The sequence below is a fragment of the Meles meles genome, chromosome X (genome assembly GCF_922984935.1).
Source record: "Meles meles chromosome X, mMelMel3.1 paternal haplotype, whole genome shotgun sequence".
Lineage (NCBI taxonomy): Eukaryota > Metazoa > Chordata > Mammalia > Carnivora > Mustelidae > Meles > Meles meles.
The window spans coordinates 130,796,389-130,926,160 of NC_060087.1; the positions used below are offsets into that span (position 1 = coordinate 130,796,389).

The 129,772-nt window shown below is 53.2% G+C and overlaps 5 protein-coding genes across 8 annotated transcripts; 2 read left to right on the forward strand and 3 right to left on the reverse strand.

The window, feature by feature from the left end:
* Positions 1-3,715: 3,715 nt before the first annotated feature.
* ZNF275 (zinc finger protein 275) lies at positions 3,716-19,320 on the forward strand. Of its 3 annotated transcripts, XM_045995865.1 has the most exons (5): positions 3,716-3,845; positions 5,108-5,227; positions 13,352-13,434; positions 13,860-13,930; positions 14,228-19,320. In XM_045995865.1, exon 5 carries the CDS (start codon positions 14,257-14,259, stop codon positions 15,382-15,384), a length of 1,128 nt encoding a protein of 375 aa, XP_045851821.1. In that variant the 5' UTR covers positions 3,716-3,845; positions 5,108-5,227; positions 13,352-13,434; positions 13,860-13,930; positions 14,228-14,256; the 3' UTR covers positions 15,385-19,320. The 3 variants fall into 3 exon arrangements, with proteins under 3 accessions (XP_045851821.1, XP_045851823.1, XP_045851820.1); XM_045995867.1 differs by lacking the exon at positions 5,108-5,227 and having other exon boundaries at positions 13,313-13,434; XM_045995864.1 differs by lacking the exon at positions 5,108-5,227.
* Positions 19,321-55,347: 36,027 nt separating this feature from the next.
* On the reverse strand, positions 55,348-58,290 carry PNMA6E (PNMA family member 6E). The gene is made up of 2 exons (XM_045994845.1): positions 57,174-58,290; positions 55,348-57,137 (listed from the first exon to the last, which is right to left on the reverse strand). Exons 1-2 carry the CDS (start codon positions 58,288-58,290, stop codon positions 55,348-55,350), a joined length of 2,907 nt encoding a protein of 968 aa, XP_045850801.1.
* An 11,026-nt stretch (positions 58,291-69,316) lies between these two features.
* ZFP92 (ZFP92 zinc finger protein) lies at positions 69,317-79,970 on the forward strand. The gene is made up of 5 exons (XM_045994628.1): positions 69,317-69,400; positions 74,593-74,643; positions 74,805-74,931; positions 76,011-76,115; positions 76,431-79,970. Exons 2-5 carry the CDS (start codon positions 74,611-74,613, stop codon positions 77,651-77,653), a joined length of 1,488 nt encoding a protein of 495 aa, XP_045850584.1. The 5' UTR covers positions 69,317-69,400; positions 74,593-74,610; the 3' UTR covers positions 77,654-79,970.
* Positions 79,971-88,847: 8,877 nt separating this feature from the next.
* TREX2 (three prime repair exonuclease 2) lies at positions 88,848-90,485 on the reverse strand. The gene is made up of 2 exons (XM_045996007.1): positions 90,347-90,485; positions 88,848-89,849 (listed from the first exon to the last, which is right to left on the reverse strand). The coding sequence occupies exon 2, from the start codon at positions 89,813-89,815 to the stop codon at positions 89,105-89,107; it is 711 nt and encodes a 236-aa protein (XP_045851963.1). The 5' UTR covers positions 89,816-89,849; positions 90,347-90,485; the 3' UTR covers positions 88,848-89,104.
* A 1,720-nt stretch (positions 90,486-92,205) lies between these two features.
* On the reverse strand, positions 92,206-121,187 carry HAUS7 (HAUS augmin like complex subunit 7). 2 transcript variants are annotated; one of them, XM_045996005.1, is made up of 10 exons: positions 121,067-121,187; positions 120,066-120,181; positions 115,679-115,746; positions 112,782-112,843; positions 99,729-99,820; positions 99,174-99,332; positions 98,966-99,062; positions 98,209-98,433; positions 97,051-97,165; positions 92,206-92,342 (listed from the first exon to the last, which is right to left on the reverse strand). In XM_045996005.1, exons 1-10 carry the CDS (start codon positions 121,172-121,174, stop codon positions 92,272-92,274), a joined length of 1,113 nt encoding a protein of 370 aa, XP_045851961.1. In that variant the 5' UTR covers positions 121,175-121,187; the 3' UTR covers positions 92,206-92,271. The 2 variants fall into 2 exon arrangements, with proteins under 2 accessions (XP_045851961.1, XP_045851962.1); XM_045996006.1 differs by lacking the exon at positions 99,174-99,332.
* Positions 121,188-129,772: the final 8,585 nt, after the last annotated feature.

Below are 129,772 nucleotides of genomic sequence, written 5' to 3' on the forward strand. Positions count from 1 at the left end.
AAGAACTCCTGTAACTCAATAATAAGAAAAACAATCCAATAATAATAAAGTGGGCAAAAGGTTTAAGCAGACCTTTCACCAAAGAAAGGTATATGATGGCTAATGAGGACATAAAAATATGCCCATGAGTCAGGGAAATCTAGATTAAAACCAGAATGAGGGCACCTGGGTGGCTCAGTGGGTTAAGCCGCTGCCTTCGGCTCAGGTCATGATCTCGGGGTCCTGGGATCGAGTCCCACATCGGGCTCTCTGCTCACCAGGGAGTCTGCTTCCCTCTCTCTCTCTCTCTCTCTGCCTGCCTCTCTATCTACTTGTGATCTCTCTCTGTCAAATAAATAAATAAAATCTTTAAAAAAAATAAATAAAAAAAATAAAACCAGAATGAGATTACACTAGACATCTATTAGAATGGCTAAAATTAAAAAGACCGAGCATACCGAATACTGATAAGAATGTGGAACTGGAACTCTCCTACACTACTAGTGGGAATGTAAAATGATAACAACCACTTTGGAAAACAGTGTGGTAATTTTTTAAAAAGTTAAATGTTGGGGCGCCTGGGTGGCTCAGTGGATTAAGCCGCTGCCTTCGGCTCAGGTCATGATCTCAGGGTCCTGGGATCGAGCCCCGCATCGGGCTCTCTGCTCCGCAGGGAGCCTGTTTCCTCCTCTCTCTCTGCCTGCCTCTCTGCCTACTTGTGATCTCTGTCTGTCAAATAATTAAATAAAATCTTAAAAAAAAAAAAGTTAAATGTTCCTCTACTGTATCATAAAGTCATACCACTCTAGTATTTACCCAAGGAAATATATGTACATATAAATGATTATATACAAATGTTTATAGGAATTTTATTTGTAGTTGCCCTAAACTGGAAACAACCCAAATGTCCATCAACCAGTGAATGAGTAAACCATCGCAGTATACCCAAAAGAATACTGGTTTTACGATTCCATTTCTATAAAACTCTAGAAAATGCAAACTGCCCTGTAGTGACAGCGAGCAGATCACTGATTGCTTAAAGACAAGAGGAGCAAGGGAAGAAGAGACAAGAGAGAGGGACTGTAAGGGACACAAGGAAACTTTGAGAGTAATGGATATGGTTATTGCTTTGAATGTGGTGATGGCTTCATGGAGATAGATAGATATATATATATATATGTCAAACCTTATTGGATGGTACAGTTTAAACATATCCAGTTATCATATGTCAAATATACCTCAAAAGATCTGTTTTTAAAAAAATACACCTACAAATAAATAATGAAAAAGACAAACACCCCTATAAAAGTGGGCAATCTATTTGAACAGACACTTTACTAAAGGAAATACAGAAATGGCCAGTAAGCACATAAAAACATCATACTCAACATGATTAGTCATCAGGGAGATGATAATTAAAATCACAATGAGTTGCCACTTCACACCCACTTAAATAGCTAAAAATAAAGGCTGACAACCACAAACCTTGAGGAAGACTGGAAAGAAAAGGAACTTTCATACACTTCTGGTGGGAACATAAATTGTACAACCACTTTGCAGAATATTCTGGCAGTTTCTTATAAAACAACTACCCTATGACGTGGCAGTTCCCTTTCTAGGTATTTATCTGAGTAAAATGAAAGCATATGTCTACAAAAATTTGTACACAAATGTTCAGAGCAGCCTTATTTATAATAGTCCAAAACGGAAACCGCCCAGATCATCAGCTGGTGAATGAATACACCCACTCGAATATATCCAGACAACGGGAGACACTCAGTAATGAGAGGGAAGAAGCGATAACACACTCGACAGCACAGGAGAATCTCAACATCATACTGAGTGCAAGAAGCCAGACACGAAACAGGACATACTGTATGACGCCATTCACAGGAAGTTCTCAAATAGGGAAAAGGTATCTATGGGGAGAAAAGCTGGAACCATGGTTGCCTCTGTGCGGGGTTGTGGTGGCGACCGACTGGAAACGGACACAAGGGAAATTTTCTGGGGTCTCGAGTGTTCGTATCATGACAGGAGATCGGAGTATGCGCTTGTAAAAATGCACAACATGGGGCACCTGAGATTTGTGAGTTTCACTGCAGCAAATTTTACCTGCAAAGAAACAGTAAACAGGGGGATGTGTGGGTGACGCCGTCGGTGAAGCATCTCCCTTTGGCTCAGATCATGATCCCAGGGGTCTGGGGTGAAGACCTGCTTCCGGCTCCTTGCTCAGTGGAAAGCCTGCTTCTCCCTCTGCCTCCTGCTGTCTCGCTCGCTCTCTCTGGCAAATAAATAATATCTTTTAGAAAAGAAAAACAGTGAACAGGTATTCATCTCTAGCTAATGCTATGCATGTTGCAGTGTTTGGAGGTGAAGCCTACTGACGTCTGTCATTCAGTTTGAAATGAGTCAATAAAATAAGCGTGACCTTGTAATCAAGCAAGTATGGCATAATGTTAATTGTAGAGTAGTGTTTGGTACCTAGGTACAGATCTTTGAATTCATCTGTTTATTGCAAAGTTTTCATAATAAAATCTGAAGGAAAATAAGAAAAAAGTTGTTAATGTCTAATGGATAAAACTGTTACAAGAATATTTAAGAAGTTGGTTATCATTATCACCAATAAAGCATTAAATGCTTATTAATAAAGAATGAAAAAAAGTGTTAAGCCATGTGTCTCAGACTCAGTTTCAGTGCCCAGCTTCACCCCAGCAGTGTGGCTCTTCTTTCCCCTGGCTTACTACAGTCCAGCATTTTCCTTTTCCTCTTCGAATATACCCAGTTTATTCCTGGCAGAAGACGTTGCACTTGCTGTTCCTTTACTGATGCCCTTCCCGTCTTCAACGACATTCACATGGTTGAGTCCTCGTCATTCGATCATTCAAGTCTCACAGCGGTGGTAGCCTTACTGAACTCCCCCACTATCACTCCCGTGTGTATTACAGCCTTCCTTAGGAAACGGGAGTCTTCAAGAAAGCGTCAACGGGCTTATTAGCACACTACTGCGCAATGGCAGGTTCCTAGATTTCTAATGACTGCCACCAAATTCTTCTGGACCTGGCTGCAACGCACCCCGCTCCCCGAAGAATCCTGTTGGTTCTTCTTCATAGTCTGACCTATTTTGAAATTAACTCAAATACATTTCCCCTCTATCCCCATTCCCACACACGTGCGCGCATATGCACACATGCACACACACTCACACACACTCACAGGAGCTCTTGGACGCCAAATGCGCGCGCCCCATGAGCCCTGGTTTTGCTCATAGCTCTATCCTTACAGCAGGGACTCGTAATAGCATTGGTGACTCAGTGAGGCGCTCTGACCCCTCCCGTGAGAGCTGGCTTTGCTCTGCTTTGCTTTCTGTTCCCCTCCTCCACCCTCACCCCCGTCCAGAAGGCGCCCGAGGGGGCGCGGTTCTTCCCATTCCTTCATTCCTTCCTTCATGGGCTAGTTGGTTCATTCGCTCATTCATTCATTCGTTCGTTCGTTTGTTCATTCATTCATTCGTACGTTCATGCCAGTCCGCCCCCCTTCGCTGGGCATCTGGCCCGCAAGCGCAGATCCCCCGCTGTCGCGCCTGACCCTCCCCCCGGCCTCAGCCCCGCCCCCATCCCGCCCCGCCCCCTCTCCAGGCCAATGGGGGCTGGCTGGCCGGGCGGGGCCGGGGCCAGGGCGGGGCCTTGCTCCCCCACTACCCCCGGCGGCGCCCGCGGCTCCGGAAACGCGCCGCGGGGCTGCTGGGGCTCAGCCGGGCGCTGGCGGCTCCGTGGCGTTTCCTGCCACGCCGGGCCTGCCTGGGCCGCGCCAGCGCCGCTCCACCGCCGCTCCGCCGAGGGCAGCGCATCGGCCGCCGCGGGACCGGGGTGAGCATGAGGGCCACGGGAGGATGTGCCGAGGGCGCGGGAGGGTGTGCGGGCTTGGGCTGACCGTTTGGACCACGGAAGGATGCGCAGGGGGGTGGCCTGGGAGAGTGCGCGGGGCTAGGGTGAGTGTTCCGCAGAGTGTGCGGTGGGTGGAGGCCAGGCGTTCTCGGGGGGGGGGGGGGGCCGTCTCTGGGCTCGCAGGAAGCTGCTCAGCCCTGAGGCCATCCAAAGTGAAGGACGAGTCCCAGATGGCGGGTACGAGGAGGCCTGAAGGCCTTCTTGCGGCGGTCGGGGGGCGGCGGTCAGGGGCGGGAATCGCAGATGTGCCGAGGCCTACGCTGCCTTGGGGGAGACGCTGGGAACTGGTCATTATGGGAAGGAGAGGACCCTGGCCCCGAGAGCATCGGAGGCTGAGGGGGAGGGGGCGTTGGAAAGGTTAAAGGGCTTTTCCCCCAGTCTGGGGGAGGGGCCGAGCCGCAGTCAGGACGGCTGGGTGGATGAGCTGGGGACGGTTCCTGCTGATGGGGTCCCTCCTTTCCTTCTGGATAGAGGTTGAGCCTCAGGTTGGTGCGGAGGGAAGGAGGGATAGCCCAGAGCCCAAGAGCTGTGAGGGAGCGCCAGGGGGCAGCGTTTGCTGGGTGAAGATGAGCTCAAGGCTCTAGGTCTGAACAGGGCTTTTTCTGTCGCCCTTCTGGGGGCCACCATCTCCTGCTCCCGTGCCTCCCCCTTAAACTGCTTTGCTGCCTCTAGTCTATATTTGGGTGATTAATTACATGTCTTTTTCCATCCTACCCCCACAAACACACACTTGCCTGCCGCCCAAAGCCCATGGTCCCTTTCAAACAACCCCCCCCCCCAAATCCTGGCCCTCTTCCCAGAGGTCCCACCCTGTTCCAACTGACGCCCTCCAGCCAGCGTTGGCCTACCCTGGCGGCCAGCCCCCCCTAGTCTTCTTGGTCAGTGAAATATTTTCTCTTAAACCTCAGACCCGACATTTTTCCTTTACCAAAGGATTTCAGACGAGATTGCCAGAACAGCACCCCCTCTGGGTACTAATGCTGCCTCACCCCATTCCCCATCCTCCCTCCCCCATTGAGCCTTTAAGTAGAAGCAGTTTGCACAGTGCCTGGTACAGTCCAGTCCACTCCGCAAAAATGTCCCTGGATCTATGTTTAGAACCCTACTGAATGGTGATGTGCAGCCTTCTTTGGGTGAGGGACCCCTTGGAAAAAATCACTAGAAAGTGTGAATTCTCTTCCCAGAAGTCTGACGGCACACTGGGACCCCACACTGGAAGGCCGCAGGCCTGAATCCTGTCTGCCGAGGGCTGCGGGTGAGGAAGACTCCGTATTCTAGATGCGCCCAGGACCGGCAAGGCACAGGTGTGCGTTCCAGTCCTCAAAGTGCTGGTTGCAAATGCCGATTCCTTGGCCCCAGCCGCGCCTCCCACTCTGCCCCTTCAGTTCCTAGCAAACCCCAAGCCAGGATTGTAGCGCACTGATCCAGCCCTGGTCCTAACCTGCCCGGGCTCCCCAAATGAGCAGCCCCTCATATCTGTAGAGCCCGTCCCATATCCAGGGCAATGTAACCTAAATGAACCTATACTTATAATTTATGTTGGTTTTTAGTAAGATGCCACGCGCCTTCTTGGGAAAGGAGGAGCATAAACCTTTTCTCAGTTAAGTACAACAAACACTACAAAATCCCCTTCTGGTCTACCTTCTGGCTTTTTATAGAAGGGAAAGAAAACGGAAACCTAAACAGAGAGGGACAGGTGCCCAAGTGAAGAGAGAGAGGAGAGCTGGGGAAGATGGAGACAGATGCCTCCCACCCACGCACACGGAAGAAGACACACACAGACACAAACATCCCAAGAGAAACAGACTTTCCTGGTGAAACACCCTTCCTTGGCCCTTTAGGGTTCTGCCACTTCTGGCAGCAGCACATCTGCACAATACAGGGTCGGCCTCTCCCTTGAAGGCCTTGGTGGCCATGTCCTGGTGAGACACGCTGAGAGCACATGAAGGCCAACGTCAGCTCCAGCCCAGAGGCTTGGGTCAGCATCCTGGCCTTGCCTGGCTGGGCTGGATTGGGACTTTGGCAGTGTGTGTTGTCCACCCCCCGTCCTTCAGTCAGGCACGCATGACCCAAAGAGACATGTTCCTGGAAGGTGCCCCCAAGTCTGCTTCTGTCCCCCTGACTTATTTCAGGCCCAACAGGTGGGACCTTACCCGTCTGACTTTATAACTCAGAATCGGCCTGAGACACAATGAGCCATCCTTGCATGTCTCTTTTGGTAAGTCTGGGAGTTGACAGACCATGTCTGCTGGCCTTAAAGCTGGCCATGCTGTCAGAAGGCCCCACGGGTGAGGATGCAAGATGGTGGGAAATATCCTTGCCTTTCTGGAAGCGCTTGTGTTTTCATGTCTATCAGCGTCGCTGAACCGTCTTTGCCCAGAGACAGTTCTCAGTCTAGGCAGCAGGACTCAAAGGAGGACAGACACCCGGTGAGGAGAACTGGGAATCTAGGTGATCGTTTGCACGGGACAGAAAGCCGCAGGCACCCATCTGAATTAGATGCTGGAGAGTGAGGTCTCTTGTCTGGCCTATAAAGACACGCTCCAGGGCATTTTTGCTCTGGCCCAGAACTGAACTGAACACCACGAGCTACCTATTGTCTTCCAGGGCCTGAGGACATTCTGCTACAGGTCCTTATTTAGATGTTCCAGGGAGCCCAGGTATTTCTGGCATCCCTTAGAACTTTCTGGAAGCTGCTAGATAGATCTAGTTTGGGTGGTCTTGCTGCCTCTCCCCTGCCCCAGTGATGGGGCAGGGGGATCTGCCCACTCAGATGCAGACTTCACTAACACATTCTGAGGAGGGATTCTGAGCTCCAACGCAACCAAAAGACACTTAATTATTCACTACTTTTTTTGACATGGGTTGGTTTGTTTTGTTTTGTTTTTTTTTTTGTCTCCATTGAATTCAGCTCTTAATTTCTGTTCTTTCATATCAAAGTGGAATGGTTATTTCGATTCTCTTAATGTTTCTGATTCTATACAGAATGTTTGATTTAAGTAAGTAGATTAAAATTTACATTGCCATCTAAAGCACATGGGCAGGATTATTTCTGCACTCCCCTGAGCTCTCATGTTGTAGAATGCGTGATTTTTTTGGATTGTCAGGCACGGGGTTCACATCCAGAGGGTCTCCCTGTGTTCATCGAACAGCCATGGTGTCCGTGGCACTTCGCTCAGTCTGGGATGGGGTCTGTGGTCTACCGTTGGCAGGAGGCCTCGCTCTCCGGGAGCGGATAGGCCTTAGACTGCACTTCAGAGCCCATGGAAAGGAGGAGCCTAATGTCATTCTATTAAGAGGCAGAGGTTCATTTTCCCATACTCTTTCTCCCGACTGCCGTTTCCCAGGTGGGTGTAGGTGCGCACCTTATGAGATTCGGGTGAATGAAAGTGTCTTCCGGTCAAGGTCTGCAGCATCCTCTGTACCCATAAGGTGCGTTCCTGTAGTTTTCATATTTTTCCTGGAATTGCTTTGACCTTGGCGCTGCAGCTCCACTTTCGGAAGGCAGTGGACATCTGTACTTGTCATTTTTGTCACAGCATCCAGCATCTTTTCCAGGTTCATTCCACCATTTCAAAGTAGAGCAGCCATACAGCATGGCTTCTGAGCAATCACCTGATCTTTGGGATTGGTAATAATTTTACTTTTCACTGCCGTGGGGGTTACTGTGTATTTCATCATACAGAATTTAGCTACTTTTGTGAAAACGGGGCTCCCTTTTTCCCGTCTGTTTTTGTGAGCACTTTCTCGATGACCGCTGTACGTCCGTGCGCGCTGGGAGTGCATGTGCTCACCTGAAGTTCTTGTGGGTTACGTCTCCTGGGCAAGCCTGCTTCGGGAAGGGCCACTCCTGTTGCTACACGGGAAAGCATAATTAATAATTCACATGGGGGTTGTGGCTACAGGATTTCAACAGTTAATCATTCCAATTAAGTGAAAACACTTTGATAGGCTCTGCTCAATTAAATAGAACACTTGAGGAGCACGTGCTCAATTAAACATGGGTGGCTTGGAAGAACTTTGTGTGAGTAAGAGAGAGAGAGAGAATGATGTGTGTGACTATTGCCAAGCGAGGGCCTGTGACAGCATATCGATAGGATGATTTAAAGCCAGTCGCCTGAGTCCATATAAACCATCAGTCCATATAAACCATCTGAGGACATTCAGTAACAGCCTATTGCCTTTCTTTGGTGTGGCTCGAAAAGTCTTAAATCTTGGGAGCTGGACCTTAGGCGAGTTACTTAACCTCTTGAGTCCATGACTTACTTCTGTGTGCAATGGAGGCGGTGAGAATTATTAGTCTCGGTGATTAAACAGTTTATCCCATGTCCACTTGACACCAGGAGCTCCTGCAGATGCTGGGGATTCAGGGCCAGGAAAGAGAAGGTCTGTATCCTGTGGGAGGTGACATTTCTCCTGGGGAGTCAGGTAAAGACAAAGAATTTCACTTGAGGATGATTGTTAGGTAGTGAGAAGTGTTATGAGTAAACAGTGATTGGGCTCAAGAGTGCAGACACTTTGAGGAGATGACACATGATTGAGGTCTGAATTCTTAGACGGAACCACCTGTGGCACGTTCAGAGCCCTGAGGGGGCATCGCCTTGGCATAGTTGGGACAGAATGAATGCCAGGGTGTCTGGAAGGAATGACTGAGATGCGGGGTGCGGGATTTGGGCCAGGTGGGCCGGGCTGGGGTCTTCGTAAGGGGCTAAGGCCTCGGGTCTCTGGCTTGAGGACAGTGAGACAAGGTTGTAACGGGCCATGTTTTTCAGAAGGTAAGTGTGAGATGTTCTGCCCGTTCCACGTGGCAGCAAAACCTCCACATCAATGGAAATGAGTTTTTGTAATGAATTGTGTAAGGATTCTGTGACCGGTTTGTTTTGTATCGGAAGCCAAAGTCAAACCAGACCTCAGATGTACACCAGGAAGACTCCCAAGTGCTCAGAGGGGCCCTACCCAGCTGACAGTGGGCCACAGAGGGCATGGCTGCTGGGCACCTGGGGTGTCACTCACACACCAGGAAAGCCCCTGTGATGGGCAGTGGGCTAAAGACGGGGCTGGGGCTTCCCTGGATGTTGAGACTAAAGGAGGCCTTCTTCTCACACCCGTGATGGCACCGAGAGCCTGCGGAGAGGAGCCCGGGAAGTCCCAACCCCACGGTCCTTCCTATCTCTGAGCTTTCTGGGACTGCCCACACATTCCCATCAGCCTGTCTTATCTAAAGTCTACCCAAATCTTTTTAAATTGTTACTCTTTTCTTTAAAAAAAAAAAATTGTTACTCTCTTCTGATTACCAAAGAAATGCCGCTGGGTTACTAAAAATTCACATGGTACTGGCGCAGGAAGCAGAAGACCTTTCTAAATCCAGACTCTACCCCAGTGTGGCACACGTTACAGTAGAGGTGTGCTTAGTTCAGCAACAAGTCACTCCGTTTACTCCTTTTGTCCCCGGAAATGCAAATCTGTAGTTGACTGTTCTCTCCCTGTCCCTACTCTCTTTGGATATTTTAGTGAACAGTTACAGTCTGTCTCCATCTCCTTTAAAGGAGATGCATTTTTTGTAATCTGTGTGTCATCTATATTAGCCACCTGTTGATCTTTTTTTCATTTTTATTTCTTTTTCTTTTCTTTTTTTCTTGTTTTCTACCAGTTGTTGATTTTATGTTTAAGCTCTTCAGTTTTCTTCCTGCTCTGAGTCCTAGGACTCTTCCGTAAGGTCTCCAGCCCTCTGAGCCACATTCATCATTCACCCTCTCCTTCTCTTATTTTTGACAGTGGGATTGTTTCCTCCTATAGTATGTTGTTTTCCATGCTTTTACTTTTCACCTATCTATGTCTTTACATTCAAAGTTTTTATATTTAAAGCTTCTTATAGACGGCATAGAGTTGAGTATTGTTTTTTAATGTAGTCTAGTAATCCCTGCTTTTCAACTGCAGGATTTCTTTACTCCATTTACATTTAACTAAGTTATCCATGTAGTTGGACTTAAGTTCGCTGTCTTGCTATTTGTTTCTGTTTATCCTCTCTGTTCTTTTTCCTTTGTTGCTTTACTCTTTTGGATTATTTTTTAGAATTGTATTTTATCTCCACTCCTGGCTTATTAGCATGCATCAGAGTCTCGGAGGGTCTCCTAAAACACTAAATCATACGTTTTACTTATATGTATGGTATAAATCCCACAGTACCTTATTATTTTTGCTTTAAATGGTCAGTTATTTTTTAAAGATTTAAAAATAAAGGGGGTAAAAGTGTTTTTACATTTCTAATGTTCTTCATTCCTTTGTGTTGATCCAAGTTTCCATCTGGTATCATTTTCCTTCATCTGAAGAACTTTCTTTAATGTGTCTCATAGTACAGGTCTGCTGGTGACCAATTCTCTCAGCTTTTTGTCTGAAAAAGTTTTTATATTGCCTTCATTTTTGAAGGGTATTTCTCCTGAATATAGAATTGTAGGTTGACAGGGTTTTTTCCCTTAAGCACTATAAAAATGTCATTCTGTTGTTTGGGGCTTGCACATTTTCTGATAAGTTATCTTATCTTTGAGTTACTCTTATCTTTGAGCTTCTCTATAGAACATGACACCCCCCCCACTCCGCTGCTGTAACATTTTCTCTTTCTCACTAGTGTTCAGCGATTTTATTATGATGTGTTTTGGTGTGCACATATGTTTTTTTGGTTTTGTTGTTGGTTTGTTTAGTCTTGATAGGGGTTGGCTGGGCTTCTTGGAGCTAGTTTTCATCAAATTAGGGGGGCAATTTCAGCCATTATTTCTTCAACTACATTTTTATCCTCTCCCCCTTTTCCTCTTCTCTTCAGATTCCAGTTCCATGTGTGTTAGGTGATTTTCTGTGATATCCAGGTCACTGATGCTGTTTTTTAAATATCTTTTTTCTTTTCCTTTGGATCTTCATTTGGGATAGTTTCTGTTGCTATATCCTCGAGTTTTCTAATCTTTTTGTGGGGGACAGGGGTCAGTGTCTAATCTGCTGTTAATCACATCGAGTGAAATTTTCATTTTAACTGTTACAGTTTTCACCTCCAGAAGCCCCATTTGTATCTTGTTCATATCATTCATTTTTTCCATTGTTTCTCTTCTTCTCTCAGTCTTGTGCAGAGTTAAGCTAGCTGTGGTCCTTGTCTGTAAGCTCTGCCAGTCATCACTTTGGAGTTATGTCCATTGACCTGATTTTCCTGCTTCTTGGCGTTCCAGATGATAGTGCTGAGTGGCTAGAGTCTGTTACTTCACTTTGAAGAGGGTTGGACTTCCTTTGAGGGCGTAGTTATTTGTGGAATGGCTTCATCACATCGAGGCCTATTCTTAAGCTTTTCTAGAGCACGTTCAGGGTAGCTGTGGCTCCAGGAGATGGTCAGCGCTACTACTGAGGGACAGCCCCTCTGATGCTCTACCGAATGGTCCGGGCGTCACTGAGGACTCTACTCTTGTTGGTTGGGAATCGTTCAGCTGAAAGCCTCCAGGCCTTTCCTTTCCTAGTCTTTGGGAGTTTTATTGTGTACCATGGCTTGGGAGTCAGGAAAGGCCCAAGGGGAGCACTGTGCTGATTTGGGGGAGCTCCTTTTTTCTGCCTTGCTCCCTCCTTTCTGGCACTCTTCTCCGCAACTTCTCGCTGCATCAGCTGTCCTGAATGCTAGTCTGTGTCTTGACGAAGCCGCTAAGCTCGACTGGAGGCCCCCTTCCCTGCACGCTCAGTCTGGACGTGGCCTCCCGGCAGAGCCAGTGCAGTGATAAGGCTCATTACAGTTGTTTCTCTTCTCTCGGGATGATGATCCTGCACTTCCTGCTGCCCAGTATCTGAAAACTTGTTTCAAATCGCTTCTGTCCAGTTTGATACTTGTTACAGCAGGACATTGTTCTTTGTTCCAATATCCTGGCCAGAAGTAGAAGTGTCCGTCCATCCCTCTCCATATAATCCCTGATTTTATGTAAAAGTCTTTCGGGGATGTGTGGGTCTTCTACGGCTTGAGCTAGTGTAAAAAATGCCTCCTTTTCATTTACTTGTGAATCGAGTTGAATTGACCTGACATCAGAACAGAAACTGTGTTCCTGTTTCTTTGTATTGGCTGAAATGGGAGGCCTCTGATACACACACACATTTGCGGCAATATGATCGCAACAGTTCACATATTTTGCAATCTGGAAGAAAAAGGTAAATCTGAACATACACCGTTCAGATCTTTTATTTAGCAACATGGTGTCTGAAGATCTTTTCTTTGAGGCTTCTTTTTCTAGTTGTTTTGTTCCCCTTTTCATTTGGTCAGACATTTCACAGAAAGTTCTTGTCTGCATCTGCCTTACGGTCACCGACTTCATTGTTTGCGTTGGGTGGGGTAAGGCCTTTAAAAGGCCTCGCTTCTGGCCGGTGAGATCAGGATCCCGCTCTTTCGTTGCCTCTCTTTGCTCCAGTGGCCCAGTCTTTCTTGTTGCCTTTCCAAAGTGGGGAAGATCTCACCTGTCTTCTCGCTTAGGTCTTTCTTCTGATATTGTTTTGGGGACACTTCCTTCCTATGCAGTGTGAGCACTGACCTCTGTGAGGCTGGCTGCGAGGAGGCCTGCGGCCGGCCTGTCCCAGAGAGCCCGTCTCACTACTGTTGGCTCTCCATCTGTGTCTGTCTTCTCCGGGCTGTTCCTGGGCCAACATTCGTTTGTCTTGTTCGGGTTCCCTCTAGCCTGCCTGTATTAACCCTTTGCCATCTGTGTCCCCCAGTGTTCAGGGTTGTATGCTCTGGCTTGTCACTCAGCTCCTGTGCAAGAGAAAACTGAATGAGATATAAAACCAGGGGAAAGAAAATCACTAGTCTTGTCCTGGGGGAACCCAAAAGCAGGGCCGCTGTCACTTATGACTCTACTCACTTTCCTTAGCTTTGCCTGCCCCCTCCCCGAGCCTTGACCTCCCCCAGGATGGAGCCCAGGAAACCAGGCTCTGGCAGGCCCTCCTGAGACGCTTGAGGCCCAGGAGAGCTGTGCTTGCCTCTGCCTGGCTTAGGAATCTGTCACTGCTCCCTGGTTTTGGCTGTGGCCTCTCCCTCTTCTCCCAGCATGACACACTACAGGACCTGAACCCCAGCTTCTGCCTTCCCTCCCTTTGCTTTCTGCCTGAGTCTACCAAGAAACGGATGCCTGCTGGGGTTGTAATTCCCATTATTCTGGTGGGGGAGCTGCATTTCAGTCCAGGAAAGTGATTGAACCGAAGTCCCTTGGGAAGGCAGTGGGAGGCCCGGGCCATGGCCCAGGTTTCTGATGCTTGGTCAAATTCTCTTTCCAGGACTTCCTGAGGCTTGTGTTAGATCTCTGTGCCAGCGATGCACACCCACTCCAGACCCTCGCCTCGTATCCCTTGCCGTTACTAGCACTGCTCCCACCTCATTCTAGAATGGACAGAAGGACTACTTATCCCGGGAATTCTTTCAGGATCCAGTGACGTTTGACGACGTGGCCCAGACCGGACACTGAGCAGAGGACGCTGGCATATTAGAGGAGCGCGACCCCCAGGGGTAAGATGCCCCCGCCCTTGCACCAGCTTCCCCACAGCTGTGTGGGCCTCTGCTGTCTCAGCGGCTGCACATGTGAGGTGGGGAGGGCTGCTAAGACAGGAGCCCGCGGCGGGTCAGGCCTGGCAGTTGTAGCACAGGGCCGGTTCACACCGAGGAGTGTGAAGCGGCAGAAAGCGAGGATAGGCTCTTCTGGATGGCCATCTGGCGCTCCATCCGATGGGCCCGGGGTCTGCCTCCGCCTTGCCTGGAGGGAGCCAGCCCTCGGGGAAGGCATCGGGAATGGATGCGTGGCTTGCCGGAGGGCACAACCAGGCTCTACTTTGTGGCTTGAAAGGGTTTCATGTTTGATGGCCCTGCCGCACCGGGCTGTGTTCTGATGGCATCTCCGGCTGCCAGCCAAACCCTTTTTCCTTTTCCAGGCGCAGGAGTTCCTGTTCTGAATCCTACCTGGTACCGGCCCCACCCCTTAGTGCAGACTGAGCGAAGTAGTGTTCCGGTGAGTGAGAAAGAAACCTGAAAAGTAAAACATTTGGGGGGGGGGGGGTGGGCCCAGCTGAGCCTCTGGGGAGGGGGTGTGGCTGCTTCTCCCGCACGAAGGGGAGATGTCCTCGACCGCTTTGGTGGGGCGGGTGCGGCGGTGAGGCCTCGCTGCCCCTCTGGGCCGCAGTCCCGGCTTCTGGTTGGAGGCGCGCCGCCGTCGTGCCACAGCCGCCCCGGGCCCTGCGGTCAGCAGCCGCCTCAGCAGGAACGGGATGGCGGAGAAAGCAGAGTAACCTCGTCCTTCTCCTCTCAGGAGGCGTCAGGGCGCGCGAGCGGCGGGCGATGGGCGAAGAAGCGCAGCCACAGGAGATGGCGTCCAGCAGCTCCCCGGGGGCCGGCGAGCCCAGCGCCGAGGTCAAGCAGAACAGGGACGCTGGGGGCCCGGGGGGCAGCCCTCAGGACCTGCCTATAGAGCATCACTTCTCCTGTAAGGAGTGCGGGGACGCCTTTCGGCTCAAGGTCCTCCTGGTGCAGCACCAGAGGATTCACAGCGAGGAGAAGGGCTGGGAGTGCGGCGATTGCGGGAGGGTCTTCCGGGGGGTATCCGAGTTCAACGAGCACCGCAAGAGCCACGTGGCTGCCGAGCCGCAGCCGGGCCCCAGCCGCGCGCTGGAAGAGGCCGCGGAGCGAAGGAAGCCGGCGGAGAGGGAGGCGAAGCCCTTCAAGTGCGAGGAGTGTGGGAAGAGGTTCAAGAAGAACGCGGGCCTCAGCCAGCACCTGCGCGTGCACAGCCGGGAGAAGCCGTTCGACTGCGAGGAGTGCGGCCGCTCGTTCAAGGTGAGCACGCACCTGTTCCGCCACCAGAAGCTGCACACGGCCGAGAAGCCGTTCGCCTGCAAGGCATGCGGCCGCGACTTCTCGGATCGCCAGGAGCTGCTCAAGCACCAGCGCGCGCACACGGGCCACCTGCCCTTCGACTGCGACGACTGCGGCAAGTCGTTTCGCGGCGTCAACGGCCTGGCCGAGCACCAGCGCATCCACAGCGGCGCCAAGCCGTACGGCTGCCCGCACTGCGGCAAGCTCTTCCGGAGGAGCTCGGAGCTCACCAAGCACCGGCGCATCCACACGGGCGAGAAGCCATACGAGTGCGGCCAGTGCGGCAAGGCCTTCCGGCAGAGCTCCAGCCTGCTGGAGCACCAGCGCATCCACACGGGCGAGCGGCCGTACGGCTGCGGCGACTGTGGCAAGGCCTTCCGCGGGCCGTCCGACCTCATCAAGCACCGGCGCATCCACAGTGGACTCAAGCCGTACGAGTGCGACAAGTGCGGCAAGGCCTTCCGCCGGAGCTCGGGCCTGAGTCGCCACCGCAGGACCCACAGCGGAGCGCGGCGCTGCGAGTGCGGTGAGTGTGGCCGCGTGTTCAAGAGGCGGTCGGCGCTGCAGAAGCACCAGCCGAGCCACCGCGACTAGAGGAGCGCCCCCCCCCCCCCACAAGCCCCGAGCCCCTCAGCGGGCGGCGGCGGTGGCGGCCCCGCGGGGCCCAGTCCCCGAGAGGGGGAGGGCGGAGTCAAAGGAGATGAACACTTTTGTAGCGCTTATCTATTTTCTCGTCAGAAAGGTCGGATCCAATTTATACTGTCACCAGCAATTTCTAAGTGTACACGTTTCCCATCTTGCCTATCGAGAGTAGCTTCTAGGACATTCTAATTTATTTGGACTAGAGTGACTGGCATCAAGTACCTTCAAGGAATCCACGGGCCTCGGAACTGAGAAGGAGAGAAGAGCGACGTGCGGGTGTCCCCGGAGGGGGGCCTGTAGGTCCTCTTTGCCGGACTGCTCCCCCTCACCTCGGGAGCGAGGCACAGAGCTAATCCTCGATGGCCTCAACATAACGTGACCCCCGCTTTCGTGGAGACAAGACAGCGCCCCAGAGTTGTTTGGCCTACTTGAATTTATAAATTTTTAGGGATGTAGATAGAACACTCAGATGTCTTATAATATTTAATTTATTAATTCAGCTATACATACATAACTAAATCACATATTACATAGAATAATATATTAATTTAGAGAATACTCCTTTTTTTCCCTCACGCCGCTACGCAAGATCATTTTATTCTAAATCCTCATATGCATCTCTGACCTCACCATCTTCACCAACCTCGTCGCCCCTTTCAAGTCATCCGACAGTTCAGAAGAACCTCCGATGGCTTCCGTGCATCTAAGCTGTACGCTCTGCAGCACTGTGACAATCCCGGCACAAGGCTCTCAATAGAAACTGCCACCCAAGCCATAAATACATGTTCTCATTACATTAGGACATTGGTGGTTGTTTTGTTCTGCTTTTTTTTTCCTCGATTTGTCCTATAGCTCTACGGCATCACCACTTAACGGGTTCGGCTTTTTCAAATGACTTTTGAAAGACTTTTTGGAAGCATCTAGAACTTGTCGTTGCGAGGTCATTCTCCCAGGCACAAGTACTGAATGTGGGTCAAATTGCTTTTGCGTCCATTTTTCTTCAACCACTTCATTCTGGTGACTTCCCCCATGCATCCAAAACTAGCATCAGCTGGGGTCCGTTTCGGATTAATAAGTCTTGTCCTCCAGCAGCACTATTCTGTTCAAGCTCAAGTAGCTGAGAGAGCACGCCCATAACACGGATGTCTCAAGGACTCAAGTACAAGATGATGCCTCTTTTTCGAGAGTGATAGCCTCTCCCCCCACACAGCCAGCCCTCCGTTCTGGGCTCTGTAAAACAGGGGTGATTACAGGACTACCTCCTAAGGTTATCATGAGAACCGTGACACCACGCCTGGTCCGAAGGTGCACACTCCGTGAAGGTCATCTGCGGCATTCTGCGGCTCATTAGTACCGGAACTGGGGAAGAACCCAGGCCTCCTGACTCCTAGTCTCATCTTCTTTCTCTCGTGCAGTGACTTAAATCGTGTTCCTGTTTTCTTGCATGCAGATTATACGTTCATCTCCTTTGACCAGTTATCAAGTTACCTTTGGATATATTGACTTTATACAGCTGTTCGCTCTAGAGCGATTGTGATGATCTCTTTTCCGTTTTGATTGCTTTGCTCTTGGTAGCAGTTTTATTACGCTTTTGTCCTGCGAGTTTTAGGTTTTACGAACCCGAGCACTCACCGTCGTCCGTTAAGCCGTAACTTCCATTGCTTCAGTACTTCGATACGATGATGTTTTTTTTCTGGAATTCTGATTACAAATGAAAAGTTGAAAGCCCTGCCCCACCAGAAGGTGGATGCTCCAGGTGGGCAGGCTGGATGGGAAGGGGCCAGAGAACCAGGCTCTCTCCTCATCCAAGATGCAGACTCGATGCGTCTCTGTGGATGGGACTTGACTATCCAGCCTGGCCACACAGACACGCAAGAGAAACTTCCATCTCGGATTGGCCAGAACATTCTGACTGTTCCTCAGTATAGCCCGGCCTGTCAGCAGCAGGCCTGGGCCCCAACTAGATCAATGGGGTGGTCCAGATGTGGTCTTGGCTGCAGCTGGCTGTCCATCAAGCTCCTGGGAGCTTTGGCCATGCCCGGCATGGATTCAGTGCCTGAGCAGCAGAGCCACACAAGACACATCTCCGCGAACATGAGAAGACTCCCTTGACTGATGCTGTCACGTGGATTGCGTCCTCCTCCCAAGGAGTGACTCTGCAACTAGAAAGAGGTCGGTCTGGTGGCTTTTGCTTTGGGCAACTAGGGAGAAATTCACCCACGTGTTCTGATGTTAACCTCCTGCAGCTACAGCTAAGAGGAACTCAGAGCAGAGGCTCAGAGAAGAGCCGTGCCCCTCTGATGCCCTGTGCATCGTGGTGACAGAAGTTGGCGCCACGGGCCCGGGCTGTGACTCTCAGCCGCCTTGCCCAGGAGGGGCAATAAAACAAGGGTTCAGAGGGCGACGATGCCCTTCTGACGGCCCGTGTGGCATAGAAATGGAAGCTGGTCATCCTGGGGCTGGGCTGTTACTCGCAACAGCCTCCCCCAGGAGGAGCAGCAGCAAGGGCTGGCCAGAAACCTGGCCTCCAGTGACCTGCGGACCCCGCAGGTAGAAGCCAGCCACACCGGGGCTGTGGTGTGGCTTGCCGGCAGCTGTGCCCAGGCGGGGGCAGCCACTAGCGGGCCCAGAGAGGAGGTCTGCGCTTCCCGATGGGCCCTCCGAGACCAAGCTTCCCGGCAAGCACACCTAGAGGGGCTTCTCCAGCCCCCATCCCGGAAAGCGGGGTCCCCTGGTGACCCCTGGGACCTTAGCCAGAAGGTCATCTGGAACGGCCCCCAGGCCACAACAGTGGCTCTCTGTGACGTCTCCGTCCTGACCCCCAGGCACTTGTTACATAGCTGCGCCTCGCGCTCTGTGGCCTCAGTTCTCACAGTTGTGAAACTGTGTCTGAAATCACTGCTTCCTTCTGCATCCACTTGCTCTTTGCAAGCTGTCAGGACATGGTCGACACGACTGTCATCCGGTAAGGACCTCGACATTCACAGGGGGCAAGTCGGGCAACATCCGCTGGGAGTGCTCGGCCACCTCTTGCTCGTTCGCTAGCCATGCGTCAGCGTCTCTGAAGGATCCAGATACAGTGTTGGTAGCTCAGAGCCCCACGTTGTCGCCACTGCCCCCTGGCATCCCGTCACACCCTCCTGACTTCTTCCATTCTCAGTTCTCGCATTTTCTCTGAAACAGACCCTCTCCTAGAGTTAACACTAAAGACCGCATCTTTTCTGTCACTGTGTTTGCGGGTGACGTCCGTGCTGTCTCCAGCGCAAGCAGTCTGTGGCTTTAACGTGTGTCCTGTAGTGTCGCCCAGCTCCGGTTTTGCCTCGAATGACTCGGGGGTGGATTTCCTTGGATTCCGTAGGTGTGCTGCGCTGTCATATGCAAGATGTGGTCAAGCTTCCTATAGTGTGTGCTCGTCTATGCATTTGTGTATCTACCTCATTTCATTTTTTCTTTCTAATCACACACATCCCTTTTGCAAGGGAAATGAAGAGCAGTTGGGTTACACAGAACGCCGACTCTCATTGGAGATCTAACCTTTCCTTAGATTCTGAAGGAAACCTTCCATTGCTTTTATTAAAGTTTTGAATACTTGCTGAAATTTTTCAATGAAAGTTGTTTACCATTTTTGCTGCTTATTACGATGAACTGTGTTGATTGGTTGTGTCACACCCCCTTCTGCATTTCCAGAGCGAGCCCCACACAGTCGCAGTGCTGGCATTCCACGGGCCCGGGGCTGCAGCCTTGTCGCATGCCCTGGGACCCTCACCCCGCACCCCACGCCACATTCATTGAACCAGCACCAAACACGTGACTCGGGGCAGCAACCGGTCATCAGAGCTGTCTGGAGGCAACAGTCTGGGCCTTTCAGGTTCTCTGCCTGTGAAGTGCAAACAAGAGAAATGAGAGAGGAGTTTCTAGTTGGTGTTGGAAGAAAGTGGGAGCCACACGGTAGAGGAGCTGACCCCGTGGGTGGCATCAGCTTGGAGATCTGTGGGCTCCTGCCAAGCGCTCCAGAGCGGCCTCCACTCCAGCACCCCGCAGGAGTCTGGCCACGTGTCTGGGTTTCCGGCAGCTGCCCCCGTCAGTTCGTTCATGGCCCCACCCTAGGCTCCCTTGACCTGAGCCAGCTTGAGTGGGTCTCTGCTTTCTGTCATCCGTCAAGAGTCAGTTGCCTTTTGCCACTTGGCTGCTTCCTAAGAATCCCGTGGCTGGTTTTCCTCCTGTTCTACCGGCTCGAGTTCCTGGCCCACGTCCCACCTGACTGTCGTCAACACCTGTTTAAATGTGGCACCGACTTGTGTTCACTCAGGTGGATAAAAATCTATGCCTTTTGGGCTCAGTGAGTTTGACCAATGCCTTTCTGTCCAGGCATTGTTCCTGTACAGACCCCCTGTTTGTCCCATGAAATGAGTTTAAGTCAGCTTCCGGAGAACCTGTCAGATTGGGGATTCGAGAATTTCTCTATTACTAGTATACTTCCATTCGGTACTTCTCATTGTATCAGTTTAGGTGTTTACCTTCGAAACTAACAACGGTCTCTTTTAACTTGGCCTTCGATGTTCTTTGCGTATCTAAGAATGGTAGCCGCGGCTGCCCCAGTCCGCATTTCAGTTGTTCGCCCTCTTCTCTCACTCCTCCCTGATCTCCTTAACTTGTCTGTTTTATGGCACTTACAATAATCAGCCTTGCACTAGAGCTTCGCCCTCCCCACCTGCACCCCTGCCCGTTAGATTGTGAGCTCTTATAAGACAGGGGTGACCCTTCGTGTCTGATTCCCCTACCAGATCTAGCACAGTGCCTTGCATCGAGTAGATTTCAATAAATATATGTTAAATGGCATTGGTGTTCCTTGACTTATTTTGTCAAAGTTTGGGGTAACAGCTCTTCCCTTGCTCCTTTCTCCGGGCTCTGAAGTTCTTGCCCCCTCCTGGTGTTACCTTGTGCCCACCCCACCCCACCCCCCGCCCCCTTACCAGATGCCTGGAGGGGACAGGAGGTGCCCTGACGAGAGAGGGCTGGCTTCCCTGGAAATTTGAGCTGCCCCTTGGCAAAAGAGTCCTATCCTTCAGCCACCCTTCTCCCACCCTGGCTAGCCCCCCCCCACCCCAGTCTGAATTCCAGGTGGGAGCAGAACACCAGCCTGGATCTGAGCTCCTCCCCTAGGCACCAGGAAGAGAGTGACAGAAGTGGACCTTGACGATCAGCCAGCCTTCTGGGCTAGGTGAGGGTGGGAGCGGGGAGGTCAGTCCTCTTGGCCAGTGGCTGGCCCTCTTTCCAATGATTGTTTGCTCAAAACAGCAGGCAGAGAGGACAGGCCCCTGGCTTCCTGACCTCCCACATACAAACAAGGCTCAGCTGCTCATCCAGCTGCCCAGTCCCAGAAGGACAAGTCCAAAGGGGCCCCAGGCGTGTTGGGTTGGGACCCCACAGGCCATGATGTGCTACAACAGTGAGGAACAGGATTTTGGAAGGGCCTGTGTCGTCTTGGCTCCAGGGCCCCATCCTCATCAGTCTGCCCGTTATTTTGCAACCCCAGATGCGGCTTCTAAGCAGGCGGTGTGGGACCGCCCCACACCTCTGCCTGCCCGGCTGCCTGCTCGCAAGCCAGCTATGTGGAAATAACCATTCGTTGGCTTTGCTGGTTTCATGATGTACTTGTCACTGAGAACTCCGCACGTTTTTCCATAAAACACGTGCAAGCTCTATTCGGGCAAGATTCGGTTGTGCAAAGCCAAGGCCACAGGTCTGTTTGGACCTCCGGTACTGGGCCCAGAGGGGAGGGGACAGCTGAGGGCTTCTCTCTAGAGGCCCTGTGGGCTTCTAGTAGGGGTTTGAAAATGTTCCTTTCTGCCCCTCTCTTAGCGCCCCCCCCTTCTGGAGTCCTGTCGCTTTTCCCCCACCACCCTCCTCTGAGCGCCCCGAAGAAGTCTTTCGTGAACCCGGGAGTTGACAGTCTCCAGACCCCCACCTCCCGGGCCAGCGTCTGGGCCTCCCTCATTGCCCTAGCCCAGGCTCCCACTTCTCTCCAGCTCGTGTCCCACCTGGGTGGGGGGTGGCCACTGACATTGTCCTAGTCTTTTCAGGCTGCTGTGACAACAGACAATACCTCACAGTTCCAGAGGCTGGGAAGTCCAAGACGAGATGCGGACCAAGCCGGCGTCCCGTAAGGACACGCCTCTTGGTTCAGATGACAGCCAGGTTGCTGTGTCCTCACAGGACGGAAGACTGAGATGTCTGGGGCCTTTTTTTTTTAAAGATTTTATTTATTTATTTGACAGAGATCACAGGTAGGCAGAGAGGCAGGCAGAGAGAGAGGAAGGGAGGCAGGCTCCCTGCCGAGCAGAGAGCCCGATGTGGGGCTCGATCCCAGGACCTCGGGATCATGACCCGAGCCGAAAGCAGAGGCTCAACCCACTGAGCCACCCAGGCGCCCCTCTGGGGCCTCTTTTTGATAAGGTGCTAATCCCACCCCTGGGGGCTCTGCCCTCACGACCTAATACCTCCTAAAGGCCCCACATCTTGATGCCCTCATATTGGGCATTAGGATTTTAATGTATGAATTTGGGGAGACACAGAGGTGAGGATACCTGGACTTCTCGTGGATTTGTGCACTTACTAGTGGGACTGATAAACCAGTGAGCTCTTCGAATTTCTTTCCACAGAGCACAATCATTGCTTTGATTAAAAGATCTGTAAAACAGATAATAAAAAAACACAGTCCTCAGTTTTTCTTTTCAGGAAAGACAGATCAAAAAATCCTTGCACTGCCTCACCCCTTTTCTGACCTTCATTCAACAAGCATTTATTGACCACCTGCTGTGTACCAAGCTCCAAAGGCAACTGAAATGCCCCTCACCCTCAGGAACAGACATGTAGTCAGAATGTTACAAGTGGGACCTACACTCATCAAGCCGGGCTCCTAGGATCTGCATATTTTCGGGACACAGGTTACACTTCAGTTAGAAAAATGACAAAGCTAAACACACAAGCTCAATATCAGCAAATTAACCCCCTCCCCTGTCTGCAGGTCCTGTTGATTTCACACCTCAACCTCCACACCTGCCCCCGCCGAAAGGGAGCTCTCCCTCCTCCCTGGAGTCCCTTGGGCTCTCAGACCCGACCTCACTGCCCGGGAGCGGCCGCACCCACAAGCTGGGAGACACCCCGCCCCCGCCCCGAGGCAGGGTGGGGCAGATCTACACGGGCCCCCAGCCCCCAACCCAGGCCTGCGGCCCAGAGCAGGCCCTCGGTGAAGGGGTCCTAGGAGCGGGCGGGAGGACGAGGCTCTCCCACCCCCGGTCAGACCGCACGGGATGCCGCCTCGGCCCGGGCCTCCCCTCGCCTCCCTTCCTCCCCACCCAGAAGGAAGCGGCGGAGATGATGGAGCAGATCGCGTGCTGGGTGCGGGAGGACCCGTCGGGGCTGGGCCGTCCGCACCTCCCCCGGGCCCCGGCCTCCGAGTCCATGGCGGTGCCCATGATGCTGCTCAGCCTCGTGGACCAGCTCGGCGAGGCGGACGAGGAGCTGGCGGGCACCTACGCGGAGCTGGGGGACTGGTGTGTCCAGAGGATTCTGCGGCACGTCCAGGTGGGGGGGCCGGGGAGGAGGCCCAGGAGACAGGAGGCTGACCCTCACCTGCCGGATGGGCCCTGGGAGCCGGGGAGCAGGGTGACCCCCCACTCCCCAGGCCCTGGGGCACCTCCTTCGCCTACACAGGCACACCCCCGGCTGGGCCTTGGTGGCCCCCTGTATGGGTGGGGAGACCCGGTGGGGGTGGGGGCGGGGAGCTCGGCTGGGGCCCAGAAGCCCACACCCCTGGGAAAGGCGGAGGGCCGGGGGGAGCCCAGCGGGGCCAAGGGCAGGAGGGAAGGGGCCTGCGGCTCTGGCGTGTTCAAGAGCAGGAGACCCAGCCAGACCCAAGTTCTTCCGGGCCTCTGTGTGTTCCAGGACAGCCACTTGGGTGGTGGGGGGGGGGGGACTCCTGATTGGAGAGGGCAGGAGATGACAGGTGCCTAGAGGATGAACTTCAAGAAGTCCCACAGCACCAAGCTGGCTACGGAAAGGTGTGGAAGATGTATTTGTCCAATTCTCACTATCAGGGAATGAGCTTCTGAAGTGCAGTAAGAATTCTGGAGTCTCTCTCCCGATGCACCTGTTACTCTCACCCCCCAGTTTCCAGGGCGCACCCGCTCCTGCGGGTGCTGTGGTCTCCATTGCCGGCAGCTGGCTACTTGGGTTCCCACACTGTACCTAGGATTAACAGTTTGGTCAAATCTAAGCAAACAAACAGACAAACAAAGCTTTGCATTTAGTTGCTATAGCCGTCCTTGTGACAAAGATTTCTTTGAAAATTTTCAACAGTTCTTTCCCTAAAGCATTTTATAAAGTCGTGTTTGAAGTTTGGTTGGTTGAAATCGAATGTTTTAAGAACTTTGCTTTTCTCTAAAACTTGGTTCTTTCTTCACGTGTTTACATTTATAATTTCAAGATCAGAGACGACTGACCAAAGAAACGGTTGTAAACAGCTTGGGAGGTTATTCCCCATGGCGGTTCTGCTTTGTTTCATCCTGGCAAAATGAGATCCTCGCGGGCACTTCCTGCAAGTTTGGCTGCACACGGACTCACACACACTGGAGAGTTTCTCGGCTGCACACGGACTCACACACACTGGAGAGTTTCTCATACTCCATGTTTATTCTGCAACGGGCTCTCTTCACGTCGGTCAGCGCGCCTGGGGGAGAGGCCGTAATTACAGCTACATTTGCTCCCTGCTTCCCCTCCTTGGTGCACATCTAGGCATCCGGCAGGTTTCACTCGGGGAAACAGTGCTGCGTGGACACTCTTGCCCCATCACACAGCCACAGGCCCTGCTGTGGAATGACGCTGAGTCACGTAGGGCTAGTTGGCTTCGATCAAGGGACCAGCAATAGCGCAGCCGGTGACTGAGAGAAGACTGAAGGTCGCTCACGGAAGTCTGAGCCGAGCGTCAGGCGGGAGGGGCAGCTCCGGTCCACACTCACCCAGAGACAGCAGCTCCTCACACCTTGGCTCTCCTCTCTCCCCTAGTGCGGTGCCTCGCACACCATTTGTGTGAAAGACCAGTTTATATCCACCCCCCAATCCATCTCGGACTAAGGCTTTTGTGAAATGCAATAAAGAAATGAGTGGTGCCTGGGAGGCTCAGTCGGTTGAGCAACTGACTCCTGATTTCGGCTCAGGTCATGATCTCAGGGTCTTGAGATCAAGACCCCTGGCAGGCTGTGTGCTCGGTGCGGAGTTTGCTTCTCTCCCTCTCCCTCTGCCCCTCCCCCTGCTCATACATGCCTCCCCATGCGTGCCCTCTCTCTATATAAAGTGAATAAATAAATCTTTTTTTTAAAGGGATCGTGGTGATGTTGAATTGCTATACAAGCTTCACAGCTCTTCCTCTTGCTATCTGTGTTAGCCCCGTCATGGACCACTAAGGGCGGGGTGTGGCTGAGCGGTGGTCCAGGAACCATGCCCAGGAGCTCAGCTCGAGGGCGTTGCCTTGACGTCAGGGTAAGCTCCCACACAGGCATGTCTGTGCTCTGGGTCCTGCGGCATGCAGGGAGGAGAACGGTGCACGTCCGAGGTGAGCACTTGCGTTTTGAGCAGGTGAGGCAGAAGTTGGACCCATCACCACTCATGCATCCCATTGGTGAACTCTTACTCACATGACCACCACACCTACCTCCCAGGGGAGGCTCGGAAACAGTCTAGCCGAGCCCGCCAGCACCCAAAAGGAACAGCTCTGGATGGAGACAAAGAACGGTCTCCCCGACAGGTACCCAGGAGTGGGTTTGAAGAGTACAGGCATTAAAAAGAATACTGCCAAATTCACTCCAAGAGAGTCTGTACCAAGTAGGTACAAGAGTTCCCGTTGCCCCCCACCCTAGGCAAAACTGATGGGCAAAAATGGTATCTCCTTGTTATCACTAGTATTTTTCATGATTACTGGCGTAGTCAGGTTGAGTATCTTTTCAAATATATGTAGGTCATTCACATTGACACTTCTGCAAACTACTTGTTTTTATTCTTTGCCATTTTGCCTGTTGACTTGTAGGTTGTGTTATATGCTTGACATTAATCCTTCAGCTGAAATACGTGTCGTATATGCTTTCTTCCACTATTTTTAACTTAATTATGATGATGCAGAAGTCGTATCTTTCCTCTTTATGCTGTAAAATGTGTTGTGTTTTTCTTTTATGGTGTCTGCATTTTGTGCCTTGCTTAATGGTATCTTCTTTATCTAAAGAATAGAAAGATACACTTCTCTAGTTTCCTTTCTATAAATTAGTTTTTATCGTTTATTTTTCATAGCTTTTTTCACGTTTAGATTTTTCTAATCAGTTAAGATTCTCTTTTCATCTATGATATCTGTTTAAAATTTATTGTTCTGTTTTCCTTATGTGGATTGCCAGTTGTCCCAAGGCCATCCTTTCCCCTATTAACTGAAATGCTAAATTCATTATGTAGAATGTAAACTCCACATTTCCATGAGAACAGAGGCTTTTTTTTTTTTTAACTCACCCCTGAAACAGTATCTGATGCATCGTAGACAATCACTGTTTGTCAAATGAATGAAGGGGTGGATGGATGGATGGATGGATGGATGGTTACTAAATTGCCGAATTTTCTTCAGTGTGTTTCTAGAATTTCTGTTATTCCATCAATTGGTATGCTGATTCTGGCATCAGTACTGTTTCAATTACTATAACATTATAATATATTCTGATATCTAGTGGGTTCTGTCTTTTAACTTATTTGGTCTATCTTGTGCATTTCTCTTCAGAATGGATTTATAAACTCGCTTGTCAGTCTCCTTTAAAATCTTGGGATTTTTATTGGGATTGTATCAAAATTATAGATTAATTTCAGGGGAACTGACATCTCTCAAAGTTGAGTCTTTCTCTCCCAAGAAGATGATATATGTCATCTTTTATTCAGGCCTGCTTTTATGTCCTATAGTGAGTTCTGATATTGTTCTTCACATTAGTCTTACACATTTTAATAATTTTCTGTCCAAAGCATTCAATAGTGTTGCTCGTCAGATCAGGGATATTTTATATAGCATATTGTTCATTGTTAATTGCTGGGAAAGCAGAGATTGTGAAAAGCTCCCATATGAGCTCTAATGGTTTGTCAGGTCCTTCTTTTAGTTTCTCTAGACAAATGAGCATAACGTCTCTAAATAATTAGAGTTTTTTCCTCTTCCAATATATTATTCTTGTATTTCTCTCTTGTTTCACGTTGATCAGGATGACTCCTTTACAAAAGAGTGGCAAGGATAGCGTGAATTGGTGTTGGATTTCATCAAGTGCTGTTCCTGCATCAATTGAGACAATACATTCATGCTTCCTCTTTAACCAGTAATAAGGTGAATGACATTAATAACTGTCAACATTGGGGCACCTGGGGGGCTCAGTCATTAAGCGTCTGCCTTCAGCTCAGGTCATGATCCCAGGGTCCTGGGATCGAGCCCCACATCGGGCTCCCTACTCAGTGGGGAGCCTGCTTCTCCCTCTTCCACTCTCCCTGCTTGTGTTCCCTCTCTCACTGTGTCTTCACTCTATCAAATAAATTTTAAAAAATAACTATCAATATTAATTTATCATTGCATTCCAGGGAAAACCCTATTTCGGCATGATAAAGGATATGATTTAGTGTCTTTTTATAAGAAAGATTGGTCTACACAGGGCTTTTACTATGCTATCTTAGTCCAATTTGGTGATCAGGATTATAATAGCCTCAAAAATGTGTTTGGATGCTTTCCATATTTTCCAATGCAGAGAAGGGTTTGGACAGTATGATTACCTGTTTCTTTTTAGGTTTAGTAGAATTTATCCATAAGACCACGTGGGCCTGATGCAGTTTTGAAGGATAGATCTTTGACTATCTCTACATATCTTCTATGGACATTGGTTTTTATTGATCTTACACCTTTTGGCCAATTATTATGATTTATATTTTCCTAGAAAGTTACCCATTTTATCTCCATTTTCCAATGAATTCATGCAAAGCTGTATGTGTATTGTGTTCTCTTACAATTTTTAGAAACATTGTACCTACATCTGAAATGACAACCCACCTTGTTTCTTATGACCTTTTTTCATTTCTTCACGTTCTTTTCTCTTAACCAAAATTACTATGAGTTCTTGCAATTTTTTTGTCCTGGTTATTCAACTATTCTGGGCTTTTTGCTCTTTATTCATTTCATTAGTCATTATTTTCAGTGTCATGGGCTTTCTTTTGGTTAGTAACTTCTAATTTTAATGTTTCAGACTCAATGAATATGATTTCTGCTTTTGAACTTGTTGGGATTTTCTTTGTGACCAAATACATAATCACTTCTGGATAATGTTTCACACACATCTGAGAAGAAGTTGTATTTTCTGATTGTAAGGCACAGTTACGTGGAGCTCATGACTTGTGTTACTCAAATCCTCCATATTCTTACCTACATTTCTCTTTGGAAGCTTTTTGCTTTGGGTTCTATTTTACATGAGTGTAGTATTGCTCTACCTGCTTTTTTCTGTTAGTATTTTTCTAGCATTTTTCTTATCCATTTATTTTGACCCATCTCATGATTTCTCTTATATCAAGGCTCTGAGTTTGTTGGGGGTAGCAACGTGCCAGTTTCAAAACTACATTTCCCAGCCTCCCTTGCACATAGCAGTGGCCAATGAAATGAGAGTGGACGTCATTGGGTGAGGCTTCTGGAAAGTTCTTTACAGAGAGCTGAGTTAGTGGGAGCCTCCCCCTTTTGGTCCTCTTCTGCCCCTTTTTCTTTCTCCCAGCCTGTAACACATATTTGATGACTGGATCTTCAGCAATTATCTTAGTATAGTAAGGAAAATACCAAGAAAATCATAAAGACATTTCTTTTGACACCTTTCAGCAACTAACCAAAACCAGTCTACTTTCAAACATCTTTGTGTTTAAACAACCATCGTTGCATCTCTATTACTCCTTCAAACACTCTTCCTGTTTTAATGCCTTCAGAGGTAACCAGTGTTATCAGTTTCCTGTGTAGCCCCTCCAGAGATATTCTTTTTATTTTTGTTATTCTTAGTATATTTTTTACTTTCTATTATGGAAATTTTCAGACATACACAAAAACAGCAAATAGTTAACAGCAAATAAGAAATAAAGAGCAAATAAATAAATAGATAAATAAATAATAAATAGCAGATAAATAAATAAATAGCAAATAATTAACTTCTGTGTACCCATCACCCAACTTCAACAACTATCCATCAACATTCTGTGCATATACATATACACGCAACTGTGTGCACACATACACTCTCTCTTTCTCTCTCTCTCTCTCGTTTGACACAAATGCCAGCATACCATTCATTTTCTCCACTGCCTGCCTTTTGAAAATTACCAATGTATAGTGGAGATGGTTCCATATCAGCAGTTTCTTCATGTTCTTTAACGTCTATCAGTATTTCCTTATCATTTCACATGTGTACAACTGTAACTGTAGAATAAACTCCTAGATGTGGAGGAGCTGAGGCAAAAGGTGTACAGATTTGTAATTTTGATAGATGTCACCAAAGTAGCTGTGTGCAAGCTCCGACTCCAATCAGCAATGCAAATGAGTGTCTGTTTGCCCAACCTATGCCAATAATGTGTGCTGGCAAACTGTTCTACTTTTGCCAACCTGATAAATGAAAAAATTTAAAAAGGTAACTCATGATGTTTTAATTTTGATATCTCTTACTTAGAAATCATTTGTATTTCTTTCCATGAACTGTATTCATAGCTTTTGCCCATTTTCCTATTGCGTTGTTGGCATTTTCTTACTATTTTGTAGGAGCTATTTACATAATAGAAAAATGAGTTGATATGAGTTGCAAATAATTCTCCTGATTAATCATTTTCCTTGGACTTTGAAACAGTAATTTCTATATCAAAGAAGCTTTTTGTTTTTAGATATTGAATAAACTGAGCTTTGCTTTTTTGTCTTCTGAGGTCTAAATCATACTTTGAAAAGTCTTTCCTCCTCCAACATATTTTAAGTCAAACATGGTTTTTTTCTAGTATTTTTATAGTTTCATTTTTTTAAATCTTTAAGTCTGGTCCATCTGAAATCTCATGTGCTGTATACTGTGAATATGGATTCAGCTTTATACTTTTCCCAAGTGGCCACCTCTGTGTAGTAATGCCATTTAGTGAGAATCCATTTTTCCCCAGTGAATTTAAATAACATTTTTATCATATGCTAATTTCCTGTTCAGACTTAGCTGTATTTTAGAGTGTTCCATTATTCTTTTCATATACCAGTATCACAGTGCTTTTTAATTACTGTCTTTTTATTATGTTTTAATATCAGATAAGACTAATGCTTCTCTCATAGTCTTCCTTCAAGAATATCTCTGGCCATTTTCACTCTTTTAGTTTTCTATATTAATGTTACAATAATCTTGAAAAGTTCCAAAAAATTCTATTGTCATAAAGCATTTGATACCATATACCATACCATATATCAATTTATAGATTGATGTAGAGAGATTTTGCTCCTTTATGAAGTCACATTTTCCTGAGAACACAGTAGACCTTTGCATTCATTCAAGTTTTTTTTTGAAAGGTCATAAAACTGGTTTATTGTAAAAGCAATTCAAGAATACCCAGTTAGGGGCACCTGGGTGGCTCAGTGGATTAAGCCGCTGCCTTCGGCTCAGGTCATGATCTCAGGGTCCTGGGATCGAGCCCCGCATCGGGCTCTCTGCTCTGCAGGGAGCCTGCTTCCTCCTCTCTCTCTGCCTGCCTCTCTGCCTACTTGTAATCTCTCTCTCTGTCAAATAAATAAATAAAATCTTTAAAAAAAAAAAAAAAAGAATACCCAGTTAGTATTTACCCCAAAGATACAGATGGAGTGAAAAGAAGGGCCATCTGTATCCCAATGTTTATAGCAGCAATGGCCACAGTCGCCAAACTGTGGGAAGAACCAAGAGGCCCTTCAATAGACGAATGGATAAGGAAGATGTGGTCCATATACCTGATGGAGTATTATGCCTCCATCAGAAAGGATGAATACCCAACTTTTGTAGCAACATGAACAGGACTGGAAGAGATGATGCTGAGTGAAATAAGTCAAGCAGAGAGAGTCAAGTATCATATGATTTCACTTACTTGTGGAGCATAACAAAGAACATGGAGGCCATGGGGAGATGGAGAGGAGAAGGGAGTTGAGGGAAATTGGAAGGGGAGATGAACCATGAGAGACTATGGACTCTGAAAAAGAACCTGAGGGTTTTGAAGGGGCGGGGGGTGGGAGGTTGGGGAACCAGGTGGTGGGTAATAGGGAGGGCACATACTGCATGGAGCACTGGGTGTGGTGCAAAAACAATGAATACTGTTACGCTGAAAAGAAATTTAAAAAAAAAAGAATACCCAGTTAAAATCTTACCCCGATGCTACCCAGTACAACCAAGAAGCAGTTACACACGTTAACATTAGGAACAAGGACACAGAACAAGAGAGACCACATCCAGGCTGTGATTCAAATCAGAAAGAGGAAGGACTGCTATGTGTCCTTCAGGTGAGTGGAGGGTGCGGTCGGTGTCCCCAGCACCTCAAGGACACTGCGGGGTGACTGGGCAAGCCAGAGTCCGGGGGACAGGAAGAACCCTGGGTCCCCGCTCCGTGGGCACACTCAAGTGACTGAACTCGGAGGAACAACGGCCTTCAGTGACAGCGAGACGCAAGCCAAGTCTTTACAGGGAAAAAGTGGAGCTTATCAAGTTCTCTATCAAGGTCCCACAAGTCCTCACCACCCCTCCCACGTCCCCAGCCGCCCGAGCCTACAGCTACTCTGCTGAGGCTGAAGACACGATCTCAGCCCGCGGCTTCCTGGCCCATGGCAGGCAGCCCCTCCACGCAGCTCCCGCCTCTGCACGAGGAAACCAACACCCGCTGGACGGTCCCTACACTCACTTATGCATTCTGGGTACAATTTCATTATTTCATTCAAGTTTTTTTTAATATCCCTGAGAAATATTTTAAAGATTCTTTACATACATTTTGCATATTTCTTAAAATTTATTTCTACATATTTCTTTTTTTGTTTGCTTCTCTTTCACTGTGTCTTCTAATTTGTCATTCGTCTAAATGATTTTGTACCAGCCCACTTACTGTATTCCTTTACTCCTTGTAACATTTTTAAGAGTAGATTTCTCTTAAATTTTCCAGATATAAGAGGCATAGCATCGAAATAGCTCTCATTTTCATTCTGCTTTTTAGTGTTTTTAACTTTTCAAATTGTGAAGTACAGCACAGATGCAGAGAAAGGTGTAAATCATGTGTTTCACACGCATTTCCTGCACTTTCTCTAAAAGAACATACTCTTGTAACCACCCTGAGCTCAAGAGCCAAAGCCCTGCTCTCCAGCCCCAGCATGTCTCCCCACCATCAACTCCCTAACTTCTATGGTAATCATCAGAGTTTTGCCACCTGAACATCCATCCATTCATAAATAATATGGTTTGATTTTTCTTGTTTTGAAACTTTATATACATGTAATTCTAATATATATATTCTCTATCTTGCTTCTTTCACCCAACACTGTGTCTTTAAAATTTATCCGTGATGTAGTATATAGAGAATTTTTTCCTTTTTATTCTGGTAGAGTATTCCATGGTATAACTTCATCATGGTGTATTTACCCATTCTATCCCAGCTAGATATTTGGATTGTTTTCTGCACACAAATGCTGTGGCAAACCATTGTTTTCTGTGGCTGCCTTAACAAAGCACCACAAATTTGGTGGCTTACAACAACAAAAATTCACTGTCTCAGTTCTGGAGGCCAGAAGTCCAAGATCAAAGTATCAGTGGGGCTCTACTTCCTCTGAAAGATCTAGGAGAAGAATCTGTCCTTGCCTCTCCCAGTTTCTGGTGACTGCGGGGGTCAGTCCTGGGCTTGTGGCCACATTACTCCAATCTCTGCTCCTCTGATCACATGACCTTCTCCTCTTCTGTCTATCTCAAATATCCCTCTGCCTTTCTGTTATGAAGACATTTGCCACCGGTTTTAGGGCTCACCCAGATGTCCCGGGATAATCCCATCTCAAGAGCCTTAACTTAATCACGACTGTAGAGACCCTTTTTTTCAAGTAAGGTCACATTAACAAAGGTCTGGGAGTCAAGATGTGCACATATCTTTTGGGGGGGCCACTGTCGAACCCATCACAACCGTCTACACTGTTTCCTGGTGCCAATGTACCCAAGTCTCTGCAGAATTTGTATACGTGGCACGAAATGTTGGCTTACAGAGGAAGTATGCCTTTAATTTTTCTACAAAGTGCCCACCAGTTTTCCAACACACACTCCCATCAGCAGTATGTGAAACTTTCCATTGCTCCACAGCCTTGCCAACTCTTAGAATCATCAGACTTTTTGGTTTCCACAAATCTAGTGGGTGTGTACTATCTTATGGCAGTATCAAGTTCTGTAATGACAAATGAGGTTGAGCACTGTTCATATATTTAAAGGCCATTTGGTTTTCTTCTATTGTTAAAAAAAAAAAAAGTCTGTCCCAGCCTTTGATCCATTTGTTCTATTGCATTATCTGTATTTCTTGGTTATTTCATTCCTTCTGTCCTCTATTTATGAGAACGTTCTCAGTTACATTTGTTTCCCTTCTGTTCTCCAAATCTTCCATCAGAATCTCTCAAATGGCCCACCTGAACTGAAACCGAAAAGAAAGGGAGCTCTGGGAAATGTAGCTCAGGCTAGCCAAGTTGACCCGTTACAGAGCAACCTCAACCCCTTTACGTAGCTCTCCTCAAATTACTTAGCTTGCATATGCCATCTACTTCCTGTCAGACCACTCACTGAGTCAGATGTGTAGTAGTTTTTTGATCATTCGATAAAATATTTCCTAATTGCCATCATGTTATTGTCTTTGACCATAGGTTATTTAAAAGTGTATTCCTTTTTTAAAAAAGACTTATTTATTTATTTCAAAGAGAGCACATGCATGCGTGCGACTAGGGGGAAGGGCAGAGGGAGAGGGAGGGAGAGACAGAGGCAGACTCCCTGCGGAGCATGGAACCCAACACAGGGCTCAACCTCAGGACCCTGAGATCATGACCTGAGCTGAAATCAAGAGTTGGGCGCTTAACCCAATGAGTCACCCCGGCGCCCCTAAATGTGTATTTCTTCATTTCTAAACATGTGGGAATTTTTCTAGTTATCTTTTGGTTATAAGTCTCAATTCCCTGCTGCCAAAGACACCCAGGAACCCATCTGGAGGTGAACAAGTTAGGCCAATTACCCTTTGCACTGAGGGAGATGACACCATGAGGAGCCGTGAGGTGTCTCAAAAAGAACTTACTGTAACATCAGGGCTTTCTCTTGTCTTGGGGGGCGTCCAAGGAGGTAAGTGGTTGCTCTAAATGCTGTCAGAAATCAAGGGAAATTCTGCAATTGAAGATCTCAGTAAATCTCTTCTATAGAGAGAGCAGACTACAGCAAGGCTAAAGCTGGGAGCAAGAGCACAGCGGCAGGCACCCGTACTAGCCAAGCAAGAGGGAGAGGTTTGGTGTCTGTGGGTTGCACATTGACCTTGGCTTTATCTGTGCTTACAAAAATTCATTTAGCAGCCTTGCTTTATCTCTTCTTATCATGGTCTCTGAGTAACCTTGTTTGAGGCTCAGTATTCTGCGAAACTGTTTGTGTCCAGTAGGAGAACATGGCCCAGCTGTGAGTGCCAGGCCAGCGTGCAAATGTTTGAAGCTGTTGTTTTGTTCTTTTCCACCCCTTTCTCACAGGTTTCTAGCTTAATTACACTGTGGTCAGAGATCATGCTCTGAATAATTTTGATCCTTTGAAACATGTTAAGACTTGCTTTAGGTTCCAGTATAGGGTCAGTGTTTTGTAAGGTTTCCATGTGTGCCCAAAAGAATGTGCAGTCTTGCAACTGGGTGCAATGCTCTGTGCTTGTTCATTAGATTAAGCTGCCAATGGTTCAAATTCATATCCTTATTGATATTTTGTGTGCTTGATCTGCCAGTTACTGAGATAGGTGTGTTAACGTCTCCCAACTCCATATATGAGTTAGTCTTGCAAAAAAAAAAAAAAAAAAAGAACCCAAATCTGATCCGCCTTCTGATTCCCACTACTAATTTACAGGAAATATCAAGTTCAAAGGAACTCGTTGAACTACCCCACAGAGAAGCAATCATGAGCATCCAGGCCATGGGAGCTTTACAGTAGAAACAACACAGTTTTCTCAACAAATAAACTGCAAGAAAAAAATAGAGCTAGAGGAAGAAACTTCATATTAGAAGACACTTAAAAATATATCATTCCACATAGGGACACCAATTGGTTCCTGATTCAAACAAAAAGGTAGAAAGAAAGAAAACATGACAGTACACAGGACACAGAAATCTGTTGCGTTTCTATACACTAACAAAGAAGCAGCAGAAAAATAAATTAAGAAAACAATCAATTTATAGTTGTATCAAGCATAATAAAATACGTAGGAATAAGCTTAACCAAGGACGTAAAAGATCTATACTCTGAAAAGTGTAAAACGTTGGTGAAAGAAATTGAAGACAACACAACGTAATGGAAAGACAGTCCATGCCTATGGATCGGAAGAACAAATATCATTAAAATGGCTATACTACCCAAAGCAATCTACAGATTTAATGTAATTTCTATCCAAATACAATAGCATTTCTCACAGAACTAGAACAGTCCTAAAATTTATAGGAAACCACAAAAGACCCCGAACAGACAAAGCGATCTTTAAAAAGAAGAGCAAAGCTGAAGGTATCACAATCTCAGACTTCAAAATATATTACAAAGCTGTAGTAATAAAAAATATACATATGGTACTGGCACAAAAACAGATGCACAGATCAGTAGAACAGAACAGAGAGCTCAGAGATAAGCCCATGATTATATGGTCATTTAATCTTCAGCTAAGGAGGCAAAAATATGTAATGGGAAAAAGACAGTCTCTTCAATGAATGATGTTGAGGGGCACCTGGGTGGCTCAGTGGGTTAAGTGTCTGCCTTCAGCTCAGGTCATGGTGCCAGGGTCCTGGGATCAAGCCCCGCATCAGACCCTCTGCTCGGCAGGGAGTGTGCTCTCCCCTCCCCCTCTGCGATCTGTCTCTCTTTCTCTCTCTCAAATAAATGGATAAAATCTCTTAAGAAAATGGTGTTGAGAAAACTGGACAGCAGCATGCAGCAGAATGAAACTGGACCACTTTCCTACACCACACACAAAAATAAATTCAAAATGGATTAAGGCACTAAATGCGAGACCTGAAACCATAGAAGTCCTAGAAGAGAGCACAGCAGTAATGTCTCTGACATCGGCCATAGCAACATTTTTCTAGATATGTTTCCTGAGGCAAGGGCAACAAAAGCAAAACTAAACTTTAATTTGTTCATTCATCTTTTTTTTCCCATTTATCTGTTTATCAATGGTTTGCACTCACAAGTTTCCATGTTTTTAATGGTTTATAATTCATTACTGTCCTGACTTATTTGGTGCTCAAACCGTCCCAGATTTAGCCAGTGTAAGCTCAATGACGCTAGCTTCAGGGTCCTTTTGACACACCACTTCCTTACTCAATGCCCCAGTTCTGAGATTAGCCATTTTTCTGAGGACCCCTGGTTTCTTTCAGTCAGGAATGGTAATAGGGATCAACATCTGATTGTTGCTAGTGGGCCTTTTCAGTGGAAAGAGCCAAGAAATAAATGCATCGACTTAAGTGTATACACACGCACAAGGGCTCCTGGGTGGCTCAGTTGGTTAAGTGTCTGACTCTTGGCTTCGGTTCAGGTAGTAATCTCAGGGTCCTGGGGTCGAGCCCCAAGTTGGGCTCCCTACTCCGTGTGGAGTCTGCCTGGGATTCTCTCTCCCTCTCTATCTGCCCCTCTCCCTGCTTGCTCACTCACTCTCTCTCTCTCTCCCTCTAAAATAAATAAATAAATCTTTAAAAATAAATAAATAAAGGTATCCCCATAGATATAGGCATATACCTTCATTCCACATCCCTCCCCACAAACTTCTTTCTTTATCTTCCTCTATTCCAAATTTGCATCTCCCTTCTTGCACAGTGAGAACCGTGGCCCCAAACAATGACACACTCATGTGCCCAATCCTATCAGAGATCATTTCAAAATTGCTTCAAACTTCCCACTACCAAAAACAAACTTACTAAGAGCTTGGGAATCTCTTGCCACTGCAACCTTGCCCAAGACTGAGAGTAAATAGTCAAAAAGCTTTAAAAGATCTTCCAGAAATAGTGTTGATGAGTTACTTGGTATTTTCTTTCCGTTTCAATGTGGCTATGCTATACAGGTGATATACAGTTAGATTTGTTTTCTTTCCGTTTTAAGCTTTTCCCCTTTCCCATTCTTACTGATTTTTCCTTCCGAATGTGAAGAACATTAATGTGATCACAAAAGTCAAACGTAATGAAAAAGGCCAACTCAGAGAAGTACAGCTCCTCCACAGGGCAGCGGGGGAAGCGGTGCAGAAGGCTTCCCCCGCTGCCCTGTGGATAACCTTGTTTTCTGGGTTATCTTTTTCATGTTTCTTTTTGTAATGATCAGCAGATGCATGCATTACGTTCCCTTCTTTATCACACAGAAGACATCACCCTCTCTGTCATCTTTTCACTTAGCTGTTTGCACTCAGCAGTGACCCCTGGATCCCACTCCATATCGGTCCACACACAGCTTCGTCATTCTTGTGCGGCTGTGCCATCCTCTATTGCGTGCCATGTACCGTGGTCGCTCCAGTCCCTCGTGTGTGTTCAGGCGTCTGGGTAGTTTCCAAATTCCAACATTTTCCCACTATAAATAAAGCTGCAACAGGCAACATTGTGTATGCATTTCCAGATTGCTAAAAGCGCATCTGGAGAGTAGATTCTTAGCAGTGGGATTGCGGCTTTGAAGGATAAACACTATATATATGTTATATAACACGATATAATATAAATAATATAATATATTATATACCAATATTATATATATACATATTACTGCTTGTCACTGCCCCCTTCTTCGTACACCTTTATCTCCCACACTTGCTTCATCTTACCTCTTCTCACTTAGCACCGTCCGATAAGCTATGCCCGCGCTACCGTCCGCCTCCTCTCTTTAGACTACGTGCTTCCTGAGGACACAGATTTCATTTTGTTCACTGACTGGAATATAGTCAAATGAATGGATCTCTGGGCAACATTTCATCATATGATTACAACACGTCTTATTGTGTGCCTGAGCGGCTCAGTTATTAAGCTTTTGACTGCCTTCTGCTTGGATCATGATCCCGGGGTTCTGGGATCGAGCCCCGCTTGGGGCTCCCTGCTCGGCGGGAAACGTGCTTCTCCCCCTTCTGCTCCCCCTGCTTGTGTCCCCCTCTCGCTGGGTCTCGCTCCTCCTAATGGATGTATAAGATTGTTTCCAATTTTGCCCTGTCACTTAAAACATGTCTCAGGGGAAATCCATGTGTTATGTCTCCCGGTATGCAAGGACAAGAGTCTCTCGAGCATGTACCATACAGTGTTGATTCTTACTTTAGTTTTTACTGTCAAATTGTTCTGGAGAACAGAATGGCTCTATCAGTTTACATCCCCCTCAGAAATGTAAGAGAATACCATTTTCCCAGCACCCTGCCAGCACTTGAAATTTCTTTGGTCAACTTGGTAAATAAAAATGGTAACTTACTGATATTTTAACTTATATTCCCTAATAGCTAATCACATCTGATATCTCTTTATACATGTGTTGGTCATTTTTATTTCTTCTTCAGTGAATTTTCTGCTTATATCTCAGGCTATTTTTCTGCTGCCTGATTAGTCATTTTCCTCCTGATCTATAGTAGTTCTTTTTTTTTTTTTAAGATTTTTTTATTTATTTATTTGACAGCCAGCGATCACAAGTAGGCAGAGAGGCAGGCAGAGAGAGAGAGGAGGAAGCAGGCTTCCCGCTGAGCAGAGAGCCCGATGTGGGGCTCCATCCCAGGACCCTGAGATCATGACCTGAGCCGAAGGCAGAGGCTTTAACCCACTGAGCCACCCAGGCGCCCCTATAGTAGTTCTTTACTAAAGTCTTGAAATGAATTCCCTGTCTGTTTTATACATTGGTAATATCATCTGTCATTTGGTTATATGCCATGTTAATGGTGATTTTCATTAATACAATTTTTAATTTTGATGCAGTGAAATGTGTCTCTTTGTCTTCGTGCTTTTTATGTCTTATTATAGAAAGGTTCAGAAAATTCCTGCTACCAGGCCATTTGTCTTCTATTTTATTTTAATGGTATTTGAATTTTGTTTTTTCACATTTATGTATTTAATTCCCCTGGAAATGATTTTTGAGAATATAGTAAGATAAGAACTTATTTTCTTTTTGTCCAGTGGAGCACTGAATTGTCCCATCACCATTTATTAAAGACACTCTTCTTTCCTACTTGCTCATGATCCCTCCTTTGTCATATACCAGATATACAAAGATCTCCTCTTTCAGAGCCAATATCGGGCTGCTTTAATTACTAGCACTGAAAATTTTCTTGCTATCTGATAAGGCAAGTACTCTTCTTCATTCTTTTTAAAACTCCTCTTTACAATCTTTACTTTACTCCTCTATAGACATTTTACGATCTGTTTGCCAGGTTCCCACAAATATATTGAATTTATAGGTAATTCAGAGATTAATTTGGGTAAGAATTGTCATATTTTTAATGCCAAGCTTTCTCTTTCATGAGTATAGTATATCTCTTCAAATATTTACTTGACCGTCTTTTACATTCTTCACTTAAGTTTGATAATTTTCTACATAAAGGTGTTGCACATTCTCTGTTAGGTTTACCCACAGATACCTTTTCATTGGTATTGCTCTTGTGAATTGTATCGCCTTTGTCTCTGTCTCACTCTCTACTTGGTGACTGACAGTGTTTAAGAATATTAATAATTGGGCGCCTGGGGAGCTCAGTTGTTCAACATCTGCCTTCAGCTCAGGTCATGATCTCAGAGTCCTGGGACCAGCCCTGCGTCAGGCTCCCTGCTTGGTGGGAGGCTTGCTTCTCCCTCTCCCACTCCCCCTGCTTGTGTTTCCTCTCTCACTGTGTTTCTCTCTGTCGAATAAATAAGTAAAATATTTTTTAAAAGAATATTAATGATTCATGGGGTTCCTGGGTGGCTCAGTCGGTCAGGTGGCTGCCTTTGGCTCAGGTTGTGGTCCCAGGGTGCTGGGATCGAGCCCCGCATCGGGCTCCCTGCTCGACGGAGAGCCTGCTTCTCCCTCTGCCTCTGCCTGCTGCTCTGCTTACTTGTGATCTCTCTCTATCTCTGTCAAATAAATAAATAAATATCTTTTTTTTAAAGAATACTAATGATTCATATATACATTGGAATATTACCCAGCCATCAGAAAGGATGAAAACCCAACTTTTGCATCAACATGGATGGGACTAGAAGAGATGATGCTGAGTGAAATAAGTCGAGCAGAGAAAATCAATTATCATATGGTTTCCCTTATTTGTGGAACATAAGCAATAACGTGGAGGACATTAGGAGAAGGAGGGGAAAGATGAAGGGGGGAAATCAGAGCGGGAGATGAACCATGAGAGACTGTGGACTCCGGGAAACAAATGGAGGGTTTGGGGGGGGCGGGGGATGGATGAGCCTGGTGATGGGTATTAGGGAGGGCACTGGGTGTTGTACACAAAGGATGGCTCATGGAACACTGCATCAAAAACTAATGATGTACTGTGTGGTGACTGACATGACAAAATCTTTTAAAAAGAATACTAATTATCTGTATATGCTGATCTTCTATTTGGCTACATTGGTGCGGTTTTTAAAATTTTAATAAGTTGCTCATTAATTCCCTTCTTTTTTGTAATATAGGATCCACAATTCAATAATTCTCAAATGCTGACAAGTCTCCTTTTTTTAAAATCCCCATCCTGCTCATTTCTTTCTCTCCTTGCGTTGGCTAGTACTTCCAGTGCAAAGATAAACCGTGGTGGTAGCAGGCAGAGAGAACTTTTTCTGTAGGCTGCAGGGTTATTGTTTTTTTTTAATATTTTATTTATTTATGTATTTGAGAGAGAGCCAGGAAGAGCACAAGCACAGAGAGGAGCAGAGGGAGAAGCAGACCCCCTGCTGAGCAGGAAGCCAGATGTGGGGGCTCGATGCCAGGACCCCGAGATCATGACCTGAGCCAAAGGCAGACACCTAACTGACTGAGTCACCCAGGCATCCCTGGTGTAGGCTTTTGGGTAGCTAATCTTTTTTTTTTTTTTTTAATTTATTTGAGAGGGAAAGAGCGCAAGCAGGGGGAGTTGCAGAGGGAGCAGGAGAAGCAGGCTCCCCACTGAGCAGGGAGCCCCATACGGGGCTCGATCCCAGAACCCTGTGATCACGACCTGAGTTGAAGGCAGATGCACAACCGACTGAGCCACCCAGTCACCCCTTGGTAGCTAATCTTTATTAGGTTAAGGAAGTTGTCTGTATTCTTAGTTTGATAAGAATTTTCATCAGGTGTAAGTATTGATTTATATCTAATGCCTTTTCTGGATCTATTGAGATGGTTGTATGATTTTTCTTTTTTAGTTTGATATGCATTAAATGACAATGATATATTTTTTTGATGCTGAACAATCTTTATGTTCCCGGGATATACCTTACTTACTTGTAATGTATGTGTGTGTGTGTGCGTGCATTTAATATACTGTGGATTCAGTGTTTTTGTAACAATTTTGAGATATAATTCATACACCGCCAAAGTCACCCTTTTAATATACAAACTAGAGGTTTTCATTGCTGAATTCAATTTGCAGATATTTTCTTCAGGATTTTTTTTAGCTCTAACTTCCTATACTTGTCCATTTTTACATTATACTAGATTCATAAAAATAAATTTTGGTAGATTTTCCTCATTTTCTTATACCCGGAATAGTTTGTATAATTTAGGAAATCCTTGAAATCTTGGTAGAAAAAAAATGTTTTAATGTCTGGAGCCTATTTTTTCTGGGAAATTTCTGAATACTGCTTTAAGTTCTTAAATGGTGATTTTTTAAAATTGAGACCTCCTCCCATCCATCCTTGCCTAAGGGCTGCTTCCAGGATCTCGGAGGCCGCCCATTCAGATGCGAACACAGCCAGCCAACAGCTGGGTCACTGGCTGGCAGGATCCTGAGCAGAGGAACAGCTAAGCCCACACTCCTACCTCAGGGAGACTGGGAGATAATAAATGTGTGCTGCCTTAAGCCACTGTGTTTGTTTTTTTTTTAAGATTTTATGTATTTATTTGACAGACAGAGATCACAAGTAGGCAGAGAGGCAGGCAGAGAGAGAGGAGGAAGCAGGTTCCCCGCTGAGCAGAGAGCCCGATGTGGGCTCGATCCCAGGACTCTGGGATCATGACCTGAGCCGAAGGCAGAGGCTTTAACCCACTGGCAATAGAAAACGAATACACCTGCTGTAGATAGTTGAATGGTGGTCCCCAAAAGACACGGCCACATGGAAGCTGTGAATGTGAGCTTGTTTGCGAAAAGGGTCTTTGCAGATACGATAGAGTGAAGGATCTCAGTATGTGATCGCCGTGGACTGGGGGGCCCCAAACCCAACGACCAGCGTCCATACAAGATAAAGAAGACAAGAAAGACACACACAGACACAGAGGAGAAGACCGTGTGAACAGGGGGGCAGAGAGTGGAATGAAGTGGCCACAGATCAAAGAATGCTTAGGATTACCGCAGCCTTCCGAAAACGGAGGGGCAGACTGTCCCTCAGAGCTCTCAGAAGGAACCAACCCCACCCGCGTGTTCATCTCAGACTTCCGGCCTCCAGAGCAGCTGGAAGGGTCAGGGCAAGATGGGACTCACACTAGTTGAGGGTCTCTCTGCTCCTGGGAGGCAAACGGCTTGGAGGAGACTGACCTGGAGGCCAGGCAAGCCAGAGGAGGCCATGACAGTGGTCTGGAGGACAGGGGGAAGCGAGTGAGCAAAGTGAATGGAGAGGGTGACACGTGGGAAAGTTGAATCCGCCAAATGGCAAGAGAAAAGGAGGTGGGAAAAAGGGCCCCAGGCCTTGAGCTGGGGTACAGAGAACCTGAAGCTGACAGGAGGGACAAAACGCAAAGAGCCCTTCTGACGCCAAAGAGGGGCCTCAATTTTTGTGCCAAAGTAAACATTGCTTAATGCTTGCTAATCTAAAGAGGCAGGAAAAGCAACCACAACGGGAAACAAGGCAGTTGTGCGAGGCCACCCCGCAAGCCTGTCCGAGCCCCTGGTACTCCCCAGTGGACTGATCAATTCACCAGCTTCATCCCTGTTACGTGACTGCAGTGGCCGTTCCCTCCATGGGCTGTGATTCCGAGGTCATTGGATTCCAGCTGGGCCATGGCCTTCCCAATCTTTCCCTGTTCCCAAATGAGCATAATCAACTTCAAGGTACATGAGACTCAGCTGTGACAGGGATTAAACATTTTAGACCTGTTCCCTAATTCTTACATTCCTTTTGAGTTGTGTTATTAATCTGGGCAGAGAGCAGAATTTTCCAGAGGGGGCAGGCTTTGCTCTGGCTGTGCTCCCAGGCTTCTGTCCCTCCCTGTACTTCTCAAGGCCCATGTGGCCAAGGCCAGTAGACATGTTGTGGCCCCCCAGAATGTTCACATTCTAATCCCTGGAACCTGTGAATGTGACCACAGATGGGACTGAGTTAAGGACTTAAGGTGGGGAGGTGATCCTCGGTCATCTGGGTGGGCCCAAATTGCAACCACGTGTATCACCTGAGAAGAGGGTGGTCTGAAAGACAGAAGTAAGAAGCAACGTGATGGAAGCAGAGAGAGCTTGGAAGGTGCTCGGCTGCTGGCTTTGGTGGTGGAGGAAGGAGCCACGAGCCAACGAATGCTGCTCCAGAAGCTGGAAAAGACCAGAAAATGGATTCTCCCTTAGAGCCTGCAGAGGAAACGCAGACATGCGGATACATCGACCTTGGCCCAGTGAGACTGAACCCCCCCCCACTCCCACCCCCATCACTGACTGTATAAGCTCCAGGGCCCTCACTGACACAGGCTCCTTCTCTGGTCCTGAGACAGGCCCTAGCAATTTTGTGATCATAACTTTGTAGTTATAATTCTACATTCCCTTTATTAAAGGAGGCCCTCCAAATTGCATAAGCTTTAGGCCCCACAAACCATGGATCCACCCTCCCACTGGCCAACAGAATGAGAACCCCATGAGTGGTTCACTGGGTCAGCAACATTCCAAAACAGCCCTGACAGACTCTCCTGGATCAAACTCTAGGCAGGCTCTTCAGAGCCCTCTTCCTGACTCGGCCTCAACCTTGGCCTATAAAGACTTAAACAAAACACTAACATAGTTTCTACACCTCAGCTCTGTAACCCTAGGATAACCCTACCTTCTCCTTAAAGCACCTGCCTAATAAAATTCAAGGTTGCCAAAAGAATTTTCAGTTTGTTCCAGCCAATGCCAGAAGATAAGACCCTAGTCTGTCAGCCTTTGTGGGAGAGCAGGAGCCTAACTTCGAAGAGCACCAGTCAGCAAACTCAGACAGGTTTCATATGACCCACCACCCCTTCCTGCTTTTTGTGATTTTTCACCCCTCTTACTCTACTGAGCCCAAGAAATGTCTTCCCTGCTCCTTCCTTCATCTTTGAACATGCCCACTCACCTCCTCTGAGTCAAAGTTGTGTGGGTTTACACTGGGCAGTAGCATATTACTAATGAAGATCTATCTTTGCCACTTTAACTAGCTTTGATTTTCTCTCTGCCGCCTGGTTTATACTCCCCGTGTGATGCTCCAGCTTGAAAATCTACTAGGCAGCCAGGCCCCTGACCCCGTCCCAGGAACCCTTTAACGTGGATCTAGAAGCCAGAGACAGGGAAGTCAGGGACTCAAATCATGAAAGGGATTCAAGGCGAGGGAAATTCTCCTGCTGGCTTCGAGGATGGAGGGGCCACATGACCGTGAAAGCAGGTGGTGTTTGGAAGCTAAGAGCAGCCCCTGACTATCAGCCAGAAAGAAACAGGAACCTCATTCTTAGAGCCACAAACAGGGAAACGGGGCCCATGACCTTCAGGAGCCTTCAGACCAAAGGGCAGCCTGGCAATAGCTTGACCGTGAGACAGTCAAGTGAGGCAGCCTGAGACCCACCCACGTCATGCCTGGAACTTTCAATCGACAGAACTACGAGCTAATAAATGGGTGTTGGTGATTTGTTGTGCAGCAATAGCTAACTTACACACTTACCAGTCATGATCTGGGCCCTGGCCCGAGAGAGCTGAGCACAGGGCGCCAGCAGGCTAAAGATGGGGGCTCGTCTCCTCCTCTTCCCACAGACTGTACCACAAGAGTCGCTTCTTCGCTCTCCTCCCTCCCTGTCTGCTAGATCCGCCTCCGTGACAGTCATCACTATTTGTAACGGTGGGGCTACTTTGCAAGGTCCGGACTCTGACACCCATGAGGGCGAAGAGCTGATCGGTCCCGGTCCCAGCTGTATCCCAGCACCTAGCCAAGTCCCTGGCACACAGCTGGTGCTCAGTACTTGGGATGAATGAGCGGGCACTTGGGAGGTAGGAATGCTGAGGAGGTGGTCAGAGGGCAGCTCTGGAATCCCCGGTGGCTACGAAAGGGAGCCCGGAAGGGCCTGGGCAAAGGTGGGTGGAGGCAGGGACTGGCACTGTCCCCCATGAAGGTCAAGAGACCGTAGAGGAGCTGGGGTGGTGGGAAGACGGAGGGAGGAGATGTGGGCCCAGAGGAGGCACCTCGGGGGTAGAAGAGGTGGGGGCGGGGAGGGCGGCGGGCCCAGGGTATGCCCTTGGCAGCTCGGAGACAAGGCCACTGTGGGAGGAGCAGGGAGACGCAAACAGGGATGTTCCAGATGGATTTGACTAGATGAGGCGAGCCTAAAAGGGCCCGAGGAATGCAGGTATAGGGCAAAAGAGGGTGCCGGCCCCCTTCCCGTCTTGCCCCCGTGGTATGTGGGGCAAGAGAAGGGTGCAAGGTGGTAGCTGCTCGGTTGAGGCAGGAGGGAGAGGAGGAGGAGGTACGGGGGCCAAGGGTAACAGGCGCGGCAGAAGGCCTGGGGAGGATAAGAGTGAAGGAGACGATGCAGGGCCCGCGCAGAGAGGGAGCGGGGAAGAGGACGGATGCCCAGCATTTCGTGTCCTCCAGCAAGAGTCAGGGGCTGAGTCTGGGGCAGTCAGCTGGGGCCAAGGTTTCCCGATGGACCTCTGCAGTCACGGGCAGCCCCCGCTCGGGGTCCAGGCGTAGGCAGCTGCCGTTCGCCCTCACCCAACTCTGAGCAACATGTCTATGCCCCACACTCCTAGCCCAGGGCGGCCAGAGTGCGTGTTCCATGATGTCAGGGTCTTTGAAGCATCCCTCCTATGTGACCGGCCTGAGGATGCAAAGGGCTCGGAGCTAGGGGTGAGTCGGGAGACAGGCATTCCCTGCCCCCACAGAGTCTGTAGTCGCAACGGGGAAAGGGGCCTCCCTGCAGGAAAGACGTGGGGTCCCGAGGTACCAATGCTGGGGACAGAAGCTCTGAGCAGAGCAGGACTCTGTCACAACACCCAACGCAGCGGAGCCCCTCCCTGGCGGCGGCCAGCTCGGGCACACCATGCAGCAGTGAGGGCCTCAGTTTCCTAATACGGGCCACACTCTGGTCACGTGTACCACACGAGGCTTGTAAAGACGAAATGAGGTAAATTATGGAAAAGGGTTACAAAGCGCTGCTGGTATTTCCTTGAACTGTGAGATCGGAACGGAATGTCGCTTTGGAAAGCTGGGAACCAAAGCAGTAGACCCGAGGACTTTCCCCAGCAGGGCGCCTCTAATCACTTGGCCGGGGAGTGCGTAAATCCCACCCCCTCATGCACATCGCCCGCCCCCCAGCATGGCCAGCCTCGTCGTGCCCAGGCGGCCCTCCTTTCTGCCCACGTTCTCTTTCCAGGCTGGGAGGGGGCCCCCTCATCGGAGTGGGGACTGGCTCAGAGCATAACCACAGGAGACCATTCCAGGTGATGTTTGTGACTCCACAGGCCTATGAGCCTCCCCGGGTCCTCCTCGTCCCCCTCCCTCAAGCACACGGCCCACGCACTGCCTAACGGCCTCAGACTCACACTTACCCAAACAGAGAGGCCGCTACCGAAGAGGGGAAGTGTGAGCTAGGAGGCGACTGACAACTGGCCTTGGGCCCCCGAAATTAGGAGCAGGATTAAATCTTAAACTGCAAGGTTTTGTTCTAGAACCATTGTCTGTCAGAACTCATTTGCCTAAGACCCACGAAGGGCGGGTGCATTTAGTCCCGCCGGGAGCTGGAGGCAGAGTTCCTCAAATGCTTAACCTGGCACCGAACAGCTCTTGGCTGTTTACGAGGGCAAGGTGATGTGTGAGTTTGCAGATGGAACTAAACCCTAAAGCCAGGTCAGGTCGGATGGCTCCTGTGGTGACGCGTTGGTCACCGTGGCGGATTACTTATGTTGAATTTACAAGGGATTCTGTGCCTTTTAAGGATGTGGATTCCAGATTCCACCGGAGTAAAGCCTGAATTGTCATGCCAGAAGGCGAGATCACTCGGCTGGGAGCTAGCTAGCACTTTGCAAGTGGTTTTCCTTGAAAATCCCATCATGTCAGATGAGTAGTCTGCCGTTGCCGTGGTGAATTTGTGTTACACTGTGACCTTGATTCTGAGCAGAAGCGTAAGTTGCCTTGACCGTGATTATACAAAACACGTTGTCTAGGAAACAGAACAGGAAGGGCTAGATCATTCTCGGCTTTGACTGGAAGCCACACAGACTTATCTTGTACCCAGTGGGGTCTCAGCTTTCCTCGGGGGCCTCTAGGCTTTGTGTGTGTGTGTGTGTGTGTGTGTGTGTGTGTGTGTAGTACAAAGGCAGCGGCAGAAAGAGAACGGTCCTAGCTTCACTCCGCACACGCTGCGAAGCTTCAAGCCCAGACAAGCTTCTGCCGCTGCCGTTCGGAAGCAGAGGGGGCTCGCGGTGCCCTCTCCCGTCTCTTGCTGAGAGGCTGCTGGAGAAGCGAGCAGTAACTCTGACCTCCCGCCCGTTCCCTGTCACCCGGTGCAGCTTCGGAGCTGAGGACGTGTGCTACCATGGCAGGGCCCCACTGGGCTCTGGAAAGATTTGTTTTCCCATCGAGAACGCCTGAAGTGTGCTCGCTCTCTTTCTCTCTCTCTCTCTCTCTCACACGCACACACACACACGCACACACACACTCACACCAAGGGCAGACTGACACAACAGTAGCTTGCTGACACTCCAGTCTGTCCCTTTCCCCACATAAACCATGCGTGCCCTCAGAGCTGGTTTCCCAGGCCAGCCACAAAAACCACCTTGACCTAGAAAGGCGCCTACGAGGAGGGAGCCTATGAGCCTGTGGCCGTAGATGCCCGTGTAGTGGCAGAGGTCACTTCCAGCAGGGCACACTGAGTAAGGCATTGTCTGACTTCCGGTCTAATGGCTTCCTGACCCCACTAGCCCAGGGCCCTTCCGTCTCCCAACCTGAGAACAGCCCAGATTAGGAGTACATCCTTGACTCCTCTCTGTTCCTCAGCCACAAGCTCAAATCCCTTGCCAGTTATCAGGGACTGCTGTTGTCTCAACACCTGGGTAGACTTACAGTCCAGCCATCTACCCTTCTCCACTCTCCCTGATGCTTACTGTGTCCCAGGCCCTGTCCTCGCCCCATTGCCAACTGCATGTAAAAGGGATACCGTAACTACTTCCCAAATAAATAAGCAAGAGACAGAGATCACCATGAGACAAGTAGCAAGGAGAAGACACAAGAGGACACACGCATGGCAGAACAAGTTAGGTGTTCCCGAAAAGTCCAGAGATGAGTTCGAATCCAGCCCAAATCCTGGCACCCAGAAATCCCCCTCATTTACATTGCCCCGGTGTGCACTGATAGAAAGATGGACAGATGTAGGAATACATAGGTGAGATAAAGCTATTTCCCCCAAAGGATCATCCAGCATCCCCAGTAAGAGGAGCCAGAATCAAAAAGCCACGTAGCATATGATTCCATTGATACGAAATGTCCAGAACAGGCAAATCCTTAGCAACAGAAACAGATCAGTAGGTGGCAGGGGCTGGGGGAGCAGGGAATGGGGGGTGCCTGCTAATGGGCATGGGATTTCCTTTTGGAGCAATGGAAATGTCCTGGGAGCCGATGGTCATGATAGCCATACGGCTTTGTGAGTATACACAGAATGTATGGTACACTTTGTGAGTGGGCATTAAAGACACAGAACTGTACACTAAAAAGGTACGTGGATTATGTCTCAGTAAACATGGCGTTGTGAAATATGCACTGCGTTTCATCTAAAGTATCTCATCTGTGAACAAAGAAAAAAAACAGAAAATGAAAATACTGTTGAAATTGTAATAAGTGTTTCTTTACAAGAAGTCCTAGTTCCTAAGAGATCCCACAGAGGTTAAGGAAAGAAACCATGAAAAATGCTAAGCTTTTTGAAATAGCTGAAACATTATGCTTAATTTTGTGCTCCAACACGGTATCCAATGGCTACTCTAACAGCTGAAGAAACCACCCCATGCTCCCCCCCCAGCCCCTCACTTTTCCACCTCTGCTTTGCGTTACATTAGGACTTGTACGTTGTCAACGTTTCTAAGATTTGCACTGTGCCCTGGAACAGGACAGGTGTGACGGCATAATCTCACACTTGCCTCGTATTAATTCTGCACATACGCGGAATTGGTGTTCGTTCTTCCACTTCTCTATTCTTTGCTTAAATTTCTCCTTATCATCCAGGGGTCATTTTGACTTTCTGCTTTTTGACTAGACAGAGAAGTTGGATGCAACTGGTTCTCCTCTTGTTCTCTTTTTCAGGAATACTGACTTTGTATACATATGTATAATTCCCTTTCCTGCCTTCTCTCCCACCCTCTGCTCTCTTGCATTTTGTACAAGCCTTACAAACACGTCCCCACGTGGCCATGGTGCACGTGTTCTCCTTGACCATGTTTACTCAGAGTGAATTGCTTAGTGGGGCTTTCATCTCAGTAATATTTGTATTTCTCTCAATTCTTTTCTGACTTCTGCTGCCTTTCTTTCATTTCCTTCTGTTTTCTCATCATCTCTTCATTAAACTGTCTTTTCTTTTGGGAAATCATGTTTTCTGGAATAGCTTTACATCACTGGAGGGTTTTTTGGCTTTGTTTTTGTTTGGTTGGTTGGTTGGTTGGTTGTTTTGTTTTGTCGAGTCTCCCTGTAGTTTTTGTGTAATTTTTCCTTGTGATGTGCTTTCGTCTGTTTGCTTCCATTCCTTTCCTCCTCTTACTATTTGTGTAATTGTTGCTGTTGCCAGTTTGCGTGTAGGACCCACGATGCACTGGGAATGTGCTTGATTTTGCCAACATGTCCACATTGTCTCTGGCTTCTGCGTGCTCTGACTGGGTCTGCACACTGACGTGCCACTGCTCCTGTGACCTGTCCCTAAGTTTCATTAGTCTAGCCAGAGATTTGTTTTCTGTTTGGCTATGACTTGCCAGACTGTGATCCTTGACTTTGGAGCAGTCTGATTCTTGATCCATCCGCGAGGAGCCATTGCTGACCCAGTTGGCTCCCCAGCCCCGTCCAGACATAGCAGTGTTTGGCTGGAGAGTGTCCCAATTTGTGGCTAGGCGTTGTTGCAGTTCCCAATGCCATTTCGCTCTTTGGAGCTGCCTTTGAAGCAAAGCCAGCCCATGGTTTCTCCGTAAGACTACAGAGGAAAGGAACCCAAGGCCTTGAAGGAATTTCCTTTCTTGAGTCGGCCTCTTTTACAGGCAGCCGAGACTCCAGCATGAGCACAGAGCTCCACCCGCCCTCTGGCTGAGCAAGTCACGAGGGAGTCCTGGACTGGCTCTGGCCCCTTTGATGGGCAAGATAAGGCTTCTTGGGCAGTCCCGAGTCTGAGCTGTTCTTAAACTGTAACCCAGCAGGGCGTTAGTTTGTGGAACTTCTCACTCACTTGGGAAGAAGCTAAAGAGAATGTGGCCTGAAGCAACCCCGAGAGGCAACAGCAATAGGGACAGCATGGCAGAGGGCCCTGGCTGCCAGCAGCTTGCAGACGCCCCAGGAGGGCAGAGCGGAGCAAGGGGCAACAAGGAGTCCGCGGCCGTGGGCGGGGGGGGGGGGGGCAGCCAGGGCAGGAAAGCCCCAGGCAGGGAGATCTCTGTGGCAGGGTGGAGGAGGGCCTGGTGGGAGCCCAGGCTGTGGTGTGCCTGCCGGCTAAGGTGCCTTCGAAATCAGAACTCACCTCCTAAGGGGTACAGATGTAGTACCGTGGAGTACAACACCCCCCTCAGTTAGGGGAACTGCTCCTTTGGGGCCTGATCTCAGCAGAGCTGGCACGAAGGAAGTGAAGATGGTGAGAAGCGGGGGGGGGGGGGGGTGGCGTGAGATCGAAGTGGAAGCCGCGTGTGTGTCCCACCACTTCACACCCGGACTAAGCAGATGACCTGCAGGAGGTGCGTGCCGCACCCCACGGAGCCGCCCTCAAACGTGGCCCAGCACTTGGAGAAGTGGTAGGGGCGATCCGGAGGCAGCAGCAGGTCACCACCACCCTGCTACCCGGACGTTCCGAGCATGTCTGTAAATGACCCTTGCTTCATTTCTCTCTTCGTTTGTGTGCAAATTCCTCCTGGAGCCAATCCCAACTTGGAACCATAAAGGGCAAGGAGTTCTGGAAGAACTAGCTGTAGCTTAGCCCGCATCTGGGGGTGCCTCCCTGCTTCCTCTACCCCTCTCCACCACCTGTCTACATGGTGGGGGGGTCATCCACTTTGTGTTTCAGAAACACACATGCCTTTGGCTCACTGAGCCCCCCACAGCCCTATGGGCACTTATCTCTGTGCGTGCTGGTGGGCAGGACGGGGAGAGAGGATCACCGAGGGGAGACAGCCCTGGGGCCCAGCCACGTGGAGAGCACAGCCCAGAAGTGCTGCCCCTGCAGCGGTGCTGAATCCCGCTCAAGCACAAGTTCCTGATGTGGCCCCCTTGGCCAGCTTCTCCAGTCCACCGCCGTCCCAGCACATTTGGATGCACCAGAATGCACCAGAGGACGGAAGCGGGTCCTAACGGGAACGGACTTGCACTCCCTCCCCAGCCCTAAACCTTGGAGAAGATCGAGTTCTGGGGCCCGGAAGGCGGTCACTAGGGCAGGGGTTCACCAAACGCTCCCTTGAGGCCACCCTGAGCCCGGATCCCCACTTACCCAGAAGAAGTAAGTTGGCTCCTTGGGGACCTAGCTTCTAGAAGAGTCTTTGGAGCTCTGCTGATGTGAGGCCATCAGAATGTGTTGGCAGAGCAAGTCTCAGGCCCCCACATGAAGCCCCTGTTGGGGAGCCGCTCAAGGCCAGTTCCTGAGTGCCCTCCAAGGGGCAGGCAAAATGTGCCCCCCCATAGGCAGCCAGCAGGCTTCTCTCTTTTTCATCATTCAGGGCACTTCATACTGGGGTTCTAGTTGTCTTTTGTTGAATACAGTCACCTCCCCTACAGATAGGAGACGGGCTGGGACCAGGTGTGGTTATCAGTCGCACCTGCACTGGGCTTCCAGGAGGGCAGTCCTCGCTCTCAACCTCCACCCCTTAGCCCTCAGCCCCGGGTCCGACCCCACCCACTGGAAACCGTGTGAGTGCTGGCATGGAGCAGCTCTCCACTCCTCAGGGGTCCGCCAGCTGCCCCCGCGTACAGGCAAGGACAGGAAGGGGCTGGATGTACGTGGACCTGCACGTGGCCAGGCAGAGGGCATAGGAAAGAGACCAAGAAGGAAATGTGAACAGCGTTATGGAGGTCTGCCTGCGAGGGTGTCTCTGACCCACCCCATCTGAGACACGAGTAAAGCACCGGAAGCTCTGGGGAACCGGGAACAAGGGCTCCCCCAGCAGCCTGCTCACTTGGCTGAATGGAGTCGGTGTGTTCTTCCAATTCACGCACCAACTTCGCTTGGGCCTGGGAAGGGTTCTCAGGCATGCGCCCTGCTGCTGACCCCAGATTGGGGGCTCCCCTCTCTCCACCAGACTGATGCCCCCTCAGACTTCAGCTATAGCACCCAGTTCCAATACACAAGAGGCAAAGGCCCACCTACAGTGCCCCATACCCCAGGGCCAAAACCTTAAGCTCCCCTGGCCTGCTTTCCCCCACCCTGCCCTGGAGGGCACGGACATGGCCTTCCCAACTCCCAGCCACCCAGCAGGAGTAGCAGCAGCAATGTCCTCTCCCGTGGGGAGGGTGGGAGCTCTTTCAGCAAGTGTCATTTGGAGGCTCCTGCGCCACATGTGTCCTTAACGATCACATCTCACCGCCGCTGATGGAGGCACAAAGGAAATTAGCTGAAGAGTGCAGGCGTCTCATGGGTATTTGGGGAGGGCTGGAGCACCAGGCTCGGAGGCCTTGCAGAGAGGAGCAAGGGTCTGAATCACACTGCCCTGGGCAGGTGCCAAGAACTCCTACGGCTCCCTCCCACAACTGGGCACAGACGCTCTGACACGCAGATACAGGATCCGGGTGCTGCCATGAGAACCACAGCCCCCCTGCTCCTCAGGAAACAAGTCTCGATGCCCACTGCTGTCCCCAGCGCACCCAAGTGCAATCTATGTGGCCCTGCTAGTTCCCGTCTCTGGCCCCAGATTCATCTGACCGATGGGTGCTGGTCCTGTGCCCAGGCCCTAGCTTCAGGGAAGGCTGGGAAAATGCCAACCAGGCACTTTCTGCTCCTTCCATGTGAGCAAAGCTCAGCCTCATCAAGTGGCAGCTTCCCAGGACAGAGGAATGAGCAGTGTCCACTGGGCCCACCTAAGTGGGGCAACCGCTTCCCACCGCCCTTAGTGTGAACCCAACTACCCCCATCCCTAAACACGACCCCTTCGGAGAGCAGACCCCCGCCCCCGCCAGCTATCATGCATCCCCCTTCAATGTGCATCTGAGTAGCCTCGTCTTTTTTTTTCCTTGACACCAAGCCTGTTAGCAAGTGGAGGCGGTAGGAAAATATGCCCATTCTCCCAGAAACTCAAGTGTCTAAATTTTTTCAGTTGCTCAGTTAAGTGTTGTTAATGCTGTTCCATGATGAGTTCCATGCTTAGAATAACAAAATACATTCGGGGTTCTTCAAAGACCTATCATTTTTAATACTGACTTTCTCAAAAGAGGATGCTATGGGCGTTGGAGCTATGACAGCTCTTTGATGCATGGCCCACTCCATTCACTGCACACCTTAAGCAATGTACGATCCCAGGAACTGGATGTCAGCGACCCCTTTAACTTAGTAAAGGAGAAAACCATGATTACACCCACTCAGTTTCAAAAGGGAAAGAGGACAGGACCATCCCAAGACGAGGGCCAATGGAACCCCAAAATTTTACAATCCACCTATAAAATAGAAGAAAGGTCCTGATCATATCCTAGTCTTCCCGTCCAAGTGCCTCACATAACCTCTCTCTGGAAAAGTCTCCCATAGGTACTGGACAAAAATCGTCTCTCTGGCTCCCTCCCCCAACCCCAGCAAACCCTTCCTTACATTGCCCACAGCAGAGGCGAGACTCAGCTGAAACATGCGATGAACTTTATTGAAGAAAACATTTACTGAAACCATCAAAGAGGGAATGACAACAGAGAAGGAACATCTAACGGCCACTAGAGCCCATAGGTCATGCCCCCCTCCTTTTGGGGTCCCAAACGAGGTGTCTCTGCTTCCTCCAACACTGTGGCCCTCCTGCCTCCCTTCCTGGGGTCCCCACGATCAACTTCTGACCAGGACGATAGACACTGGCGACGTCCCCTCACTCCAGGGCACCCTCCCCTCTGGCCGACATGCTGGGGCCTGGTCCCACCCTATGAACTGCACAGGACAGTCCCAGGATGGCGGAAAATGCAGCAGGAGACACTCGGCCAAGCCGGGGACACGGAGTCACAAGGAACAACGGGGTGGCACATCAGAGACGGTTCCCGTGAAGACTCCCGCTGGCTACCTTGGTCCTTGGTCGGTTCCTCCTGCCCGAGGTCACGGACCAAGCAGCAGCCGTGCCCTCGGGCATCCTTCCCGCCATCTCCTGGAACTGGGCTGGGGATCGCGGGGATGGGGCTGGAGACACACACACACATCTCCACGAGAACAAGCAGTGGCCGGCTTAAATCTACACTGAGAAAGCAGAGGTGGAGCTCACAACACTGGGAGAGAGCGAGCGGAGCCTCGGTCGCCACCGAAGCTCACGGCAGGCCCCCGGGCTGGGGGGCGGCTGCCCCGGTAGGCCAGGACACCCACCGCGGGCTCCTGCACATCTCAAGGCTCTGCGCAGGAACGGGATCTAGTGGGGAAGGGAGTAACGTGACACGTGGGTCACTAAGGGCCCTACAGGGACACCAGCGGGTTTCCCAGAACATGGAGCGACGTGCCCCGGGGGATGTACATGAGGGTCTCCCTCTTGGGAGACCCAAGAGGCTGGCACCCTTGAGGCGGTCCCTAACATCTCCCAGTCCAGAGTGGGTGGCAGATGGCTTCGGGTGCCCCTCACCTAGGCTAGGGTCAGCCACTCAGGGGTGCTTCCCAGACTGGCTGCCTGAGTTGGCATGGATTGGGACTGGGGCTGGGGCCAGGTATGGTGCTGCCATGGCGGGGGGGGCCACCTCTCCCCGCCCCGTGTGGAGTCAAGTATGGTCATCCTGGTCACTTGGAAGGGCTCATTGTGGTGGCTAGGGTGCCTTGGGGAGGTGGGGTCCTGGGAATTTGTTTGGGCTGAGTGGGCTGCTCCCTCGGTCCTGCCCCCCACGTGGGGTGGGGCTGCTGCCCTGGCATGGCCTCCCCCAACCTCCAGAGCTCTGCTGCCTGAGAGGAGAGGGGGCCCCTGGACCTTCTGAGCCTATCTGCCTGAGGAGGACTTGTGGGGGATCGTCTCCCCAGCCCCATCCTCATTTCCCGACTCCTCTGGGATGGGCTCCAGCCCCTCCTCAAGGGGTCCTCTGGCCTCCTGGTCTCCGGCCTGGGCTAGGCCCTCTGGACCAGGACCTCCTGGGCCTGCCCTGGGAACTCGGCCCATCTGGGCAGGAATGGGACCCCCAGGGGCCTCTGAGGGTCTTGCCTGACCTAGGCCCACAGAGATGGGAGCATTTTTATCTTCCTGAGTGGCAGGGAAGAACTTGGAGCTCTCCTGGGGGGCAGGGGCAGCCCTGGCAGCATCATGGGCTTCAGGAGCAGCCCTATCCGCTTCCACAGTGCCAGGAACTGCCTCCCTGGCCTCCATGTTGGCTGGGACAGGCTCCGCAGGATCTTTGTTGGCTGGGGGGGCCCCGGTTTCATCTGCACCCACAGAGGTGCCCTCGGGGACGGCTTCAAGAGCCGGGTCAGCCCGGAAAGCATCTTCGTTGGCTGGGGGGGCCCCGGTTTCATCTGCACCCACAGAGGTGCCCTCGGGGACGGCTTCAAGAGCCGGGTCAGCCCGGAAAGCATCTTCGTTGGCTGGGGGGGCCCCGGTTTCATCTGCACCCACAGAGGTGCCCTCGGGGACGGCTTCAAGAGCCGGGTCAGCCCGGAAAGCATCTTCGTTGGCTGGGGGGGGCCCGGTTTCATCTTCACCCGCAGAGGTGCCCTCGGTGATGACTTCAAGAACCAGGGCAGTCCAGAAAGCATCTTCGTTGGCTGTGGGGACCTCGGTTTCATCTGCACCTGCAGGGGTGCCCTCAGTGACGACTTCAAGAGCCAGGGCAGCCCGGAAAGCATCTTCCTTGGCTGCAGAGGCTTCAGCAACCTCTTCACAGGCAGGGGCAGCCTGGGCAGCGGCCAGCCCTCCAGTGTCCACACAGGCCACTACTTCCGGTTGGAACTGCTCACCGCTAACTGGGATGGCCTCCCATGCTTCAGTCTCCCGAATAAGCCGCAGCATCCCCACAAAGCCAGGTGGTCTCCTCTCCAGTCGCATCCTCCTCAGCTTGTTCTGGAGCAGCTCATTCGGCCGGGCGCGCATCAGCACCTGCCTGGCGCGAACCTGGTCTGCGATGACAGGGTGGAAGGCCCCCTTCTCCACGGCCGACTGCAGCAGGCCCTCCAGGCGCATCACATAGGCAAACAAAGTCTCCTGGGGCCGCTGAGCACAAGTCAGGAACTTGAGCCGGGCGGTCACGCAGGTGTCCTTGTCCCCAAACACCTGTACCAGCGCAGCCAGGCAATCCTGCGCGGGCATGTCAGGATTTTCTGCCAGGAGGCTGCCCAGGAGATCCAGCGCGGGGCCACCCAAGCTTTCCAGCAGCCGCCGCCTCCTCTCCCTTTCCGATACGTAGCGCCATGTGTACAGCATGTCATTGGCATGATCCAGCCAACTCTCAAAGGACTCTTGCTCTTGGTCTGGCTCTTCCAACCCAGAAAAGGTTCTCAATTCCCCAAAGGCTATATTTTCCAGCACAAGCTGCTGGGCCTGATTCCACTGCTGGGTCCAGGATCCTCCCACATCTATGACTCCTGAGAACCCCACAGCTCCTTCCTCCCTGGCAGTGCCTGCCTCCCCGGCAGCTCCCGCCACGCTCACAGATCCTGCCACGCCGGCAATTCCTGTGTCACCTGCCGCTCCCTCCTCATCGGACACCGCCCCTTCATCTTGGGCTCCTGCCCCTCGTGCAGCTCCTGCCACTCCTGCCACATGGGCAGCTCCTTCCTCACCTGCTACTTCCACCACACCCCCAGCCGCTGCTGCACCTGCTGCTCCCTCATGGGACACTCCTCCTCCATCTGCAGCGCCTGCCTCCCCTGCAGCTCCTTCCTCATCTGCAGCACCTGCCTCACTCGCAGCTTCCTCCCCTGCAGCTCCTTCCTCATCTGCAGCTCCTGCCTCACTCGCAGCTTCCTCCCCTGCAGCTCCTTCCTCATCTGCAGCACCTGCCTCACTCGCAGCTTCCTCCCCTGCAGCTCCTTCCTCATCTGCAGCTCCTGCCTCACTCGCAGCTTCCTCCCCTGCAGCTCCTTCCTCATCTGTATCGCCTGCCTCACTCGCAGCTTCCTCCTCTGCAGCTTCTACCTCCCCTACAGCGCCTACCTCACTCGCAGCTTCCTCCCCTGCAGCTCCTTCCTCATCTGCAGCTCCTGCCTCACTCGCAGCTTCCTCCCCAGCAACTTCTTCCTCATCTGCAGCTCCTGCCTCACTCGCAGCTTCCTCCCCTGCAGCTCCTTCCTCATCTGTAGCGCCTGCCTCACTCGCAGCTTCCTCCTCTGCAGCTTCTACCTCCCCTGCAGCGCCTGCCTCACTCGCAGCTTCCTCCCCTGCAGCTCCTTCCTCATCTGCAGCTCCTGCCTCACTCGCAGCTTCCTCCCCTGCAACTTCTTCCTCATCTGCAGCTCCTGCCTCACTCGCAGCTTCCTCCCCTGCAGCTCCTTCCTCATCTGCAGCTCCTGCCTCCCCTGCAGCTCCCTCCTCATCCGACGCTCCTCCTTCGCCTGCCTCTCCTGTGCCACCTGCCTGGCAAGCCACTGCTTGTCTCTGGGGCTGTGCAGGGAAATCTGGTCTATCCTGTGACTCTGAATCAGGGGCCTGGGGCAGAAAGACCACAGGCCAGGGTCCTCCTTTGCCTGGTATCTCTCGAGGGATCAAACTTCGGTTTAAATACTGAGCAAACTCGACCAAGGCGACCTTGCATCCAAGCTCCTTTCTGAACACTTTGCCCAGCAGTCGGTACCTGCCCAGGGGCCACAGGGCAGCGTGCACAGCCTCCTGGAATTCCTGGTCCCCGCAGTCGTCAGGGATGTCCAGGATGAGCAGGGAGCGGTGCGCATTCACGCCCATCCACCTGCACCAGTCAAGCAGCATTGCCAGTGGCATCGCCATTGCTGAGAACCTGAGGACGGAGAGAAATGACTAGACAGGGGCACGCAGACTGTCACGATGTGAGCCTCAGCCCATGGGTCTAAAGGGGTGAAAGACATGTTCATACCTACCCTGCCACATAGTCAAAGCCTCACGTCCTTCACAGTGGTGGCCTGGAGTGCTTCCACTCTGCATTTGGTTTGAGTTTGGAAAAGTTTTGTGATGATACACTAGTTTATTTACCAGACATAGGCCTGGTCCAATTTTCTATTCTTTCTGACATCACTTTAAGGAAGTTGCTTTTTAGGGATGCCTGGGGGGCTCAGTCAGTGAAGCGTCTGCCTTAGGCTCAGGTCATGATCCCACAGTGCTGGGATCACACCCCACATCGTGCTCCTTGCTCAACAGGGAGCCTGCTTTTCCCTCTGCCGTCCCCTCTCCCTGCTTGCGTGTGTGTGTGTGTGCATGCACGCATCACAAATAAATAAATAAAATCTTTAAAAAGGAAGTTCCTCCCCCCCCCCAGAAATACGTCGAGTATTCAAATTTTTGGCATAATTGTTTCCAAAATATTCCCTGCATTCTCTTTTTAATGTCTGTCTCATCTGTAGCAATAACACTCTTCCATTCCTGATGTTGGTAGTAAGTACTCCTTCCCTTTTTTCTTGATTTATCTCACTAGGGCTTTATCAGTTTTGTTTCTCCTTTAAAAAAATGTATAGCTCTGTTAAATATCCACAATTTGCTTTCTATTACTGATTTCTTCCTTTAGCTATAATATTTTTTCAGCCAATTCATTTTGCATTTAGTTCACTCTCTTTTTTTTTTTAAGTATCTTTAAATGGACCATTGGGTCACTGATTTTATGCCCTTCTTTTCTAATGCACCTACTTAGGAGTAAAACATTTTCTGTTGATTGTTTCTTTAGCTGCTTCACTAACTTGGGTAAGTTGTATTCTTTAAATTAATCAGTTTGAAATATTTTCTAAGTTCCTTCGGGTTTCCTTCTTTGTGCCATGGGTTTCCAAATATTTAAGTTTATGTTATTATTATTAATTTTATTTTACAAAAGATTCCATCTGAGAGAGGCAGTGCGCGCACCAGTGAGCACCAACAGGGGGAGGGGCAGAGAGAGAAACCGACTCCCCGCGCAAGGTACACGCTTATAGCCGACAGAGCCACCCAGGCACCCCTGTAATTCTTAATTTTAAATAAAATTCCCTGAGACCAAAGAACTTATTATGCAAAAGCACAATCCTTTAAAATTTCTGGGGACTTTTTTATGACCCAGCATACGGAGTATGTGGGTGGAAGGGAACGAGGCTTTAGGTTCTGTGGAGGACAAGATTTTGCAACTCCCCCTGCTGGAAGCCCTCCGCCATTTCGCGCCGAGGCAGCCATTTCGCGCCGAGGCGGGCCGGAGCCCCTTCCCGAGTCCCGCACGTGCTCAGCCTCCGGCCCCACGTGCCCGCCCATCCGCCTCCCCTGCGCGAGGCGCCGTGCTGTTTGCGCAGGCGCAGCGCGTCCTCGGGGCCCGGGGCCGCGCCTGAGCCAGGCGCTAGAGCCCGCCGAGTCTACGGCGAGCAGGGCGCCCCCACAGGCTGAGACGGCAGCCTCCGGCTCCGAGGCCTCGCCACACCTGGGAGCTCTGCCTTCTCTCGCCCCGGCCAGGAAGACTCCCCTCCCACTCTCTCCACACCCGCAGGCCGGCACGGTCCCTGGGTCCCCACCCAAGCGAAGCGCCCTCCCGGGGGGCGCACCCCACGCCGGCAGCGGCCCGCTCACTAGCCTCTGGCCTCCCCCCCACACGACGTAGTCCCCCCCCCCCCAGCAGCGCCGGCAGCGGGGGAGGGGGCCTTCCCAGTACCCCCCCCCACCCCGTTCCTGTCGGGAGCGGTTGGCGTCCTCGCCTCCTGGCTCCCACCAGCCCCGTCGCTCCCTCCGGACTCTCCGGCACCCCCACTCTCCGCGGGGGGGGCCTCCCCTCCCCCACACAGCAGCCGTTAGCCCTCCCGCCGCGACCCGAGCCCTGCGGGGCCCTCGCCTCCCACGCTCCGCACCCGCAGCCGAGGGCCCGCTCCTCAGCCCCCCAAGCCAGCACCCCCCGCCGCGATGGGGGCGTATCCCTGCCCTCAGCACCCCGCCAGGGAGCCGACCCCACCGCCGCCTCCAGCCGCCCCGAGACCCTCCTTCCCATGCCTCACACAGGCTCTGCCATCAGGACCCGTGAAGCCCCCCCCCCACCAGAGCGCCCCCCCCGACCAGCCCCCTCACAGCCAGCAGTCCCCCTCTCGGGCGCCCAACGCTGGGATGCCGTTCCCTCAGCGCCCGCTCCTTCGGCCCAGAACCGGATCCCCCCACACACGCTCCCACACGGCCACACGCGGAGACATTCGTCCTGCCCCCCACCTCCCCTCACCCCGGAGCCCTCCCCACCAGGACCCCATCGCTAAGAGCCTTCCATTCGGGCAACCCCCCCCCGCCCCCCAACAGGGGCCCTGTCTTCCAGCGCGGCTCCCTGTCTTCCAGCGCGGCTCCCTGACCATGGACGCCCCCCCCCCCGCCCCGGCCCACATCCCTCCTTCCCCGTAACTGCCGAGCCCGTGCCCATCTACTTACTTCGTCCCACTCTGAGAACAACTCCACAAGCCCACTCCGAAAGGTCTGAAGAGCTCTCGCCAGCCGCACAGCCAGGAGCCGAGTGGTGCAGCCTCCCGAGCACGCGGCGCGAAGCCCACAAGCGCTTCCGGCTGCTCCCAGAAGCCCCCAGGCGCGGGAGGCAGAAAGTTCTCGGGGCGTCTCTCGACCAGGCAAACGATTGGCTGAAGAGGGCACGTGACGAGGGACCGTGTTACTGTAGCGACCTGCCTCGGAGTCTCACGAGACTGATGACCGAGACCGGCGCTCCGAGGCTCGCTAGCCTCCCGAAGCAAAAGCCGAGCCGGCGCTCAACGACCTTCCACCAGTGACATGCCTTACCAACAAGGCAGCAGCGATGGCGGAAACTTGCAGATGGAGAGCTCATTGTGCAAAAATGCTCGAATTTTTTTCAGAAAGTTTATTTTCTATTCTTGGTAATGTCATGAAGACATTCTATATTTTTATTGATTTCTTATCTAGCTGTATCAGTCCCTAAGGCAGAGGTGTTAAAATCTCTACCTATAATTATGAAAGTCTGTTTTTCTCTTTATTCTGTCAACTTTTGTTTCATACATTTTGAAGCCCTGTGATTAGATACAAGTACATTTATAAATTCTATGTGTTCCTGACTAATTGACCCTGATATCATTATTACCTTTCAGGTCAGGTAATATGCTTAGTCCTTAAATATATTATGTCTAATATTCATATAGCCATTCCCACTTTCTTAGGCTTACTCTTTGCATGGCATATAATTTGGGATTCTCTTACTATTAACATACCTGAGTCATTATTTTTTAAATTTTGTCTCTCGTAGACAGCAAAATCCTTGCTCTTTCTTCATTCTGACAAATCTCTGCCTTTCAATCGGAGTGTTTAACCCATTAACATTGAGTATAATTTTTGAATGGTAGGATTTAAGTGTATGCTTTTACTATCTGTCTTAAGGGGCTCATCAGGCTGTTATAACAAAATACCATAGACTAGGGTGCTTATGAACAACAAACATTTATTCCTCACAGTTCCAGAGGCTAGGAATTCCAAGGTTAAGGTGCTGGCACATTTTATATCTGGAGAGAACCCACTTCCCAGTTAACAGGCAGCCACCTTCTCACCATGTCCTCACATGGCAGAAGGGGATGAGGAACCTTTGTGGAGTCTCCCTTATAAGGGCATTCATCCCATTCAAAGACTCCTCCCCATGACCTAATCACCTCCCAAAGTCTCTACCTCCTAATGCATTGGGCATGAAGGTCCAGCATGTTAATTTTGGGAAGGACACAAACTCTCAGTCTGTAGCACTGTTTATCTATTTTTGTTCCTATGTTCCCTTTTTCCTGTCAGAGATAATCAATTATTTTAAGTTCCATTTTAACTTGTCTGTTGCTTTTTTTAAGACTTTATTTATATACTTATTTATTTGAGAGAGAGGGAGAGCAGCAGAGGGAAAGAGAGAAGCAGGCTCCCCGCTGAGCAGAAACCCCAACGTGGAGCTTGATCCCAGGACCCCAGGATCATGACCTGAACTGAAGGCAGATGCTTCACCGACTGAGCCACCTAGGCATCCCTTGTCTAATGCTTTTTTAAGTAATTATCTTTTTGCATTGATTCATTGTGGTTGCTCTAGAAACTATAATATATAAGCTTAACTGTTCACTTGTCTGCTTGCAGTAAATACTGCACTACTTCATATAAATATGAGAAGATTTCCACCAGATAGATTCATTCACCCTCTATCTCATCCCTTATGATGTAGCTGCCATACGTATTACATCTACATATGTTATAAACCCTACAATAGGCTATTATAATTTTTACTTTAAATAGTCATATCTGTTATAAAGAAATTAAGAGCAAACAAGTATTCTTTAATGTTTGCCTACATGTTTACCATTTCTGGTGTTCTTCAGCTCTACCCGAAAATCAAATTTTCCCTCTACTACTGTGTTTCTTTAGATTGAAAGACCTCCGTTATCATTTCTGTCAGCCCAGGTCTACTGATAACTTCTCCTGGCTTTAATTTATCTGAAAAGGTCCTTATTTCACCTTTATATTTGAAGACTCTTTTCCCCAAAGATAGAGAGTTCTGCGTTGAAAGTTGTTTTTTGTTGTTGTTCAGCACTTTAAAATGTTGTCCCACGGCCTTCTGATGTTCTGATGAGAACTCGGTGGGGAATCTCCTGAAGGAAGTGCTTCAGCTAATTCTGACTGCTTTCAAGATTTTCTGTTTATCCTTTGTTTTCAGTATTCTTTTTTTTTTTTTAAATTTATTTATTTGACAGATAGAGATTACAAGTAGGCAGAGAGGCAGGCAGAGAGAGAGAGAGAGGAGGAAGCAGGCTCTCCGCTAAGCAGAGAGCCCGATGCGGGGCTCGATCCCAGGACCCTGGGATCATGACCTGAGCTGAAGGCAGAGGCTTTAACCCGCTGAGCCACCCAGGTGCCCTCAGTATTCTTTTTTTAAAGGTATTTATTTATGTGACAGAGAGAGAGAGATCACAAGTAGGCAGGGAGGCAGGCAGAGAGAGGGAGGAGGAAGCAGGTTCCCTGCTGAGCAGAAAGCCCGATGCGGGGCTGGATCCCAGGACCCTGGGATCATGATCCGAGCCAAAGGCAGAAGCTTTAACCCACTGAGCCACCCAGGCGCCCCTGTTTTCAGTATTCCGACTATGATGCGACTACATATGACTTTTCTTTGTGTTTGTCCTCCTTGGGCTCCACAGAACTTCTTGAATCTGAAAATTTTGTCTATTTCCGAACTGAAAATGTCAGTCACTTTTTCTTTAAGTAGTTTCTCTTCCCCCTTCTCTGTCTTCTCTCCTCAGATCCCAAATACACATGTTAAACCTTGTCATGTTGTTCCACAGATCACTGAGGTTCTGTTCTGTTGTTTTCTTTCTTTCTTAAATATTTTTTCTTCTCAGTTTCTCAAAACAGCTCATTTTTGACGATCTGTTTTCCAACAAGTAATATGAAGCTTCTAGATACTCATAACTATCAACAAATACCAATGTTAAAAGAAGGATGGAGAAAGAAGAGTCAATAATGGATTGTGTAAAGACCTGCGAAGCTCTAAGAGCACATGGCGACCCTGAACTCAGGGCAGGGAGTTCCTAACGCAGTGGGAGATCACGCAGCCTCTGCAGAAAACCAGTCCGTTGTAGTTCTTAGTTGCACACAGCAGAAGCAGACTGGCTGTTGGAAGCACAAAGGGAATTCGCTGAAGGATGATGGGTGTCCAGCAGGCGTTTGGGGATGACTGGTGAGCCAGGTTTGGAGGCTTTGCAGAGAGGAGCAAGGGTCTGAATCACACTGCAGGGCTGGGCTAATGAAGGCACCTCCGAAGCTGCCTCCCACAGCTGGGCGCAGACACTGGTTTGCACTGGTTCGCAGCAGTGGAAGATGCAAGAACCACAGCCACCCCTGCTCCTCGGGAAACAGCTCTTACTGCCTCTGCTGCTGCCCACCTGCCCTTGTGGAGTACGTGTGGCCCTGCTTCTTCCCATCTCTGGCCCCAGAGTCAGTTGGCAGCAGGTGCCTCTGATTGGTGGGACCAGGTCACGAGCCCACGCACTAGCTGCAAGGGAAGCTGAGAGAATGCGGACCTGGCATTTTCTGCTCTTCTTCTAGGAGAGAGCGGGGTTCACATCAGTTGGGGGGAACTGCACGCGTAAAGGTCCTGGGGTTGAAAGAAACACGGTGAGTATCAGACTGAAAAGCAGACCAGTGTGGCTGGAGCAGAGGCAAACAGAGAGGTGCAGGGTGAGGGAGCACCACGCGCTAAGGCTGGAGAGAAAACACCGTGCAGTCTTTATGGTTGGTCTTTACCTAAAAGAGCTGGGAACATTGAAAGGTTCGAAGTCAGAGGGGCAAGTGCACTCACGTGTGTGTATGACACGTTCACAGAGTATTTCCAGATGCTTTTTCTGGCTTTCTTTTGGAAGAATTAGGAGGGGAGGGGACGAAGTGGATGCAGAAAGCCCACTGAGCGGCAGCTGGGGCTGTCCCCCTGAGAGACAACAGTAGTGGCCGTGGCACGGAACCGATAGGGCAGATTTAACAGACCTAAAACACGCGGAGAACTGATCAAACACCAGGAATAACCGGAAGGGGAAGGTGAGCAAGGGACACATCCTCGAATTCTGGCCTTTAACATGGCTGTATGGGGGTTCTATTCGCTGTGGCTGGGGACTGGGAAGAGACCAGCCTGGGTAGAAAATCGTTAAGTTCTGTTTAGGACATATGAGTTGGAAGCACCCAAGTGGTTATTAGTAATCTAGAATCCACCTGGGTATAAGGGGTAGGGAGGAGAGGTCTGGACTAGGGACAGAAGTGGGGCATCATGGAAAGCTCTAAGTGGCCCAAGGATGAGCCCACAGATAGCTATGCCTCACCTGCTCCTCCTCCCAAGTGTGGGCATGGGCCAGGGGATGGGCCACTGGTGGGAACAGACCCTGGGCAGCGGGGTGCAGCTGGCTGCAGGCCGGCCTCAGGCTGAGCAGCTGTCCTGGGCCACTGGAAGTTGACCCTCCCCCCTCTACCAGGACGTCTCGGAAAAGCCGGTGATCCTTCCGGCCACAATTCCTGTCACCCAAAGTAATGCCTAGAGACGGGACACGGCTGGCTGTCCTCCCAGCAGCCATTTCCCCTTTCTTCTTTCCCGCGAGGGCCCCCTTTTTGTTTAAGTGTCTGTCCCTGCCCCGTGCAGCTCAAGGCATGGTAGCCCCGCCCCCGTCCTCAAACCCGGAGGCAGATCTGATTGGTCCAAGGCCAGCTGCGCATGGCATTCCTAGGGCAACTGTTAGCGACCTGGGCAGACCATCCCCCAAATGGCCCAGCAGGGTGGAAGGGAAGGCTTCACGTTCTGTCTGAGGAGGGCTTCTCTGTCTTTGGACAGGATCAAGGAAGCCTATGGTCCGGACTGCTGCTGACAGACCGTCCCCAGCGCGCACAGAGCAGCCTGATGCCACAGCCAAGACCTGACACTAGAAAGAGGCTGGGTCTTGGGGCAGCGTGGCCCCCGGGGACACATGGTGGAGAGAGCATCCACACTGGGAGGGCCAGTGAAGGGAGAGGGTGGCCACACTGGGAGGGAGAGGTGAAGGACAGTGGTGGCCACACTGAGGAGGGACAGCAGTGGTGCCCCTCTGGGAAATTCAGGGGCCAGAGTAACAACCACAATCCTCAGGACGTCTCCAGCTCCAGCCGAGCTTCAGGCGCACAAATGCCAAGGTGGCCTGTTCAGAAGGGAGCGTTTTGCTCCCTTCCCGCACCCAACCCCAGCATCATTGCCCCCACAAGCCTCCCTATGAGGGCCCCACCAAGGAGGGGGGAGGAGGAGCCCTGAGGGTATGAGGACCGGCCCCACACGTGCCATGACACCCCCCACCACACGAGCCCCCCACTGTTCTGACCCTTGTCAGAGGAGCCCATATGACTGGTAGCACCAATTGCCGCGTGCGTTCCCAGCTACTAGCCACCCTAGGGCCCTGTCCACCAGGGCGACACTTTGGACACCCCCCTCCTCCACCCACAGGCTCCACTCTGTCCATGCAGAGGTGAGCGGACCTGCACAGAAACAGCTTGTCTCGTCCATCTGTCCACAAATAAGCTCCCCTCACACGTTGTCAGGCCTGGGCTCTATCTGTCAACCTCAGTGTCTGGGGCCAAGAGAATACCACTCAAGGCTCTGCGCGTGCCCAGACCACCTCCCTCCAGGAATGCGCTGGCTGAACGCGGCAGTCACGGCATAGCTGGTGTGGGGGCGGGGGCAGCACCCTCCTGCAGGCACTGCCCCAGGCCGCCCCCTGCAAATTTGCCCGCCCCTGGCCCAGACCTCTTCCTCCCCAGCGAGAGGCTCACTCACTTCCCACTGACAACGTGGGATGTCCCCGGATTCCTTCTCCAGTCCCCTACCCCACTGGGGTCCCTAGGACCTGCTGCAGAGTGGCCAAATATGGGCTTGCTGCCCTCAGGACACCACCCCAGGCCTCCGGGGTGTGAGGCTGCCTCTGTCAAGGGAGGTCCAGTCTCCTCCCACAGCAAGAAGAGGCAGGTGGGAGGATGGCTGGGGCAGGACCGCACTGGGCAGGGTCACTGTTGGAGCAGACCCATGCATCCTCGGCCTTCCGTTAGATTACTCTATCTGGGCTTGGCGTGTGTTTGCAATTCCTCATAAAAAAAAAAAAAAAATTGAGGGGCACCTTGGTGGCTCAGCAGATTAAGCCTCTGTCTTCAGCTCGGGTCAAGATCTCAGGGTCCTGGGATCGAGCCCCACATCGGGCTCCCTGCTCCATGGAGAGCCTGCTTCCCCCCACCCTGCCCGCCCACCTGCCTCTCTGCCTACTTGTGATCTCTGTCTGTCAAATAAATAAATAAATAAAATCTTAAAAAAAAAAGAAGAAAAGAAAAAAAATGAACAAAATCTAGAAGGGAAATTTTTCTCCTGACAATTACAAGTTTATCAATTTCTCCTTGTAGGTCTCTCACTCTTGCTTTAGGCCTTCAGATGCTCTGCAGACTCACTGCGGTCATGCTCCCACCGCCTTTATGGTAACCCACGACAGCTGAACACAGTTACGCATCGGCTCTCTTTTCTCTATATTTAGGGCCCTATTACTGCACCTCGACCTGGCCTGAGGCCCTCACCCCCCTCCTTCCATAAAGGTTGAATGCCCAAGGTCTAAGGAGCTACGTTATCCAAGGGAACACCCTGCCCCCATTCAGTTCCTCCTAGCTGATGGGGGGCATAAAGGCCTAGCCCTCTTTCCTGAGCTGGCTCGGGGGTGAGGGGGTCCAGCCCCCTCCCTGGTGTATGAGTGTTCTGGAGCTGCTACAATAAATTCCCACAAGCCAGGTGGCTTGAAACAATAGGGATGTTTTCTCTCGTGGTTCTGGAGGCCAGAAGCCCAAAGTAAAGGCAGGGTTGCACGTCTTCCAAAGTCGTGGGGGGGAGGGTCTTCCTCGTCTCACTCAGTTTCGTGAGGTCCTAAGCATCCGTGGGCTTGTGGCTGCACCAGTCCGGCCTCTGCCTTTATTGGCATGCAGCCTTCCCTCTCTGTGTCTCTTTTGTCTCATAAGGACTCTTGTCATTGGACTTAGGGCACCTAGAGAACCCGAGACGATCTCAAGATTCTTCATTACGTCTGCAAAGACACATTTTCCAAAAAAGGTCACAGTCACAGTTTCCAGGAGTTCCGATGTGACACATCTTTTGAGGGGCCACCATTCACCCAGCTACACCTCACGAGCCCCGGCCCCGGCCTGCCCAGCCGGTCTCCAGGTGAGAGGACAAGAGTGAGCATCAGAGCCCACAGCGAAGGACCACAGGAGACTCCTCTGCCTCTGTTCCAGGGAAGGGCCCCCATAACTGTGCTGCCCTTGGCCTCCTAGGACGCCTGCTCCCTGCAGCCAGAAGCGCCCTAAGTGAGTGTCCCAGCCCTCTCCCTCCAGCCAGCGGCATGCAGCTGTCCTCCCTCAAGCATGGGCATGCCGAAGACCTCTCACTACAGACCAAGGCTCTCCTGCCAGGGCCTGGGGCCACTGGAAAAAGAGAGAGAGAGAGAAGCCGAGCTCTGGTTTTGTAAGTAGGGGTACAGCTCAGAGGCGGAGAGGGTGCCCACCTTGTGCTCAATTGCCACCCACCCCCACTCAGGACTGGATGAGAGGATGACAGACCCAGCTGTATCTTTTTGCTCCTTTTTCTCCCCCCCCCCCCCGTTTGGTGGCCCTTTTCATAGTCCTGACGTCAAGTCAGTCATTATCAGTGGAGCACGTGTCCTGAGAAAGCCGGGCATTTCGGTCCTGGTCCCCCCCCCCACCGTGAATGGTGACCTGCAGGGAAACGCAGAGCCCCACGCCCGCCCTGTGGACCTGCTCGCAGGTTGCTGGCAGGGCAAGGGCGGCGGAGGGAAGTCGGACGCGGCTCTTCGCTTCTTCCCTTCTTGCTATTCTCTTTCCCTCCATCTGCACGCAGCCCTTCCTAAGGCCCCCTTGGCGCACCCCATTTTCTCATCTTCGCCCTGCTGGCTTAAGGGCGCTAGTGTCTTACTGGGTGCCCTGCAGCGTCCCATGGATCCCAAATGGCTGAACAGAGGACGGGATGGACGTAAAGCCCCGAGGTCTGACCCACGGGAGGCGCTCGGCCAAAGCTGCCCCTCCCGGTCCCAGCGGGGGACTGCGGCGCGCTGACCACTGCTACCCAAGTCCTCGAAGCAGCCCAGATGGGAAGCAAAAGTGCCCCAGGGCGCTGGGGGAGTCAGCCCAGAACCCCAGTGGGACGCGCTGGGACCCGCGCGGGGCCCCGCCACCCTCCCGCCGCGACGCGCATGCTCCATGCCCCCCACCCCCCGCGCCGGGTTCCCACGCCGCCGCCGCCCCGGCCCCGCCCGCTCCCCGCCCGCGTCCCGGCTCAGCTCGTCGGCTCCGGACAGACTACGGACAGCCTCGCAGAACGCACCTCCCGAGAGCAGCGCCCACGGACCAGGTCGGAACCCGGCAGGGAATCCCGCCATCTCCTGGGGCTGCTGTCCCGGAGGTCTTCTCGGAGGCGGCAGCCTTGGCCCCGGGCCTGCTAGAGGCGGGGGGGGGGGGGGGGGGGGGGGGCTGGGGAGGACGAGGGGGAGCGAACAGCGCGGCGGCCCGCGGAGCCCCAGTACGCCGGCCTGGCAGGACTGTGGCGGCCCAGAGCGGGGCTCCGTTTGGGCAGGGGGCGAGGGGGCGAGGGAGAGGGTCCCGGGAAAGGCAGCCAGTGTTTCCTAGTTTCACGTCTTTGACTGCGGTTCGCCTCTGACCCTGGGGCTGGCCAGAGAGCACCGGCCACCCGGCCACCCGGCGGTAAGTTTGGATTTTTGCGCCTCTGTGTTTGGGAGCGCTGGGCAGGCTGGCGCTGTGAGGTCGTGGCGCTCCCGCCTAGGGGCACCTGGCGACCTCAGCAGGCACAGGCCTGGAGCGTCCCAGACGTATTCCCGCGGCTATCAAGGGTGGGGGTTTGTGCCCTCTCGGTGGTGTGAACCCTTGGTGGTGAGGCGCACAGCAGAAAAAGGCCTAAGGAGAGGAAGCCCGGGGCGGCATGGAAGGCCCCCGAGAGCTGGAGAGGGAGTGGGCTGAGCTGAGCAGGGCAACTAGCTTTAGGGGTCCGCCAGTCCACCAGCTCCTCGCCCAGCCACCAGTGTCGGCCAGGCTGCTGCAGGCCTGTTAGGGAACAAAACAGCCAAACTCGCCCCACGGTGGGTCCAGTTCTAGTGGCACCACACCGACAATAAACAGCAGACATTTTAAATCCAGAATTATAGAGTGTGTTAAAAGGTGGTAAGTGCCATGGGGAAAACAGAGCAGAGGAAGGAAGGTGAGGAGTTGGGTTGCGAGTTTATGTTGTTAGGTGGTGAGGTTTCTGAAAAACTTGAAGGAAATGACAGAGTATTCCACAGAGAGGAAACAACCCGTGCAAAGGCCCTGAGGTATGAGTGGCGGCGTGGTGTGTGGGAGGGACCGCTCAGAAGACAGTGTGGCAGGAGTAGGGAGCAAACAGGTGGGAGGAGGGGAAGGCCACGTCAGAAGGAGCCATATGGGTAAGAAGGCACCCCAGGGAGGGCCGTGAGCACAGAAGGACAGAACCCCACTAGGAGGTAGCCATCTCTATGACCAGTTCAGCTTGTGTCCCCCACCCCCCGGGCAAGGGAGACATCTGTTGCGAGCGTGAGGCTCAGAGGGCATTGCTGGGTCAGGCAGCATGGAGGCCCTGGGCTGACCTGTGGCCTCCCTAGGGCCCCGGGGTCCTCAGGCCTTTCCACCAGATGGGTGGCAAGTGATGCAGTCCCCTGGGGAAAACCGCTGGGGCAAGGAGGAGGTGGTTGGGATCTTAAATTGCCAGACCTCAGAGGAAGTTTCACCGGGGCGGGAGTGGGGGAGCCTAACTGCAGAGACCCTGCGTCACTCCTTGCTGATGAAACAGCTCCAATTCCAGATCCCGCCTGCGTGGGAGTGCTGACCGCCTTTCCCGTTGTTTGTTTGTTTGCTGTTTTCTTTTTCTGGGGAAACAGCCCCATCTCGTGGTCTTCTGTAGGCATCAGCACTGAAGCCCACTGGCCGCCTCTCTGTTTTCTGAGCCATGATGCGTTTCAGTTGGCAGCCGGGAGCCTCTCCTCCCCCAGGGGGGCGGCCCCACATCCTCAGCTTTGCTTGGGCCAGTCAGCAAGCACAGTGGGATTCTGCTACCCTCCTAACCCAGGCTGGCTGGGCCTTCCTGGCTTCGGGGCACTGCTGTCTGCCTAGTGTCGGGTTTCCGGGAGACCTGAGCTTCCGGGCCTGGAATCATCCTTCAGCCTCTCCTTCGCCCCCGGTGGCCCACCAGGGTCTTAGGAGAGGCCCCTCTCCAGTTCCACAGTCTCCTGATTCTTCCTTAGACATATGCCCCATTCCTGCCTGGGCGTTACTTGGGATCAGGGTTTGTGAGGAGAGCTTGCCGTATCTCTCTTTGCAGGCTTGAGGGCATGGGAGACTAGGTCTCACGGATGGACACTTGGGTGTGACCACTGCGCCTGACTGGCCCCCTGGATGCGCCTTGTGGCGTCGAATTTCAGTGTCGGGCTCTGTCTGCAGGCTAACCCTGTCCGTAGTGTGTTTTCCTCAGGAAGTCACAGCTCAACAATCTCTTCTCTCTTGGGGGCTTGGAAGGGACCCCAGCAAGTTGGGGGGGTGGCTTTCGATTTGCGTATTTTCCAAAATGGCTCATGACCTGGCAGGCCAGTCATGGTAAGGAAAAAAGAAGTTGGTGCTGTCCTTCAGAACGTTCTGGTAGTGGCCTGAGAAGCCTTGCTGTTATCAGTGTTCTTCGCCCGCACACACACCTGTAGCTTGTGCCAGTCCCCTGGTGGCTGACAGCGTGTCATCATGAGGCACACGTGACCTGTGGACATCAAGATTATTTGACAGTGACATCTTTTGCCCCTCCCCCTTTTTTTTTGTTGAGACGGGATTCACATAACATAAAACTAGCCACTTCAGAGCCGACGACTCAGTGGCATGAAGCACATTCACAACGCTGGGCAACCATCCCCTCTTTGTAGTTCCAGAACCTTTTTCTCCCCCAGAGAGAAACCCTTTCCGGGAAGCCAGTTGGCCGCTGGCCCTCACTGACCTGCTCTCTGACCCTCCGGATTTACCTGTGATGAACCTGTCACACAGTCTATAGGACTTCAAGCTTTCTTGATGGCAGATCACAGGCCAGTGACATTCGGAGCGACCAAAGGCAGACCTCTTTGTTACAGCTCAGAAGGAGAGGCGGCGGCCACGTGGGGCCATATGGGGCGGGGGGCGGGGCTGGAGGAGGAGTAGGTAGTTTCTGCAGGGTCCCTGTGCGCTGGCTAATCTGGATGATTTCTCGGGCATTGGGGCATGGGGGCTCCTTAGTTGTCAGGTGCCTGGCCCCAGAGTGTGGGAGCCTGATAAAGGGGGGGAGGGTTGGGGGAGTGTGTTTAGTGGTCCCAGAGAGAGGATCCCCAATCGGGGAGATACTTGGGATGGGGGCTTAGCCAACTGGCCAAGAAAGGCCGAGAAAAGAGAACTTTGCAACGTAACTTGGAAACTAAGTCAAGACGGCTCTTGTGAACTACTAGATGACGTCACATAGGTGGAATCGCGCAGCAGGTGGCCTCTCGTGTCCATGCCTGGCTTCTTCCATGGAGCGTGAGGTCTCCAGGGTTCATCCACACCGCAGCACGGAGCAGTACTTCCCTCCTCTTCATGGCCAAAGAGCATTCCACCATGGGCACAGACCCGGTTTGCTGGGTCCCTGTCTTGGGTTCTTCCGCCCTCTGGCTGCTGCCGGCAGTTGCTCGGTCACGTGACGGAGGGACCACCAGACGATTCTCCCTTTTAATCGCGAGCGCCGCCGTGCAGACGGACAAACAGAGCGCAGGCGCCCACCTCCCGGGGTTGCCGGAGGCCTCCAGCTTGCCTTATTGGCGTGTTTCTCTCTTTCTTTCTGCTCCTCCTTTCCCCTGCCCCTCCCTCCTTCTCTCTCGGTCTCTCTCCCCCCCGTCTCTCTTGCCTTTGCTTTTACGGAAATATTTTAAAGTAAGTTTACACGCCATTTTCTCCGTAAGTGCTTCACGAAGGACATTTCATTCCATGACCCGCTGCCATTATCCGGCCAACAGAGGAGCAGCTCCGGCCCCACAGTCACCCCTCCAGGCCCCCAGTGCCTTTGACTCCTCTGTCCTGCACACCAGCGTCTCACCAAGGACTCCCGTTGCATGTGGCTGCTGGCCATGTACGTCTCTTTTCCTCTAGAACAGTCTCTCTTGCCAGCCTCCTCTTTTCGCCATGACTCTGATACGAAGAGGAGACAGGGTACAGCCCACCGTCTATACCGGGCTTGTTGCTTCCTTGTGGTCTTCCCTCTGACCCCAGGACCCTTTATAAACTGGGTGTGGGTTCCCAAAGCTGCATTAGAATCCGGCCAAGCTTTGGAAGAGCCTTGTGCACTCCCCAGGGTGCCATCCCCACAGCAGGCGTGTCCCAGCTCTGCCCAGGTTAGCTTTCTGTCTTGTGACCAGCAGCAAACAGGGGAAGACATTTTGACATCACGTGGCCATCCGCTTTCCCTAGGTCTTTCACCCGGTGGTGTTAGTGTCCATTCTGCTTTAAGGGATTCTTTCCATATGAACAGTATACGCTTCTTGATCGGATACATGAGTTGATTAATTCCCGGCCAATGCCGACTGAAAGTTCATCACCGGTGATAAGGGACTCGGCTGCGGTTTAAATGCTGCGCCGCCCTGTCCCCTCACCCTCTCCCCTGTAGCAGAAATAAGCTGCGGTCGCCCAGACAGCATAAGCATTCGCGGCCCACTCCCTGGCCAGCCACCGCCTGGTTCTCTGCTTCCCCACGGGGGACTCCACCCTGTGGCCTCTGGTCGGTGGTGACAAGAGCCTTGGAGCAAACCTTCCTTTGCCCCCACTGTTTTCCGGTATTGAAAACTGATGTGGCGAAATCTGATTCTGTCCGTTTTGGCCATGACATGCTCTTCCCACCCTTAGTGTGAGCCCCAGCTCCTGTCTGTCCCCAGAGTGCCCACACGGCCTCACCTTCTGGACACCCCACCCCGCCCCCCGTTTCAGCACCATGACCGCTGAGCTCGGACCGTCCGAGGGCCGGATATGGGCCATGCCCTTAGCCTGCTGCTCTCTGCGCCCACCCCCAGCCTTCAGCTCTCGGCCTGAAGGTCCCTCCTTCAGAAAGCACCCCTCTCCCAGCTAATGCGGGTCCCTCCAAAGTGCATCTCACTATTCTGATCTCTCTCTTTTCCTCGAGAGTGGGACTGCTTCAGGCGGAGTGGGGTGTGTGTGTGTGTGTTCTGGAGCTTTTCCGTCAGGACCCCGAGCCGAGAGGAAAAGGAGTCAGCACTGGACCTTCCAGGAACGGCTGGAAAGTGGGCCGGGGGCGCTGCTTCCGTGGGAGGAAGGAAATGAGGAGGAGGAAGCCAAGCCTCATACCCAGCGGGCAGGACTCCCTGTCTGGCAGCCCACCACCCCGATGAGGAGAGAGGACAGGAGCCCACAGAGATGTGCAGAAGTCCTGTCCCCCAGTGGCTGTGAACGGGACCTCACTGGGCTGAGGTCATGCTGGGGTAGGGTGGACCTCATCTCATACTTGGCTTTTTCTAACCCCCTTAGCTTCTTTGCACTCCTGCGATGGCAGCCGTTCTCTTGAAGTCCAGACCCAAGGTGAGTGCAGCTCCCTGACTTTCCCCATTTGCCACCTCTTTGTGTCTCCCCTTAACTGCTGAGTTCTCTGGGTCCCCCTGCCCCCAGTTTAGTTGCTGCCCGCCCACTCTGGGATTCATGGGGAAGAAGTCCCCTGTAGCCACAGGAATGACTTGTTTTAGGTGCCAGTGTCTTTTGAAGATGTGTCTGTGTACTTCACCAAGACAGAATGGAAGCTTCTGGACGTCCAACAAAGGATCCTCTACAAGACAGTGATGCTGGAAAACTATCATCATTTGTTGTCCCTGGGTAAGGATCGGACACACATATCTAATCCTCCTACTCTGTGTCTGTTTATTTTCAAGTTTCTTCGTTTGTTGGTTACTGTGAGCCCAAGAATAAATGCATTTTCCCATCGGAGCAGTAATCTCCTGGAGCCCCGCTTTTGTCTCAGTAGGACAGTCTTTAGCTAAATGGTTTTGACCTGCAAGTGGTAAATGCGTGGGCCCCCATCGAACTTATTTGGCATCTAAAATCATGGGTTAAGTAAAAGATAGACACGCATTATCCTTGAATATTTATATTCTGCTTATATCTTATATTCTGCTCTAGACTTTTCTCATTATCAAGGTGGAATTGCATGTTTATTTCATGTTAGGAGTTCAGCTGCTCTTTTTCCTTGTATCAAGGCTAAGCTGTGCACTCGGCTCTCCAGCTTACAGAAATCCGGGAAGGAGCTGGGCAGGATCCCCCCCCCCCCCCCGCCACACACACCGCTGCTGCCAGCTTGCAGGGGTCTGTTTGCTCCATTTCTTTCCTACAGATTTCATCTCCCTAATCTAAGCACACAGAGGGAGACTAGTTTCTTCCCCTTGGTTCTTCCTGACCCTCACCATGCAGACCCAGGGCTCAAAGGGGAGTTCTGGATGCGCCAGTTGAGTTTGGCATAAAGGAACTGAGCCATCTGTTCTGTCCGATGATGGAAATAGGGCTTCGGCTCTCAAGGCACAGGCAGGCCTCAGCTCTGTCGGTTCCTGATCCTCCCTGGGGCCCTTGGGCACCACCTCCCGCGGATCCCTGCCCCGACCTTAGTCCCTTGGGATCTTCACACAGATTCCCCCCATTTCCCACATGCCTACTGCCCTCCCTGCAGGCCAAATAGTAACATCGTTATGCTCTTGACCCCAGTCCCCATGGACTTCGGACTGCCCCTGGCCACTGGGGGCTCCCATACGTTCAAATTCCTTTGCTTCAGTCAAGAGAATGTGTCCTTGCTCTGGACCTTCGCAGTGGTGCTCTCTTAGAGGCTCTTTGTTCTCTGTTCTGGATGATAGGAAGGCTGGGCTGAGAACAGGAATGTCACTGATCCGCTTCATTTCCATGGACAGGCTTTTTATCCACCAAGCCTCACCTGGTTTCCTGGCTGGAACAAGGGGAGGGACTCTGGGCAACAGACATCTGGAGAACACCGGCCACCGCGGGGACGCAGACAGGTGATTGTGGGGCGCCGGGCTGGCTGCCCTGAGCCAGTCACAAGGAGCAGCCGCCCAAGCAGGGTATTGTGACCACTTTGGGTGGGAAATTCCCTTTTGTGGCCCACTTAAGTCGCTCAGGGAGTCCCCGTTGAGACCCCGGGCGAAGGCAGCACCTCCTGCCGTGTCCCTTCACTGCTTCCAGCTCCCTCCCGCGCCGGGTCCCCAGTCCTGACCGGTTCCTTCCCAGCTTTGGTGTGGGCGTGAGGCGCGAGAACCAACCGTAAATAGAGCTGCGGGGAGAGCGCCCCTGGTGGGTGTTCTGTGTCGTTACAGGAGATGGGATACAGACCCGGACGTCGGTTTCCGCACAGAAGCGTGGCCCCGAAGAAGTCCCCGGGCCCGATCGCCGGACGGGTGACGATCGCCCGGTGGCCGGGCCGCCAGGGGACGCGCCGGAGCAAGGAGCAAGGAGTGCTCCCTCTCCGCAGACGGGGTCCAGCAGGGGTGACCCTACCCGGGAGAAAGGTGCGGGCGGCCCGTCCGGGGCGGCCGGAGAGACGCGGCCGAGGAGCAGCCCCCGCGTCGGGCAGGAGCCAGTTCCCGGGCTGCAGGGAGAGCGCGGCGCCGAGAAGCGCTACGTGTGCCAGCAGTGCGGCCGCGCGTTCACGCGCAGCTCCAACCTCATCAAGCACCGGGTCATCCACAGCGGCGAGAAGCCATACGCGTGCGGCGAGTGCGGGAAGCTCTTCCGGCGGAGCTTCGCGCTGCTGGAGCACCGGCGCACCCACAGCGGCGAGCGGCCGTACGCGTGCGAGGACTGCGGCAAGGCCTTCACGCGCAGCTCCAACCTCATCAAGCACCAGGTCATCCACAGCGGCGAGAAGCCGTACGCGTGCCCCGAGTGCGGGAAGCCGTTTCGGCGCCGCTTCGCGCTGCTGGAGCACCGGCGCACGCACAGCGGCGAGCGGCCGTACGCGTGCGGGGACTGCGGCAAGGCCTTCCGCCGCAGCTCCAACCTCATCGAGCACCAGCGCACGCACCGCGGCGACAAGCCATACGCGTGCGGCCAGTGCGCCAAGGCCTTCAAGGGCGTGTCGCAGCTCATCCACCACCAGCGCAGTCACAGCGGCGACAGGCCCTTCACGTGCAAGCAGTGCGGCAAGGCCTTCCGCGGCTGCTCGGGGCTCAGCCAGCACCAGCGCGCGCACAGCGGCGAGCGGCCCTACGCGTGCCCCGACTGCGGCCGCGCCTTCAGCCGCCGAGCCAACTTGTGCAAGCACCGGGCGCTGCACCGCCGGGACCGGCCCCGCGCGTGTCCGCGCTGCGGGCGGCGCTCCCCGGAGCCCCGGGCCGCTCAGGGGGCCGAGCCGCGGCGGCTCCGCGCCGGGAGCGGCCGCTGCGCGGAGTGCGGCCAAGCCCTCCGGGCCCCGCGGCGGCCGGGCCGGTCCCAGAAGCCCCGCGGCGGGAGGAGGCCCGCGGGGAGGAGCGACGGCGGGGCGGAAGGTGAGACGGCCCCGGGCGACGCGGGCTGTGCGGCGGCCCCCCGCGCGGTGTGACACGGCCGGGCTTCGAAACGGGGCGCCTGGTGCTCCCCTCGGCCCGGCGACGGTGCCTGCGGGGCGCTGCAGCGCGTGCTCGCGTGCTCCCGGGCCCGCGGGCCTCAGGACCCCTGCGGCGGCGGCGGCGGGGAGTGGGGGGGGCGGGGGCCACCCCGTGGCGAGAGCCCCCGCCCCCGCCCCGCACCGCCCGCACCGGCGCCTTGGGTTTCTCTTGCGAGACTGTGGGCTTCAGCCCCAGACTGCTTAGTGTTTCCGGGTAGAAGCACTCCGAGCACTTTATTCCTTTAAGCGCCTGTCAGCGGAGGGGACTTGAGGGAACTCTGCGACTGGACTGTGGCTGGACTGTGTGACGTCACCGCAGACTCATCAGTTCAGAAATTATCTGGAAATGGACTTGGGCAAAGACGTTCGTGGCCTGCCCCAGCCGGCTTGTCCCGCCGCAGGAAGTGATGTCTCTGAGCCTGCGGCTCCACGGGAAGGAACAGGACACCCCGCTAGCACGCTGAGCAGGGACCCCTTCCTTTCCCGGGCCACTTGTCCTTGTGCCTGAGAGCCACAGTCGCCCACGGGTGCCACCGGCCGCTTCTCCTCGCATCTTCCCAGAGGCCTGGGACGGGGCTGCCTACGGGGGACACTCTGGTCTCTCACGGGAGGGGGCTCCAGGCAAGGCGTGTCCTCCCTGCCCACCAGGCTCACCCTCCTCACTGCCTTCTGCTCCCCCAGACCCCATCAGCGAAGACCACCCTGGCCTCTCCGCCCCTCCTCCCCACCCTCGGTGCCTAGAGCTTCCGGCGGCGGCGCTGCGCTGCGTCGAGGCGCTGTCCTGCAGGAAGGCAACAAGCTGGGTTAGGGATTTGCACAGAGCGGCCGGCAGTGGCTCTCTCCTTGGATCTGCCTTTCATACGACATTTCTTATAATATTGAAGGTTCCGCTGCTTTGAATATTTTCGCATTCAGGAGTAATGTAAGTTAAAGATAGAGATTTTTGCCTCATGACAGAGTTGGCAAATCGCTCCTTAAATAAGACTCCCCCACCCTGTGAGAAGACCTCGGGCAGGAGAAAGCCCTGCCCCTCCTCTCCCCCCCCTCCTCAGCCCCACGGAGACAGGGCGGGCCCTTCAAATGGCACTTTACTGCACAGGCTGCGGGGGTCGGGGGCGCACAGCCGCTGGCAGTGTCCTCACGGGCTTGCCGCCTCCTCCAGCCCTCTTCACCGCCAGGCTCTCTGACAGGCAAGTGGCAGGTCCCCACTGGGCCTCCGAGGAGCATGGGCGCCTCCCCTGCCACACAGGAGAGGTTCCACTCGACATCAGGACAGTGAGGGAAAACCTGGAGATACAGAATTCCTTCCGAGCAGGCATCTTGGAGCTCTGATCACTAGGATGACCCCAAAAAAGACAGATACAGGTAGACAGAAACAAAGACATAGAGAAGTTTGATCTAGCTATATTTGAAAGAGTTTAATACTATTTACGGAAAGTTCTAGAGTTCTTATATCGTGCTTTTATCTCATAGCCCCTTTCACTGGGTCTGTATCCCCTTGTCCTTTGATTGTCTTCTTTGTGTCGCGTTCGTGTTTGCTAGCACTTCGGAAACATGTGAAATGAATATGGCCCCTCAGCGCTTCACCTCCAGCCGCATCTGAGGGGGTCGAACGGATCTGCATCTTGGGGTTCTCCAAGGAAAAAAGAAGTATCGGCAACAGTGTCTTTGAAATCCATGGGCAGGTCGTTGGGAAGCATGTGTTTCCCTGAGGCACGGACGATCTTTGAAGGCTGGCAAGGGGTCAGGAAACCAGTCCCCGTGCAGAGCAAGGAACAGAGGCAGGAGGCCATGCACGTGGACTCCAGTCTCATTTGGTTCAACCGTAGCCTGACCAAGATTGGGACGACAACCACCACATGAGGGGAACCAGACAGAGACCAGATCCGTGGGCTCCCGTGTCCGTTTCCATCGTTCTCGTAAGTGAACAGCATGTGACGTCATACCATCTGTTCACAGGACAAGCCAACTTCACTTCTACCGGGAACTCCTTTTCTCACGGGACCCATACCCAAAGGTGACTGGCTACAGGGGGTGATGGACAGGTGTGTTCAGCACAGGGTTTTTTTGCTGGACATTTGTGCTCTGGTTTTGGAGCACCCGAAAGGTTCCAGGGTCCCCAAACGCTTACCCAGGTAAATGACATTTAAAATAGCAAGCATCTTTTTGTCAGTTCTCTGTCTAATTTTGCTTGTCTTCATGACATTTTCACTGCAGTGTGATTATGAGTGTCATTTTCTCTGCTGTGTGGAATAAAAGCCAGACCACTTGCTCTCTGACTCCTTGGACCCTTTGCAAGAACTGTTTAAAGGCCGCGGCTCTACCCCCGTGTAACTGCTTTATCGTCCTGACTGAATTCATTTACTTTAGGGGCAAACGAATAAGGAGGCTCTAAGAGTGCTGGCCTTGAACAGAGCCCTCTGGCGCTTTACAGTGAGCAGATAGCACTTGGGTTAAAGGTACCAGGAGAGACTCTGAGTGTGGACGGCGGGGACGAGCCGAGAGACTATGTTTGGGTGAAGGTAAGGTAGGAACCTTGGGGGGCGACACACCTGGGAATCAAGGGCAGCCATCCGAGGCCGGAGGGACACCGTGACTAGGAGACTGGGAAGGGCAGAGCGGCACAGCAGCACCATGGGAAACACAGCCGTGTCTTCCCTCCAGTTGCTTCTGTGTCTTTGGGCAACATGGCAGCACCCACACGCCCTCCGGTGGGGGCCTGTGCGGCCCCGCGTGGGTCTGGACACAAGGCGGCTCCGCCTTCACCCTTCTGGCTGGCGCTCGGGCAGCGTGGGGGGGCGGCAGGATTGCCTCCGCCACAGACGACTCTCCGACTCCCCAGGAACCGCGCGGGACCTTCGCACCTTTCCCCAGCCAGAGGGACACAGCCGGCCCTCAGCCGGGGTCCTGACTGTGTGTCTTGCTAGGTAGCAGAGGTGACGACTGGGGTCCTGAGGCCAGAGCAGGGGTAAGTATCAGGGTGGTAGAGGTCAAGGGACTTCGGGCAGAACGGAGGGAAGGAGGGGGAGGCCACGTGGGGTCAGGAGCCCTGGAAGAGCAGAGGGGTTTCTGCAGGATGGTTGTGGGGTCCCTGCGAGCACAACGCAGGAAAGCCTGGGATGCCGGATGGAGAAGTTTGGTCTCTGGTTCTTGATGAAAAGCAATTTTTTGTTAGCATAAAAGAATTATTCTCAGGGGCGCCTGGGTGGCTCAGTTGGTTGAGCGACTGCCTTCAGCTCAGGTCATGATCCCGGACTTCCAGGATCGAGTCCCGCATCGGGCTCCCAGCTCCACGGGGAGTCCGCTTCTCCCTCTGACCTTCTCCTCTCTCGTGCTCTCTCTCACTCATTCCTTCTCAAATAAATAAATAAAATATTTAAAAAGAATCCTCCTCAGATGGAGGAGGGGATGTTCACGTACATTATAACACTGTCATGAGCCAGACGATTCTGATGTCCATTACATCATGGCGGAGCCATGATGGTCTGGCACAAGCAGCCACAGCCGACATTCTCAGGCGTCCCATTGGCCGTGGCGTTGCCCACTGGTTGCCTCCGACACAACTCTGGGGTGACTGTGACTTCACAGCACGTGGCACACCCAGGTTGGGAAGTCACGGCTTCCTCATCTCTCTTACATAGAAGTGTAAGTGGCGCGTGTACGCCTGCGAAAATGTCGGCACGCTGAAGATGGTGACCATAAACAACCAGCACCCCAAAAGTTACCTGCCCCCCCGCACTCCCGCCTCCCTGCCCCGGGATGGGGCCATGACATTCGTGCACAGGGGTTTGTGGGGATACGTGGAACTCCCATGTCCTTCTGAGCCACCCATATATCTTCTTTGGTAAAGCGCTCAAATCTTTTGCCCATTTGTAATTGATTCATTTGTCTTTTCATGTGGTTGTAAAGTTCTAGATACAAGTCCTTTGGCACACATGTTTTGCAAATATTTTCTTCCAGACTGAGGCTTGCCTTTCTATTTTCATAACAGTGTTTTTTGAAGAACAGACGTTGTTTTATTTTGCAGAAGCCCAGGGAATGGATTTTCTAATTTTATGGCTTGTACTTTCTGTGGCACAGTTAAGAAGCCTTTGCAAAACTCAAGTCATGACCTTCGGGCCCTCTGTCTTCTTCCGGGAGCCGTGGAGCTTTCGCTCTTACATTTGGGTCTTTGACCTATTTGGACTTCATGTTTGTGTGTGGTGTGAGGTGAATTCACAATTTCCTTTTCTTCCGTGCAGGTGTCCAGCTTCTCCAGCTCCGTCCGTGGCAAACGTGATCTTTGCTACTTGTCCGGCAGACTTCCACTTAGGTCTCAGCGGGAACTAGGTCACATGGCCACCCTGCGCTGGAAAAGAGGCTGGGGAAAGCCAGGGACAGGACTGTCATGACCTGTCACCTGAGGCTGAGCCCACTGATGCCCTGAACAAAATTGGGGTCTTATCCCCAGAGGAGAGGCTGGAATGGATATTGGGTGATGTTATGGATTGAATTATGTCCCCCAAAAAGCCATGTTGAAGTCCTAGCTCCCAGTGACCTCAGAATGTGACGTTATATATAAATAGGGTCTTTGCAGATCTAACCAGTTACAATGAGGCCCTACCCAGGTAAACCCGGATGATGTCATCTCGCGATGTTGAATGCAACTGTGTCCACAGAGAACCAATAAGGGCACGGTCCAGGGTCTAGGATGTGGACAGACCTTTCGGATGCTGCCCCCTCGGCCCACCACAGACAGGAACACGCTTGGTGTGTCGGAGGCCATGTGGCTGGGAAGCCAGGGCCGAGTCCCTTCTCGATCCCCCCTGGGGCCCAGGACAGAGGAGGCACATGTGCAGGAAAGGTCCGTGACTCCCGGCTCCTTCTCCTCTTTCTCCGAAAGCAGGATTTCCAGGTTCTCCACCGAACACCCCCGGCAGCCAGGTAATCTGCTCCGCACACCCAGGTTGCTGGGGTCAGAGAGCAGAGGCGTTGCTCGCCGTCAACAGCCAGCCTGCCTTCTCCTACCGCCCTCCTGCCTGGCAGCCCCCGGACCCCTCCCTGCCACCACCACCCCGGTCATGCTGGGTGGCTGGCCCAGCACTTCCTGCCTTCTCTTCCCTGCCCGTGGGTCAGGCCCAAGGCAGCTGTGCAAGCACTTTCCAAGACTCCTGCTTGGCCAGGCTGGTGGAAGGGAGAAGAGTGCAGAGCCAGCAGGTAGGGGAGCTGAGTGTGCGTGGGGCTGCCCCCTGCATCCAGCGGAGAGCCGTCCTAGTGGGAGTCTAGGCGGTTCCTAGGACACTGGGTGTGCTTCAGCCTGCGATCCGCGGCAGGGGGCTTCAGCCCCGGCGCCCACCTCGCTAGGCGTGGAAGAACCAGCCTGTAGCTCTAATGTGGCAGAATTTCCCCTGATGGAAGGAGACGTTGCTCCTGGCCCTCTCTCAGAGCACTTGCATGAGAACTGAAATAAGCCTCCCGCCAGCCTCAGAGCCCAGGAAGGTTCTTCGCAAGGGTCCCAGAGGCACCTCTTTGAAACGCACTGTCGAGGAAGGTAGGCCCCCTTGGCTCCCGCTCTAGCCTCTGGCCACCTGCCTGCCACAGAGACAAAGCTTTCAGTGTCCTTAGGATAAAGGCAATTCACTAGCCCAGATGGCCACCCTGATTAGGGCGAACCTGCCATGAGCCAGGATGGGCGATCTTGCGACGTACCTGCATGGCCTGGTGGGCAATTCCGTTCAACACTTCGTAGTCACATTGTTTGCTTCCTTTTCCACACTTGTGAAGAGGGCTGTGGGTGGGCACGACCTTTAGTTTCTCCCAAAACAGGCAGGGTTCAGGGGGAGGGGGCCAGAGTGAGAGGACGTAGATCTGGCGCAGGGATGAATGCGGGCTTCTCCCCCCCCCCCCCCCCCCCCGCGCCTGTCTGGGACTAGAGGCGCTCGCACTTCACACCACTTACGAGACCCCAAGAGCTCGGGCTGCATGTGAGAGCGGCTAAAAAGGAGATGGAAACTGAGCAGCTTTGTATCCGTGTGTCCTAACTCCCCTGCGTGCCTATAGACCATATGCAAGGTTTTATATGCTCGTCAGACCCCCATAAAGCCAGAAAGAAAAATTAAATTAAATTAAAATTCTAAAAACTTTTAAAAATTAAAAGAGAGATGCCTGGACTGCCAGCCAAAATACAAGAAATAAAGAGAAGGGTCAGAAAGAAAAGACGTTAACAACCGATTAAAGAAAACCTCCTTGAGAAGACAAAGGCCCCTCAGATCCAAAGCAGATTGCCCCAGAGCTGGGCCATGCCTGGTGAACATTCCTGAACTCCCAGGATAACTGGAACCTCTTAGAAGCTTCCAAACAAAAGGAATCCGCCACAGCAGGAGGGGATCCGAGTGACCCGGATAGCTAGCCAGGCAGCTCTGGAAGCCAGAAGCTGAAGACATGCCTGCAGGCCGGTGGTCCCGGCAGCCCTGCGACTCCCTCCCCCAGCCAGTCACTCACCCAGCAGGGGACGGGAAGCCCAAGTTCAGGAACGATACGTAGTAGAAGACAAGCTGCTGGACCACACAGGGCAGAGGCCCCAGGGTGCAGCGGCCGGCCATCACCTTGCAAGCTGGGCGGTGCTGCCTCCGCGGGGGCAGAAAGCCCAGAGAACAGGCACACGGTGCTGGTTCATTCTGCCACGACGTGGCTGGGCTAGGTTTTTGGTCAGGCAACTGTCGGTGTCACGTGAAGGGATTTTTTTCTTTCTTTAGGCGAGATTAACACCAAAATCAGCAGAGTCCGAGGCGAGCAGATCGGCCTCTGTAAATGCAGCTCTTCCCTGAATCTGCAGCCCCCAAAATTGTGTGGGCCCACTTCCTGCTCTGTTGCTCAGGAGAAGCCCGATGGATACAGTTACAAGCCTGGACGCACGAACACGCAGCTACCAGACAGGCCAACGAACTGCAGTTCTCACGCCATAGATTCACATAATGTCACAGAATCGGATCGATGCAGTAGACAAAACGAGTCGGAAGATAACGGAACCAAACAGTACAATTGTCAAACTAGGGTCTGGAGAGACACAGAAAAGTGCATGAAAGGAGAGGCAGTTTTTCACAGTCTGTGGAACAAGTTTTCAAAGTTATTTATACATTTGGCTTCTCTTGTGGGTTGAATAGTTCCCCCCACCCCCAAACAAAAAGACATGTCGGAGTCCCGACGGCCAGCACGTGCGAGTGTGACCTTATCTGGACACAGGGTCTACCCAGAGGCAATCGAGTTACATGAGGTCGTTAGGGTGGGGCCCTGAGCCCACAGGACCGGGTCCCTCTACGAGGGGGTCATTTGGACGCAGACACGGGCACACGGCGGGAGGCCACGTGAGGAGGGGGACAGAGCTCGACTGGAGGCTTCCCCAAGCCCAGGAACGCCACTGATGGCCAGTGACCACCAGAAACTGGAGGAGAGTCCGGAGCCGACGGTCCCTCAGAGCCGCCAGGAGGAGCCACGCCTGCCCACACCTGGATCTCGGACTGCGGGCCCCCGGTCTGTGAGGGAAGGGATTTCGCTCGTTGGAGCCACTCGCTGTGGGGGGCTTGGTCATGGAGGACCTAGGAAACTCATACTGTCCCCAAACACCCTTAAGTAACACATCCTCAGACCGGTACGCAATACAATTAGAAATACACAGTAAGAGATGACCGCAAAGTCTTCACAACTCAGATAAGGTCTACTCTGCGAGCTTTATGTCCGCGAAGACATGAAAGCGAAATTAGAAACATCCGTAATGCAAAGCAAAGAGGGAGATCTCACTCGGAGAAACATTAGTCTCTGGCCTCAGTTATTCAAGAAGGAAGATGACAAAGGAACGTAGTTTTCCTCTTCAGAAATGAGAGGAAAAGAACAAAAACTAAACCTAAAGAAAATAGACAGATGGAATTAATAAAATTAAAAGTTGAAGTTAACAAAGAAGAAAACCAAAAACTAAAAAAGAAAAAAAGGATAAAGGATAAACCAAAATCTTGTTGTTTTTTTTCCTTTGTAAAGACCAATGGAATGTATAAACGGGAAAGGAGCTGCCAACGCCGAAGAAACAGAAAGACTTGTGGACCCTTAGAGGAAACTGACCTTACAGACCCTGACACGACGTGGAGGCGCTCATGATTCTTTAGAGCAGCATCTGATGAGACCCCGTTTATGCAGAATCGCAAGCGTGGGCGAGTGTGTGGGAGGTGCAGCTAAGTGTGTGGGAGGGGCATCTGTGAGGAGTGTGTTTGCACTCCCGTCAGCTGGTGTATGCGTGTGCGTGGAGGTGGGTGTGTGCACGGGGAGGGACGTGTGAGTGCGGTGCACATGCGTGGGCTGAGGCGCAGGAAGCAGGGTCCCCACAATGCCAACACGCGAAACCCTCTCGCAGACACTTGTCTGCCCTGTAGGAATTCTGCACAAGGCCAGGCTTCGGCAGGAAGCGCCAACACCCACTGGCCTCCCTGAAGAAACACAGCGTAACTACCGTGAGCACCTCCTACCTCCAAAGCTCACGGGTGTGCTGTGCTTTGTCCCACCTGCTGGGCGACACGCAGGCTGGGTCCAGCCCGGGACTGGTATGAATACAGCCGCCACGAGCAGTCATGTGTGTGTGTGTGTGGACACCTAAACTCATCTGTTGGCTAAGTGAGCACCTAGGAGGGGAACACGGGGTCATGGTGGCAGGTGCACATGGGCCATTTTAAGACGCAGCCTGACTGCCTTTCACACTGTCTTATCCTCCAACATTTCTACCGGTTCTTCGGCATCCTCGCCGACACTTGCCACCAGCAGACTTTTATCCCGTAGCCATTCCGATACATGTTAAGTGTTCAGGAATTCTGAGAGCTGATGGTGAAACACCATTATGGGAAATGAAACTATCTGAACGTCCACCTATATTAAAAACGAAGGGGATACTCGGAACTCATCACGCCCCATTTCACCGGCTTACGGCCATCCCCGTCACAGCCAACAGCACGGCGCGCTCCGGTGCGTCTCTCCCCGGCCTCGCGTTCCATGACATGGTGCGGATGCCTGGAAACTGGCCTGGTGGACCGACTGAGACCATCATGGGACTCGGCATATGCTACAAACCAGGGCTTGATCCTTTATTGCTTGGGTGACTGTGCAAACTTGAGTCCGTAGTCGTTACATACATACTAGCAGAAAAAGGGGGGTTGATACTCTTCCAGTATCAAAAACTATCTCTAGTTCAGCGAAGGTGTGCCTCGTGTCGCCAATGAACATGGGAAGTTCCCACGTACATCTCTGTTTCGCTTCCTCTTACTCATTAACACAAATGAAAATAGTAACCAACACTTATGTGGGAACCCCACTCGTGGGTTTACATCCTTCGTATCAGTAGAACTGGAAACTACTCATGAGTGTGGGTATATACACACACAGGCGCCCATGCGCAGACCCACACATTTGCTTTCCCCGAGACAGCACAGAAGGCACCAGGTTTGGCCTGGGAAGGTGCCTGAGGCCAGGAGAGCCCAAGGTGGGCCCGGAGAGCACTCTGGGCCAGTGGCAGTGGCCACAGATCAGGCTGTGAACCTGGCCGCCCGGGGCCTACAGTCAGGCCCCTCCTGACTTGCCTATTGAGTGAGAAAGGGACCCTCTTGGCATCAGCACCTCAGCTAGGTAATGGGGACCCAACCCAGCCTGGGCACCAGGGATCTGAGGGTTCCTGGCTGCCTCAATCCTGGCGGTGCCCCTACGCTCTCAGCCCCGGCCGGGTGCAGGCTCTGGGGCCGAGGGCCCACTCTGGCCTGGCCTGTGGCCCTCTGCCAGGTGGGTGTTCTCCTGCCGCAGGGAGCCAACCAGCCTTCCCTGGGAAGCCCGGCAGTGCACAGACCACACTCCCCGCCTAGCCCCCACAGGTCCTTCCCTCACTGTATACCCTCCCCCACTGCTGCCATCCTGTCCTTGGCCAGACCCATGGCTTCCCTCCAACTGAGCCCCAACCCCATTGCTCTCCCCCCCCCCCTTAGGAGCCATCTTTGCCCCAAGGTGGTCCTCGGTGGCCCATTCTCCAGAAGGCAGCCCGAGAGGCACTGTAAAAACATAAATCAAATTTTGCCCCTCTCCTGCCTACAACTTTCAGTGGCTCCCCATCACCCTCGGGGTCAGTCCAGACCCCCCTGCCCGAGGAAATGGGCATGGCCCCAGGTGACCACTGCCTGCATTCTACCTCACACATTGCTGTCGCTCTAGTCACTCTGACCTAGTTAGAGTAGCCCCGATGGGCCCGGCTGGCTCAAGGCTCAAGGCTTTGCTCCTGCGAGTCACTCTTGGGTGTGGCCGCCCCACCCACCGCACCCCTTCTCACCTGCTCTCCCTGTCTCTCAGACATCCCGCCCCTGCCTTGCCCCATTGTTTGGTGACACAGGTCGGGCCCCAGAGGCAGGTTAGCTTGCTCCCCGAAGCCTGGCCAAGCCACAAGGGACACAGGGCCCAGGACAAACTCCTTCCCAGGTGCTGCTGTCCCGGTACTGGCCGGTCCTCCTCTCCTGCACACCTCAGGCACCCCTCACCCCACACGCACCAGAAGGCCCTCCTAGAGACGGACTTGCACACGTAAGGCCCTTTCCGCATATGTGTCTGTGCGCAAAAGGGGGCGCCTCCCGATTTCTCCCACACCCGGAGCAGGTCAGGCAAGCACTGTGATGTTCTACGGGCCCATCTTTCATCCTGTTGCCACCGCACAGGGCAGGGACAGAGGCTTCGGGAGAGGAAAGAGCTGCCCAGGATCCACAAGGGGCAAGAACTGGAGCTGGGCTCTGCGCCTAGGCGGGCACGGCGCTCTGTGGGCACAGCACTCCGGGCTCCTTGGAGGCTCTCCTCCGGTTCCGTCCCCAGCTTGGATTCGGGACCAAGGCACATGATCCTAAGGCTCCCCGCCACCAATTTCCTGAGCCTTGGGGGTGACAATGCAGGGAGTGGGTGATGAGCGAGGCAACAGCAGACCAGAAGGGGAGGAGGCCCGTGGTGGGGGACCCCCAGCCCTGCCCGTCAGCCCTCTGGACCAGCCTCTGAGCGAGGGATCCTCACCCGCACACCCTCCCACCAGGCGCACCGCAAGCATAGGTTACAAGGGGACGGCTGGGCGGGGGGGAGCTCTGCTCTGGCCTGGCTCCCCGCCTGCCCCCTCTGCGCAGGGTGTAGGGGGGCAACGGGAAACTCGTTGGTGAGTGGTTGTTGATGTTTATTGAGACCAGGTGAAGGGCAGGAGCCTGCAGCAGCAAACCACTAGAGCACAGTCCGGGGGGGTTGGGGCGCAGGAGAAAGCTCTCGGGCCACAGGGCTACACAGGCCAGGGCCAGGAGCAGGCCCTGCACACACCCAGGGCTAGCGGGCTAAGAGGACAGGGAGGGACAGCGGGGGATGGCCTCGCCGAGCCCCTGGCACTCAGGCTTCGAGGCTCGGGCCATCGGGTGGCACATACATGGGCTCGATGTGGGCCCAGCTCCGGGCCTGCTCATCGGCCCAGCCAAGCAGCTCGGCAGCCCGGTGCAGGAAGACCAGGAGCAACGTGTGGACATCACCCTCGGCCGAGTGGGCTGCGCTGGGCTCCGCCTGGAAGTAGCGGCGGAAGAGGCTGCCCAGGCTGTATCCCTTGCAGCCCTGGGCCCTGGTGCCGTGGCTGTGGGCGCGGTCCAGGCTCCGCAGCGCAGGCAGCGTGTCCAGGCAGACGGTGTCCGCGGGCAAGCAGGCGCCCAGGCGCCGCAGCTCCGTGCACAGCAGCGGGAAGTCATAATCAAAGCCGTTGTGGGCCACGAGGCAGAGGGGGCCCTCCTGGCGGCTCAAGAAGGCCTGCAGCGTCCGCACCACGGCGGCGTCGAAGCCGGCCTTCCGGCACCGTGCCAGGCTGGCACTGCTCAGGCCGGTGATCTCGCTGGCCTTGGCCGTGAAAGGGCGCTCCGGGCTCATGCACAGCGTGAGCTTGTCCAGGACCCGGGGCAGCACAGGGGCACCAGCCTCATCTCGGTCCGGGTTCTCCAGGGAGGAGCGGTGCACTGCAGACAGGGATATCTCAGCCACCTCAGGATTGACACCGGGGAGCCCGGTGGCTTCCAGATCCAGGAAGATGAAAGTCTCTGCCCGGGGCGCCTCGGACATGGCGATGTGCTCACGGGGACAGCAAAGCCTAAAGCTGCCAGGGCAAGAGGCACAAAACCTGAGGGCCAGAGTGATGGGGCTGCCTGGGCCCAGCCACACACAGCGGATTCCAGGGCCAATGCTCCAAGCCCCTTTGTTCAAGATGAGGCCTCCCAGGGCCTTGGCACCCTCTCCATTCTGTGCCCCAGTCCCTCCCTGGCCACCGTCACTACTACCAACCAGTAAACAGCAAAAGGTAGGGCTGGTCTGCGCAGATCCCAGCCCGGGGGCCTCTGCCGCCTGCCTCCAGGTACCTGAGAGGCCAAGCGCACCAGGTCCGTGTCACCAGGGACCCAGGGAGGGGCCAGCCCAGGATGGTACCTTCACTGAGACACCTTGGCTGGGAGCCTGCAGTCCTCGGGTCATTTGTCGGGAAACAGGCAGCCGAGCCTCCTTGGTTTGGCCTCCCCTGGCCTCCCTGGCACACCAACTGGGCCACCTGCCTCTGGGCTCCCGGCGGCTGTCCTCACCGACCCTGCTGCGCTGGCTTACCTGGGGCGGGTGCTGGCCGGCTTCCTGGGCTGCTGGGCACCTGTCTCCACACAGGCTGCTCCAGGCGGCCTTTAATCAGTGGCCGTGGCCCGCCCCCAGCCGCCTGTTGGGCAACGAGGAGGCCTAAGGCCGCAGGACCTGTGCAGCCGGCTCACCGCCCCCTCGCTCACTCACAGGCTGCTAGACACACGCCCTGTGTTTACAAATTGGAAAGCAGGCTCCTGGGCCACACGCAGCCTCCCCACAAGCCAGGCCATGGGCTGGAGGAACGTGTCATCACAGGCTCGAGGAGGAAGCACGAGCCATCCACCCAGCCTGGCCTCCAAGTCTGACCGGGGCCAGGACTTAGCAACTGAGCTGGGGCGACTCCCAGCAAGGTGGCAAGTCCCTTTCTCCAGAGCAGAGCTCTACCCGTGTCACAGGACCCAGGCCCTCATGAGGCTAAAGAGAGCTTGGGAGTGGGCAAGAGGTGCCTGCGTGTGCCGTGCTTAGCCACAAAGGGAACGGCGCCCTCGGGATGGGACCTGGGTGTCACCCCAGTGACCTCGGACACTTTCCACGCTGCCTGGCTCCCACAGGCTCGCACAGGCTTGCCTGCCAGCAGGAAGGGGAGATGGGTATTTGTTTCACGGGCACAATGACCCATAATATCTAAGAGGCCTTTAGCAGAGGCTGCCAGGAAGGAGGAAGAGAGGCGAGGCCTCACCTGGCAAGCCACGTGGGCTCCCGCTGAGCCAATCCTGCCCCACCAAATGACGAAGGATGAGCAACGGGCAAGGTGGGTGTACGAGGCCGCCCCTGCTGCACCCCCAGCCCCGCGGGAGGGGGAGTGAAGGCCAGCCCCCCAGAGCCCGGACAAGAAGGCCCTCCCTGGCCAGAAAGTGGGCGGCATTGTCCCGAGGACCTCGTTCTGGAGCGAGACATGTCAGCCCTCGGCAGTGGGTGCCCACAGCCCCAGCCTCCTGCCAGGGGCAGAGGCAGGCAACCGAGAGGCTGGCTGCAGCTGCCCGCCACGGGCCCGCACGAGTCCCTTGGCGGGTGAAGCTGTGGGTGCAGCCAGGCAGCGTTGAACCTGGGCCTCCGCCAGTGGTCTCCTCGTCTGCAGCACCCACGGGGGCCTTGACAAGGTGAAGGCACAGAAGCAGGTGAGGCCCGCAGCCAGGGAGGGCCTCTGCAGTGGACCAAGTGCTGGGAGGGAGGCCCCTCCTCGAGGCCCCTTTGGCCTATCGCTGGGCTGAGGGAGGCAGAGGCCCCACCAGTCATGCCTGTTCCCGTGCTTGCAGGGAGGGAGGTGGCCGTGACAGGCACACTGCTCAGGGAGATACTGGGTCACCCTGGGAAGCCCAGAGAGCAGCTTCCGGGACAACCAGTCAGGCTACTGGCAAGAATTCCCCAGGCCAGTGCCGGGAGCCCTGGGGAGGAAGGAGGGGGGGAACACAGGCCCTGGCCACTGGATCCCAGATCGGGTGGGTGCCCGTGGCTGGGCCGTGGCCCTCACATGGGACCCCAAAGGCCAGTCACAATGGATGCAGCAGGAGGCAGTCAGGTGCCACAGCGAGGTGCAGACTTCTGGGGCTTGACATCGCCCAGTTTAACTGGGCAGGGGAAAGGGATGGAAGAGGGGCACGGCTAGAGCCGCCTGGGACGGCAGGAAGCCCCTGGCCAGGTACGGCCCGGGATCCAGGGTGCCAGCCCGGGAAGAGGAGCCGACGGAGCAGCGGGGCGCCCCGGCCCCTCAGCTCCAGCCAGGCGGCAGGAGGAGGCAGGCGTGAGGCAGCTTCCTGGAAGCCGAGCCTTCCTTTCTCTTCACCTGACCTCTGCCTCCTCCCTCCGTCCCTCCCAAGCTGCGTCTCCTGCCCAAGGCTCGCCTGTGGCCCCCGCCCCCTGCCACCTGGCTCTTCGGCGCGGGGCTTCCTGCTCACAGCCTACTCCATGCCTTTCTGCAGCCTGTCACAGAAGATCTTGTATTTCTGGCTCAGTTCTTCCATTTTGGTGGCTGCAGAGAAAAAAAAAAAACAAAACGAACAGCAAAGTGACTCCTCATACTTCCCAGCCTGGAAAAGGCCACTGCCTACCCCCCGCCGCGAGCCCTTCCTCGGCCCCAGGCTTCCCTGCGCCTGACCCCGGGAGGGCCTGCAGCCTGGGCATCCAGCTGCCACCGAGATCCGGAAGCTGCTGAGCCGGGAGCTGCGAGGAGGTCCGGGGCTGAGAGCAGAGATGGAAGGCCCTGGGGGCTCCAGGCTGAGCCCCAGGCCAGGTTCTATTCCCTGAGCCTCGTCCCTGCCCACCCTGGCCCCCACCAGAGCCCAGGAGCCAGGGGCTCTTCCGAGCCGCACGAAACACCGCAAACTGCTCAGACCAGGAACCCCGGCCTCCGGCCAGGCAGGCAACTGCTCTGACCTGCTGCTGGGCTCTCGGGCAGCCCCAGTCCGCGCCGGCCCCTTGAGGTCCCGATGCAGGTCATGAGTGCGGGGCCTAAGTACAGGGACTTCCGCTCACTCCCCTCCCCCATCCTGGGGACTCCGGGCTCTTCCCTTCGGTTCCCCGGGGTTAGTGGCGCCTTCCCTTAAACACACACCTATTCGGTCCTCCACCAGCCTGCCTCGCTGCCTCCCGCCCGGCCCCTCCCCTCCCACACTGCAAGGTCTTCAACCGACATTTGGTCCTGCCTGTCCAGAGGGGGACACTGAGGCTCAAGTATCACGCAGTGTGCCTCAGGGTGACGAGCCCGGCCCCAACGCCCCTCTGCCCGTCATCAGCGCTCCCGCCGAGCGCACTCGACTGTGCTTCCTGTCCCCATCACTTTCCTCCTCCCGTGGGGTCTTCCTCGGGCCCTTCCGGAGGCCTGCACCTCTGCCACAACCCCCGGCCTGCCCCCTCCACCTCCTGGGGCCACCTCCACGCCGGGTGCCCCAGCAGCTCACACGTCCTGGGCTCTCTTGGCCAGAAGCCAAGGAATCAGCCTCCGGAGGCCGCAGTTCACGCTCTGAAAGCTTGGACCCCAGCATATTCGGGGTTCCATCCTCTGTTTCTCCCTCCTCCCCTCTGCAGGGCCTGCCAGACACTGGGATCGGGCCTCATTTTGCTGGTCTGTGCATTTTCTCTCGATTCTGACACACTTGTTTGCCTGCTCCTGCCGTCCTGCCCCCACAGAGCTCTTGCCCTTGACCTTTTACAGCACTCTGGCAACCATTTTTAACTTCGAAGGGTCTTTGCTTGTTTTCCTCTTTGTCGTTTTCTCATGGTTTTCTAGGTTAGGGTGTGCTGGGAAGCTCTCGTTTCTGAATGACTTTTCCAGGTCTTTCTTCTCTGTTCCATGGTGCTGGGCCAGGCTGGGGAGAGAAGGCCTGGGAAGCTGCTGTGCTGGTCTCCCCTCGCTCTGGTGGAGACACCTGTGTCCCACGTCCTGCACAGCGTTTCCCAGCAGGGGCTCTGTGGGGGGCGGGCGGCAAGGCAATGGACGTGGCCATCACGTCGTGGGCACTTGCACCAGAGAAAAGTGGGCTTCAGTTGGGATGCTGAAGCCAGGCCAGGAGCCTGGGTGAACCGTTTGCTTCAGTAAAGTTCTTTCTGAAAGGACAGGCAAGGCTCGCACTGGGGACGCCACTCTGTACAGACCGGCCTTGCCCGCACCCTCTGCCCCCCAGGGCTACTGGCCACAGGGCCCTGGGACAGCAGCGCATCTCCCAGACGAGCCCCACTCTTCTCCCCCGGGCTGTGGCTGTGTCGGGGCTGTCAACCCCCCTCCCGCGCTCTCCGCACCGAGGCGAATGGGGCTTCAGGTCCACTTAGCAGAGATGGCGACTGCCGCACGATGATGAGAGGAGCGGCCCAGTCCATGTCACCAAGGCCCTCTCCACACACGCAGCAGCGTGGCTCAGGACACAGGCCTGGCGGGCACACCCAGCCCCTCACTGCGACATGGGGATGTGCTACCAAGGGAGCCTGGCCGCTGACGCACAGAGAGGTGGCCCAGCCTCTCGTCCTGGGGAGGGAAGGGCCACAGGCAGGCAGAACTCCCGCAGCTGCAGGTCCTGAAGAGGCCACAGGCCGAGGCCTTGGGTTTGGTCAGGTGGGACACAAGGGAAGGCGGGAAGGCCGTTCCGACCGGCCCTGGCATGGAGCCGGCACGGACTGCCTCGCTGGTGTGTCTGTGGCCCAAGAACTCATCTCAAACAACGTCTGGAGGGGCCGCGCTTTCCCTCCCCACTCTCCAGACCCACCGAGGGGGCCGGGATCTCAAGGGTGAGCCTGTGGGGCACCCCGCAGGAGAAGGGGGAAGGAGGGGTTCACACAGCTCAGACGGCACAGTTGGCCCTCCAGCAGTCCCGTGAAGGACACTAAGGACCATTACTGCATTAACGACGGCATTTTATTAACAGCAATTATGTACAGTGGCGGTGGTGAGTCACAGGGACAGTGGTGACTAGGATAAATGTTAGGACAAATGTTAAAATGGATGACTTTGTGGCGGGTCCGTCAGGAAGAAGAGACCCCCCGAGTGCCTGGTTATACACGCGGCAAGGCCACGAACAGCAAGGCGGCTGGCTGCCGGGGGAGAGGGCTGGCCGGCAAGTCCACACAGAGGGAGGGCTCAGAGTCTGTGACCTTTAGGCACTCCTTGGGGGTGCCCTGCGGGTAAACATTTACAAGCAAACGCCAGGGCTTGGGAGAAGGTGGGTAGTGGGCTGTCCACAAGGGCTCTGAGGAGTGCTGCAGGCCTGGCAGTCTAGAAGGCCACATGCATACCCAGGGCTGTGTCAGTACCCAGGAGAGGACGGACAAGGACGTGAACGATCGCCTCTGGCTGACCTCGAGGCTCAGAACAAGCGGAAGTGAAGGAGAAGAAAGAGCCATGAACCGTCCGGCGCTGATGAGGAGCGAGGCTGCCTATCCCGGAAACTCAGCGGACTCCGAAAGGGAGAAAGTCAAGGCCATGTGCACCAAGACTGATTCGAATCTGACTGCCCAGAGCCGAAGACCAAGTGGCTCTTGAGCGCAGAGGAGCAGAGGGTCCGTGGAAGGGTCTCCACGGGGTCCGCAGCTGGGTTCACATCACAAGTCAAACACGATTCCTACCCGGCTCTTTACAAGTTGGCCAGCATCAGCTGCGGGGCGATGACCACGAACAAATGACTGACACGCAGACGAGTCTCCCAGAGACGCTGCCACCGTCCGGTTAGGACAGCAGCTAGCCATCAACGGGAAAAGACACGTGGGGCTTCCTAGGGTGCTAGCGTGTTCTAGCTCTTGACCCGGGTCACGGCTACACAAGTATTCACTTAAAGTCACTTGAACTGGAATAAAGGGGGTTGGCCAGAGCGCAGGCGAAATACCCATATCCCATTCCTGTTCCACTCCCTCTGAATTGAGGTTCCTCGCTAAGCACTATTTTTCTTATAAAAAAGAGCTTTTCTGAATGCATATTTCCATAATAAAACAGTAAATTTACTCGGAAAAAAAGTTTAATTGAAACTAAATGCAGATCCCATCTGCCACATCCAATAACAGAAATGTCAGAAGGATCCGATCTGGCACAGAGACCGCGGTTAGCCAACAGGGACGGGCCTCACCACCACGCCACCCAGAGCCCCGTCCTCAGGGCACAGTCGACGACGGGAACACACTTTATGTCTCAGCATGTTTCCTGCATCCTTTGGCAAGCTTGCCGGTGGGAAGGGGCGCACTACCCGTGTTCACTAGGGACTATCTAAAGACTACAGAGCAGGAGAGAGAAGAGAACCGAGTACCACCGCCTCTGATTCCAACACAGAGGAAAGCAGCGTCCACAGCCCGGCTTGCTCCCCACAGGGGGTCTTCTACTTGTCTGTCCTTTAGACAAGAGAGATCGGCCTGCAGCTCCCCTTTGACATTCTGTGCCGTGCAGCTCTACGTCGCCGTAACCAACCTTGGAAACAACAAACACTATCCCACCATAATCATACACCATCATTTACCAAAGCACCTCCCAACGTGAAAACCTGGGGCTGTCTCCATTTTCCGCTATTGTAAGTCTTGCAACGGCATCTTTTATAATAGCAAACAGCTGAAAATGACCTATAGGCTGGATAATAGAAAATGTTAAGCAACTTATAGCAAATACCTGAACAGAAGTGTGTTTGACAATTGAAAACGTTACGTCCAGAACATGGGAAAATGCTTATAACATTTTTTTAAGTGATCTCTACATCCAACGTGGGGCTCGAACTCACAACCCCGAGATCCAGAGTCACACGCTCTGTGTACCAGGCCAGCCGGGCGCTCCAGGAAAATGCTTATCATGTGGTCCCAGGAAAAGAACATAATATAAAAGTGTGTATGACACTTACACAAAGAAATACAAAAGGATGAAAGGACAAAAAATAGAGATAAACAGACCAAAATATGAATATCAACCATCTCTGGACCACCGGGTCGCGGACTGCTGTGAGTAGACTTCTGCACAGCCTGCGGTCATCCCAATTTCCCACAATTAATTGTTTCAGTTTGTAATCTGTAGAAAGCATTTTTCCCCCCAAGGGAAGAAAAACCTTATGCATCAGAAGAATAAGAAAGTGAGGGACGGTCCCCAAATACTCCCCAAACCCTGGCGAAGCAAGCAGCAGCCGCGTGTGAGGCAGGCACCAGGCCGAGGCGCACGGGGACGGCCCTGCCTCTGACCACGGAGCAGGCAGGCCCAGCCCCAGAGAGCGGCAACCACATACCTAGACTCATGACAGAGTTGTTGCTGCCCCAACAGATCTGCTGGCCTTGCTGCCGCTTCGCCATCTCCACAGCTTTGGCCGAAGTGTCCGTGACCTCCATGACCGCTTTCAACAGCTGCGAGGGACAGAGAGAGGGAGGCACGTAGGCATTAAACGCTGGTGGGCTGATCTGCAGAAGCCATCTCCTGCCTCCCCCCGGGTTCACACTGACATGTGCTCTTCCCCACACCCTCAAGCACGGGGCCTTCACCCCCAAGGACAGCCCCGGGAGAGGACAGGACTGCCAGACAGCTGGAGAGTCACTGATCAGAGCTCCCCAGCCTAAGTCCCTTCTTCCAGGCCCAGCGGGATGCCACACAATTACTTGTCCCATCCCACACGAGCAGCCAAGCAAAGCCACGGGCACAGTAGGAAAAATCAATGTCCCAAGACTAACAAAGGGGAGGCCTTCCTGACGAGAAAGGAATGTACCCTCTCTTGCCCTGCAGGCAGAGCTGCAAAGGACAGGCTGGTCAGAGGTTTGGGAGCCTGGGGGTCCTCGGGTTAAGAAACCAAGACAGTGCTTGCTTCAGCAGCACTTAAACTAGAATTGGGAAAAAAACAAAGCAAATGGGGCAGAAGCCCTGAGCCAACATCAGAGGTTTAGCTTGGACTCCAGGGGTCTGAAAGGTGGAACAAAAAAACGAGTTAGTAAATATTTCTGTGGTCGGCTCAGCGTCGTGAGACCACTTTTTCCTATGCTAGCTGGGTCAGGGACACAGACAGGCAAACATCCGTCTGTGTGTCCGGCAGAGTTCTTGGTCATACACGAGAATGAACGAGCCATGATACATTCAGGCATCATGCGAAGACTGAGTGAGACCGATACGGCGACAGAGGCTAGCGGCTAGGACCCAGTGCAGGCAGGACAGGCCCAGGGTCTTGGCTCAGCTAACAGCCCCCCCGAAGTGCAGTGCGACGGACTCCCAGGGGAACGTCCATGCCAGCCCTCACCCATTCCACACACCAGGAGAAGCGCCCGCCCCACCTGCCCCAGGCCCCAGGACGAGGCCAGAGCCCAACTGCGCCAAGCCCCTCCCAGCACACCCACCAGCTGTGGCCGAGGCCGCAGCAGCAGCTGGGAGGGAGGGGAAGCCCGGGAGGAAAGGGGGTTCTTACCTGGCCACACGACATCAGAGTCTGGTACGCGGCCTGGATGATGGGGCCGCACGGGTGGAGGGAGGGGCCTGGGCGCGGGCAGCACTCACCCAGCTCGTCGTCATAGACTTGAAGAAAAGCCACGACGAGCTGGTGGAAGTCCGAGATGACCAGGCGCAGCTTCTGGTCCAGGGTGCTGGGGTCAGCCGCACTCACAGCAGCCCCCTGTTTGTGCTGTGCGAAGCACTGCAAAGCCAGAGGCAGAGGGACCCTTGAGGCTGCCCCGGCCGCGCTGGGGCCACCAAGTCTCTTCCCGCACCAGATACGCAGGACCAAAGGCAAAAAAGAGCAAGTGGGTTTTGAGCAAAGCTGCCACAGGCCTCTGCCTATGGGGGCCACAGCCTCCTCCATGGGAAAAGGAGGAGGCCAGGCCAAGGGCTGCTGGGAAGGCCACGTGTAAGAAAGCGCATGAAAGCCCAGACCCCAGGGCCCAGTGCATCGCCTGCAGGCGGTCAATCCTTTCCATTCTTCGGAAAGCCTCCCCACATCTGCCCGAAGTTTGCCTGCCTCTCTCCTTCCCATGGGCTGAGCACCCACAGCCTTCTAGAACCCACTGAGCCCCGTGCCTATACCGCCTCAGTTCTGCCTCGTACCACATTCATGGTAAAGGCGGGCCAGCCGGGGCTGGGGAAGCGACGCTCCCTGCCCTGAGCTACGAAGGGCCCGGTCAGGCCCTCCCGCCCAAGCACCACAGCCCCCAGGAGCTGGGGGCCCTCACCTCTGCCCTGAGCACCTGCAGCCTGGCAGCGCTCTCCCGCAACTTCCCGGCCAGCTCCGTCACCTTCCCCTCCTCCGGCTGCACAGGGGGGCTGGGCCTGCAGGGAGAGAGGACACAGCCGGCTCGGCGCCACGCCAGGCATCGGAGCGCCCGCAGGCCACACGTGCAAGGGCTGGTCTCGGGTGATGGAACCAAGTGGGACACGAACCTCGGCCAGTCGTTGCTCTGCTGGTCAAGGAGGGGCTGCATGTCCAGGGGCCACAGGTCACACTCTGGGCTCAGGAGCATCTGCAGGCGGGGGCCGGAGAAGAGCTCCCCCAGCAGCGCCTCGTTCTTCTCTCTGGTTCCCTCTAAGTGCTCCTTCACACTGCCAAGGCGGCCCCAAGGCCATGCTGTCACCGGCCAGAGCATGGCCTCTGGGGCCTGTCGGCAGACTTGCTGAGACTCCTGGCCAGAGGGCAAAAGGAGCCCGGACAGGGGAGCTGGGAGAAAATGTCTCCCCCAGGCCCTGCCCTACTGGGGCAGCTGGGACCAGGCTCCAGTCCTTCAAGAGCCCACCCTCCCCGGCAGGTGAGTCCGCTGGACTCACCCGCGACCGGGCCAGTGTGTAGCTGCGCTGCCCACGCGGAAGTGAAGACCCCAGCCGGAGATGCACCTGCTGCTGGGCCGCAGCGCCCCATGGGTCCCCTAGCCTCGCCAGCTCCACATAGAGCTCCGAGGGCGCCCACCGGGCCTTCCATGGAGGCCCATCCTGAGCCTTTACCTGGGGCAGCTGGAGTACCCGACGGTCAGGCTTCGGACGGCATCCAGCAGCTGGTCCAGGAGGTGCAGCTGCTTCTGGGCGCAGGCCCGGCCCTGGGCAGGGAAGAGCGGGCGTGCTCACTAGCCAGGCGCACGGTGGGCCCACCCCACACCCTGCCCTGCTGGGGCCGCTGGAAAGGAGCGCTTGGGCCGGCGGCGTTTGCGACTGGCGTGGGGACTGTGGTCACTGAGCGCTCCCAGCCTCGGGAAAGGCCCATCCTCCAGCGCGGCTCCTTGGGAGGCCTTCCCCGCCGGCCTGGCCCTCGGCTGCGTGGCCACGTCAAGACCGGTGACTCTGGAAGCTCATCAGCCTAAAACTGGCTCCTTGGACCGATCACTGCCTCCTATGGACTCATTCTCCCAGTCTGCCCCAGTGACAGCACCCGAGAGACACACCCGCACACAACCCTGGAGCAGAGCCGCGGTACGGGGCACGGGACACGGCCTGGACAGGAGACAGCCCGGGCAGAAACGCGAGAGCAGCTATCACTCAGGACCCCACAAAGCCTTGACCTGCGGCCAGAGCTGGGACGTCCTGCCTGCTGCCCCCACCCCGGGCCCAGTGCTCAGGGCTCGGCCGACCTGGGGCAGGGCTGGGACTGTGGAGCGGATCACACCAGCAACCTCTTCGTTCAGCCGCGCTGCTATCTGTACTGAGATGCACACGACAGGGAATGACCCTTTCTGAGGCTCAGTGGTTATCAGGACAGTCACGGAGCTGTGCAGCCACTGCCATTTGCTAAGTCCGGGACATCACCATCACCCCCAAAAGCGCTCCTGTCCCCACACCCCACCCCCATCCTAGTCCCCAGCACCCACCAACCTCCTTCCTGCACCTACAGATCTGCCTCTTCTGGAATCTCACGTGTGGGGTCTTTTAGGACCGGCCCCCTTCACTCAACATCGCGTTTTCAAGGTCCCTCATTATTGCTGGTTTGTCCATTCCCCAGTTAAGGGGAATTGGGGTTTTTCCCTACTTTTTGGCTCTTAAGCAATACTTTCCGCTCCGGGACAAGTTTCTGTGCAGCCCTACAGCTGACGGCGGAAGCACTGGTCATGGGGCCACTGCGGGGCTCACCACTCGGAGGAGCCGCTGGACCACGTGCCACTGTGGCTACACCGCCTGGCGCTGCCCGCGTCTGCTCGCGCTCGGGACTGTGCAGCGGGACCTCACGGCAGTTGGGTTTGCGCCCCCGATTACGGGCGGCACCTGAACACATGCTCCTTGGCCATTTGCTGATCTTGGGAGAAACGGATTCCGAGCTTCTGCCCATTTTTGAGTTGGGTTACTTGTTTTTTTCTTTGTACACCCTGGATGGTAGACCCTGCCAGATCTATGACTGACAAAGATTCTCTTTCAGTCTGTGGATTCTCTCCGCTTTCTCGATGTCCTGTGAAGCACCGAAGTGGCTCATTTTAGTGAAGTCTAACTGATTTTTTTTTCTTTTTTACTTGTGCTTTCAGTATCAAAATGACTTTTTAAAAATATTACGAACTCATGGATTTGAGTTCACAGAAGGGGCTCAGTCTGCTGCAGTCACTGTCCCTACGACGCAGGCGTCATCCCCACAACACTCCTTCCTTGGCCACGAAGGGCTACGGCTAGCTGGCGCCCCAGTCCTTCACATGCATCTCAAGTCTCGGGTATCTGCCCTGTTCTCTCACGGGACAAGGTGCTCCTGACACAAGTGGTACCTTCCCTGCCCCAGGCCTGTGTTACAACCGGAGTGTCATTGTTCGTGGCCTTTTAAGAGGCCAAGCAAGAAAACACATATATATCCACACACTGTTTTTGAGTTAAAATACATTAAAAGCTCACCCTGATATTCCCAGCTCAAATTCCAGACTATGGGCTTTGACCAAACCTAATGATCTTATACCCATACCCCAGCTCCCAGCTTCCAATATGCTGACATACAGTATTTTTTTGTTTTGATTTTGTATTCCATAAAAAGGAACGAAGTACTAATCCATGTGCCAACATGAATGACCCCTGCAAATATCATGCTAAGTGAAGAAGCCGTTAAGAAAGGCCACGTGCCGTATGACTCCATTTATGTGAAGCAGAGACAGTAGAGTGATGGGTGCTAGGGTCTGTGGGTAATGGGGGGTAGTGGCTTAATGGGCATGGGATCCCCTTTAAGGGTGATGAAAATGTTCTGGAACTAGATAGATGTGCTTAGTGCCACTGACTGCACCCTCAAAATTGGTTCAGATGGTACATTTTATGTTATGCGTATTTCACCGCAACAAAATAATGTTTCTAAAAAAGAACCCTTCAGAGCCTGCTGGGAAATCTTTTTAATGGTCAAAATGGTAAATATTGGGGTGCCTGGGTGGCTCAGTCAGGCGTCTGCCTTCAGCTCAGGTCATGGTCCTGGGATCCTTGGATCGAGCCCCGCATCACATCAGGGTCAGTGGGGAGCCTGCTTCTCCCTCTCCCCGCAACTGCCCACTTGTGCTTTCCGTCTCTCTCTCTCTAACTAAAGTATTTTTAAAAGGTAAATATTATGCTATGTGCAATTTACCACAATGAAAAAAATCTTTAAAGATAAAAAGGAAGAGAGTGGTTAGAGCTCCAGGTAAGACTGAGGGACCAGCTCCCCCCACCCAGTGAGCACCCACACCTAGGAGTGGGACAGAGTGTGTGTGTCGGGTGTCTAAAGTCTTGGAAGGGCGGATATCAGCAGGCGCGTCAGGGAGGCATGCCAGAGCCCAAGGTCACCACCGCGACCGGTGATGACTTACCATGTTCTCTCCTCTGCTCTCCCTGGACCTGTACTCAGCCTAGGCCAAACCCAGAAGGGAGCACAATGGTACAGAGGGCTCCAGAAACGGAAACCCGACACTCAGGGAGAACAAGGGAAACCCCTGGCCTTCTCTCTCTCTGCTCTACGACCCCAGACGCCAGGCAGTGTCATGGCAGGGGCCGCGGCAGCAACAACGGTGGCAAGTAACAGAATATACTGCTTTCCGTTCAGTGGAGCTACGGGGGGAGGGGAGCAAACCCTTCACTGCTTCTTGCACTCTGCCCTCCCACCACGGTGTTACAGTCACAGAAGTGGCTACTTTATGGCTGTGGGACAGCAAAGGATGGCCCTTTCCCCAGAAGCCAGATAGAACGGAGATGACAGGAAGGGAAGATCTAAGGAAAGTAAAGGTACAAATCGGTCTACAAGTGCCGGGGCTCACCCCCACGCATGCAGGGGTAGATCTTGGCTTGGTGAACATCCCGAAGAATGATTACAGGGGAGAGGCCGACAGCCAGGTCCCGGGCGACCGTTGGGTGGTGCGCACGCAGGACAGGGCCGAGCAGCAGCACAAAGGCTGCAGCCACTGAGCTGACGCCGGCTGGAACCACAGGCCAGAGAAGGAGGCGGGACGTGCCGTTTAACCCTAAGCGGGTCACGTGCCTGCTGAAACACAAACACCCACATTCCCCGTAAAATTTAACGCGGCCCAGAGACAAAGTCAGAGCCAGGAATGTCCGGGATGCGGTCCACAATCATTTGGCACAGGAAGAAGACCGTGAAAATCTCAACTTGCACGAGAGAAGACAATCAGCAGACACCCATCACCAGACGGTGCGGATGCTGGAATTACCTGACAAAGTTAAAGCGGTCGTTACAAAAATGCTCAGTACGTCACCGCGAACACTCTTGAAACAAAAGTTAAAAGAGAAAACGTCAGCAAAGAAACAAATTTTTTTAAAAACAGGAAATATCTTTTAGAGCTGGAAAATACAATAACTGAAATAAAAAACTCACTTGTGGCCCAAATAGCAGATTGGAAGGGACAGAGGCGAGAGTCAGTGAACTTGAAAACAGATTAACAGAAACTATCCATTGTGAGCAACAGCAAGGAAAAAAACACCGAAAAAAATTAAGAGCCTCATGGACATGTGGTACAATAATAAAAGGTCTAACACATGTGTCATAGGCGTCCCAAAAGGAGGGGAGAAAAACGTGTGGGCTGAAAAACTATTTGAAGGGATGATGGCTGAAAACTTCCCAAATTCAGAAAAAGACACAAACTTACAGATCTGAGAAGTTCAGTGAATCCAAATAGGACAAACCCGAAGAAATATTTCCACAAACACAATCAAATTGCTGAAAACTAATGACAAAGAAAAAAGTTTTAAAGCAACAGGAGAAAATCAATGCATGACCCATAGGGGCAAAATTATTCAAATAACTGCAGATTTCTCATTGGAACCTGTGAACAAAGAACTGCCAACACAAAATTCCATACTCAGTAAAAATATCCACCAAGAACAAAGGGGAACTGGACATACTCAAATAAGTGAACGCTGAGAGAACTTGGACCCAGCAGACCACTTCCAAAAGAATTGCTAAAGGCCATCCTTCAGAAAGAAGTGAAATGATACCAGAAAGAAACTTGGAACATCACAAAAGAAGGAAGAATAAATGACAAAACCTCACAATCAGCTCAGCAGATGCAGAGAAAGCATTTACAAAATTCAACACCCTTTCAGGATACAGACACTAACAAACAGGAAGAGAAGGGAGCATCCTCCACCTGATAAAGGGGTAACGTCACATTCAGTGGCAATCGAATGCTTTCCTCCTCAAATCACGAACAGGACAAGGATGCCCACTCTTGCCAGTTCATTCAACACTGCCCTGGAGGAGTTATCCAGAGCAATTAGGCAAGAAAAAAGAAATTTAAAACATGCAAATTCAAAAGGCCGGGATAAAACGATCTCTATTTTCAGATGACACAACCTTTTATATAGAAAACCTTAAGGGATCCACTAGAAAGATCACCGGAACTAGTATGCAAGTTTAGCAACCTGGCAGGATACAAGAGCAATATGCAAATGTTAATTGTATTTCCACATGCGAGCAAACAGTAACACAAAAATGAAATTGAGAAAACAATTCCAGAGTGAGCGGTAAGAGGACAGAGGAGTAGGGTGACCCGAACTCTGCCTCCTCACTGGAACACGGCTAGATAAAGACTGGATCATTCTGAACACCCATGAAATCAATCAGAAGTCTTGGGAATATCTCGCACATCGACAAGCCAGAAAAATGACCCACAGAAACTTCTCGTCACAAGCAGACCAAAGCACACCTAGGATCTAGGTTCCTCTATGTATTTTATTTTATCTTACATAATTTTTAAGGTTTTTTTTTTTTTCATTTTTTTCATTTTTCTTTTTTCTTATTTCTTTTTGTATTTTTTCCCTCCAATATGACAAGACGGAAGAATTCACCCCAAAAGAAAGAACAGAAAGAAACGATAGCCAGAGATTTAATCAATGCAGACACAAGTAAAATGTCTGCACTAGAACTGAAGACAACTATAAGGATACTAGCCGGGCCTGAAAAAAGTATAGAAAAACTAGAGAATCCCCTACTGCAGAGATAAAAGAATTAAAATCTAGTCAGGCCAAAATTAAAAACGCTACAACCGAGATGGAGTCCCAAGCAGAGGTTATAAAAATGAGGATGAATGAGGGTACCTGGGGGGCTCAGTCATTAAGCATCTGCCTTTGGGTCAGGTCAGGATCCCAGGGTCCTGGGATCGAGCCCCATATCAGGCTCTCTGCTCGGCAGGAAGCCTGCTTCTCCCTCTGTCACTTCCCCTGCTTGTGTTCCCTCTCTCGCTGTCGCCGTCTCTCTCTCTCTCTGTCAAATAAATAAACAAAAATCTTTAAAAAAAAAAAAGAATGAATGAAGTAGAAGAGCGAATCAGTGATCTAAAAGATAAAATGATGGAAAATAATGAAGCTAAAAAGAAGAGCAAAAGAAAATTATTAGATCATGAAGGTAGACTGAGGGAACTCAGTGATCCCATAAGGCAAAATAATGTCCATATTATAGGATTTCCAGAAGATGAGGAGGAGAAAGAGGCAGACAGCTTATTTGAACAAATTATAGCTGAGAACATCCCTAATCTGGGAAGTTCCAGTCCAGAAGGAACAGAGAACCCCCCTCAAAATCAACAAAAATAGATCAACACCTTGACATATTATATGAAGCTTGCAAATTACAAAGATAAAGAGAAAATCCTGAAAGCAGCTCAGGACAAGAGGTCCTTAACCTCCAAGGGTGGACACATAGGGCTGGCAGCAGACCTACCGCAGAGATCTGGCAGGCCAGAGAAGACTGGCAGGACACATTCAACGTGCTGGGTGGGAAAAACACGCAGCCAAGAATACTCTATCTGGCAAAACTGTCATTCAGAACGGAAGGAGACATAAACGAGCTTCCAGGACGAACAAAAACTAAAGGAATTAGTGAACTAAACCAGCCCTGCAAGAAATATTAAAGGGGATCCTATGAGCGGAGAGAGAGCCCCAAAATAACAAAGCCCAGAAAGGAACAGAGATAATGACTAAGAACGCCGACTTTATAGGTAATACAGTGGCACTAAATTCGTATCTTTCAATAATTATTCTGAATATAAATGGACTAAATGCTCCTATCAAAAGACGTAAGGTATCACAAAGGACAAAAAATAGATAAAAAAAATAAGACCCACTGATACGCTGCTTACAAGAGACTCATTTTAGACCCAAAGACACCTCCAGACTGAAAGTGAGGGGATAGAGAACCATCTATCATGCATCAAAAAGAGTGGGCATCAAAAGAGTGCTGGAGTAGCAATCCTTCTATCAGACCAACTAGATTTTAAACCAGAGACTATAAAAAGAGATGAAGAAGGGCACTATATCACAATAAAGGGGTCTACCCAAGAAGATCTAACTGTAAATACTGATGCCCCTAACATGGGAGCAGCCAAATATGTAAACCAACTACTAACAAAATAAAAGAAACTCATTGATAATAATACCATAATAGTATTAACACTGCATCCGCAACAATGGCCAGATCATCCAAACAGATCAACAAGGAAACAAGGGCTTTGGATGACACGCTGGACTGACGGACTTCACAGATACATTCAGAGTACTTTATCTTAAAGCAGCAGAACACACATTCTTCTCTAGAGCACATGAGACATTCTCTAGAACAGATCACATCCTGGGTCACAAATCAGGTCTCAACTGGTACAAAAAGAGATCATACCACGCATATTTTAAGACCGTCACAATGCTATGAAACTTGAGGCAGCCACAAGAAGAAATCTGGAAGGACCACAAATACATGGAAGTTAAAGAACAACCCACGAAAGAATGAATGCGACAACCAGGAAATTAAAGAAGAATTTTTAAAATACATGGAAGAAATGAAAATGAAAACACGACAGGTCAGAACCTTTGGGATGCAGCACAGTGGTCCTAAAAGGGATGTATATAGCAATACAGGCCTTCCTCAAGAGGCAAGAAAAGTCTCAAAATACACAACCTAACCTTATACCTTAAGGATGTGGAAAAAGAACAGTAAATAAAACCTAACTCAAGCAGGAGAAGAGAAATCATAAAGTTTAGAGTAGAAATCAATAACATAGAAATTAAAAAAAAACAACAACCCAGAACAGATCAACAAAACTAGGAGCTGGTTCTTCGAAAGAATAAGATTGATAAACCCCTGGCCAGACTTACCAAAAAGAAAAGAGAAAGGACCCAAATAAATAAAATCATGAATGAAAGAGGAGAGATCACAACCAGCACTGAAGAAATGCAATTACAAGAACATATTATGAGCAACTATATGCCAACAAATTAGGCAATGTGGAAGAAACAGAGAAATTCCTAGAAACGTATAAACCACCAAAACTGAAACAGGAAGAAATAGAAAATCCGAACAGACCAGCAAAGAGATTGAAGCAGTCATCAAAAATCTCCCAACAGAGTCCAGGGCCAGCGGGCTTCCCAGGGGAATTCTACCAAACATTGAAAGAATTAATACCTAGTCTTCCGAAACTGCTCCAAAAAACAGCAATGTCAGGAAAACTTCCAAGCTCATTCTATGAGGCCAGCATTACCCTGATCCCAAAAACCAAAGGTCCCACTAAAAAGGAGAACTAGAGACCAATAACCCTCATGAACACGGATGCAAAAATTCTCCCCAAGACACCAGCCAACAGATCCAACAGTACATCAAAAGGATTATTCACCACGACCAAGTAGGATTGATTCCTGGGCTCCAGGGTGGTTTGACATCTGCAAATCAATCAGTATGACACACGACATAATAAAAGAAAGGACAAGAACCATATGATACTCTCAATAGATGCAGAAAAAGCATCTGACAAAATACAGCATCCTTTCTTGATCAAAACCCTCCAGCATAGAAGGATAGAGGGAACAAACCTCAACACCATAAAGGCCATGTATGAAAGACCCGCAGCGAGTATCAGCCTCCATGGGGAAACACTGAGAGCTTTCCCCGAAGGTCAGGAACATACAGGGATGCCCACTCTCACCACTGTCATTCGACATAGCACGGGAGGTCCTAGCCTCAGCAATCAGACCACAAAAAGACGTAAAAGACATCCAAATCAGCAAAGCCAAACTTTCGCTCTTTGCAGACGACATGATACTCCATGTAGAAAAGCCAAAGGACTCCATCAAAAAAAAAAAAAAAAAAAAAAACCTGCTAGAACCAATACAGAAATTCAGCAAAGTCACAGAATATAAAATCAATGCACAGAAGTCAGCTGCACTTCTTTTTTAAGATTTTATTTATTTATTTATTTGAGAGACAGACATGAGCAGGGGGAGCAGCAGGCAGGAGAGAGGGAGAGGCAGGCTCCCTGACGTGCAGGGAGCCCGATGTGGGCTCGATCCCAGGACCCAGGGGTCATGACCTGAGCCGAAGGAAGACACTTCACCGACCGAGCCCCCCAGGCGCCCCGTCAGTTGCCTTCCTATACACTAACAATGAAGCAGCAGAAAGAGAAATCAAGAACTCAATCCCATTTACAACCGCACCGAAAACCCTAAGTATATAGGAATAAACCTAACCAAAGAAGTAAAAAATCTGTGCTCTAGACACTATAGAATATTTATTATATTTATTAAAGAAATTGAGGACGACACAAAGAAATGGAAAAACATTCCATGCTCATGGGTTGGAAGAACAGATATTGTGAAAATGTCTAAGCTGCCCAGAGCAATCTACACATTAATGCAATCCCTACCAAAATACCAGTGGCATTTTTCACAGAGCTGGAACAAACAATCCTAAAATTTGTATGGAACCGGAAAAGTCCCTGAACAGCCAGAGGAATGCTGAAAAGAAAGCCAAAGCTGGAGGCATCGCAATGCCAGATTTCAAGCTCTACTACAACGACGTAATTTATCAAGACAGCACGGTACTGGCACAGAAACAGACACATAGATCAGTGGAACAGAAATGGACCCTCAACTCTACGGTCAACTAATCTTTGACAAAACGGGAAAGAACGTCCAATGGAAAAAAGACAGTCACTTCAATAAACGGTGTGGAGAAAACTGCACAGCCACACGCAGAAGAAAGAAACTGGACCATTTTCTTACACCACACATAAAAATAAATTCCAAATGGATGAAAGACCTCAGTGTGAGACAGGAATCCATCAAAATCCTACAGAAGAACACAGGCAGCAACCTCTTTGGCCCTGGCCACAGCAATTTCCTGCTAGGAAACAAAAGCAAAAATGAAGTACTGGGACTTCATTAGGATAAAAGCTTCTGCACAGCAGAGGAAACAATCAGCAAAACTAAAAGGCAACCTACGGAATGGGAGAAGATATTTGCAAATGACGTATCAGATAAAGGGCTGGTATCCAAGATCTATAAAGAGCTTATCAAACTCAACACCAAAAACCCAAATAATCCAATCAAGAAATAGGCAGGAAACATGAACAGACATTTCTCCAAAGACATACAAATGGCCAAGAGACACATGAAAAAATGTTCAACATCACTTGGCATCAGGGAAGCACAGATCAAAACCACAGTGAGGTCCCACCTCACACCAGTCAGAATGGCTAAAACTAACCAGTCAGGAAATGACAGATGTTGGAGAGGATGTGGAGAAAAGGGAACCCTCCTACAGTGTTGCTGGGAATGCAAGCTGGTGCAGCCGCTCTGGAAAACAGCATGGAGGTTCCTCAAGAAGTTGAAAATAGAACTGTCCTACAACCGAGCAATCGCACTACTGGGTATTGACCCTAAAGATCCAAACGTAGTGATCCGAAGGGGCATGTGTACCCGAATGTTTATAGCAGCAACGTCCACAACAGCCAAACATTCATCAACAGACGAATAGATAAAGAAGATCTGGAGTGTGTATCTCTCTCTCTCTCTCATACACACACGTGTGTACACACACACATACACACACACACACACACACAGGAACTTACTCAGCTATCATAAAGAATGAAATCTTGCCATTTGCAAAGACATGGATGGAACTAGAAGGTATTACGCCAAGCGAACGAAGTCAGAGAAAGACAAATGCCATATGATTTCACTCATATGTGGAGTTCAAGAAACAAAACAGATGAACATGGGAGAAGGGAAGGGAAAATAAAATAAGATGAAAATTGACAGGGAGGCTGACCGTAAGTGACACTGAACTCTAGGAAGCAAACGGAGGGTTGCTGGAGGGGAGGTTGGGGGGGATAACTGGGTGATGGGCATCAAGGAGGGCATGTGATGTAGTGAGCACTGGGTGTTCTATGCCACTGATGAATCACTCAATTCTACCCCTGAAACTAATAATACACTGTGTTTTAACTAAATTGAATCCAAATAAAAATTTTTTTTTAAAATCCCAATTATAAGATCATAAAGAATTAAATACTTAGGAACAAATTTAGATGTGTACACCAGAAGCTACAAAACAGCTTTGAAAGAAATGAAGGAAAACCTACATAAATGGAAAAACACCCCATGTTCATGGATAGGAAAACTTCATACAGTTGACAGCAATACTCCCCAAAACGATCCACAGGTTCAACACAACCTCCACCAAAATTCCAACTGGCTCTTTTGCAGAAATTGACAAGCTGATTCCAAAATTCATATGGAAATTCAAGGGATTCCCTATAGTCAAAACAATCACTAAAAAGAACAAAGTTGAAGGTTTCACAAATTACAACTGACTATAAAGCTACAGTAATCCAGATAGCATGGCATTAGGACAGATGTACAGATCAATGGAGCAGAATAGAGATTCCAGAAATAAACCCACACATTTACAGTTAATTGATTTTCAACAAGCATGTCAAGACAAGTCACTGAGGTAAGCGTGGTCTTTTCAACACATGGTGCTAGGAAAACTAAACAGCCATGGCGAAAGAACGAAGTGGGACCCCTACCACACACCATACACAACACTAACTCAAAATGGGTCAAAGGCCTACCTGTGAGAACTAAAACGATAAAAGTCTGAGAAGAAAGCACAAGTGTCGATTTTCATGACTCGGGATTCGGCACAAGCAACAGAAGAAAAAGTAAGTAAACGGGGCTGCATCGAAACTAGAAAGTTTGGTGCTCCGAAGTACACATCAGGTATGGAAATGGGAGAAAAGATCTGTAAATCCAATGTCTGACATCGCTTGTATCCAGAAAATATAAAGAATGCTTACAACTCGGGGCACCTGGGTGGCTCAGTGGATTAAGCCGCTGCCTTCGGCTCAGGTCATGATCTCAGGGTCCTGGGATCGAGCCCCGCATCGGGCCCTCTGCTCTGCAGGGAGCCTGCTTCCTCCTCTCTCTCTGCCTGCCTCTCTGCTTACTTGTGACCTCTCTCTCTGTCAAATAAATAAATAAATAAAATCTTTAAAAAAAAAAAAAGAATGCTTACAACTCAACAACGAATGACAAGGAACCCAATGAAAGAGTGGGCAAAAGAACTGAATACAGGGGCGCCTGGGTGGCTCAGTGGGTTAAAGCCTCTGCCTTCAGCTCAGGTCATGATCCCAGGGTCCTGGGATTGCGCCCCACATTGGGCTCTCTGCTCCGTGGGGAGCCTGCTTCCTCCTCTCTCTCTGCCTGCCTCTCTGCCTGGTTGTGATTTCTCCCTGTCAAACAAATAAAATATTTAAAAAAAAAGAACTGAATACAGACATTTCTCTAAAGAAGATCTACAAATGGCCACAAGCACACGAAAAGATGCCCAACATCATTAGTCACCAGGGAAATGCAAATCAAAACCACGAGACAGCCCTTGCCACACACCAGGATGGCTGCAACCAGAAAGACGAGCAGATGTGGGTGAGGATGTGGAGAAACTGGAAGCCTCACACGCTGCTGGCGGGAATGCAAAACGGTGCAGTCAGTTGGGGCAACACTTTGGCACCAAGTTCCTCAAAAAGCTAAACGTACGACTATTACACTGACCTATCGATTCCGCTCCTAGCTCTATACCCAAGAGAACAGAAAACTCGTCTTCAGTTAAAACACACACACAGTGACATTCGCAGCATTATTTACACTACCCAAAATGTGAAACTAATTATTCCAAAAGCTTGACAAGACTTTAAGGGCAGGGGCGCCTGGGTGGCTCAAATGGTTAAGCCTCTGCCTTCGGCTCAGGTCACGATCCCGGGGTCCTGGGATCGAGCCCCGCATCGGGCTCTCTGCTGAGCGGGGAGCCTGCTTCTCCCTCTCCCTCTGCCTGCCGCTGTACTTGTGCTCTCTACCTCTCTGTCAGATAAATAAAAAATTAAAATTTAAAATGAAAAAAAAAAACTTTAAGGGCAGGGGCAGGGTTTCTCTGACTGATGTGGGCAGGGGCTCGGGCCACCTCTGTATAGAAAGCTGCAGGGGGACAGCCAGAAAGGGGAAGTGCAGGGGCTTCGGACCAGGGGCCCGGGACTGAGGCCAGGCTCTGTTACTAGGTGACCCAGAAGAAGCGGTTTGACACGTCCCCTGTGAAATGGGACTAGGACAAGGACCTAGGGCCAGAGGCGAGGGTGACAACTGCTGCACACGAAGCACTCACCACAGTGCCCGTGGGTACGACGTCTTCAACCGCGGACAAGTGTACTCTGCCCCTTCGGCCACCGCGACTAGAGCTCTGCCTCCCACCCCGGACCCAGCCTCACTGAGGCCCCCAGCCTGTGGGGACAGAAGACCCTCTCTTACCTTCACAAGCTCCTGGTCATCCAGCCCACACAGCATCAGCTCGTGGCCGAGTTTCACCATCTCTGTCGGAACACAAGAACCCTGTTGCCGCAGACGCCCACCCGCACAGGAGAGGAGGCCGTGCACCCAGGAGAATGCCAGTGCTGCTCCGGGGAGACGGCTTCTGCTCTGGCATTGCCAGTCCAGTGCCCAAGAGGCCGGGCTGGGCCCAGAAAGCCTGCATGGACAGGGAGGCGGGCGGGGGGGCAGCACGCCCAGGACTGCTTCTTGCCATGGCATTTGCACCTCCTGGGCGAGGGTTTCCCGCACTGAAATAAGGGGTCGCACCGGATGTTCTTCCACAGAAGGAACTCTGGCTTCTAGCAGAAGCCAGCTGGCCACCAGAGGAGCTAAGAGGTCAGGGAACCTTCTAAAGTTGCTGCATGCCCCCCTTTCAGAGAACTTGCCAGGCCAGAGCAAAAGGAACCATGGCTCCCATGTGTCAATTTCGTACAGGCCTTTGTCAACATCATCTCCTTTCACCTTGCTGGCAACTCTAGAAGGTGGGCCACAGCTCCATTTTATAGATTGGAAAACCGAGTCAGTGCATGGTACAAGGAGTGCCCAGCTACATCTGAGTAACCAGCTGATATATAAAGGCCAGGACTCAGAGCTAGAAGGCCTGTGGCCAATGCCAGCTCAGCATCCCCGACCTAGCCCCGTAGCAGCATCTTTACTCCTTCATAGACAAGGCCCAACTCCCCCCCCCCCCCACATGTTCAGTAGTAGAACAGGCATAACTCTGGCATTTGCTCTGGAAGGTTTGGTGCAAGAAGCAAGCAGGATATCTGTGTGAAAACATCAGTAACCCTGGAAACATGGAAGGAATACCACTTATACCCCCAAGCATGCCCCCTGCCCACAACCCCAAACCCCAAACCCTCTGTCTTCCACACCTCCTCTCCTACTTAGCCCATATCCAAGTCTTGGTGAGTCTGGCCAACCCTCCCCTCACGATAAATCCGGATCTGGCCCAAAACACTCCCACTTCCACTGCCCCCTCCCATGTCTTGCCTGCATCACTGCAAAAGCCTTCCAGTAGTCTCCTGGCCTCTGCCCGGGCCTCCTGTCCTCAGCTCAGTGGCCTCATGGATGCTGTTAAATCCGAAGTCCGGCCACACCTTTCCTCGGAATAAAAGTTGTCCTTCCATGGCCTGATCTGGCCAGCCCTCTTGCCTCTCTGCCCTCACCACTCTCCCCTTGCTCTCCACTCTGCACCAGCCACCCAAGCCTCCTTGGTACTCCTTACAGCTGCAAGGCACATGCAACCCTACCTCAGGCCCTTTGCACCTGCTGTTCCTTTGCCCTGAATACCACTTTTCCTGATATCTTCCTGGCTTGCTTCCTCCCTTCCTGCAAATTTGTGTTTAAAAGAAAGGCCTTGGGCGCCTGGGTGGCTCAGTGGGTTAAGCCTCTGCCTTCGGCTCAAGTCACGATCCCAGAGTCCTGGGATCGAGCCCCGCATCGGGCTCCCTGCTCAGCGGGGAGCCTGCTTCCTCCTCTCTCTCTGCCTGCCTCTCTGCCTGCTTGGGATCTCTGTCTGTCAAGTAAGTAAATAAAATCTTAAAAGAAAAGAAAGGCCTTCCCCAGTGATCTTAGATCAACAGTACCAGCCTTCTCCCAACCCAACCCACGTACCACTTTGCCCTCACCTGGCTTGGTTTATGGCGCTTCTCAGCACCCCTTACAGAACTGCCCTACCTCCGTGTGTCACCCACATCTCTCAGGCTGCACACGAGGCTCCCGGGAGCAGCACCGCCCGCCGCTGCACAGGCACCTCCCAAAATGATGCCGGGTGTGCACGAGGTGCTCCATAACCGCTGGTCAGGTGAGTTGGGAATCGCCCTGATCCTCTCTGGAGGGGTATATGCTCTGACAGACACACTCATATCTGCCACCTGCTCCGACACTCAGCATACGCCCCAGAGGCAGGCAAGGCTCAGGTTATCACCCCTGCTTACGGAAGAAGAAACTAAGGCTGGGAATGGCAAAGTCAAGTCTCCGGCGGGGCTAAGGGCGGGGCTGGCATCTGTGTGCAGGTGCATGTTAAAGAATTCCAACGCAGTCTGATGGCCAGTTTCACCTGGCCTTGACACGGTCCCATCAGTAGGAAAGTGCCAGACAGAACACACCGGGGAGAGGGGGAGCACTTCCGTGCAGCCCAGGCCGGCCCAGAGGCCAGGCCTACAGGCTCCGAGACACAACACCCTGTTCTGTTGGCCCATTTCAGCCTCTGGGGGGCAATGTCCTGGGTAATTAATTTGGCAGTGACAGCGGGGGCCTGAATTGGGGCTCCAGGATCCAGGTCACCCACCCTGGAGTAGCTGAGCCAAATGCAGGCCCACAGAAAGTTTGACTTTTAGAGACACCATTGTGAGGACTGTAATTTCCACCTCTTTACCTAATGTTCACCACCAGCTTACAGACAGTTTCTGCCCACAAAGGATCAAAAAGAAGCCGCTACAAGATAAGCCCCTATGGAGGGCTGCCCAAGAGAGCGGCCCAGCGTGCACACAGCAGGAAGACGGGGACAAAAGCTCCGGAAGCGTCGGCCAGAACCGGTCTCTGCCTCTGCTGCCTTGCTGGATGGGCCACACGGGGGACCATCCTTGGTCTCATCTGCACGCCCCTATGAGAGGAACCGTCCCCCTTGCCCATGCACAGTGTGTAAGTGTGTGGAAGGGCGTGCCCTGATTCTAGAAGGCTCTGGCAAGATCTCCAGGTTGTGTACCAGCCAGAAGTAAACACCATCCACTAGGAAACTCAGTACAACTTGCTAAGGAGGCCACGCACCAGCTCAGAATTGTCCAGAATCCACCACCTCCAGAATCCCTCCAACTCCCGTAACACTGACCCACCTTGGACCTTCGCCTCGACGGGGGCCCCCTTTAGCGAGCTGAACTTGTCCTGCCAGGACGGACAGACCCTGCAGGGAAAGAGCAAAATGCATCAGTCCTGAGAGGCAGCAGAGGTCTCCTCATGACCCCTCCTTACACATGCTCTAAAAAAGTGAATTATTTGTGCATGTGCTAAATTACACTGAAATATCCACTTCAAGATGGATAATTTTATGTGATGTAAATTTCAATTCCATAAATTATCTGGGGGAAAAAACACAAAATATTCCTGAAAGCATAGCTCAGAAATGTGAATCTGAATACTGAAATTTAAATTCTCAAGATAAGGCGCCTGGGTGGCTCAGTCAGTGAAGCGTCTGCGTTCGGCTCAGGTCATGATCCCGGGGTCCTGGGATCCAGTTCCCTGTCAGCAGGCTCCCTGCTCAGTGGAGAGCCTGCTTCTCCCTCTCCCTCTGCCCCTACCCCTGCTCGTGCTCTGCCTCTCACACTCGTTTGCACACTCTCCCTCAAATAAGTAAATAAATACATAAATAAAATCTTTAAATTCTCACCATAAAAACACAAAATGACTGCCCAAGAGGAAACTCCCGAATTCCTTGGCGCTCTGAGCTCTTTCTCAGAAGGAACCAGGGCACAGGCTCGTTTGAAGGAGGCCCACCAAGGCCCTGCCCGCTCCAGCACACTTGCATGCCCTGCCTGGGTTCCGCTCACACTTCTCTGCACACATGCATGTCTGCTCTTCTAGGCCTGGAGTACTTTCTTCCCAGCTGACCCAAGCACACTGGCTCAGACTCATGCCGAGAAGCCCACGGCTGACGTCGTCTCCCCAGGGAAGCCCACAGACCCTCCGGCATCCCTCTGGTACAGCAGGACCTGGGCACTGTCCTCCCACCAGGCTCTCAGCTCCCAGCCGGCAGGCTCGCGGAGGCCGGGCGATAAGCTTCCATTCCACACTTTTGGGGCCTAATGCCACACCAGCCAGCACAAACAAGGCAACCGATGCGCGTTAACAAACAAACGCCATGGCCTCTTGCCGCCGAATAATCTGCCACTAGTTCACGTCCATGCTTCACTCTTTCAAAACAAGGACATTGTCTCTTTAGAAAAGCTTAAATCACTGTGAGATTATCCTACTCCAGGTCACAGCTTTAAACCGTGTGAGGGCTCCCAGTGTGACAGGCTCCAGGATCACAGCGCCAGCCCCTGGCCTGGGAGCAGCAATCCTAGCCACCTCCCTCGGGCCCAGCGGGGCCCCGGCCTTGGCGAGACCAGACAGATAAATGGCACAGTGGCCACTCCTAAGCACCTTGCCTAGAGACAGCGAGCTGACGGGCAAAACCGTTTCCAGACACAGACCACATCCAAAGGCAGTAAGGGCTACAATACCCGGCAGGCCTCCCAGAGGGCTCCCCGGGGAGCAGGGCTCCGTCTGAGCACTACAGCCCCACACATGCGCTTCAGGCCTAGCACAGCACCTAGGCCATGGGAGCCTCGCTCGTGCATCGAGACTGCTGCCCGTTTGCCAGGGAGCCCAGGAGCTGGCTGCCGGGGCCGGCCCTCCCTACAGAAGGCTGAGAGGCTCTTTCCGCAGGACAGTGAGGGCCAAGACTCTTCTCTGCCATCACAGTGTGGACGCCCGCCAGTGCTAGGGACCTGCCGACCTAGAGGCAGAAGAGGGCACAGCGGCTGTCCCACGGAGAGGGCTCACTTCCCCTTCCCCAGGGCCATGCCTCCAGATGGATGCCCGCCTCCCTGCCCTGGTCGTCCTGGGGCCCTGGGAGGAGGCGGGGCCGTCCCGGACCTGAGGTCTGGGGCCCCACACGGCAGGACTATAGTGGGGGAGGGGGGGCTCAGCTGCGCCGCCTGTGACTTCGTGACTCAGTGAGGCAACCAGCTCTTCTGCCAAAGAGGGACGGAGCAGAAGGAGCAGAAGGCGGCCCTACCACGGAAAGCGCTGGAAGGCTGGGTCCGGGGCCCAGTCGCTGGGCAACATTCCCACTTACGAAGCGCCAAGGAGCAGAGCGCACTCGGCACTCCATCAGCAAACTCCCAGCGCACCGCTTCCACACACTGAAGAACAAATCCACAAAAGCCGAAGTGACCTCGCTGAGGAAGGGCTTCCATTGAAGCGGATCTTCCTGAGGCAGCAGGGAGCAGCCAGAAAGTACAGGCACTCGAGGCTTCCAGAGCAAGTACAGTGCAAGAGTCAAGGAGATGCAGGTGCCTTGAATGCAGCCACCCCGGGGGCCCTGCAGCTCTGCTCTGCCCCCACACCGAGGGCCCGCTCAGCACCCAGGCCACCCAGAGCCAGCACGCCGAGCCCCAAGGCCAATGCTGGCTGCAGCTTCCAGATTCCACCCAGAGCGGGCTGGACAAGACGACCCTGACCGAGGGCTGAAGGGGTGAAGGCACGTGCAGAGAAAGCCGATCTGAAATGTGGGAGAAGCTGAACTCTATCCGGTCCTCTTTTTGGGACCTTGAAAGGCCTATGGCCTTTTGCCAGCTTGGGATCATAAGAAGTCCTGTGTATTCTTTCAAAGAATTCAGCTGCTTGTATTTATAAAAGGACTAAAGCGTCTAAAGAATGTACCCAGAGACTCCCACCCAGCAGGGTGATCTACTGTCCAGCCTCAGCCTAAGCCAGGCAAACCTGGGCTCCCTCCCATGAGAGCCTCTCCAAGACATGGCTGTGCTCCCCCCCCCTCCTGGGGGGAACACTCGAGACCCCTGCACCGGCCCAGGCATCCCCGCCACTGCCCCTCCTCCCAGACTGCTGGACCACCCACTGGTCCTTCCAGGGCTGGCGGTGGCCATCATGCGAGCCAGGCTCTTGCCATCTTTGCCCGGGACTGTTGCAACAGTTTCCATACCAGTCTCCCCGCCTCCACTGCCTCCCCTCCAAATCCATCCACCACAGAACCCGAGTCACCCTGCCGAAATGTCAACTTTGGTATGCTGCGTCCCTGGCCCCAGCTTGCCCTGCCCAGAGCAGAAAGGGGAAAGGCCCTCCCGTGGCCTGCAAGACAGGAGCTGCCCCAAAGCTGCTGGTCGGGCCACTGCGGCCCAGCTCTGCCTCCCACACCTCGATTCCGCACTCCTAGTGAAACGAGCAGCCACCTTTACCTGTCCCCTCCCACAGCCACCTCCCCCATGCCAACACCCGTAACGTTCGGACTGCAGAGGTACGCCCAACACCGGGATTCGTGCCTGGGCCTTTTGCAGCCACTAGAGCCCCTGCTCCTCGAGGACACCCATCCGTGCCTGCGGCGCCCGGAATGACACACGGGTGTGCATGTGTCCGTGAAGCTGCTTCTCAGCCAACAGCCTGCAGCACATTTCAAGGACGTCAGACGGACGCTGTGCTGCCGCCTGGGGCTGACACACCGGTCCCGCCTGGTATCCGCCCTCCAGCAGCTCCCAGGGCTTTGGAGCGCCAGACAGGACAGAAGGCCAAGACAGGACCCATGTGCGGAGGGCTCTGGGAGGGTGTGCTCCAAAGGTTGTGGGTGTCCGAGGGAAAGAGGGATATGTTTCGGCCCAGGAGCTGGAGACTTTTCAAAAGGAGTTGGGACGTGTGAGCTGGGTCCTTGAAGGTTATGCACACACCTGAGAATGTTTCCAGGGGAGAGAGCAAAAGGGTATGAGAGCTCTCTGAGCAGAGCCCTGGGGTGGGGCCTGGGGGAGGGCCTGGAGGACACCAGGACAGGCGGCTTGAAGTACAAAGGCTCAGACATGAAAATGCCTGCAGTCCGTCCCAGGCATTCGTAGGACACCCAGCCCAGGGCCAGGCCTGCCGACCTCCTGCGGTAAAGCAGGTGCGCCAGCTGGGGGCAGGCTGCATGCTCACTGCTCCACCAGCAGGCTCCTGCCCAGGCATCCTCCTGAGCTGTGAGGGCAGAGGGGCCAGGCTAAAGAGGAACGGCCCAGACCTGGCCTCCCAACGGACTCCTGTACCAACCTTGCCATCTGGGTAGCCTTCGCTTCCCTTGCACAGAGCTACGCACACTCACCACGGCACTTCTTGACCTGAAGGACTGGGAAGTAGGGTCTTGGCCCTGCCTGTCATTCCTCAATGGCCAGACGCAAGACAGGTCACAAGTCCAGTCTGAGAATAAAAGGACTGGAGCCCCCACCAGGTCTGAAAGTAGTAGAGCAAGGTGGCAAACAGACCAGCTAAAGCCCTGGCCGGGGGATGGGGGGAGCACTTCCAAGGCAAATCTGAGCATGGTTTGCACGGCTGCCACTTCTTACCCAACCCGCTGCTCTCAAGGGGGCCTGCGGCAGGGTGTGGAGCTGTGTGGGAGTATCGAACACCCACGCTTCCCCAGGTGGGCTGAGTGGTGCCTGGTGCACCCCAGGGACGGGGAGGAACAAGCGAAGACGTTACCGAACACATATCCACTCCAGGATTTCCAAGCGGTACTTCGAGGGACTACACAGCAGTTCCTGAATGGTTGTAGGTTCTGTGATATAAAGACCCTCAAGGACCGGGCACTTGAGATCCTAAGCAAGGCAAGGAAAACCAGGAAGCTTTAGAAAGTGAGTATGACTTAAGAGTTGAAATGCTCCTTCCTTCACACACACATTTACTAACCCCCAAGCACACACCAGGCTTGTTAGCATACACAGGCTCTGCAGCTCTCACCCCCCCGCGGGCAGGGCTCTCCCTCCATCTTGCCCAGAGTTAAGTCTTCCTCCTCCTCAGCCGCATCCCCAGCTGCCTGTCACCTCCTGTAAGTACACCCGCTCTAGGCTCGCACAGCAGTTAGACCTAGTGGCAGCTAGAGGCTTTGGCAAGATTCTTGAGATTGAGCCAAGCTCCCAGCTATGAGACCAGAGGGAAAGGCCTGGGAGAAGGCAGAATAGCGCCTATCTGGAGTGTCGGGGTGGGAGGAAGGGATGTGGGAGGAGGGGGAAAGTGATGGGAGACAGGCGACCAGTGAGGCAGGGCAGCGGCTGTGCGTGGCTGTGCGTGCAGCACCTGGGATGGCTACCTGACCCCGCTACTGTCATCACGGGCACCTGACACTGACTCTACAGGGTGGCACGGGCTCTGCCTGTCTCCCCCTAGACCCCACGAGCTCCCAGAGGCCAGGGCCCGTGCCGTCCCCGCGTCAGATGCTTCCGGGCGCCCGGCAAGGTCCTGCAGAATTCCGCAAGTTAAGGTGCGGCACGCGCGTGGCGTCGCCCGGAACTAGCAGGCACGGACCACGGAGACAGCAAGCGCGAAGGCCCAAGGCCGCCCAAGGAGCAGACGCCGGACAAGGCCGCCGCCTGGAACCGAGAGACGTGGCCGCGCTTGTGGCGCTGTCGACTTCCGCAGTAGGCCCTGCCCAGCCCGCCGCCCGGCCCCCGGCTGCCCCGGGGGGCTTCCCGGATCCGCGGCACCTTTAGCTTCGCGAACACCTGCACGGCCGCCTGCAGCACGCCGTCGTCGCCCTCGTCGCCGTCGTTCTTGCAGCCGCCGCCACGGACGCCGCCGCTTAGCCCAGCCATGTTTCGCGCTCTGATCGGCGGCCGCCCCCGCCTCGGGCTCACTGGCCGGCCCGGCTGCCAATCACACGCAAAGCCCCCGTGCCCCTCCCGCCCTCCGGTCCGCGCCGGCCTTCCCACCCTCTCCCGCCGCGCCTTCCCATTGGGCCGCAGCTCCACACGCGCCTGGGCACCACCCAGGAGGCGGGCCTCGGGGAAGGGGCGGGGCGCGGGAGAGCTGGGCGGGGCTCTCTTCGGTCCCGGCCGAGCGGGCGTCAGGAAGAGCCTTCCCCAGGAGAGGGCGCTCCTGCCTCAGTCGGCTGCTCCTCTAGAGGATGGGGAGGTGCCCTCCGGGTGCGACTTAACCCAGATTGGAGCATCCTGGCTCCCGGTGCGGGGCTCCATCTCCCGTTTCCCACGCTCGCTGCTGTAGATAGAGGGCACTTCCTGGGTTCCAGTCCGGCGGCATTACTCACTAGCTGGATGACTTTGGGCGGGTTACCTAACCTCTCTGTGCCTTCTTGCCCTCACCTCATGGGCATTAGGTGAGGGCAAGAAGAATACCTGAGAGCACTTGCCTCACTGGGTTGCTATGAATATGGAATGAGGTAATAATTCCTATGACAATGCCTGGCACGTACAAAGCGCGGCGTAGATGTTCACTGTTATTGTGCTGGACCCTGCTGCGTACCCCCCTTCCTCCCCCACTCTGTCTTTCCTCTTCCTGGAAGGTTCTGTGGCTCCTTCCCACCCTGTCCACTTACAAATTTCTTTGCATCTCTCGCAGCCCTTGAACTTAATGAGTCTGGCATGATATCTGACAATCCATCTGCCTCCAGACCGCCAACGCCCCCATCCCTGGGACCTGCTGATCTGAGGAGGCGGGAAGGAGCTGAAGGGTGGTTGGTGCCCAGGGAGTCCAGAGCTGCCAGCTCAGTCCTCTCGGGAGTTCTCCGTCCTCTGTGCCCTGCCCTGCCACCTTCTGGAAAGAGTGATCAGGAGGCAAATCTAGAGACAGGGACACCCAGGGACCTTGCAGGACGCAAATGCAGTTATCTGAGTGACAGGAAAGGGCTCTCAGCTCTGTCCTAGGGGGAAGGACTCTGCAAGAGTCTGGGTTAACAGAAAAAGAGCCGAGCTTGGCCTTGTGGGGCAGGACCTGATTGCCTACTGAATGGTTTGTAATTCCAGGCTGTTCGGAGGACACAGAGCCTTGGAAGTGAGCTGAAGGGGCATGCAAAGCGCCACAAGGCCCCTTGCCCTGTCCAGCATGGCTGCCGCCTTGGGCCCTTCTGGCAGCTGAAGGCTGTAGGGGCTTTGGGCTGTTTTTTTTAATCTTTTTTCCCTCTTTTTGTTTTTGTTTTTCTTTCTGTCTTTTTAAAAAATTTCATTTCAATCACAGCCCCAGCTCAGACATTCAAATTCTTGTGGGTTTTTCTGTGGATCTTTCCTAGGACTAGGGAATTTGGCGGGAGAAACCACAGCACTGTGGTGGCCTCCCCCACCCTCCCCATATCCTCTGCTCCTGAGGATCAGAAAGAAACAAGCCCCTGTGTATTCTGGAAGAAAATTCCCCTTCTCCACCCAGCCCGATGGAGCCAGTGCTCTAAGCAGCCTTTCCCCAACTCAGCAGCTCTGTCTACGGCATGGGATGCGACGTGGAGGGATTGGCAGGCCCTCGAAGGGAGAAAACCATCTTGCGAGGTCATGAGGTCCGTCGTCCTGTACGGAGGACGTGCTGGCCAGCCCTCAGCTCATGGAGGCAGCTGCCGAAGACCTGTGCGCACGACCACTAAATCATGGTGCCTCCCGAGCATCTGCCACTGGAAAGGCTGGAGACTGGGATGGGAACAGAGACTGCTGGGCCTCTCACTGGGGTAGGAGGGGAGAAGGAGCCGGCTGATAGAAGCTTCTGGAAACTTGAACTCGAGATCAATACAGGGAAGCACCTCTCCCAGAGGACATTGCCCGAACCCCGGCTGGCTGCCTGGAAAGGGAGAACGCTCCCTGTCCTGGGAGGTGTGTAAGCCCAGGGAGGTGGGTAGGGATAACTACAGAGAGGAAGGAGAGGACAGGTCTCTAAGAGGTCTTTCTGCCCAAAGCCCCCTGGGTTCTGTGAAGGAGGCTTGGGTGGGTGAGGGGCCAAAAATGAGGCTGAAGGACCTGTCCGCCGAGGAGGGGATTCGGTGGGGACAGGGCGTCAGTGGAGAGTGTGGCTCCCTGGGCAGATGGATGCACTTCATGCCACAAGAGCCAGCCTCCTGATCATGGGGGAAACTTGGCCATGGGTCCCAGCAAGGCCTTGGACATGTGTCAGTACTTGGAAAACAGGTTGGAAAATGAGGCCAGTTGACAGGCACCAGCCCCACTGTGCCGGGGATGGGCTGGCAGCCAGTGGAGGCCAATGCAGCCAGCCACGTGAGGCACCTCACTTCGTGCAGTGGGCACAGAAATGGACAGCCAACCAGATGCCTTCACCCAACGTCCTCCCAGCCCTGGACCAGCAGCTGCTGGTGGGAGCTGTGTAGGGCATCAGGAAGGAGGAGGGGCCCTGAGAGCATCCCCACCATAATGCTCAGATCCCAGGGTTCTGGGGGGACCCTTAACCAGGGCTCCCTTCCCACCCACCCCCCAGCAAACATTGCCAATCAAAGCAAGCTGGAGTTCAAGGGTTTACCCTCTCCATCAAGGAGGAAGAAGCAGACTGGCTTCTGCTGCTTCTGACAGAAGCTGAAGGCCTTGTTCCCCATAAACTCCTGCCCCTGAAAGAGGGGAGCCTTCGAGGGACAGAGGCTCCTTCCAGCTCCTACTCTCCTCAGCCCCAAGTTTAGAGGAAGTGAAGGGACCCGTCACCGCCCGCCCTGGTGAGCACCACACGCAGGCACTTGAAGAAAAGGCAAGTGGGGAATGGGTGACATTTTAGAGGCAGGATTCAGTTATGGAACAAGGAGCTTCTCCAGTCCTTGGGGGAGGTAAGCGGCAGTTCCTGGCACTGGATGGGGGGAATGAGACATGGCAATGAGGTCAGGCTGGCGACGGTCTGAGGCCAGGACTCTCCACTGGCGAGATAAAGGCTGTCTCTTCTGCGCCCCCTCCCCCTCCTTCCCCGACTTCTCTCTTCTACGCCTGACTGAGCTACTGTGCCAAGCTGGTGGTCACCGTCAGCCCTGGTGCCCTGGCCTCGCAGCCGGCCCACGACATCTGTGCCAGCCAGGAGCCCACTCAAAACTAGCCACGTTCCCACGGATGAGAGGAGGAGTGGAAAACCGGGAAGTAAGGGATTTTGTATGTGAGAGCCCAAGCGTCCACATGGGCCATGAGACCTAAAGGACCCCCGGAACACAAGTGATGTCAGCATCCCTTCGGGGAGCTCTTACTCACCCACCTCAAGGCCCTGGGGACCGGTCTGGCCAAGCACTCACTCCTGGAGTCTCAGAAGTCCAGAGGGCTCTGGAGCTGCCGCCGCAGGCCTGACAGAAGGGAGCCTGCCCCAAGCACAGGACTATCGATCCAGGAGCTGACTGATGCCAGCGCATTCTAGAATGCTGTCCTTCTAGACCTCCGTGTGGACACCGGGAGTCTACCGGCACATGAGGATGGAGAGGCTGTTCTGGGACCTTGGCCACGTCTTCCTGTCACTTCTGGTCCCTGTGCTAAGTCAGGGACAGCAGGCTCCCTGCCCGCAGGAAGCCTTGGCCTGCCCTGGGCCTCCTACTCCAGGGCCGCAGCCTCACCTCCTGCTGCTGAGCTGTCCTTGGAGCCAAGGGGATGCCAGTCCCTCCCGGGCCACAGTCTCCTGCAAGGGTACATCTCACACGCCTAAGAGCCTGGTCAGATCGCAGACCACCCCTGGGGTCTGAGAGGGTCTGTGAAGTCCTTCCACCCTGCAGGCTCTTATAAGGGTGTGGACAGATCTAGGGTGCCAACCAGGAGGTGGGCCCCCATGAGTCCCATGGATCCACCCCATGGGTCCGGGACTGAGAATGAGCATGGGGCTGGAGGGGCCATGGCAGACACAGTCAAGGTGTTCACTTGCCTTCTTGACTCGGACTCCAAAACTGAGGTGGGAAGGGGTACAGGCCGGGCCCCTGGAGGTCTTTGGGGTCCCAGCTCAAGCCCTCACGCACCTCTTGGGCAGGGGCCCAGGCTGCGACGCACCCCGCAGGGTGAGGGGTGAGGGTGGCCACGCGAGGCCCGCAACGCAGGGGACAGGGGCGGGAGCAGGGGGAGAGGAGGTGGCCGCATGTGTGCGGGGGCTCAGGCGCTCCCCGGGCAGCAGAAGAGGAAATGGCCAGCGGGATGGCCTCCTCCACAGGGAGACACTCGGGTCTAGACGGCTTGGCAGAGCCGGCAGGGCTGAGTCACATACGTCTGCAGCTGGAGACGCAGGCGCCAGGACTGGAACACGAACGTGCCCACTCCGGAGGGCCAGGCGGGGGAGAGGGGGTGCTCAGCCTCGGCTTCCCAGAACCCCGCCCGCCGCTAGCACCCAGCCTCTGCTCCCTGCCTGAGCCGCCCCCACCCCATGGCCATCGGGAGGGGCAGAGGTTAGCTCCCACATGGAGTGGAGCGGGGCCCACGTTATGGGTAGGAACAGGCTGAATTTCAGAGGGGGAAGGGAGATGGAGAAGTGGTCCCCACGTGCCCCCATTCCGATCACGGCTCTCCTCGACCCCGAGCAGCACCCGACCGCCAGCCATCATCGTCCTGCTTGGGGTTCCCTGTACCCCTTCCCTCTTTCTCCTTTCTCGGTCTTCCTGTCTCTCTTGGTCTCTCGCCCTCCCCCTTCCTCTCCCCCCGCCCCCACTCAGGAACACCAGGTCTCAGGATGGCCTGATGTATTTAGGGCTCACAAAAGCGTCTGCAAAAAAAGTTGTTTAATTGGGACCAGATCCTCTGAGGTTTTAACGGCATTACAACAAGATGGGCTTTCTCTGGAGAAGAAACTGCTGGCAACATGAAGAGAGCATCGAAAGTTTGGCTGTTTTCTTCTCAAAGCTTAAAGGGGGAAAAGGCCCCCATACCCTTGTTTATGTACTAGAGATGCCCTCCCACGGGCTCCCACAGACAGAGCCCCGCGCCCCTGTAGCTTGGACACATGACAAAGGCTCAGGAACGGGCCTGCTCCCTCGTCCTGGTGGTCACGCCGAGGGTGTGTCTCTGGCTGCAGAGCCACTGTGAAAGGGCCTGGTACATAGTAGTGGCTCAATGCACTGAGCAAACGACAGATGGTGGGCAGGCAGGACAAGCAGCCCAGACCGTGGCCTCAAGCTTTGGATGCATACGCGGAAATACCCTCCGGACCTCGCCGCTCGGCTGTCTGATGGCCACGCTCACACCTGACAGGTCGGGAGGTGGATTCCCGAGCTCCTGCCCCAGGCTCACTCTGCCCTCAGTGTCTGACTCTCCCCACCTCCCTTACCTGCAGCCTCTGCCCTGGCCGGCCGCCCTCCCTCTTCCCCAGGGGGTGGAGCTGGCTCCTATCTTCTCACTTGTGCCCTAATAAGTCGCCTGTGAAATCCTTTTATAATGGAAGTCAGATTGTGCGAGTCCTCTGCTCCGAAGCCCACCATGGCTCCCTGTTTTCTTCGAGGTCACGGGCAAAACCGGCCTGCCGCCCACAGAACGCCCCGCGGAGCCAGCCCCGCTGCGCTTCCCCAGCCTCCTCCTTCCTGTGGGCTGCTGCACCGTGGGCCTACTGGCTGGACTCCCCCGCCCTTTTGAGGGGCAGGCAAAGCTCCATGGAAGAGTCCCCCCGAACATCCCTTCCTCACGGTCCTCATATGACTCCCCTCCCCCCAGCCACCAGGGCCATCTCTTTCCTTCTGAGGGGGTCCCCCGTGCTCCCCCTACACAGCCAGCTCGAGAAGCACAGTGGAGCTGGAGGCGTGGCTCCCCACACAGCGCCCCGGCATGGTGTCGCCCGGAGCAGGGGGCCCAGGAACGTTCCCTGAGCGAAGAACCCGTTTTCCAGTCCTCTCTTGATGCAAGGAAAGCCGTCAGCTGCGCAGTTCTAAGGAGACTTGAGGGACCAGAGTGTTGCTTTGGCCCCTCCTGGCTGCCAATCAGAGCCCCCGACTTGTATGGGTATGTGTGCCAATGGGTGTACATGAGTGTGTGGACAGTGGGCCACGTGGCAGGGCAGGGCAGGAGGAGAAGATTCTAGAACTTTGTAAGTAGCGCACACCCACTACATTAAGATGGAGAGGCCGCGGCCCTGAGCAGGGAGACTTGCTCCCGACATCACATGGCCAGTCTGTCCAGGGCAGAGCTGTGAGCCCAAAACTCTTTCCAGCAACCCCCAGGCTGTATCCCTGGTTTCTGGAAAATCCCGACACCCCTCCCACCCCGCGCTCCAGACACTAGGCTCGGGGTTAGTGTTGGCCGGGGGCCCTGCCTGCCCGAGCCCAAGTCCACGAGTGAGCTAGGTTTAGTTCTGCTGAGCCCCCTACCCCTGCAGGCTGGGGGTATCCTCGAGGTCCCCACGATGTCTGGGTGCTGCAAGACTGGACATAGCAGGTGGCCAGGTGGCCACTGGGTCCCCAGCAGGAGAAGGACAGCAAGACAGGACTCCATAGGAGCTGGGAAACTGACAGGGCCCAGGCCTCGCCCCTTCCTGCCTAGGTGGGTAGAGGCGGGGTCCCTCCCTCCTCCAGCCTGCCCTGCCAGAGAAACCTGGGAGCAGGCTTCCTCCCACCCCCAGCCCCGCTAATGGGAACCAGATGGCAGGATGTTTAGTCAGCGCCTGGGGAGCGGCACGAACAGGGGAAATGGGTTGGGGGCCAGGATTCCAGAATCCATCCCCAGGCAGGGGGAGGGTCAGAGCAAGGGCTCCAGCCGCAGTCCCACTCCAGGGGCCCATCTCAGGACCCCTCCTCAGACAATGCCTTGACTTGGGCATGCCCTACCCCCTCTTGCTTCCTTCTCTGTACTGGGGAGGCTGAGAGTGCTCAGTCTTCCAGGATCTCCGGGCAAACTTCTGGTGTCTCACCAGCATATCTCTGGCCTCCCTCGCCTGAAGGCTCCCCCTCCCAGAGCTTCAGCAATCCTCTAGCCCAGGACACCCTGTGTGCCCCAGGGCCACACAGACTCGTCAGCAGGCTTCATCCTTGACTCCCAAGCTACTTGATCATGCGCACTCCCCAGACAGTCCCTGCCTCTGCTCTGTGTGTGGCATAGTCCCAGATTTCGGGCCATGAACAAGAGCCCTGGATGGGACAAGGGAGAGGGTGCCAGTGGGCCCTGTGTGGCTCTCAAAGGACTGTCAGCTGGCACAGGGGCTCCTTGAAGACAGCAACGCCCACGTCCCCACCGCACCCTGCTCGCAGACCCCCATGTGCCGGTGCCGAGGAGCCCAGCGAAGACCATGTTGCTGGAAGCTCCCCTCCCTGGCCCACCCCGCCCCCTCCTGCATCTCACACACTCCTCTGTGGCCCTGGACGGAGACCTTGAACCCCAGATGGTAGTGGGAAGCTCCTTCCAGATGGCCCTTCTTGGCCTGCTCCCCTCTCCCCGCACCCTCCCCCAACTTCCCCCTCTCCCCTCCACCCAAGCCTTGCCCACAATTAACTCATTGTTTCAGATCGCTTCCAAACATAAGTCAACGCTGGACAGAACTGTAGGAAAAGCTTCCTCAAAGCTGGCCCCAAAGAGCCATGTGGTGAGACGAGGCCTCTTTGCCAGCCCCCAGCCGCCCGCCCGCCCTCGGCTCCCACAGCGAGGCCTGGGGCTGGGGCCTTCCGAGGGCCGAGGGTCGGCCCAGAGGCCTGTGGTCAGACACCCCCTTCCCTCAGGCCTGGCTTCCTTTTCACCTCGAGGAGTCCTGATCCGCAGGTGTCCCTCGGACCAACAGGGCATGCCCAAGGCCGGGGGGCGTTGTGGGGCTACCCGATGACAACGGTCACACTGGGGCCCAGCAGCCCCTGGCTCACACACAGTTCAGTGTGGGGGTGGGGTGCAGCTGGGGACGCTGCGGGTGTGGAACTCGCCACCCCCGGCTTTTTCCAGAGGACAAAATGGAGTTCTCGAGGGACGGGAGCTGCCTCGGGGTAGTCAGGGAGCTGGTAGGACCAGACTGAGCTGGCCTGTGCCCAGAGGCCGCTGGGGCCCTAAGGGCTGGGGTCCGTGCTTGCCACCCTAGCTCTGCCCAAGTGTGCTTTGCTCAGGAGTTGGGAGGCCTTGGCCCCGGAGCCCATGGCAGAAGCCCACAGGCCGCCTGCACGGCCCAGCCCCTCTCCTCTCCCAGCCGTAGCCGTGGGACCTGGCAGCCTGGGGCGGGTGGCTTGGCCTGTGGTGGGCCTCCCAGGTCCGCTGTGTATGGAGACAGAAACCCCATTCATGGGGGCCCCTGGGCCCGGTCCAGTGTAGAATAAATGCAGGCCTTAGAGCAAAAGACCAAGAGCACTCGAGTCCAAGAGAAAAATCAATCTCTCTTTCTCTTCAGGTGGGAGAAGGGGATGTTGGGGGAAGTTCAGGGCAAGGCCTAGGGAGGTATTTGTTTTGGGGGGCGTCCTTCGTGAGGGAGGGCTGGAGGGGGGGGGAGGCTCCTAGCGCTGCAGCCAGGGCCGGGAGGTCAGGGAGCAGGACCGTGGCGCACCGGCGCGCTCGTGTCCCATCCTGCAG

What these genes read in the sequence shown, in the direction of transcription:
- ZNF275 (XM_045995865.1), top strand. Translation starts at nt 14,257, where the DNA reads ATGGGCGAAGAAGCGCAGCCACAGGAGATGGCGTCCAGCAGCTCCCCG.
- TREX2 (XM_045996007.1), bottom strand. Translation starts at nt 89,815, where the DNA reads ATGTCCGAGGCGCCCCGGGCAGAGACTTTCATCTTCCTGGATCTGGAA.
- HAUS7 (XM_045996005.1), bottom strand. Translation starts at nt 121,174, where the DNA reads ATGGCTGGGCTAAGCGGCGGCGTCCGTGGCGGCGGCTGCAAGAACGAC. An exon ending in CTGGAGTGGATATGTGTTCG is followed by an intron (nt 115,747 to 120,065) that starts GTAACGTCTTCG and finishes CTTTCCCTGCAG; the next exon opens with GGTCTGTCCGTCCTGGCAGG. An exon ending in CTCTGATGTCGTGTGGCCAG is followed by an intron (nt 97,166 to 98,208) that starts GTAAGAACCCCC and finishes TGTCCCTCGCAG; the next exon opens with CTGTTGAAAGCGGTCATGGA.
- ZFP92 (XM_045994628.1), top strand. Translation starts at nt 74,611, where the DNA reads ATGGCAGCCGTTCTCTTGAAGTCCAGACCCAAG. An exon ending in TCTTGAAGTCCAGACCCAAG is followed by an intron (nt 74,644 to 74,804) that starts GTGAGTGCAGCT and finishes GACTTGTTTTAG; the next exon opens with GTGCCAGTGTCTTTTGAAGA. An exon ending in CACCGCGGGGACGCAGACAG is followed by an intron (nt 76,116 to 76,430) that starts GTGATTGTGGGG and finishes GTGTCGTTACAG; the next exon opens with GAGATGGGATACAGACCCGG.
- PNMA6E (XM_045994845.1), bottom strand. Translation starts at nt 58,290, where the DNA reads ATGCCACTGGCAATGCTGCTTGACTGGTGCAGGTGGATGGGCGTGAAT. An exon ending in GTCCCATGAGGGAGCAGCAG is followed by an intron (nt 57,138 to 57,173) that starts GTGCAGCAGCGG and finishes TGGAAGTAGCAG; the next exon opens with GTGAGGAAGGAGCTGCCCAT.